The sequence below is a fragment of the Trachurus trachurus genome, assembly GCF_905171665.1.
Source record: "Trachurus trachurus genome assembly, chromosome: 21".
NCBI classification, from domain to species: domain Eukaryota; kingdom Metazoa; phylum Chordata; class Actinopteri; order Carangiformes; family Carangidae; genus Trachurus; species Trachurus trachurus.
In genome coordinates, this window is record NC_139899.1 from 33,693,899 (window position 1) to 33,838,077 (window position 144,179).

A 144,179-nucleotide genomic window follows, 5' to 3' on the forward strand; every position below is an offset into this window, starting at 1 on the left:
CAGTCTTCAGTCAGCGAGCCAAACCCGTGCACAGGCACTGTGAGGGTCGGGGGTGAGTGGACGATACGAATACCTGGTGGGGTCCTTAGGCTTGTCGCCAGCACTTGTCCCGAGCAGGCCAGCGATCAGGCTGTGCTTTTCGAACCCTTGGAATCTGGTCTGCCATGTGGCTTGCTTGCTTCTCCCTGTCTTGTTCGTGTCATCCGAGGCACTGCTTACATCCCGGTGATCAATGTGGGGACGACAGATGTTCTTCTGTACCCTCGGACTCGTCTTGGCTCCCTCTGTGGGGCCCAGGTAATCAGTCTACCTCCGGGCGTGACTGAGGTTAAGTCGATCACCGCCAGTGTTTCTGCCCAGGGAGCAACCAGTGTAGCACAGGATGAGCTAGCATCTATTGACTTGGCTACATTGTCTGATGAGGACCGGAGGGAGGTGAGATCATTATTGCAGCGGTACCGTTCTGTCTTTTCCACCCACGATGGTGACTTGGGTTGCTCAAATCTCATATCGCATAACATACCACTGCTGGATGATGCGCCAGTCCGGCAGCGTTACCGCCGCATCCCACCCTCTGAGTACGAAGAGGTGAAGTCTCATATCAACCAGCTTCTTGAGACCAAGATCATTAGGGAAAGTTGCAGTCCTTATGCGTCGCCGATTGTTTTGGTCAGAAAGAAGGACGGGAAACTTCGACTGTGTGTAGACTATCGTTTGTTGAACACCAAGACCCGGAAGGATGCGTTCCCTCTCCCTCGCATTGAGGAAAGTTTGGATTCTCTCTGTGGTGCTCGTTGGTTTTCCACGATAGATCTGGCTAGCGGATACAACCAGGTTCCAGTTGCAGAGGAAGACAAACCCAAAACAGCATTCTGTACACCGTTTGGACTTTTTGAATTTAATCGAATGCCTTTTGGGTTATGTAATGCCCCGAGCACTTTTCAACGATTGATGCAGAGAATGTTCGGGGGTCAGCAAGGTCAGTCTTTGCTTCTTTACTTAGACGACATTATTGTCTTCTCTTCCTCCGTCAGTGAGCACTTACAACGGCTGGAGGCCGTTCTGGGCCGGCTCCAACAAGAAGGCCTGAAAGTTAAGCTGGGGAAATGTGCGTTCTTTCAGCAGCAGGTCAATTATTTGGGGCATGTTATCTCCAGCCAAGGTGTTTCCACCGACCCTGCTAAAATCGAGGCCGTGGCAAAATGGCCACGTCCACGCCAAGTGGCTGAGTTGCGCTCGTTTCTCGGCTTTGCGAGTTACTACAGGCGGTTTGTAGAGGGCTTCGCGAAATTGGCTTCCCCCCTTCACAAGCTGGTGGCGACTCTTGCCGGTACGAAGTCCAGAAGAGGGTCAGGGCAGGCCTTTAGTGATGCTTGGACGTCCCACTGCGAGGAGAGCTTTGAGGCCCTTAAGTCCAGGCTGGTTTCTGCTTCTGTGTTGAGCTATGCAGATTTCTCGCGTCCATTTATCCTGGAGATCGATGCGAGTTATAGTGGTTTGGGAGCTGTCCTTTCCCAGGAGACAGAAAATGGCGTAAGACCACTGGCTTATGCTAGTAGAGGCCTCCGGCCCACGGAGCGCAATATGAGCAATTACAGCTCGATGAAACTAGAGTTCTTGGCACTTAAGTGGGCCATGTCTGAAAAATTCCGTGACTATCTGATGGGGCACAAGTGCATCGTCTTTACAGACAACAACCCACTGAGTCATCTCAATTCGGCCAAGCTTGGGGCGACAGAGCAGCGATGGGCTTCGCAGCTTGCCATCTTTGACTTTGAAATAAAGTATCGTTCGGGTCGCAGTAATAAAAATGCAGACGCGCTCTCCCGGAAGCCCGAGGTTGTATCCAGCGCCATCGGTCAACTCTTGCCTGGTACGCCAGTCCCCAAGGTCCTTCAGGAAGTGTCACGTCCAGCTCCTGGGGCGACGGTGACCCAGTCCATCGTTTCGGCCCTCCCAGGCCAGTCCACTGTCGACATTGGTTCCTTGCAGGAGGCGGATCCGCTCCTGAAGGAGGTCTTGTCTTTCTGGAGGAGGCAAACTCGGCCTTCTGCAGTTGAACGGCGTCAGCTTTCTCCATCAGTCATGGCTGTGTTACGTCAGTGGGACCGTCTGGTTGACCATGAAGGGGTACTGCATCGTCGGATCTTCCTCCCGGAGGGTGGAGAGGGGATTCTTCAGCTCCTCCTCCCAGCAGTTCTCAAAGAGGAAACTTTGAAACAACTTCACGAACAGCATGGTCATCAGGGCGTTGAACGGACCACCGAATTGGTCAGGCGTCGTTGTTATTGGCCAGGAATGTTCCTGGACATAAAGAGATGGGTACAGGAATGTGAACGTTGTCAAGTTGCAAAAGACTCTGGCTCGGTGCCACATAGCTTTATGGGCCATTTGTTGGCCTCCCGGCCAAATGAAATTGTGGCTGTGGATTTTACACTGCTTGAGCCTTCCCGAAGTGGTTTTGAAAATGTTCTTGTCATGACTGATGTCTTTAGTAAATTTTCTGTAGCTGTCCCCACCCGGGATCAGCGGGCTTGTACCGTTGCTCGTGTTTTGTTACATGAATGGTTCTACCGGTACGGGGTTCCGAGTCGCATCCACTCAGATCAAGGTCGTTGCTTTGAGAGTCTGTTGATCAAACAACTTTGCTGCTTGTATGGTGTTAATAAATCCCGCACCACTCCATACCACCCTGCCGGGAATGGGCAGTGCGAACGGTTCAATAGAACTCTCCACAATCTTCTTCGCACCCTGCCAGTTTCACAGAAACAGGACTGGGCTTCTTGTTTGCCACAGCTGCTTTTCAGTTATAACAGCACACCACATCAGGTTACTGGCGAGTCCCCCTTTTTCCTGATGTGTGGGCGGGAGCCACAGCTTCCCATCGATTTCCTTCTTGGTCGAGTTAAGGACCCGGTCCCAGGCGAGGTACAGGATTGGATCATTGAGCATCAAGCGAGACTTGAGGTAGCATTTGAGGGTGCTAAGGAGCGGCTGTTGGCTGCTGCAGGCCGCCGAAAGGAGAGGCATGACCAGAGAGTCAGAGAGGTGCCTTTTCAGGTTGGTCAGTTGGTATATGTGCGGGACCTTGGTGTCAGAGGTCGGCACAAAATTCAGGATGTCTGGAGCTCTTTGGTCTATCAAGTAGTGAAAGCTCCAGGTCAGGGTGCAGTGTACACTATCGCTCCTGTGGAGGCGTTGCATCAAGAGCGGACAGTACACCGTGACATGTTGAAGGCTGTCGTCAGGCCCGAGCCCCTTACTCCACCCCCGGAGGAGCAACCTCCCCCAGCTGTGCTGGAAGCTGACAGCGACTCTTCTGTTGATGATCTTTACTTGCTGGTTCCAGAAACCTCATTGCCCCGCACCCTAGTGGTGCCAAGCTCGGTTGGCTCCTCACGCCAACTTCGGAGAGACCACCTAGGAGGTGGGTCCAGCCCCGGCGCTGCTCCACAGCCGGGAGGTTCTGTACCAGCTCCGTCGCACCCTCCCAGGGATCCACCCTGTTCCAGTCAGCAGGCTCCACGTCGTACACCTCGTTTAACAGCTGGTCTGCACTCAAATGTCTATCATCTCCCACGCTCCATCGGTCAGGTAGATGGTGCTACCAATGAGCAGCCCGTACTTACCGCTCAGTCTGCTCACTTTAGGCCTTGGAGTTGAGGTTTCACGGTGGTTCATCGTCGGGACGCCGATGCAAGAAAGGTGGGGTAGATGTGACCGGGTGAGTCATCTCCCTCCTGGTCACTGCATGGCGCTGTTGTCAGCCTGGCGCAGGTTAATGGGGGGACGGCACTGTTAGGTGATTAAAACAGCTGTGTTGGTCGACATTTTCCCTCTCTGCTTCTGCTGTGCGGTGCGTCCGGTGAGCTGGCCGGCGTGCTTGTTTGTGTCCTCCCGTCGTATCATTAAGTGTTGGAGCAACGGCGAGCTGGTGGAGCGACGCTGTGTGTGTGTGATTGGGACAGGTGTGTTTGGTCGCTGTTCTCCCTCTCTGCCTCTGCTGTGCGGCGCGTTCGGTGAGCGGGCTGGCGTGCATGCCCGAGTCTCCCCGTCATATCACTAAGTGCTCGGAGCGGCGGTGAGCCGGAGGGAGCGAGCGGTTCTGGTGGGCGCGTGTTGGGTGCAGTAGAGCTCAGAGGTAGGCTGCTCTAATTGTCTGCTGTTGCAGTTTTATATCATTGCACTAGTTGTGACACTGTCTCTCTCTTGCTTTACAGCGGGGCGCTGTAACCAGCGGCCCCCACTCTCCTAGTTCTGCACACTATCCTGCGTCCTGGTGTGTTCCGGTCATCGGCCACCACGATGTTTGCTGCTGTTTTGTTTGGCTCGATTACATGGTTTTGATTAAATGATTGTTGTTGCCGACGATAGTGACCTCGGAGACATTTAACAATTAATTTATTTTCTTTCTTGTTTTCCTTTTTCTTTTGTGGGGGGGCGGGTTTGATAATTGTTTAATTGTTCTCCTCTAATTTGTATTTGAATATTTTAAGAAGACTTCATTATGTTGGTTTTGTATTATAAATAATATCTAATTGTTCTTGGTGTGTGTGTGTGAGGAGGTCAGCTAGACTGCGGCCATCTTAATTTTTCCCTCTCTCCCTGTGGACAGGTGCTGTAGTCCAGCGCGGCGGCCCAATCCCTGGTGGTGGCTTCTTCACTTCTCCATTGCGTGTGTATGCAGTGTCACGGGTGATATTATTTTTCTTGGTTTGTTTCTCCTTCCCCTTGGTTTGGTTTAAGGTCGCCGTGGCTGGCCCAGCCCTGTCCATTCCCCTTTCTTTGGCCCAGTCTTTTGTGAATGTGAAATATTTTGGCAACTATTGAAGTTTTATAGAAACAATATTGTGACAATAAATTATTATTCTTTTTATACCTGAACTCTCCCCTGTGGTGATTCGAGCCTGCGTGACCTTTTTCATTTTTATAAAAAAACAGTAACTATTTCCCGGGGCGAAACTCCCCAGGTGGCGTTGTTGGCAACTACTCACCACTCCACCTCGCCACACATGCTTGAAGACACCAAGAGAGGTACTGAATCTGATATTAGCAGGAAGGTTGTTCCAATCTGCTGGTGCTTTAAACATAAAAGCTCTTCTACCAAATGATTTAATGACATTGGGAACAGAAAAAAAGGGCTGTGATGAATGTCTAATATGATAACTTGTTGTATATGGTGTAAGATACTGCTGTAGATAGGATGGGTAATTAAAGTAAATGCATTTGTATATCAGCTGTAACCAGTGCATGTGTCTTCTCATATTCAATGTTGGCCAGTTGAGTCTAGTGTACATTGTGCAGTGATGGGTAAGAAGAGGGCATCCAAGGACAAATCTACAGAGTCTATTGTAGGCTATGTTAAGTGAAGCAAGGTCTGATTTACAGTATGATCACTTTGATATATAACATCACAATAATCTATAATTGGGAGTATAAGTTGAGTGGCCAGTTTCTTACGTACATTAAAGCAGATATCAGTGGAATGTTTTTGTTAATATAAGTCCTAAATAGTCCTATTTTCCATCAGCAATCACTTACATGAAGTATTTCAGCCTAAACACGAGTCTCTCCGTCACTCTGCTCTGCTGTAACCCGAGGAGAAAATTTTCCTTGTGGGATACAAGTGTTATCCAATGAGGAGAGAGAACGGCATGAAGGGCTGTGTGTGCAGCCAAGGGATGCGCGTGAATGTGGTGACGTAGCACGAGGACCAATTGATGCCTGACAAGGGCGGGGGCTGCTAACTCATGGTGCGTTCAAAGAAACTCGTACTTTGTGTTTTTCCTTCCTGTGAAGTCATACCAGTTCGATCTGGTACGAGTTCACGGGTCGGAAGTTACGAGTGGCCGTTATAGGGAACTTTCACAGACAACAGGATGGTAAAAACACGAGCTACGGGTTACCTGGAACGCTACAAAGTCGTAGTTGTGACTTGAAGCTGTAACTTACGGTTTCAAAAGCCTGCCTTGAACGCAGCATTAGCCGAAACGGCCGTGAAGCTGATATCTGCTTTAAATGAAAAACTAAATGAAAATGTTAAATGAAATGAAAAATATTTGATGTGATACAGCTCATATTTCATTTGTAAACAACTAAATCAAAAAGATGGATGATGGTATTTTCTGACATGACAATTAGTTAGATACAAATGCTGTTTTAGTCCATAATCAAGAACATAGACACATTCAAATGGATAATGTAGGCCTGATTGAGCTCATAATATTGATAATAACAGTAATACTTTACAGATATAGAATGAATGTGCAGTTAAATGGTGTCTTTTTGTACAATGACCTGGTGCCTTTATTGAGCAGTTTTGATTCTCAGTTTGTGCCAAACAAAAGCACTTTAATCTGCAAGCGTGTAGTGACAGAAGACAGTAAATGTGCCAGGTCAAAAACTTCAAGGTTTCAGGTTTGATGTTACAAATTTGCAATACAAAAAAACTTCTGTATGATCAAAGAAGGAATCATGTCATTAGAGCATAATGATCTCCACTGCAGGTAAAACACAATATCATCCACGTCTGTTCAACCTTGCCAAATGCAGAGATGCATTTACTTCCTTGATAAAAAATGAAATAAAACTATCAAATATAGTGAATGCTAAAAGCAGCTGAACGCTATTGCTGAATGAGCTGAAGAAATTGTTGAGGAAATGTTGAAAAAGGCTAAAGCTAAAACATAAAACTTGAAGGCTGAGAGATGAATGGCTCTCTATGGGTGGAAGAAAGAGGCGAGAAAGAAATAAGGAAGTAAAAAAACAGAGGAAGGAGGTAGAAATAAAGAGAGAAGATAAAGAGAGAAAAAAGGGGCAGAGAGAGGGGTATGATACTGATAGATGGAAAGAGGTAGATAGAAAGAGATAGAGAAGGGTAGACACAAAGCAAAGAAGGAAAGAAAGAAGCAAGTAAAAAGACAGAGAAAGGGGTAGAAAGAAAGAAAGACAGAGGGAGATAGATAGATAGATAGATAGATAGATAGATAGATAGATAGATAGATAGAAAGAAAGAAAGAAAGAAAGAAAGAAAGAAAGAAAGAAAGAAAGGGGGTGAAAGAAATAAAGAAAAAGACAGAGAGGGGTAGATAGAGATAGAAAGAAAGAAAGAAAGAAAGAAAGAAAGAAAGAAAGAAAGAAAGACTTTTGACTTTTCATCCAACTTTAATTAATTACACTTCCTTATTGCCCATAAAACCATCATTAATAATACATTACCTCACAGCCTTACACACACACACCTAAAAGTTGAGATCCCCCACTGAGCTCTGAACTGCTCCAGGTTACTGGTCAAGCAGTAAAATGTGTGCTCCGGAAAAGAGAAAACCTCCCCTAGAGCCTCCACCCACCGCTTCAGCTGCCTAAACAGTTCCTCCAGCCGAGGACACTGGACCACCAGGTGCTCCCGGGTCTCCCTCTGACTGCAGAAGGGACATTCCTCCCCAGCGCTTGGATCAAGGTGAGCTCTGTGTCTGTTCGTAGCGATTGCTCCATGTATAATCCTCCACTGTAGATCAGCTACACGCTTCTCCACAGGAGGCTTATACAGGACCCGCCAGCTGCCTTTAGGGGAAAAGTCTGACAGCAACCCCTCTGTCCACCTCGACGCCCTGACGTTGGCCAGGGAGCGGAAAGTCAGCACCTTCACGCACACCTGGTACAGCTGCTTCTTCCCACATGCAGCAAAGGTGCCGAGAGCTGGAACCATGAAGGAAAGGAGGAGTCCACTGTCTTCCCTCCACCCCTGGACGGCAGGACTGACCTCCAGCTCTGGGAAACCATGGCCCACACCATCAGACCACTGCCCAGCCATCCTGTTGACAAAGCCCCTCTGCGCTGGTGACAAGTGCCCCCAGACCTCGTCCATGATGTTCCTCAGGACTCTGGAGGACCTGATGTTCAGGACGCCGCCAAGCTGGTCCAGCGACGCCCCCACCAGATGTCCCAGTTTGGTGACTCCGGCCTCGATGAACTTAGTCCTGAGTGTGGTGGAAGAAGAGACCATGGTGTTGTTGAAGAAGTCGTTGTAAACCAGTGGCTCCTCAAACAGCCACATCCCTGGCCTGAGGTCAGTGTGACCTTTAAGATCTGCCAGGCATTGATCGCTGACCTATAGGCAAGGCAAGGCAAGGCAAGGCAAGGCAATTTTATTTGTATAGCCCGTTTTTACAAACAGTTTGTCTCAAAGGGCTTTACATGGCATCGTAACAACATCCTCTGTCCTTAGACAGTCACATCGACTGAGGAAAAACTCCAGGGAAAACCCTTTTAACAGGGAAAAATCGGAGAAACCTCAGGGTGAGCAACAGAGGAGGGATCCCTCACCCAGGACGGACAGACATGCAATAGATGTTGTTACAGACAAGACAGTTTACAGTTTATGTCACAGAATGTGCGAAATATGGAAATGTTAGCAGGAGTTGGTGAAGGCGGGGGGAGGGGGGGGCAGGGAGAGCTGGCCAGCTCAATGGGGAGGACTGGTAGAAAGGTACCAGTCCAGTCAAATCCGCTTGCAGAAAGAGCATCCTGTCCAGGCCAAGCCCCCTAGCCTTCCTGAGCAGCAGCAGAGCGGTGGAAACCCAGCCATGTCCCCCACTGTACAGCAGCCTCTACGCAGTCTGGAGCCTGAAAGCTGCTGTCCTGGACAGGATGTCCACCAGCCCCTGCCCTCCCTCTGCCACAGGGAGGTAAACGGCCGATGCCCTTATCCAATGCTGACCCGACCAAAAGAAGTCCACCAGGAGCTGCTGCACTTCCTCCACCAGGCCTGATGGTGGCACCAACACAGTCAGTCTGTGCCAGAGTGACGAGGCAACCAGGTTGTTGACAATCAGAGCTCTCCCCCTGTAGGACAGCTGAGGGAGCAACCATTTCCATTTAGACAGCCGAGCTTTCACCTTGTCCAGCACTCCCACCCTAGATAGATAGATAGATAGATAGATAGATAGATAGATAGATAGATAGATAGATAGATAGATAGATAGATAGATAGATAGATAGATAGATTAGTCCACATATCGGTATCAGTTATTATCGTAAATCAGAAATTAAGGTGCTGGACAATATCAGCATATCGGATATCAGCTAATTTCCAATATCTGACATCCCTACTGTTTACTGAACTCACCTGAAGGTGTGGAGGACTGGGGGTGGGGCCTCTTTGACTGACAGCTGGGTGAGCACAGCCGCAAATTTAGCATGAACAGCAATGTCAGTTCCACACAGACCCTTCCTCTTTTACCATATTTGGATTAGTTGGGAGTCAAACACTGCCAAGGGTTACACCCCGCCTTTCCGAAACCCCACCTTTCCGAAAATAGACTTCCATTCATCGTAATAGCGGGGTTTTCTATTTTTTCTAAAGACCCCGCTATTCCGAAAAGGCTATTGGGGAAGCCCCTCCATTCCGAGACCGACCCACTCCGAACGGACAGACGGACATAATCAGAAAGGAACCGGAGGCTGTGCAGTGCGCAATGCGCATTTTTTCCTTTTTGGGGTCAAACGGATCATGTGCGTAATTAACTGCAAAACAAGAAAATACTTCATATTAATGACATATAACGTTCATTATGCTTCTAGCCTGTTTAGCCTCTACCTGGTCTTTTTACTAAACTTAACCAACTCCTTTCTTCATTGCCTAAGCCCAACCAAAGCAAAATGTATTTATTTTTCTCCCTCAGTCTGCTGTCAGCAGGAGCGGCGGCTGCAGCAGCCTCGCGCCCGTGTTCAATCCGGGTTCAGCCACACTCGAGCGCAGCGGGGGAGAGAATAAAAAGTGTATTTCTTTTACTCTGTGGAGATCTCCCACAACGGAGTGGGTGAGAAAGCAAGTGGGACAGATCTGCCCAGTCCCTGAGCAGCGCACGTTTCACAGAAGCCACAGCGCAGAATGTAAACAAACGTCACGCGGTTCAGCACCAGGGACAGCTGCGGGGGGGACAGCGGTGTTTCCGTCGGACGTTCGGAATAGCGGTGTTTCGGAGTGAGGGGGTTTCGGAACAGCGGGGTGTCGGAATGGAGGTGTGTCGGAATGGAGAGCCGTCCCCACTGCCAAGATGGCAACTAAGCTCACTCTGAGCTTATAGACCACTTCGGCGTCGACGTCACAGTGACGTACTGGTGGCAGAAAAATACCGGAAGTAAGCAACAAATACACGTCCTGACCATAGGTCCTGACATACAGCTCAACTTTAAAAAGCAGCGCAGCTGCTTGGCTGCAGCACGACCCTAATCTGTGATGATGAGCCCACATTAGAGGGTGAATTTTATTTAATTTTCGTAATCGCGGTGCAGAACAGTGAGTTTGGAGCTGACGAAAGGAGAGAAAAAAGAGAGTCGTGCTGCGGCGAGACCGATGAAATGCTGATTAGAGAGGGAGCGATCAGCGGTGACCGCCGCGCTGACGGACCCGGTGGAAATTGGGGTGATACAACGACTGCTGAGGAGGAACTATAAAGAACTCAGCTGTGATTAAACTAGGACCTAAACCGAGTCGAGTAGAGCCGAGCTGTAACTGTGTAGTGGAGAAGCGGCAACACACGCGCGTCCCCTCAGATGCGGCTGCATCTCTAGGTCACTGGTATGTGAGTGTGAGAGAAATAAAAGCTCTGACTTGCTTGGGCAGACGTTGTTTGGTGTCACCCGCTGATTTGCACATGTAGGCTACAATATCTAGACCCCGAATATAAGACGACCCGTCCTTTACAACTTTTTTCGACGGAAAAAATACTCTTATCAGTCAGTGTATAAACTATATGTAGATAGCCTATTGCGTGCATCGTTTAGGGATTTTTGTTAAACATTTACTGTTTCATTCAGTGTAAACGTTAACACGTGTACACGTTCACCCTCTTATTCATTTATTTTGACATTCATTCATTCATTTTTACACACATCGGGTCATGAGCGGTCCCTAGCAACGGTCTGTGATATATAGCCTAACAACGGTCTGACTAATACAGAAATAACAGACATGGATCCATTAAATAAACTGTAATATACAGCCATACAAGTAGGCTACAGGTTGCTGTCATACCGTAGTTGGTGGACTTGTTGATGATCTCCCACGTCTTATACAGCAGTGTTTTGTGTCCCTGTCGCTGGCTAGGCAGTATGTCGGTCCGTAACACACAACACACTCCGTTGCTAATCGTTAACTTAGCCTACTCAGGTATGACAACCTGTTTTCTGTTGACAAAACATTAAAATAATCAGAGAAGGCCTCTGTATGATCCATCTTCCTCTGATTTGATCGCTCTTGATGCAGGCTTTCCACTGTTGACACCAGATCAGCTGTCACGTTCTGCCACCAGTGAAGCCCCGCCCACAACATACGTCATCAATGTTTATAAACATAGAAATGGTCTATTGTATCCCCTTAAAGACAAGAGTTTAAGGGAAAAATCTCCTTTTAAAACCACAGTAATATTTGGTCCACAACCTCTTTGACTGTCTACGTAAGTGTAAATATGACCAAAAGCAGCGGAAACAGCTCAAACTCAAACAAGTTTTCTTACTGCTTGGTTATCCGGTCTTAAAGAAATACCAGGGGGAAAAAATTAATTTGAAGGTCAGTCGCAGGCAGTGTTGTGCTAGTTACTGAAAAATATTAACTAGTTACAGTTACTAGTTACTTCATAAAAAAGTAACTCAGTTACTTAAACCAAAAAGTAATGCGTTACTGAGAAAGTAACTTTTTGTTACTGTGACAGTTGAGGTTCCTGTCACTATGCCTCCAATTAATCATGCGCCCTGGCTACTTGGCCAAGGGGATGTCCCTTTGGGTGACTGGCGCATGACTCTTACCCGTTAGGTGTGGGTTCAATCCCTGCCCGGGCTCTCTTCACCTTGCCACATTACTTTATTTCGTTTTTCCAATGCTCCCATTAAATAAAGGTTGATTGTTTATTTGCACTACCGACTGACCACCGTAATCCACCTGTCGCTTTACTTATCTATGTTGTGTCATTGTTCTCTGTTGTATTATGCCATTGCTCAGTTCTTGTTGCTGTTCTTCTTATGTGTGTACAAGTGAGTGCATAAACCGGAGTCAAACTCCTTGTATGTCTGTACATACTTGGCAAATAAATCTGATTCTGATTCTGATTCTGATTGAATTCCCCTCTTGTTGTCGTTTCAGTTCTGTACTGATGCTGATGAAAAAACGTATTTTCATCTGTAAAATTTTACCATCATCATCATCATGCTGCATGATGTCAGCATGTACAGCAGCATGACCTAACAGAACTGCAAAACAATCTTGAAGATACGTCTTACTTTGACCGAGTTACATTTAAGAGCCTGCTTTCAATGACGGAAGTAAATTCACTCGAACGGTAATTTTTCCCGATCAATCAGCTGTGTTTACGTTTCATAATTCGAGTCCGTCTGTCAAACTCCAACCGCTGCTGCTTGGGTGGAGTAGGTGCTTGTGTGTGCTCGCTGTGACTCTCGGTCTCGGATGCTGCGTTAGCTAACATTAGCTTAGCTCGCCGTCATGCCGTGCCCTGACCTAACCTGTCCAGTCCTCTTCATGGAGCGTGTTTGATTACGTGTGGGACGCTAGAGGGCACCAAGTGCTTTGTTTTTCACAGTGTGCTCTGTCTTTCTTTGAATTCAATAAAACTTTATTGATCGCTAAAATGTTAAGGGAACTGTGTGCCGTTGTAAAACCTCACCAAAAGGAATGGAGTAACGCAGCGTTTGGTGACAGGAACTGAGTTACTGGATTTAAAAAAACAACGCGTTACGTTATTAGTTACTGAATAAAATAACGACGTTATGTAACGGTGTTACTAATAATGCGTTACTAACCAACACTGGTCGCAGGAATATAAATTAAACACTTATATTAAATGTATAGGCTAATATATTGATGCACTTTACACACTGAGAATTGAAGCTCACTTTTTACTGAATAATCAAAGGCCACATTTTCCAGCGCAGACCTTTTGGTCTCCTGACACATTATACAAGTTTCAAACATCTTCTCTTGGTCGCTCTCTCTTTTCCACTCTTTGCAAAACCCCCAGAGTTCCATGAGGCTGTCCATGTGTTGACAGCTCGAGCCATGAGGGGTAAAGCAATCTGATAAAAGTCCGTACTCAGACTCATCCTCCAGTGTGAAAACTGGAGATGAACATGCTCCGAAGGGTCAGGTAACTGTGAATGAAAATACTCTCAGTTTACATTGTACAGGCTGATACCTTCTGTTATTGATACTTTAATTTGCCTGTTGTATTATCTGCCTCTTCTATCAATAAGGTCAATTAATGGATGATGAATTTAATGTGACTTATGTTACTCTTGGGGGGCATGTGGAAGTGGACAGATACAGATATATATATTTTGTGATTATCTTTACAGTATATATTCTTATAATTTGCAGTAATTCCACCATTGTGTACCTTATATGGACTCACCAGAACCTGCATGAGCCCATGTACATTTTCATCGCAGCTTTGTTACTGAACTCTGTTCTTCTGAGCACCGTCATCTACCCAAAGCTGCTGATTGACTTTTTGTCTGAAAAACAGGTTATATCTTATTCAGCTTGTCTCTTTCAGTTTCATATATTTTACTCTTTAGGTGGCTCAGAGTTCTTACTGTTGTCAGCCATGGCTTATGATAGGTATGTGTCTATATGTAAACCTCTGCAATATCCAGTTATCATGAGAAGAACCACAGTGATTTTCTTCCTGATCTTAGCCTGGCTCCTGCCAGCCTCTCAGGTCGCTGTGCCGGCCGGACTAAGTGCAAATAAGAAACTCTGCAGCTTCACTCTGAAAGCAGTTTTCTGTAACAACACTGTTTATAAACTGCAGTGTGTTGTTTCAAGTGCACAAATTATACACGATATGGTGATTTTGCTGAATGTTGCACTTCTGCCTGTCCTCTTCATCCTGTTCACATACACCAGGATACTGGTCATCTCCTATAGAAGCAGTAGAGAAGTGAGGAAGAAAGCTGCACAGACCTGTTTACCTCACCTGCTGGTTTTAATCAACTTTTCCTGTTTGTGTGCGTATGATGTTATCACAGTTCAGCTGGAATCGGATTTTCCAAAAACTGTACGTTTAATAATGACTTTGCAAATAGTGATGTATCATCCTCTGTTTAATCCAATAATGTATGGACTGAAAATGAAAGAAATCTCTAAACACCTGAAGAGGTTGTTTTCTCCAGCCAAAATTATCTGATGTATTAATGCTGAAGCAAATGTACAGACGTGATGTTACTATGTGATATTTAAAGAAAATAGTTTCAATTATTGTTTGTTTCTATGACAAATGCACATTAAGCAATACTGGGGCCCCTGATTTTGAACTCATTACACCTTTCTGAAAAACCCATCATGTTTGATTATTTGATGTGATACAGTTCATATTTCATTTGTAAACAACTAAATCTAAAAGATGAATGATGGTATTTCCTGACATGACAATTAGGTTAGATACAAATGCTGTTTTAGTCCAGAACATAGACACATTCAAATGGATAATGTGTGTCTTGCCACCATGTACCATATCAATATGAATAACTTTGTGCTTATTGATTGAGCTCATAATATTGATAATAACAGTAATACTTTACAGATATAGAATGAATGTGCAGTTAAATGGTGTCTTTTTGTACAATGACCTGGTGCCTTTATTGAGCAGGTTGTGATTCTCAGTTTGTGCCAAACAAAAGCACTTTAATCTGCAAGCGTGTAGTGACAGAAGACAGTAAATGTGCCAGGTCAAAAACTTCAAGGTTTCAGGTTTGATGTTACAAATTTGCAATAAAAAAAACTTCTGTATGATCAAAGAAGGAACCATGTCTCTTCATTTTGCAATGTTATTAGAGCATAATGATCTCCACTGCAGGTAAAGCACAATATAATCCACGTCTGTTGAACCTTGCCAAATGCAGAGATGCATTTACTTCCTTGATAAAAAATGAAATAAAATAAAAACAGGAGGGGGGAGGGGGGAAGAGGGAGAAGGGAGGAGGGAGAGGGGGGTTCTTGACTGTTGCTGTTCCGGAAAAGTCTCAGCGGGCGAGGTCACGTTTTTCTAGACTGACCCAGGGGGAGTATAAGGAATGAAAAACAAGAGAAAAACACTGTTAAAAAAAAACAAAAAAAAAACGTTTTTTTTTTTTTTTTCATTCCTGTAATCCGTCAGCATAGGGTGTGCTCCGGAGCTAGTCTCGGCACACATTTTATTATTATGAAACAAACCAAAAGCTAGAGCGCACACGCAGACATATTTTTTACAACTTTATTTTTCATTTTTCAATATTGAAAACATTTAGGTAATTGTTTAAGCATTTTGTACAAAAGTTGTGAACCCGCCCCCACCCCCCACCCCATCCAGGTGGCATCCCCTCAAACACACATACGTAACACTCACATATCTAACAGGTACACAACAGCATAAGAAGAAGAAAACAAACATATACCAGTACAAAAAATAATAATAATAATAATAATAAAAAAATAAAATAAAATAAAATAAAATAAAACAAAACACTCAGACAGAAAAGACTCAGACTAATCTGTGTTAATCGTTATAGTAAGAACACCAACATTCTGGACCACTAAAAAAACAGGTACCAACAGTCAGAGTATGAACATTGGGGAGACTATAGAATGGTAGCCCGAGAGAGAAAGGAAGACAAATGAATTACTGAATAAGCAATAAGCAAGTCAGGCAAAAGGCAGGCTCTTGATGTGTGTTATGAATTGTGACCAGGTTCTGTCATACTTGTCCTCTAACCCACGTATTGTATACCTGGTTTTTTCCAGGGCCAACCCCAACATTACCTCTCTAATCCAGTGAACATAAACAGGAGGGTTCTTCCCCTTCCAGTTCAGTAGTATCAAACGGCGGGCATGTAATGATGCGAAGGCAATTGCATTTTTGTGGAGGTGAGACAACTTTAGCTCATCCCTAACTACTCCGAAGATAGCTATTAAAGGGTCAGGCTGCAGTGTTTTTCCAGGTATAGCTGAGAGCGATTGGAAGATTGAGGACCAGAAGCCATACAAAGATGGACATGACCAAAACATATGTCCCAAAGAAACAGGAGAGTATTGACATCTAGGACAGTTTGGTTCAACGTTAGGGTATAATTTCGCCAGTCTGTCATTAGAATAATGCAACCTATGAACAACCTTGAATTGAATCAGGCCATGTCTAATACAGAGAGAAGATGTGTGTATACGCTGTATAGTATTCTTCCAAGTGTCCTCCGGTATTATTTCTCCAACTTCTCCTTCCCATGCTGCCTTGATTTTGTCCCACGTATGAGGGCAGCTATCCAGAATTAATGTATATATTTTTGATATTGCTCTTTTGTTATGTGGATTTACATTAAGGACTAAGTACAGTAAGTCTTTGGGGGGCAGAGATGGATACCCTGAGAAAGACTTAGAGGCAAAACTCCGGGCTTGAAGATATCGGAAGTGATGAGACTTTGGTAAACTATGGTCATCACATAAAAATTTAAATGAAGCAAAGCCATCGTCTGTGAAGAGGTCTTGAAAGTAAACCAGGCCGCTTCTGTGCCAGACTGCAAATGCCTGATCTATTTGAGATGGAGCAAAAAGATGATTAAACATTATTGGAGAGAAACTACATATATTTGTCAAATTGAAATGTTTTCTGAACTGACCCCAGATCTTAATTGAGTTCTGGACCACCACATTTGAGTTCAGTTCAGATGCTTTGATTTTTAGTGGGAGAGGGGCAGTTAAGACTGAGATTGGGGAGATCGGGAGTGTAGCTCTCAGCTCCATATCAGCCCAGATTGGACCTTCCTTATCCGCGAACGTGGTGATCCAATATGTCAGCTTGACAATATTAGCCGCCCAGTAGTAAAATAAAAAATTAGGTAAACCCAAACCACCATCAGGCTTAGCTCTCTCCAGACTTGCCTTTTTAATACGTGCAGGTTTTTTATTCCATATGAACGAAGAAATCAGGCGATCCAGCTGGGCAAAATAGGATTTGGGGAGAAAAACAGGAATCATTTGAAATAAATAAAGAAACCTGGGCATTACAGTCATCTTCACTGCATTTATCCGTCCTGCCAGTGAGAATGGTAGTTTAGACCACCTATCCAAGTCAGTCTTGGTACGGTCTAAAATTGACCTGTAGTTGTACTGGAAAATAGCCTTAATTGAGCCTGCTATTTCTATTCCTAGGTAAGTGAATTTATCAATTTGAATTTTGAAAGGGAAATTTTCATACGTTATCTGTTTTGCCAGATCATTTAATGGAAATAATAGAGATTTTGACAAATTAACTTTATACCCTGATATACTGAATTTTTGCAACCAATGGAGAAGGTGGGGCATGCTCTCAATTGGGTCTGATATTTGCAAAAGCAGATCATCAGCATAAAGCAAGGTTTTATGATTTATTTCTCCTCTGGATATACTCTTAATCCTGTCATCTGATCTAATAGCAATTGCCAGTGGTTCGATTGCGATGTCAAACAGGAAGGGCGACAGGCAGCAACCCTGCCTTGTACCTCTGTGGAGCGAAAAATATTCTGAGATCAGGCCATTTGTCCTGACAGCAGCCATAGGTGTTGAGTATAAGACTTTGATCCACTTACAAAAACTAGGCCCCATTCCAAACTTTCCTAAGGTTGCAAAAAGATAGGTCCATTCAATTCTATCAAACGCCTTTTCAGCGTCAAGGCTTAGAATAACTTCGGGTTGCACAGTTGAATGGGGGGAAAATAACACATTAAATAATCTTCTCAAATTAAAAAATGATTGCCGTCCAGGGATAAAACCTGTTTGATCCTCATTAATAATTGTGGGGATTATTGGGTCTAAACGTTGTGCAAGAGTTTTTGTTAAAATTTTGTAGTCGCAGCACAGGAGGCTTATTGGCCTGTATGAGCTACACTGTACAGGATCCTTATCTTTTTTTAGCAAAACTGAAATGGTGGCCTGAGTAAGTGTTTGTGGTAATTTCCCATTGGCCAGAGACTCATCATAGACTGATTTAAGAATGGGTGCAAGTTTGGAAGAAAATTCCTTGTAAAACTCGACGGGAAATCCGTCCGGACCTGGCGCCTTTCCTGCTTGACATGTCCTAATGGCATTCACTATTTCCTCAAGCGACAGTGGCTGCTCTAGAAGTGATTGCGCATCTGGAGAAATTTTTGGGATATCGAGCGAGTCAAGAAACGAGTAAATCTCCGATGGGCTACCATCTACCTCCGATTGATATAGAGTAGAATAATATTGTTTAAACTGGTCATTGATAGTTTGGGGGCTCCGAGATACAGAGTCAGCACCTGTGCTAATTTCAGGGATCATTTGATCAGCTGACTGTTGTTTAAGTTGGAGTGCTAGGAGCCTCCCCGCTCTATCTCCATGTTCATAATATACCTGTCTGGATTTAAAAATATTTCTTTCAGCTTTCCATGTCATAAGCGCATCAAATTCAGATTGCAACAGTAGTTTCTCCTTATAAAGGTCTGGCGTAGGTGAAAGAGCGTAGCGCCTGTCAATATCTGCGATTTTGTCGGCCAGCTCTTTAAGTTTTTTGGAACGCTCTTTATTCCTATGTGCCACATAAGAGATAACTTGGCCTCTAATATAAGCTTTCATAGACTCCCACAAAACTCCCCTTGACACATCCTGAGTGTCATTAACTTCCAAAAAGAAGTCAATCTGATTGTTGAGAAATGTTCTAAAATGTTCACATAAAAGTAGTTGCGGATCTAGCCGCCAAGTTCGTTGGGGAGCTACATTGGCTGGAAAAATTAGATCCATCTGTACTGGGCTATGATCTGAAAGCACTATACTGTGGTAATTGCTGCTAGAAATTAGAGGGAGGAGCTGGTTATCGACAATAAAGTAATCAATCCTGGAGTAACTGTGATGCACAGGAGAAAAGAAGGAGAAATGCTTCGTATTTGGATTTTTTGTCCGCCAGGGGTCTGATAGGCCATAAGAACGAAGAAAGGAGTTAATAGCCACTGCAGCTGACGAGAGAGTATTGGACCTTACACTTGATCTGTCTAGCTGGGCATTAAGGACGCAGTTGAAGTCCCCTCCTAGAATTAGTTTATATGAATTAAGATCTGGAAGAGTTGAAAAAAAATTAATAAAGAATTGTGCATTGTCCCAATTTGGTCCATAAATATTAGCTATTATTATAGGTGTATTAAAAAGTTTGCCCACTACAACAATATATCTGCCGTTAGCATCTGATATTACTTCAGAGTGTTCAAACGGAATCCCTTTTCTAATTAAAACTGCTGTTCCCCTTGCTTTATAATTAAAACGTGAATGATATATTTGTCCAATCCATTTACAATTTAGTCTTTTTTGGGAACTAATGTTTAAATGTGTCTCCTGCAGCAATATTACATCAGGTTTTAACGATTTCAGATGGCTAAATACCTTGCTCAGTTTAACCAAATTATTTAATCCTTTGACGTTCCAGCTAATGAACGAAACTGCTCCTTGTTGATTGTTTACATTACCCAAAACCATATTGCAACAATTTGAAATGATACGGTCCTACATGTTGGCTATGACTAAGTATTTCAGTACATGTCTGAGTCAAACCATAAACCACAAATAAGCCCAAAGGAAAACTGATAGACAGATAGACATAGATAAACCCCTTACCATCCTGGACTCCTGGGCTGGTCTTGCTTAAACCTAAGACTGCCCTGACAACTCCCCCCTCCCTCCTATGCATATAACACGTCTACTAGTCTAACCTGAACTCCTACACGAACTCTGCAAAGGGCAGAACAAAATACAGTAGGGCTTCCCTCTTAATATTATCATTGCTGCATGTTGTGCTGGCTTTTCTTATTTGGTAACAAGGTGGTACGATTCTTAAGACTTACAGTTGGAAGATATCCCCATAAGGAAAATAAAAAAATAAAAAGAATAAAAATAAAATAAACAACAATCAAACAAGATTATTGATAATAGTAGTGATAGGGGGATTCATTAAGCAAAGAAGGGAGGGGGGGGGGGGCGTTAGAAAATAAATATCAGAAGCTAAACATAAGGGTTATGGTGACAGATTGAGACTTAACATTAAATGCTTGCATTCACGTGGTAGAAAAAAAAAAGAAAAACAGGGAAGAATGAAACATTAAGATATTTTCCGGCAAGTGGTGTCTACATAAACCCTTAATGTAGTAACATATGCATATTCACAGTGTTGGGCAAGCTACTTGGAAAATGTAGTGAGCTAAGCTACAAGTTACTCTACATGAAATGAAGCTTCACTACACTAAAGCTACCCACCAGAGAAATGTAGCAAGCTACGCTACAATAAAATGACAAAAGTAGCTTAGCTACATCAAAGCTATTTTTATTTATTTTATTTTTTTACATCAAACCAATTTAATTCCAAGTAGGGGTGCACCGGGTGGCATTTTTTTGGCCGAAGCCGAATACCGAATAAAATCAAAACGCTTGGCCACATAACCGATTAATACCGAATACTGAAAGTGGTTTTAAAGTTGTTGTTTTTTTGTTTTTTTAATAGGGCCTATTGGATAAATAAAATATTTTTTTAGACTTAATTTTCAAAGAAAGTAAATGTTTATTGACTATTCTGACAGTTTTTGAATATGCCAGTTGCCGTTGCTCATCAAAAAAGCACAAGAAGTGAAATAAAGTTTTTCATTTATATCGGCCCATTGTGAGTGCTGAAAGATCTATGCATGTACATTCCCAAAAAACCCAAGTGTCTTTTAAAACAGTGGTTCCTAACCTTTCTTGGTCAGATTTTTTTTTAATTCATCTACTAGACATTTCAGGCGACCTCATTTGAATTTCAGGCGACCCCACGTGGGGTCCCGACCCCAAGGTTGGGAAACACTGTTTTAAAAGACGTCGGCCACGGACGGAGTGGGCGACAAGCTGGGACGAGGAGCTTTCGTCTTAACTGCTGCAGCCGTCTCTCCCTCTCATGCTGTTCAGGGTGTTTGGTTTTTAGATGATTCATTAAAAGGCGCGTTGCTACGTGAACTGTCCCCTCGCTCAGTCCTCTCAGTGACCGTGTCTCCGCTGCAGACAGGACGCACCGGGCTCTTGGAGCGACGTGCAACGGTGCGCGCGGTCGCTGTGCAGCGATAAAGTTGTCCAGCTACGGCTCTGATTCACGAACTTAACTATCCCTCCTCCTCTGTCACCTGCTGCGTGCTGCGCCGCTGCAGCAGATGGGCATCAGCAGATACGTACATGACATCACATGGAAGCGGTGCATTTAAGGTCTAGAGATGCCTGGGGAAATGTAGCTTCTGTGGACGCTACCGCGCTACTGATCAATAAAATAGCTTAACTACTGAAAAGCTATTTGATGTAGAAAACAGCGACGCTACGACCACGCTACTGAGAAATGTAGTTAAGTTACTAACGCCGCTACTTGTAACGACGCTACTGCCCAACACTGCATATTCATCATGTGTCATCAGTCCATATTCTTTTTTCCCCCTCCTTCATTTATATTCCTTAGATAACTGTAAAATGTCACTTAGCCTTGTCCATAGTTCAAACATAAAGTGCATCCAACCGTAGTGTGGTGATGTTCCTCAGTCAAAATATAAGTCAGCATGTACATGTCAGCATATATGATACCTGTTGGGCCCGTGAATTAACTGTCACTCTCCCTCCGTCTCTCGTGGGTGCAGCTTGGTCTCGATGTAGTGTTTTGCCTCCGCCGGGTCTTCGAAAGATACCTGCTCGCCAGCTGGGGCCGTGATCTTCAGTGTCGCTGGATACAGGAGACCGTATTTCACGCCCGTGCACCGGCGAAGCATTCTTCTCACCTCGGTGAAAGCTGCTCTCTTTTTTCTGACGGCGGCCGAGTAGTCTGGGTAGATGCTGAAACGCTTGCCTTTGTGGGTGATGGGACCTGCACTCGCAGCCTTTCTCAGAACATCTACTTTCTCCTGAAAGTAGTGGAACTTGACGATTAATGGCCGCGGGGCATCCCCATCCTTTGGTCTCGGTTGCAGGCTCCTGTGTGCGCGATCGAGCGTCGGCGTATAGTCGAGGGCGAGCGCTTCCTTTAGCAATTCGGCCACGGCTTTCTCTGGTCGTATGTTCCCAAATCCCTCTTCGACTCCAACTAGTCTGCAGTTATCTCGTCGCTGTCGGGACTCCAAATCTTCGGTCTTGTCTGCCAGCCGAGTGACTTGTGCAGTTAGCGAACTGACTTTAGTTTCAAGTGCTACAACACGGTTAGCCTGGTCATTAGCTTCCTCCTCGAGATCTCCGATGCGGGTTGAGAATGTGGCGTTTTGTGTCTGTACTTCTCCAATTACCTTTGTGAAATCTGCGCGCACATTTAGGATTTCTCTTCTTAAGTCACTCGCCAAGGTGTCTATTTTCTTGTGCAGTTCACCTGCAGCAGCCACCACAGACGAGTCGATCCTGGATAGCACGCTTCGCTCCGTTTGTTTTATGGCAGCCATGATTGCGTCGAGATCCGACCCTGACCCCTCTTCCGCGGGCGGATCCATGTCGGGCGAGTCTGAGGCTTCCGGCCCTTGCTTCGGATTGTGAGATTTGGGCATCACGAGCAGCTTTTAAAACAAATTTCTTTTAAAAACACACCTAATTCGAGGAGGGTGGGTCTTTAGAGACACGTTTGCACCGGGAAAGACGGGAGGGAGAGGATGAATATTAAGTTAATGTTCAATCTAGGCAGAGCTCACAAAAATACGTCCTCACATGTCGCTGCTCAGCTGCGCCCCCCACGCAGACATATTTTTTACAAGAAAAACAAAAAAAATCGGTGAAGCAGGATTTCATTTGCCAAACCCCACGCAATGTGAAGAAGAAGAGGCTGCCTTCGAAAAAAGAATGAAAGAACGGAATGAGAGGAACGTTAGCACGTTGATCAGTTAGCGTCATTGTTGAAAAGCCATGTGTGATTAATGTTTAGTCAGTTATATTGTTAAACCAACATATTTCTCCCCTGTTTAAGGGCTTTGTCATTCCAGTTATCATTGTTAACGAGAGCAAATCTGCGCCGTTTTACCACTTGGCAGTTCCGCTTAGTAGCTGTGAAAAGCCACATCGGGTAGTTGGCCATGCGCCGACATTTTGCTAATCAAGCTAACTACGTAGCCCACGTTGCTAATGGTAGGATACCCAGTAACTAGTGGCTATGCTCTCAATTTTCGTGAAGATATCGAAGAGACCAAGACAAATAACCATTGCACTTTTGACGGCCGGCATTGGGAGACGGTTGTTAATCAAGTACATAGTTAGTATAACCCCTTAAAATCGTTGAATTGCCGGTGAACATGCGTCGTCAGACATGAATCCCAGCGTGCCTTGCTTCCCTAAGTAGTCCATGAGCCAAGACCCCAAAATTGGCCTCCCGCAATCGAACGGGTGGGCAATTTCTAGTTTGTTTTTTTGACTTGGTAGACATCTCTAGTGAACAGTTTGGCATGATAACCATTGCAAACAGGTAGCTTAGTGGTGGTTATCATGTGTTGAATAGGTGGACCGGTAGAGTGGAAACTTGAAAACTGTGTATAGTGCTTGTTCGGTATTATGCTGTTTGTTGACCACTCAGTGCCTAAATCACTTCAAGGATGTTTTTCCCTTTTATCAAGACCCTACTGTAATAATAATAGACTCACCTCAGGAATATGTGAATGAAAATGTGATAAAAATTAGAACATACACATGAAATAGCCAACGTTTTTAGAGTGTTTTACTTTTCATGCAATAACAAGAACAAACAAATATTTTTTTACACAATTAAAATCAACTAAAGAGCTTGCTCCTTCTGTCACAAATAGTGTGGAGCATACTGCCAGTACAGTATTTCAAGTGTCCATCTGTCAATGACCTACGCCTGGCCAACAGCCTGAACGAGTTCTACTGCCGCTTAGAAAGACAATGGAACAGACCTGATATCCCCCACAGCTCCAACCACCAGCCATCGATCAGCAACAGCTCCTCCAAACCTGGATCACCTACACAGCCCCACACCCAAGTGCCACCCTCCCCCACACCTCTCACACCTCTCTCCATCATAGAAATCAAATCAAATCAAAGAAGGAGAGGTGAAGAGACTGTTTAAACGGCTGAACCCATGCAAAGCTGCAGGCCCAAACTCTAGCCGTTTTCCTACTAACATCAGCGGGTCGACGCAGGTTTTTTAAATGCGGGTCGACCCGCTAACAATCGGCATTTGGCTCCTTTCCCATTGACCAAAATGAGCCGGGTCTGTCTGTCTAACCCCCGCATAAACCAGTCGCCCCGCTTTCATTCGCAGTGCGAGAAACACCGTGTCATGCCCCAGCCGCCCGCCACGGAGGACAGCGAGTCTGCCGCGGCCGCCTTATGATGGACGTCCGCGGCACAACATGTCAGTTAAACAGACTGTCGCTTCTTTTTTTTCCAATCTTTTTTGGTCAGTGTTCTTTGATCTTCAAATCCCAGTCTTGAATGCAAGCAGAGCTTTGTTTTGGTAGCCTACGTGAGACGCGACTGGTGCGATGATGTGGCATCACGTAACACCCAATGTCATCACATAAATTAGCGGGTTGAGCCGGGTCTGGTGTTCCCACTGCAAGCCGATCAGAGCCGAGCCGATTGAAGGCGATTTTAACCCGCGTCGCTTGCTGAGTCATTTGACGCGGGTCGACGGGGGGGCATACATCAGTCCGACTGAAAAGTCCGACAGCTCATTTCTCCGACTACCCATTCTACAGTGTTAAGGTTAGGTTTAGGGTAAGGTTGAGGGTTAGGGCTACTTAAGTCGGAGAAATGGGAGGTCGGACTAATGGACTCAAAAATAAAGAAATGTATGGTCGGAGAAATGGGTAGTCAGACAGACGTCCCGGGTTGACGCGGGTCGGTGCGTTTGTGGGTTTAAATGGGTTTTTTGGCCAGTGGGAAAGGGGTATAAGTCTCCCCCTCCACCCTGAAGCACTGAGCCAATCAGCTGTCTTCGGTGTTCACACACATTTTTACACCTCACTGGAGAACTGTCATGTGCCAGCTTGCTTCAAGGCCTCAGCCATTGTTCCAGTTCCCAAAAAGACAAGGCTCACAGGCCTTAATGACTACAGACCCGTTGCTCTGACTTCTGTGGTCATGAAGACTTTTGAGTGCCTCGTCTTGACCCACCTTAAGGACATTACAGTTCACCTACAGAGCCAACTGATCTGTAGATGATGCTGTAAACATGGCCCTCCACTAGCACCTGGACTTCCCAGGATCCTACGCCAGGATACAGTTTGTGGACTTCAGCTCTGCCTTCAATACGATCATCCCAGCTCTGCTCCGTGACAAGCTCTCCCAGCTTAATGTGCCTGACTCCATGTGCAGGTGGATTACGGACTTCCTGACTGACAGACGGTAGTTCGTGAGGCTGGGGAAGCATGTCTCTGACACCCGGACCATCAGCACTGGATCCCCCCAAGGTTGCGTCCTTTCTCCTCTGCTGTTCTCCCTGTACACCAACAGCTGCACATCTGGACACCAGTCTGTCAAGCTCCTGAAATTTGCTGACACCACCCTCATCGGCCTCATCTCTGATGGGGACGAGTCGGCCTACAGCAGCGAGACGGACCCTCTGGTGTCATGGTGCAGCATGAACAACCTGGAGCCCAACGCTCTGAAGACAGTGGAGATGATAGTGGACTTCAGAAAGGACCAAGCTGCCCTCCCCCCTGTCATCCTCTGTGACTCTACAGCAACCCTGGTTGAGTCCTTCCTCTTCCTGGGCACCACCATCTCCCAGGAGCTCCAATGGGAGCAGAACATCAGCTCCCTCACCAAGAAGCCTCAGCAGAGGATAGGCTATACTTCCTGCTGCAGCTGAAGAAGTTTCACCTCCCTGTGAAGATGCTGGTGAACTTCTACACTGCCACCACTGAATCCATCCTCACATCCTCCATGTCAGTCTGGTGTGCTGCAGCTACAGCCAGAGACAAGGCCAAACTGCAGCGTGTCATTCACTCTGCCCAGAGGACGATCGGCTGCAGCCTCCCATCTCTTCAAGAGCTGTACATCTCCAGGACCCGGACCTCACGCCACAAGAACAGTTTCTTCCTCTCTGCAGTCAGCCTAATGAACAATGCCCCAGTTCCCCCTAAACCTATGGATGTAATATGCTATAATGTTAACTCATTGAGTGCCGCGCTCCTTTCCAAAGTTTTAGTCAAGTGTACCGGCAATTTAGACCATTTTTGACTTTTTATGTAGAGCCATAGTGTATTCTATATTATTGCCACCAACACATACTGTAGCTCAATTGAAAGGTTTAACTTTATGCTTCAAATGACCACAAACCGTTTGTTTCTACGTGCCACCGTTCCTGAGAAAAGTCAAGCTAAACATGGCTGGGTTTCACCAAAATCCCTCCTTTTTTTCTAGAAAAGGAGATAGAGCGTCTTTTATGAAAGCTGCTCTGTTTGTGCCTGTCGCTCTTCTCACACTCGCATTTCTGGATCAAAGGGCTCGTATAAGATAAATATATTCAACAATTGTTGTTCTATTCACAAAACCACCATCGGGGGCGGGGGGGCGCCACTAAACAACAATAACACAGACGCACCGTGCCGTGTCACAGCCTCTAGCCGCGGAACGTGAGGGTCTGTCGGCCACAGCGCCTCGGGAAGACCGGTCCCGCCGGTGGTCGCGGTCCTTCTGTGGTACGGGTCGGTGATGCCGGTCTGCTTTGGCCCAGAGACCATCAGATTTTACCGCGGGAGGACTTTGGGGAGGACACGGTGTTGCTCCAGATGAAGACCGGGCGGGACAGTCGGCTGAGAGCTTCCTGTTTCTGCTCCGAGCTGCTGCTGCAGCCTCGCGGGTGAGAGCAGAGCAGCTGCTGCATCTGCATGCAGAACTCCTTTTGCAAAAGCCGAGTTATGATAAAAACTTCCAGATCATGAGCTGTCATGTGACTTTGATCGTCATCTATTTCAGTTCACCTCGTCATAGAGTCCCCAAATTTACATATAATGTGTATTAAAGTGTCTATTTTCATAATTTAAAAAAAAGGCAAAAAACGAAAAATCTCGTTTTTGGCACTCAACGCATGGGAACGAAAAACGAGAAATTACGTGGTTGGCACTCAATGAGTTAATGTCATCTTTACTCACTACATCTTAGCCTTCTTAACCTTGGATGTATATATAAACATTAAAAATGTTCCCTGTATAATGTGATTTCACATAAGTCCTCTGCTACTTCCTGCTAACAGCAGTATTAAAGCCGATTTTCCCCCTCGCTCCCTCATGCACCCAGTGGAATTAGCGCCAACTAGTGGTGCAAACAAATATTATCTGCAGGGCCTTTCTGCAACTGCAAAGGCGCTCTAAATCATCAGTAGTGGCACACAAATTATGAAATGTGCAACATCGGAGAATGGCCATAATTGGTGTATATGGCATTTTTATGGTCAAAATAGTGAATGCATGATAAATATTGTTAAGCTACTCTTGTGCGAAGGTTATCATACCAATTAATAATCTGGACATATATAGGAATAATAAAATAGCAACAAGAATTTGCCCACCCTTTCGATTGCGATTGGTGGTCTGGCTCATGGACTAAAGGCCTCCCTATATGTGGGGGACCTGCATTCTGACGTGACCGATGCCATGCTGTCCGATAAATTCAGCCCGGCAGGTCCCATCATCTCCATCAGAGTATGCAGAGACATGATCACCCGTCGATCCCTCGGATATGCCATGTCAACTTCCAACAGCTAGCTGACGCTGAAAGAGCCCTGGGCACCATGAATTTCGATGTAATCAAAGGCAGACCCCTCCGCATCATGTGGCGTGACCCCTCACTGAGGAAGAGTGGAGTGGGAAACATGTTCATCAAGAACCTGGACAAGTCCATCGCCTTCTCTGCGTTCAGAAACATCCTTTCCTGCAAGGTAGTTTGTGATGAAAATGGCTTAAAGGGTTACGACTTTGTACACTTTGAGACCCACAAGGCTGCTGAGTGGGCCATTGAGAAAATGAATGGCATGTTGCTCAATGACAGAAAAGTATTATTGTTGGACACTTTAAATCTCGCAAAGAGAGAGAGTCTGAGCTCGGGGCCAGAGAGTTTACCAAAGTTGACATGAAGAACTTTGGGGAGGACATGGACGACGAGAAGCTTAAGGAGTTATTTGGACCTGCACTCAGTATTATGACTGATGAGAGCGGCAAATCCAAGGGCTTTGGCTTTGTTAGCTTTGAGCGCTACGAAGACGCACAGAAGGCCATAGACGACATGAATGGTAAAGAGCTGAACGGCAGGCAAGTGTACGTGGGCCGTGCACAGAAGAAAGGAGAGGGCCAAAACGAGCTCAAGTGCAAATTTGAACAGATGAAACAAGATCGCATGACGAGATACCAGGGTGTGAATCTGTACTTGAAAAACAGGTGTGTCCTGTCCTGACATTTTGAGGACAGTTCCAATGCATTTCCTATGGGACAAAAAAAATCTGAAAAAGTTTAATATTTGAAAAAAAGTATTTAAAAAATGTATGTCCAGAAGAAGCTGCACAATTTGATGTTTTAATCGTTGAAGTAGCAGAAAGTATACAGGACTAGTTGGACTGCAAAAAATGCCGGAAGATGTGAGAATTACTAGAAAGAGCATTTCCATAAGGAAAATGCGTGTGAATGCTGAAAGCCATAGCTGAAGCCATGCTGAACATAAGAAATTGACAAAGAGAGGAAATTTAGGAATGAGGGTCAGCGTCAGAAGCTGTGGAGACGCTGTGGATACTCGTGGATGGAGTGAGGATGACGGCTACAGTTTTCTCTTCTTTTACTATTTATTTTATTTTTTCTATTTTGATTTGACAGTGCAAACATGTGATCGGATCTCACCGTGGACATGGAGACGCATGTTAACGCCAGGTGTAACTGACTCCGGGTCAGTTTGTCAGCAGCTGTCCCACCTGCTCTGAGCCTCGTGGCAGTGATGACATCACCTGCCTCCATTGGTCCTGGAGCTCAACACCTGGCAGCACGAGGCCCCACCCCCTAATCCCAGCCAGTCCAAATACGGGCAGAGGGGGAGACTTCAGTTCACACAGGTTAGTGGTAGTGATAGAGCTGCCACCTGCTGACATGGTTCTGACCTGGTTCTGGTCCATTTTTGACCTGGTTCTGGTCCGGTTCTGATCTGGTCATGATCTGGTTCTAGTCGCTACAGCGACTGATACAAAGAGCAGTGAGGTGTTTATGGTTCTACAGAGATTATCTTGGTCAGGTGCATTCTAACAGGTGTGTCCTGTTCTAACAGGTGTGTTCTGTTCTAACAGGTGTGTTCTGTACTAACAGGTGTGTGTCCTGTCCTGACATTTTGAGGACCGGTCCAATGCATTTCCTATGATGACGGCTACAGTTACCTGTCCTGACATTTTGAGGACCATTCCAATGCATTTTCTATGGGACAAAAAAATCTGAAAAAGTGTAATATTTGAAAAAAAGTATAAAAAGTATTTAAAGAAATGAATATCCAGAAGAAGCTGCACAATTTGATGTTTTAATTGTTGAAGTAGCACAAAGTATACAGGACTAGTTGGACTGCAAAAAATGCCGGAAGATGTGAGAATTACTAGAAAGAGCATTTCCTGAAGAAAATGTGTATGAATGCTGAAAGCCATAGCTGAAGCCATGCTGAATTAGCAGAAGAAATTGACAAAGAGAGGAAATTTAGGAATGAGGGTCAGCGTCAGAAACTGTGGAGACGTTGTGGATACTCGTGGATGGAGTGAGGATGACGCTACAGTTTTCTCTTCTTCTACTATTTATTTTTTTGATTTACCAGTGCAAACATGTGATTGGATCTCAACGTGGACATGGAGACGAATGTTAACGCCAGGGGTCCGTTTCAGGAAGCAGGCTCAACATCAGAGTTTCCACTAATCTCGCTTTCTGAAAGGGACCCCAGGTGTAACTGACTCCGGGTCAGTTTGTCAGCAGCTGTCTCACCTGCTCCGAGCCTCGTGGCCGTGATGACATCACCTGCCTCCATTGGTCCTGGAGCATCCTCCTCTTATGGCCTCTATACACTGTGCGATTTTAGCAGTCTTATAAGACTATTGCATGACACACTGTGCGACATGGATCTAATCATCTTTGGTACGACGTCAAGTTTGACGTGTGCAGACTGTACGATGATCGTTCTACTGAATCGCAGGTCGCCCGCTACCCTCCCTCCCTCCCTCTTCACACACAGACACACACACACGTGTCTGTCACCGGCACCAGAGGAGCAGTAGCCCACCACCAGTTGTCGTTTAGCGCCGTCCGTTATTTAAAAATGAAATCACGGCCTGTATTGGTACCGGAGGACATCACAGCGGTACCGTCACATAATAAGAGCTATCTACGAGGACGAAGTCACCTCTCCCGGCGTAAACACATCAATGTTCTCTGGTAGGCGACCGCTTCTCATCACAGTCTGCACATGGGTTTCTTTTTTTTTTTTTTTTTTTTTGACATAGTTTCACACACAACCTTTCTGATGGCTGTAGCCTATGTTCCTCCTTCTTCTGCGACAGTAAAAGGAAGCAAACACTTTTCCAGACAAGATGACATAAACTATTCGTTTTTTTTAATTGAATGACTATTTACTCGGAAATAATTGCTCATCCCTGTCATCTGCGCCACCATAGTAAAACTGATAGACGTCCATCAGCTGATTAGTAGACGTACGTCGTAGCAGTTTTCTGACACTGTCAGAATTTAATCGCAGGTCGTCTTTGGTCGCAAGACGCTGACAACGGCCGTCCTAGAACCTATCTCACAGTGCGACGTAAGACGGCCGATTTAGAGCCACGACCAAAGATTTCGCCACGATTCTCCTACGATGGTCGTCTTTCGTCTGCGACGGCCCAAACTCGCACAGTGTGTACCGGGCAGTAGTCTCTTTTCCACTCTTTGCAAAACCCCCAGAGTTCCATGAGGCTGTCCATGTGTTGACAGCTCGAGCCATGAAGGGTAAAGCGATCTGATAAAAGTCCGTACTCATACTCAACCTCCTCAGTGTGAAAACTGGAGATGAACATGCTCCGAGGGGTCAGGTAACTGTGAATGAAAATACTCTCAGTTTACATGTGGCTACATTGTACAGGCTGATACCTTCCGTTATTGATACTTTAATTTGCCTGTTGTATAATCTGCCTCTTCTATCAATAAGGTCAATTAATGGATGATGAATTTAATGTGACTTATGTTACTCTTGGGGGGCATGTGGAAGTGGACAGATACAGATATATATATTTTGTGATTATCTTTACAGTATATATTCTTATAATTTGCAGTAATTCCACCATTGTGTACCTTATATGGACTCACCAGAACCTGCATGAGCCCATGTACATTTTCATCGCAGCTTTGTTACTGAACTCTGTTTTTCAGAGCACCGTCATCTACCCAAAGCTGCTGATTGACTTTCTGTCTGAAAAACAGGTCATATCTTATTCAGCTTGTCTCTTTCAGTTTCATATATTTTATTCTTTAAGTGGCTCAGAGTTCTTACTGTTGACAGCCATGGCCTATGATAGGTATGTGTCTATATGTAAACCTCTGCAATATCCAGTTATCATGAGAAGAACCACAGTGACTTTTTTCCTGATCTTAGCATGGCTCATGCCGGCCTCTCAGGTTGCTGTGTCGACCGTACTCAGTGCGAATGAAAAACTCTGCAGCTTCACTCTGAAAGCAATTTTCTGTAACAACGCTATTTATAAACTGCAGTGTGTTTTTTCGAGTGCACAAGTTATATACGATATGATGGTTTTGCTGAATGTTATAGTTCTGCCTGTCCTCTTCATCCTGTTCACATACACCAGGATACTGGTCATCTCCTATAGAAGCAGCAGAGAAGTGAGGAAGAAAGCTGCACAGACCTGTTTACCTCACCTGCTGGTTTTAATCAACTTTTCCTGTTCGTGTGCGTATGAAGTTATCACAATTCGGCTGGAATCGGATTTTCCAAAAACTGTAAGTTTAATAATGACTTTGCAAATAGTGACGTATCATCCTCTGTTTAATCCAATAATGTATGGACTGAAAATGAAAGAAATCTCTAAACACCTGAAGAGTTTGTTCTCTCCAGCCAAAATTATCTGATGTATTAATGCTGAAGCAAATGTACAGATGTGATGTTACTATGTGATATTTAAAGAAAATATTTTCAATTATTGTTTGTTTCTATGACAAATGCACATTAAACATTACTGGGGCCCCTGACTTTGAACTCATTACACCTTTCTGAAAAACCCATCATGTTTGATTATTTGATGTGATACAGTTCATATTTCATTTGAAAACAACTAAATCTAAAAGATGAATGATGGTATTTTCTGACATGACAATTAGTTAGATACAAATGCTGTTTTTGTCCAGAACATAGACACATTCAAATGGATAATGTGTGTCTTTCATGGTAATACCATATGAATAACTTTGTGCTCATTGATTGAGCTCATAATATTGATAACTAGAAAATTTCCTCTGGGAAATTTTGATAGGACCACGGGGGGCTACTGCCGGTTTTGCTACCTCTGTCAACATGGGAATCAAACCCACGACCTTAAGGTCAAGACAGAGCTGATCAGACAGACACATGATCATCTTTCTATAAGAAACTGAGGAGCTGTAATCACATTAAATTACCTGTGTGTTGGTGTTTGTGTGTGTGTATCTCTTTAATAACATTTAATTACCTGTGTGTGTTTCTGTGTGTGGGAGAGGAGTGCACGTACAGTATGTGTATGTTACCAATGTGTTTTGGTGTGTGTGTGTCTGTAACTGTAATCACATGAAGCTACCTGTATGTGTTGGTATGTGTGGCTCCAGGTGGATTGTTTATAAACATGTTAATAAGCGCCAGGTGGATTGTTTATGAACCTTAACGAGCTCTGGCCTGAGGCTCAGAGGTTACCATGGCAACTTGAGACGGTTGCAAATGACGCTAGGGGGCCCCCAGGCTGAGGCAGACAGAAACGTGGAGAAAAAGAGCGATTTTCTGCCTCTGCACTGGTCTCGCATTTAGGCTTATTCTGACAAAACGGTAACTCCTATCAGAAAAAAACACACCCCGTGAGCGTCACAAGGACTTCTTGAACACTTTGGTGTGATTTTGGTGTTTCTACAGTAAATATTTTGCTGAAATGTGCAATTCTAAAACAGGGGTCCGTTCCGCTTCTCACAGAAAATCTTTGTATTGGAGTCAATGAGGAGCAGAGACAGACGTGGCCGCACTTAGAGGCTGACAATTCGAATTTTGTAAGTCTCTCAGATATTTTGAGCACATGATGAGATAGATAACAAGATTGTCTACAAATTCTGAAAAAATCATGTGTGTAGAGTGTAAATTGTGTCCAGGAGGAGTGTGGAAAGAGAAAAGTTTCAGATGATTTCAGACAACTTCTCCCACTCTAACCGATGATGTCACGCACTCTGACACGAACATTCCGTGCAATACACACCCATTATAATCTCATAATTTCTCCAAAAATGATCATGGTGATTGATCAGGGAATTATCAAAAACTACATATAATACCTCTGGATAAATTGCATGAATGGGGACCAGGTGTTATGTGATACTTTTATGGTAAATGTAAGAATTTGAGTGTTCAGTTAGCAGATTGTAACAGTGTTTAAGTGATAGTTTTGTTTGGTCTTTCCAGTTGAGTAGAATATTTTTTTGGCCACGGTTGTAGAGATGAGGATGAATGTTTGAAGATGTTTTGGGGGTTGATAAAGAGGAGAGCAGAGGCCTGTACTGCGAAGCCAGTTTAGTGGGTTAGCGAGGTATGTTGAGTGTAAAGCCAGCCTCTCCTGTACTGCGACGGTGGCTGTCTTTTAACGAGGCTAGATCACCATGGTAACTTATGCTTAGCTCATAACCTGGTCCCGACCAGGTTATGTTCCGAGTTTAATCATAAAACCGGCTATAAAAGCGCCGCTGTTTCACTATTTTAACTCGTTTACAGCTGGCGGCACCTTTACTTTGAAAGTCCAGTGGAGCTGGATCAGAACGGAGCGTTTGTACGGAGGGAGAGATCAGCTGATCGCTGCTGTTGACTTTCTCTGAGCGTCTCCGCTGAGTCTCCGCCTCCTCACCCGTTGAGCTGAGCGTCAGGAGCTCATTATATATTAGACTATAGCCTATATTTTACTTTTATATACAGTCAGTCACCACTGATAGAAGTTGTTCGCTCACAGCAGGACAGATAATCAGATGGATAATCGGTAAAGTTAATAATTTCACTTAATGTGGCCGTGAATAAATTAATTCCGATGTGTCGCCTGTTATATTTCAGTGTTGCCCAAACGCAAATCTTGAATAAGTCTCCGCTGTTTTCACATTTAAAAAGGTCTTTGTTTATGAGATTTGCTTGTAGCTACAGCACCTAAAAAAAACCTCACTGTAACCTATCCAGCCTCGCTTCCAATAAAACACACACTCGCGTTATAATTGCGATCAGTGAAATATATAACAATATAAAACACAATTTAAAATGACAGTTGATGTTGCTCTAGTTTATATGGATAAAGCTTCATATTTAAAAGTAGCGCAAGAGCTGTCAGAAAAATTAAAAGCAGCCTCCTCTCTTGTCATATTTGCAGCAACACTGTTGCTTCAGGCTGTGATCGTGCTTTTTTTTAATATCGCTCACTCTCTCCATTAAAACAATATTCACTCGTCTTGGCTGAAATCAGCCCGTTGTGGATCAATTTCGTGCGGAAGTAGAATAATATGACGTCAAACGCCCCCTTTTATGTGAACGCGCGCAGAGCACAAAGCTGAGAACCGGACTTGACTAATTAAGTTGATAACCACCGTCACAGTACCGTTTAGCTCTGATTGCGGACTTGAGGGTTTGTTGAGCTGCATCTTGAGCACAAAGCCTAGGTATGTTGAGCCTCCTTCGCAGTACAGGCCTCAGGGCTATGGTGTGGGAGAGTGGCAAGGTGTGGGAGAGTGGCAAGGCAAGGCAAGGCAATTTTATTCGTGTAGCCCGTTTTTACAAACAGTAAGTCTCAAAGGGCTTTACATGGCATCATAACAACATCCTCTGCCCTTAGACCCTCACATCAACTGAGGAAAAACTCCATGGAAAACCCTGGAGTGTGGAAGTTGAGGATCTTGGATAGTTGGGGGGTGGGGGGGTCCAGCAGACGTCCGCTTTGGGTCCGCACTAAGTCCGCCTCAAGTATGCTTGGAGTCTAGAACGCCCGAGTATGTGGGGGCCTTAAGGCTCCAGGTCACCTTCAGTGACCTTTCATGACTGCAGATCTGAATCCAGTAGAACATCGTTGGGATGTGGTAGAACAGAATATTACAAAAGTTTCCATCATGCAACAAAGAGCTGTAGTTGTTGGAGACCAAAGGCGACTCCACCCTGTGTTAGTGTGGTGTTTGAGGTCAGGTGTATGGCTTTACCTCCCTCTGGACTCTGGCTAGACTCATCACTGCTTCCATCTATCCAGGCAGCAGCAACAGAAGATAAATTTCCCACCGCTGCTTCAGTTTGGATCAGTGCAGCGTGGAGACTTCAGCTGTGAAGTCTTCATTGAATAGTCAGTCAGATAGTCAGTTGTGAAGTGAGGTGAAGGCTTCATTCAAGGTTTTTGTCAGTGGAAACCTATTATGTAGACTTCCTCTGTACTGGTAACACAGAGGACAATCAATACAGCAGCACTATGAGTGTATTGCAGTAATACCACTAATCTGGAAAGTAAATATCTCTGGACTGTAATTCTGAAACATTTCACTATGACATCACCAAGGTCCTCTGTTGTTGAGAGAACATTTTACCTCTGACTCTGATCTGTTATAATCTGTCATTAACTTTAACGACTTCTGATTCATAACTAATTCATCCTGTACATTCTCTGGGTCTGCATGTGGGATATTTAACATTGGTTGGATGTATGTATGCACACTGTTATGGAAGTGTAGGTTGACTTATGTAAAATGTGATTATCTTGTATATGGTTTGGGACAAGTTTTGTCAAATTGGACTTGGTCAAATTGGACTTGGTCATTAACTTTCCTTTTTCACCCTCCACTGCTGTGACGTGTGTTCATTCAGTCAACCTCTGTTGTCGACATGAGGACCAACACCAGTCTGAATCCTCTCTACTTTAACCTGACTCTGTTTTCAGACTACGGGCCCCTCAGATATCTGTTCTTCAGTGTCAGTCTGCTGATCTATGTGACTATAATCTCTGCCAACACTGTCATTATTCTGACAGTGACTCTGGAGAAGTCTCTGCATCAGCCCATGTATGTATTAATCTGCTGTTTATCTGTAAACGCTCTGTACGGCTCAGCCGGCTTCTTCCCCAGGTTTCTGATGGACACACTGTCTGACACTCACCTGATCTCACGTCCGTTCTGTTTCATTCAGATCTATGTGATTTACACTTATGCATCAAACGAGCTGACGATTCTCGGCATCATGGCCTATGACAGACTTGTTGCTATTTGCCAGCCTTTACACTATCACAGAAAAATGACCTGTAGGACGTTGATACTTCTTGTTATCTTTGCTGTGCTCTACCCTGCATTTTCATGTGGTGCTGTTCTCTACCTCAACATCCTCCTGCCTTTGTGTGGTAATATAATACACAGGATTTTGTGCTCTAACTGGTCTGTGGTTCGGCTCTCCTGTGTGGACACAACTCTAAATGCCGTAGTGGGTCGTATAGTCACTGTAACTACCATCTTCCTCCCTCTGTTCTTCGTCCTGTACACCTACCTGCGCATCCTGATCGTTTGCAGGAGAAGCTCGTCTGAGTTCAGAGGAAAGGCCTTACAGACCTGCCTGCCTCACATCGTGACATTTGTCACCTTTTCTTTCTCTCTCTTCTGTGAACTTTCCCTGAGTCGTTTAGAGCCTGGGGAAGTGAATCCATTTGTCTTTGCTGTTTTATCTCTGGAGTTTCTGATCATCCCCCCGATCAATAACCCTCTGGTTTATGGCCTGAATCTGCCCCAGATCAGAGGGGTACTTTTTAGATTTTTCAAGGTTCCTGCAAGAAAACACAATATACACAGATAGTAGCTAATCCTCAATTATTCACAGATGAAGTAGTTACGGAGTACACACCCTTAAAACGGTCAGTAAATAGAATAATTTCACCATCATATTCCCTTATAAACACACATTACATTCATTCATACATAATATTATTCAGATTGTAAAAGTTCATTCCACCTCTACTGCCTCATGAAATGTGTGTGACTGTCTGAGACTGACCATCCAGTAAAAGTGTGTGTTCCTCTGTATCTGTCTCTTCTGTTTCCTGTTAACAAACACACATGGGTAAAACCACCTCCATGGTTGCAGACTGAAGATGTCGGCACAGACTAATGTGAGAGTTAATGTTTGTGTTCTTAATACCAGTTTAAGGTGATGTTATTCATTATAAAGGGTATTCATTATATTATTCATTGCAGTTGGTGTGGTCATGGGAGTGTTGGGTTGGTGGACCACTAGGACTGATATGTCACTTTTTCTTGTTGACCTTCAGTGTACACGCATAAATAAAACAGTTAAACCTTTCACCATTCAGTGGAATGGAGTACAGGTGTTACACTGTTAATTAGTTTTTTATATATTAGATAGTTATAACTGATGCCGTGTAGTAGTTACAGTTAGAAAAGTTCTGGTTAGCTCAAAGAAGTCGGGATCTCCACACTGTGCCTTTACTGGAACCCAGATCTGCAGTATATTAGCCGATAACCAAACATCCTTCTGCTTATTTGGGTTGTGGTGGCAGCTGGTTAAACAGAAAGTTCTAGCCTGGGAGAAGTATAACAAGTATTCACCCTCCAAGGCTTCACTCCAAGGTCAATTGGAAGAAGGTTCTTCAGTCTGATGAGATAAAAATGTTACTTTCTGACCATCACAGTAGACCGCCCCATCATCAGATCGTAGACCATAGCTTCAACATTATATAGTTTTAATTAATTGACATGACATGAAAAATCCAGTTTCACATTGACATTAAAGAGTCTTTGGAGGAAGTGTTTTTGTCAATCCACCTTTTTCCGAACGTCAAAAACGTAATCCGGTGGAATTTTATCTTCACGTTTCCATGGTTTTGGTAGTCGCGGTAAATGCATGGATTTTTTTTTTCAAGGAAAATCTGTAAAACGCATGGATCATCACACCAACTTTTAACAATGGATATCACACAAATTTACATCCGTGTTAAAAGCCAGCGTTAATATATCCATGCGTTTACCGCAACTATGACAACGACTGAAAACCATGGAAATGGAAAAGTACAATTCCACCGGAAATGCATGAATGCATGAATACTTTTTATAGGTAGTGTATAATCCCTCAGGTCTGCCCTGGTGTACCCTCATTGTTGGACATTCCTGGAAAACCTCCAAAGGGAGCTGCCCAGGAGGCATCCTTAATAGATGCCTGAACTACCTCAAATGACTCTTTACAATGTGAAGGAACAGTGGCTCTACTCCGTGCTCCCTTCGGATGTCTTTGCTCCTCATCCTATCTCTAAGGCTGAACCCAGCCGCCCTGCAGAGGAAACCCATTGCTTCTAACCACAATCTCATTCTTTCAGTCCCACGACTCATGAGCATAGGTGAGAGTTGGAATGAAAATTGACCAGTAAATTGTGTGCTTCACCCTACGGCTCAACTTCATCACCACAAAAGACCGGTACAAGGTCTGCACTACTGCTGACACCATCCCGATTTGTCTGTTGATCTCCTGCTCCATCCTGACCGTTACCACATTCTCCTGCAGTACTCCTCACAGAGTCCCTAGGGGGACATGGTTGTAAGCCTTCTCCAAGTCTAAAATACACATGAAGACCAGCTGGTCAAACTGCCATGCTCCCTTCAGCACTCTGTCCTGCAAGGGTAAAGACCTAGACCACTGTTCCACACCAAGGATGGAATCTGCATTGTTCCTCCTGAACCTGAGATTTGACTATTGGTCCCAGCCTCATTTCCAGCACCCTGGCCGCTGTGGCTCAGGGGGTAGAGCGGGTCGTTCCCTAACCGGAAGGTTGGAGGTTTGATTCTCCTCCAGTCAACATGTCAAAGTGTACTTGGGCAAGACACTGAACCCACACTTGCCCCCCGATGTGTGCATCAGGTGTATGAATGTGTGTGAATGGTTAGTTTCCTGTGCTGTGTTTAGCGCTGTATGAATGTTTGTGTGAAAGGGTGAATGTGACCTACAGTGTAAAGCGCTTTGAGTGGTCCGAGAGACTAGAAAAGCGCTATATGAGTGCAAGTCCATTTACCATTTACGTGGTGCAAACTTTCCCTGTGAGGCTGAGCAGTGTGATCCCTGATAGTTGGAGCACACCCTCTAATGCCTCTTTCTTAAAGATGGGAACCACCACCCTGGTCTGCTAATCCACAGGCACTGCCCATGTGACAGTGAAGAGGCATATCATCCAAGACAACCCCACAATGTCCAGAGCCTTCAGCATCTCACGGCGAATCTCATCTACCTGGCACCTCGCCACTGAAGAGTTTCTTAACCACCGAAGAGTTTCTTAACCACCTCAGCGATCTCTGCCAGGGTTATGGGTGAAGATTCCCCTGACCCTTAAGACGGCATCCTCCACACAGGATGTGTCAGTTATAGGTTCAGGAGATCCTCAAAGTATTCCTTCCACTCCCCAATGAAATCCCCAGTCTGGGCCAGCAGTTCTCTCTCCCAACTGAACACAGCCTTGGACAAACCCTGCTTCCATTTCCAGAGTTGGCAAATGGTTTTCTAGAATTTCCCTGAGGCCGACTGAAAATCCTCCTCCATGGCCTTTCTAAACTCCTACACCCAAGTTTGCACTTCTGCAACTGCTGTGGCCCTCCTGGCCACTTGGTAGCCATCAGATGCCTCTGGAGACCTCTGGATCAACCACACTAAAGGCCTCCCTCTTCAACTTGATGCTTTCCTTCACCACGGGTGTTCACCAGCACCACAACAGGCACCAACAACCCTGAGGCCTCAGCTGTCAACTCTGCCCCTCTCTTGACCTTAGTGGCTAGAACATGCGGCTGCAGGTCTGATGACACAACCATGAAGTTGATCATTGACCTTAGGCCTCAGGTGCTCTGGTACCAAGTACTGTAAGTTCACTCAATTAATATTATGAAATCAATGTGTTGTGCCCCTCATTCCATCGTCGCATCTGTCACGTAAACAACCAGGTAAAAGCACTTCACCCCTTTGGGCCTGTTTGTATCAGTGATTGCTCTCAGTGCTGCAGATCAACAGTATAAATGTGTCAGCTGCTTTTGTTCAGATCAGACGGGGTAGGATGCTGCTCGTCTCAGCTTACATGAACTGACATTTTCCTAAATGATTGTCTAACTTATCCAGCAAAACATTGTGTTGTATTGTTGTATATTGTGTGCAGCTGATGTGAATTCCATGCATGCTGACTTGTGTTTTCAGTCTTGATCAATTATGTGTTGAAAAAGAACATTTTGAAGAAAAGTTTTATTTCAATTTTCTGTTCTGAGGTCTGTCTTCTCACCTCCCTCCGTCCATCACTGACTTGTTGTGTTTCAGCTCAGTGACTTGTGTCGACATGAGGACCAACACCAGCCTGAATCCTCTCTACTTTAACCTGACTCTGTTTTCAGATTACGGGCCCCTCAGATATCTGTTCTTCAGTGTCGGTCTGCTGATCTATGTGACTATAATCTCTACCAACACTGTCATTATTCTGACAGTGACTCTGGAGAAGTCTCTGCATCAGCCCATGTATGTATTAATCTGCTGTTTGTCTGTAAACGCTCTGTACGGCTCAGCAGGCTTCTTCCCCAGGTTTCTGATGGACACACTGTCTGACACTCACCTGATCTCACGTCCATTCTGTTTCATTCAGATCTATGTGATTTACACTTATGCATCAAAAGAGCTGACGATTCTCGGCATCATGGCCTATGACAGACTTGTTGCTATTTGCCAGCCTTTACACTATCACAGAAAAATGACATGTAGGACGTTGATACTTCTTGTTATCTTTGCTGTGCTCTACCCTGCATTTGTATGCGGTGTTGTTGTGTACCTCAGTGTCCTCCTGCCTCTGTGTGATAATAAACTACACAGAATTTTGTGCTCTAACTGGTCTGTGGTTCGGCTCTCCTGTGTGGACACAACTCTAAATTCCATAGTGGGTCGTATACTGGCTGTAACCACCATCTTCCTCCCTCTGTTCTTCGTCCTGTACACCTACCTGCGCATCCTGATCGTCTGCAGGAGAAGCTCATCTGAGTTCAGAGGAAAGGCCTTACAGACCTGCCTGCCTCACATCGTGACATTTGTCACCTTTTCTTTCTCTGTCTTCTGTGAACTTTCCCTGAGTCGTTTAGAGCCTGGGGAAGTGAATCCATTTGTCATTGTTGTTTTTTCTCTGGAGTTTCTGATCATCCCCCCGATCAATAACCCTCTGGTTTATGGCCTGAATCTGCCCAAGATCAGAGGGGTACTTTTTAGATTTTTCAAGGTTCCTGCAAGAAAACTCAATATACAGTAGCTAAACTTTAATTATTCACAGGTAAAGTAGTTATGGAGTACACACCCTTAAAACACATATTACATTCATTCATAATATTATTCAGATTGTCAAAGTTCATTCCACCTCTACTGCCTCATGAAATGTGTGTGACTGACTGAGACCTTCCATCCAGTAAAAGTGTGTGTTCCTCTGTATCTGTCTCTTCTGTTTCCTGTTAACAAACCCACATGGGTAAAACCACCTCCATGGTTGCAGACTGAAGATGTCGGCACAGACTAATGTGAGAGTTAATGTTTGTGTTCTTAATGCCAGTTTAAGGTGATGTTATTCATTATTCATTGCAGTTGGTGTGGTCATGGGAGTGCGTTGGGTTGGTAGACCACCAGGACTGATACATCAGTTTTTCTTGTTGACCTTCAGAGAGTGTTTTCAGATAAATAAAACAGTTAAACCTTTCACCATGCAGTGAAATGGAGCACAGCTGTTGCACTGTTAATTCAGATCTCTGCCTCCCAGTGGGTACAGACAGGGGGTGTGGTAGTTATAACTGATGATGTGTAGTAGTTACAGTTAGAAACAGTTCTGGTTAGCTCAAAGTGGGGATCTCCACACTGTGGCTTTACCTGAACCCAGATCTGCAGCATACTGGCCGATATCCAAGCATCCTTCTGCTTATTTGGATCGTGGTGGCAGCTATGGTTAAACAGAAAGTTTCAGACATCCCTCTCCCTGGCAACGCTTTCCAGCTCCTAGGAGGCTAGGAGGGATATAAAATCCCTCGGGTCTTCCTGGGGTAGGGCTGAACAATCAATCAAATTGTACCGGTTAAGACAGCAGCCGACAGATATATACTTATTGTTTGGATGCAACAAAGTCACTGTTATCAAAATCAATATCTAATCTGTCCCTTCAAATTAAAGTTTGTGACATGTCTGTTTGGAGCAGCTGCTGACAGATGTGCAGCTGACAGTGACAGTTTCCTCATCACTAAACCTGAGCCACCATCAGATCCTCCCTCGCTCATGTCGGGACGATGGGACAACGTCTCTTGACATATAGCCTATTGTATATATTCTGTGTTTTCCTCTCTTTAACCGTCTCGTTTCAGTTTTTGCAGGTCAACCATCTGGTGCGCACCCGTTGTTTCTCATAAAAAAATAAAAAGGAAAAAACACAGATGCGCAAATTGAAATAACCTACTGTAGTGTAGTCTAACAATTGAGTGACCACAGCTGGCTACCTGTCACGTCTCTATGAATACAACTACAGGCTTCTATTTTTTATTTTTTTTTGCTGCGGTCCAACAGAGAATTAATAAAGAATTAGGGGCCGTGTCCACCAGATGCGTTTTTAGCGCTGACAGCGCTGCTTTCCCAGCGCTTAGCGCTCTCTCTCTCCCTTGTCAGAATGCCGCTGTTGCTAGGTTACAAAACAAGTCCTCTGACACTTCCGTGTTCCTGCCTTGTTTAATGTAAACACTACAACGAGTGTCAGAAATACACAATAGCATTAGCGGCAGCTTTTGACATGGACCCTGAGGTCGGCCTACCTTCAATACAAGTGTGGGTCATGATATAAACCGAGCCACGTCTCCGGTTGTGTTGCTGTGGTAACGTGTGTTCCGCCCCTTCTAGATTCTGATTGGTCAGTGCGGGGGAAAGTGACATTGACGAGCGCGGCGCTGTTCTAAAAGTTGAACAGATTTCAACTCGAAGCGCTCTGAGCGCCGCGACAAAAAGAAGCAAGCGCCGAGGGCGTTTTTCCGCCGAGGGCGCTGAGCGATGTGAGCGCCGAACTCAATAGGGTTTGAATGGAAAGTAGACGCCCAGAGCGCTAAAAACGTGTCTGGTGGACACAGCCCCTTAATGCTTGTGATTCCGACCGCATCGGCTCCAGGGTCCAGGCTTCAACACTGTTCAGAGCTTAGAAACAGTTCTGGCGATCATTGGCTATGACTGGATTTTACATTCACAAGAACTTGTAGAAAATAGATACTAGACCCGGCTTCTTATGAGACCGGCTTTTATTTGCTCCAACTTGCAGCCAGACCCGGTCCACTAAAGGAGACCAGAGTCTGAGACTCAGCTTTTATTTGAGAATGGTAGCCGAGGGACGGTCTGGGAGTCGTTGTCAAGTGTGGCAGTGTGGGGAGGTGGGCGGGGGGTTGGGGTGCATAAGGTCATTGTCCCCACCACTTTTCAAAGTGCCGTCATCTCCTGTCCCTGCTCTGCTGCAACCACCGCCTGCCCCAGCTGAGCTGCAGCTGCCTCTAGTCCCTTCTCTGGCTGTGTCGTACCCTCCATGTCCCCTACCTGCTGTGCGGAAGTCATCAGCCCAGTCCCTGAAGCCCCTGCTGGCCAGCTCCCCGGCCCCGGCCTCGGCCTCTCAGCTGCTCAGCTTCCTGGCTTCTGATGCAGCCACCCTCGGATGCCTCTCCAGTTCCAGCGTTGGTGGTCCTGGTTGACGCAACTCCTCTTCTGGCGCCGGGGGTCCTGGCAGATGCCACTCCTCTTCCGGCGTCGGGGGTCCCGGCAGATTCCACTCCTCTTCCGGCGTCGGGGTTCCCGGCAGACGCCACTCCTCTTCCGGTGTCAGGATTCCCGGCAGACGCCACTCCTCTTCCGGCGTCGGGGGTCCCGGCAGACGCCACTCCTCTTCCGGCGTCGGGGTTCTCAGCTGGCGTCACCCCTGCTCCTGCATCATGCGATGCAGCACTCAGTTCAGCAGTGGAGGTCAGGGCACCGAGGAGGAGACATAGGTGGCGAGGATGCCAATCCTCAGCACCCCACAGCTCTGGTGTGCCAGAGCTCGTGGTCTCTTGTCTCCAACCTCGTGACGAGCAGTCCCAGGTTCCCAGCCTCCAGGCGAGGGGTTTCCAGTGTCCAGCAGGAGGCCCATCCTGCTCCTGTTTCCAGTGTCCAGCAGGAGGCCCGTCCTGCTCCTGTTTCCTGTGTCCAGCAGGAGACCCGTCCTGCTCCTGTTTCCTGTGTCCAGTGTCCAGCAGGAGGCCCGTCCTGCTCCTGTTTCCAGTGTCCAGCAGGAGGCCCGTCCTGCTCCTGTGTCCAGTGTCCAGCAGGAGGCCCATCCTGCTCCTGTTTCCTGTGTCCAGTGTCCAGCAGGAGGCCCATCCTGCTCCTGTTTCCTGTGTCCAGTGTCCAGCAGGAGGCCCGTCCTGCTCCTGTTTCCAGTGTCCAGCAGGAGGCCCGTCCTGCTCCTGTTTCCTGTGTCCAGCAGGAGGCCCGTCCTGCTCCTGTTTCCAGTGTCCAGCAGGAGGCACGTCCTGCTCCTGTTTCCTGTGTCCAGCAGGAGGCCCGTCCTGCTCCTGTTTCCAGTGTCCAGCAGGAGGCCCGTCCTGCTCCTGTTTCCTGTGTCCAGCAGGAGGCCCGTCCTGCTCCTGTTTCCAGTGTCCAGCAGGAGGCACGTCCTGCTCCTGTTTCCTGTGTCCAGCAGGAGGCCCGTCCTGCTCCTGTTTCCAGTGTCCAGCAGGAGGCCCGTCCTGCTCCTGTTTCCTGTGTCAAGCTGTTAGAGTGCTCAACCCCTGTTTCCAGTTTCCAGCTGGAGGCCTCTCAGGCTCCTGTCTCGAGCGTCCACCCAGAGGTTTGCTCAACACCGGTCGCCACTGTCCAGCCGGTTGTCAGCCCAGCTCCTGTCACCAGAGTCCATCTGCCAGCACAACCCACCTCTTCCCTGGGACTGCAGTCAGCGGTCCACCTCCCTCCTGGTCCTGCCCTGCCTACGGAATGGGGCTGCACCCTCCTGCCCTGTCTCTGTGCTCCTCTGTTCGGAGTTCTCCAACTCCGATTAAGACACCCAGATAATGCGATTGGAATTTGATTTAACTGGACAACGCATATGCACATGCATGAGCATGTTGCTAACCCTGAGGTTTCTCCGATTTTTCCCTGTTAAAAGGGTTTTCTATGGAGTTTTTCCTCAGTCGATGTGAGGGTCTAAGGACAGAGGATGTTGTTACGATGCCATGTAAAGCCCTTTAAGACAAACTGTTTGTAAAAAACGGGCTATACAAATAAAATTGCCTTGCCTTGCCTAAATAATGATAACAAAATAACGATAAAGACAAAACGATATATTTATCGAAAATTGACCCATTAACAAGTGGAGACTTTTTTATAACCAAATACAAACTCCTTGTTGTCCCTTTAAATCTATATGTTGTGGCCTTCATCCAGTTGTTTCATCTGCCGCATAAACAAATGGGATAAAAGCACTTTTGATCCCTTTGGGCCTGTTTGTATCAGTGGCTGCTCTCAGTGCATCAGATCAACAGTATAAATGTGCCAGCTGCTTGTGTTCAGATCAGAGGGGGTAGGATGCTGCTCGTCTCAGCTCACTTTACATGAACTGACTCTTTCCTCAATGATTTTTTAACTTACTAACTCATAAAACATTGTGTTGTATTGTTGTATATTATGTGCAGCTGATGTGAATTCCATGCATACTTGTTGTGTTTTCAGTCTTCGTCAATTATGAGTTGAAAAAATACAATTTAAAGATAACACTGTATTTCAATTTGCTGTTCACTGACAGCTCAGTGTCTTGTGTCGACATGAGGACCAACACCAGCCTGAATCCTCTCTACTTCAACCTGACTCTGTTTTCAGACTACGGGCCCCTCAGATATCTGTTCTTCAGTGTCAGTCTGCTGATCTATGTGACTATAATCTCTGCCAACACTGTCATTATTCTAACAGTGAGTCTGGAGAAGTCTCTGCATCAGCCCATGTATGTATTAATCTGCTGTTTGTCTGTAAACGCTCTATACGGCTCAGCCGGCTTCTTCCCCAGGTTTCTGATGGACACACTGTCTGACACTCACCTGATCTCACGTCCGTTCTGTTACATTCAGATCTATGTGATTTACACTTATGCATCAAACGAGCTGACGATTCTCGGCATCATGGCCTATGACAGACTTGTTGCTATTTGCCAGCCTTTACACTATCACAGAAAAATGACTTGTAGGACATTGGTACTTCTTGTGATTTTTGCTGTGCTCTACCCTGCATTTGTATGCGGTGTTGTTGTGTACCTCACTGTCATCCTGCCTCTGTGTGGTTACAAACTACACAGGATTTTGTGCTCTAACTGGCCCGTGGTTCGGCTCTCCTGTGTGGACACAACTCTAAATGCCACAGTGGGTCGTATACTGACTGTAACCACCATCTTCCTCCCTCTGTTCTTCATCCTGTACACCTACCTGCGCATCCTGATCGTCTGCAGGAGGAGCTCGTCTAAGTTCAGAGGAAAGGCCTTACAGACCTGCCTGCCTCACATCGTGACATTTGTCACCTTTTCTTTTTCTGTCTTCTGTGAACTTTCCCTGAGTCGTTTAGAGCCTGGGGAAGTGAATCCATTTGTTATTGTTGTTTTTTCTCTGGAGTTTCTGATCATCCCCCCGATCAATAACCCTCTGGTTTATGGCCTGAATCTGCCCCAGATCAAAGGGGTTCTTTTTAGATTTTTCAAGATTCCTGCAAGAAAACTCAATATACACAGATAGTAGCTAAGCTTCAATTATTCACAGGTAAAGTACTTATGGAGTACACACCCTTAAAACTGTCATTATTCATTGCAGCTGGTGGGGAGTGTTGGGATAGTGGACCACCAGGACTGATATGTCAGTTTTGCTTGTAGACTTTCAGTGTTTTCGGGTAAATAAAACAGTTGAACTTTTCACCATACAGTGAACTGGAGTACAGGTGTCACACTGTTAATTCAGATCTCTGCCTCCCAGTAGGTACAAACGGGATGTGATAGTTGTAACTCATTGGTAGGTGCCTTAATCCAGCCATATTTTGATTATTCCTGTGGCTCATGGCCTTACAATGAAACTAAAACATAGACTTCAAACTTCACAAAACAAGGCAATAAAAATCATCTTGAATCTCCCCACGAGAACCCACCTAGATCCATTTTGATAGGATTGGATGGTTAAAAGTACAAGATCGAGTGTCACTGCAAAAACTCAAAATCTTTCCAAGAATATTTGTCTTATTTCTTGTCAAAATGTCTCATTTCTAGTCAAAACTAATCTCTTTCCACTTTAAATGAGACTCAACACCTAAAAATTAACTTGTTTTTCGATAATTTTCACTTGTTTCAAACTAATTTTCACTTGAAATAAGAAGAAAAATCTGCCAGTGAAAGCAGTTTTTTGTGCTCGTCACATTAAAAGCAGCTTGTTTTTAGACATTTATTTCAAGCAGATTTTCACTTGAAATAAGTAGAATCTGACAGTGGAGCAAGTTTTTCTTTCTTATTACAAGCACAAAAAACTTGATTTCACTATCAGATTTTTCTATATTTCAAGTAAAATCCTTGAAAGAAGTAAAAAGTGTCTAAAAACAAGCTACTTTGTATGTGATGAGTCTTATTTTAAGTAGAATGAGATTTGTTTTGACTAGAAATAAGACCAATATTCTTGGTAAGATTTTGAGTTTTTGCAGTGTACTGTAGTTACAGCTGTGTAACGTCCACAGGATCGTTCTTGAATATGTTCCCAACTAATTTATTAATTATTTTAATCGGGTTACTGAGGTCCATATGTACTCTACTAGGGGCAGTTCGACAGACTTTGTGCCCCCAAGAGTTTTGGGTAATGTGGGTAAAGAATCTTTTGTGTATGTTGGAACCATCTTGTGGAATCGCTTACCCAGAACTCCTAAGTCTTTTAGCAGTACAGAAAGGTAAAAAAAAAAAAAAAAAAAAAGGAACTGAAAAAATGGCTCAGACACCAATCATAGTGCATTTACTGTATGAATTTACTTTTCTTGGACTACTGTGATTTTCAGGACTCATGATGTTGTATCTAGGGACCACAAAGGAAATAAACCCTGTGGCTTTATTGTGTTATCCCAACCTTCTGTTTTAACTATGGTGCAGAAATGTATCATGTTTTATAACAAAGTGTCAAATAAAATCAACCAATCAATCAACTGATGACTTGAAGTAGTTACAGTTAGAAACAGTTCTGGTTAGTTCAAAGAGGTGGGGATCTCCACACTGTGGCTTTACCTGAACCCAGATCTGCAGTATACTAGCAGATATCCAAGCATTCTTCTGCTTGTTTCAGATCCACTTTCTCCCCTTGGGTTTTTCGCCTTTGTGATTGTTTGCCCATCCTGATGTGTTATACCTCGGCCTCAATATCCCCGCCTGCTGTGTGTGTTTAGTCTGCGTCCTACCTTGACCCTGTGCCAGTTCATCCAACGCCCTTGTTGCTAGTGTTCCAGCCTGATTTCCAGTTTTGCCTTACTGTTTTTCTTGATTCTGTTTCTATTTTTTTTTACCTTGATTAAGCCTAGCCCTCTGAGATCAGGCTGCCTTTCTTATATTCCTGTGGATTTATTGTGTGTTTAATAAAGTCATCATCCTTGTAGAACTGACAGAGTCAAGTTGCGCTTTTGGATCCACACCTGAGCGGTTGATAGACCTGACAACTTCATCCACATAGTGTGGAGCGAAAGCTGTTTGTGAACCAATTTTGGCCAAGGTCTTAGAGAAATTGGTTTACAGACAGCTCAGTCACTTCATGGCCTCAAAACAACATCCTGTCCGACCTGCAGTCTGGGTTCCGGCTGGGCCATGGGTGCACCACAACTACTCTGAAGGTCCTGGATGACATTATCACTTCCCTGGACTCTAAGCAGATCTGCGTGGCTGTCTTCATCGATCATACATACTCTAGCATTGGTCTGTCACCACACTCCTGTAATTGGTTCGCCAGCTACCTAAACAATCGAGTCCAGCACGTGAAGACCGAAAACATCCTGTCTGACCCTCTCACCGTCACTAAAGGGGTGCCTCAAGGCTCTATCCTAGGCCCAACGCTGTTCTATATCTACATTAATGATGTAGCCAACAATGCCGGCAACTCCAAGATCCACCTATATGCCAATGACACCATCTTATACTCAGAGGGCCCTTCTCTTCACTCTGCAGCATCCGCACTACAGCATAGTCTCACCTCTATTGAGCAGTATTTCCACAGGCTTCATCTTCTCCTCAATACTAAGAAAACAAAATGTATCAATTTTGACCGGAAACATGATTCAACCACTGCACCCTAAAATTCTCTGTGCTGACGGCTCTGAACTGGAGTTTGTGACCTGTTATAAATACCTTGGCCTATGGTTGGACTTGTCCTTCTCCTTCACCACCCATATCAAGCACCTGCAGTAAAAAGTCAAAGCTCGTCTGAGCTTCCTATATTGCAACAAGGCCTCCTTCACCCGTTCAGCCAGACACACACTTGTCAAAATGACCATCCTGCCCATGTTTGACTAAGGCGACACCATCTACAGGATGGCATCTCATTCCACCCACAGTAAATTGGACCCTCTTCACCACTCTGCCATCCGTTTTGCCACAGGTGCTCATTTCACTACTCACCACTGTGACCTATACAACCTAGTAGACTGGACATCCCTCCACACCAGACGACTCTACCATTGGCTTCAGCTCATTTACAAAACCATACTTGGCATTCACTAACAGCTCAGTCACTTCATGGCCTCAAACAACATCCTGTCCGACCTGCAGTCTGGGTTCCGGCCGGGCCATGGGTGCACCACAACTACTCTGAAGGTCCTGGATGACATTATCACTTCCCTGGACTCTAAGCAGATCTGCGTTGCTGCCTTCATCGATCATACTAAGGCCTTTGATTCTGTCATCCACTCCATCCTCCTACAGAGACTCTCTAGCATTGGTCTGTCACCACACTCCTGTAATTGGTTCGCCAGCTACCTAAACAATCGAGTCCAGCAAGTTAAGACCGAAAACATCCTGTCTGACCCTCTCACCATCACTAAAGGGGTGCCTCAAGGCTCTATCCTAGGCCCAACGCTGTTCTCTATCTACATTAATGATGTAGCCAACAATGCCGGCAACTCCAAGATCCACCTATATGCCGATGACACCATCTTATACTCAGAGGGCCCTCCTTTTTTAAAATTTTTTTTATTTAACCTTTATTTAACCAGGCGAAATCAATTAAGAACATGTTCTTATTTACAATGATGGCCTGACAAGAGGCATACACTTCTTCACTCTGCAGCATCCACACTACACCATAGTCTCACCTCTATTGAGCAGTATTTCCACAGCCTTCATCTTCTCCTCAATACTAAGAAAACAAAATGTATCATTTTTGACCAAAAACATTATTCAACCACTGCACCCTAAAATTCTCTGTGCCGACGGCTCTGAACTGGAGTTTGTGACCTGTTATACCTTGGCCTATGGTTGGACTCGTCCCTCTCCTTCACCACCCATATCAAGCACCTGCAGTCAAAAGTCAAAGCTCGTCTCCTATATCGCAACAAGGCCTCCTTCACCCATTCAGCCAGACACACACTTGTCAAAATGACCATCCTGCCCATATTTGACTATGGTGACACACTCTACAGGATGACATATCACTCCACCCTCAGTAAATTGGACCCTCTTCACCACTCTGCCATCTGTTTTGCCACAGGTGCTCATTTCACTACTCACCACTGTTGAGTAGGCCTACTTGTCACGTTTCACTGTTTTCACTTTTATTGTGTTGTATTTATTAATTGTTTATTGTGTATTTTATAAAACCTTGTTTTTTATTTTTAGCATCTCCTCCCCCCCTTCAAAGAGCCTTTGCTCTTTGGTTCAGGCTGCATTTGTAAATAAGAAATTGTTCTTAATTGCTTGCCTGGGTAAATAAAGGTTAAACAAAAATAAAAGTAAAATAAAAAAGCAGTCAGTAAGTGCTGATAGGTTTATGTAATTGTGCAGGTTGAGTTAGATGTTGCGTGTTTGACACGAATCACGAGAGCTGTCATTAAGCTGCTTTATGTTCAGTATGTGCACAACAATTTAACCAATTAACTGAACTCTGACAAAAGCTGTTTAATGAATTTGACATTTATTTTGCAATTATGTGAGAACAACCAGCTACACTGACGTGTGTCTCTTATCAGTCAATCTGTCAGACTTTATCTGTATTGCTCTTTTCAGACTAAAACTGCTAAATGAACTGTGTTACAGAAAAAATAAAATAAAATAAACACAGTCCTTCTGAAAAGTATGTGTTGTGTATACACATTGTGTGTCTCACCTGCCATGTAAACAACCAGGTAAAAACACTTTTGATCCCTTTGGGCCTGTTTGTATCAGTGGCTGCTCTCAGTGCAGCAGATCAACAGTATAAATGTGTCAGCTGCTTGTGTTCAGATCAGAGGGGGGAGGAAGCTGCTCGTCTTTACATGAACTGACTCTTTCCTCAATGATTCTTCTAACTTATATAGCAAAGCATTGTGTTGTATTGTTGTATATTGTGTGCGGCTGATGTGAATCCCATGCATGCTGACTTGTTGTGTTTTCAGTCTTGGTCGATTATGAGGACATTTTAAAGACAACACTCTATTTCAATTTTCTGTTCTGAGGTCTATCTAATTACCTCCCTCTGTCCATCACTGACTTGTTGTATTTCAGCTCAGTGTCTTGTGTCGAGATGAGGACCAACACCAGCCTGAATCCTCTCTACTTTAACCTGACTCTGTTTTCAGACTACGGGCCCCTCAGATATCTGTTCTTCAGTGTCAGTCTGCTGATCTATGTGACTATAATCTCTGCCAACACTGTCATTATTCTGACAGTGAGTCTGGAGAAGTCTCTGCATCAGCCCATGTATGTGTTAATCTGCTGTTTGTCTGTAAACGCTCTGTACGGCTCAGCCGGCTTCTTCCCCAGGTTTCTGATGGACACACTGTCTGACACTCACCTGATCTCACGTCCGTTCTGTTACATTCAGATCTTTGTGATTTACACGTATGCGACATATGAACTAACTCTCCTCAGTGTCATGGCCTACGACAGATTTGTTGCTATTTGCCAGCCTTTACACTATCACAGTAAAATGTCCTTTAGGATTGTGTGGGGTCTTGTGAGCATTGCTCTCCTCTACCCCCCATTCATATTGGGTATAGCTCTCTACCTCAGTATCCGACTGCCTCTGTGTGGAAATACAGTGCACAGGATCTTCTGCTCTAACTGGCCTGTGGTTCAACTCTCCTGTGTGGACACGAGTGCAAACGCTCTCCTGGGTCGAGTACTCTCTGTACTGCACATCTTCCTCCCTCTGTTCTTCGTGCTGTACACCTACCTGCGCATCCTGATCGTCTGCAGGAGAAGCTCGTCTGAGTTCAGAGGAAAGGCCTTACAGACCTGCCTGCCTCACATCGTGACCTTTGTGAACTTTAGTATAGCAATTTTCTGTGAACTTTCACTGAGTCGCCTCAAGGAGAAAGAAGTGAATCCGTTTGTCTTTGTTGCTTTATCTCTGAAGTTTGTGATCATCCCCCCGATCATTAACCCGCTGATCTACGGCCTGAACCTGCCCCAGATCAGAGGAGTTATTTTTAAATCGTGCAGGACACGCAAATTAGTTCCTTCATGAAAACCCAATAATACAACTCAGCCTCTGTTGTTTAGAAGTAAAGTGCTTTTGTAGTTTGTAGATGTCAAATTATCTGCAGTTTGTCATCACATGTTCTTTCACCTAACACGGATGTAGACAAAAAGAGAAATTGCACAATCGTGCAGATATTATTATTCTGCACGAGTTTGGAATAATATTATTTATATCCTTCAGGTTGTTTGTTTATTCCAACTCTGCCTCATCAGATCATGACTGTGGCTGACCGAGACTCACAACCTGGTGTAAATTGATTGATTGATTGATTGATTGATTGATTGATTGATTGATTGATTGATTGATTGATTGATTGATTGATTGATATCTTTATTTCGATCATGTAAACGACAATGTAAAAAAAAGAAGAAAAAAAAAGATAAAATAATAATATAATAAGGAAATAAGTGAACAGCAAAAATGTACACACAAAAAAAGTAACATCTCATAAGCAGCGCAGTTTACATGAGCGAAAAGGAGTAGGAAGAAGTATAAACTTATCTAATCCTACCCCTATAATTTTAACTATATGTTCTAATTAAACATTTTACACATTACACATTTTAATCCAAATAGTAAGCAAGAAAACACCTTGTGTGAATTATTCAATGTACCTCTGGAGAATCATTTCTTTATGTCTCTTTTTAAACATGATTACACTTGAAATGTTTTTGAGTTCAGTACTCATATTATTCCACAGTTTTACTCCACAAATGGTGATACAGAAAATGTTCCTCCTCTCAGCTGCTCAGACTCTGTATCACTCTGCATGGGGAAATAAAACCATGGATTTACAGATCATTACTCACTGTCTGATTTCATCTTTTGTTTTACTTGATCACAGTTAAACTGAGTCACATCTGGATCTGTTCTGCTGTGGCCCATCTCCACTGCAGGTCTGGACCAGATCAGTCCAGTCCTGATGTAAATCACACACACTTTCATCCAGCAAACACTTACACAGCACAAAAACCTCATCGGGCCCCATTCACAAACCACCGTCCTTAAGAGCAAATCTGTTCCTAAGTCCTACTTATGAAGTTTTTACTAAGATTGTGGCATTCATGAATTTTTTCTTATCCAGAATTTGTTCTTAGATAAGAACAAAATCTACGGAATTCAGGAGCATATAGCTACTTACACACTTGTGCAAAAATAATTGATTATTGCGTTTTTCTCTGTTCTGCAGTTTTATATTTTATATGATTTGAATTAGAATCATTTTCTTATCGTTTAGGATGTTTTTAGTAATTATTTCACAAATCATTTTGGATTGGTGCAACCTGGACTTTTTTTTTTTTTTTAGAGAGAGATTTATCTGTTCATGTTATAGGTACAATACAATGAAATATATTGAATATTAGTAGCATTCCCCCCACCCAACTGGTCAGACCTAGGATTCTTACAGCTACAGTCGAAACAGTTTATAGACAATAAATGATAATTTGCACACTCTTCCCTCTTTACATGATGATTGAGTCTGTGGCAAAACAAAGGAACATGTAGACTGACAGTAATAATAATAAAACTCTTGCTGAAAGACTATGTTGACTATTTCCCCCCTCTCAGCGTAAAGTCCTATACTTCATTTTTATTTTTAAAATTCATAACCTGCACTTTTAATACACATACTGAATATATTAAATATATTAAACATACAGTATGTTCTTTGTTCCACGTGAGATGTTTCAGATGAATTCAGATCACTGTGGCTGTCAGCGCTGATTTAAGATGAGGACATCGAGTCATTATCATTAACAGAGTACTTCCATACCATCATTATGTTGTTATTTCTAATTGTCCTCATTCTACAGGTGTCTCTGCCCCCCCACCCCCCACCACCCACCCTGCTCACACACACAGACACACACCCCTCCCCCCTGCTCTGCTATGAAGACATGTTGTTTTGTGGCATTTCAACAGTTCACTCCAAACGCTGCTGAAGAGGACACACCTGTACACCAGGTAACACGTGTGTTCATCTGGAACATGTGAGGTCAGTGTGAGCCATCGTTCACACACAAACAGCTTCACAGACAAAACTCATTCAAAATCAACCAAAACAACAGAAATCAATAGTAAATGTTTGAGACGTTGAAGCTGAGGAATGTTTCTATTAAACAGCTACAGAACTTCTTTGTCCAACGGCACACAAATGCACCACTGGTTCAGATGACCCCGAGGTGTGAGCCCTTCAGGTAGCCTACTTAACATCTGACCCTGTGGATGCAATGAGTTTTATCTGCCCTGGACACACACACATGAATGAAGCGATGACATTTTATATTAAGAAGGTCAAAGGTCACTGCACACTGACGACTGGTTTTTATAATGGAGTATTGAGCCACATTGAGAAAAAAACAAACACAGGCTTCGAGAATAAAGTCATAACATTACGAGAATAAAGTCGTAAATTTACGAGAATAAAGTCGTACATTTCCTACGAGAATAAAGTCATAACATTATGAGTATAAAGTCATAACATTACGAGAATAAAGTCGTAAATTTACGAGAATAAAGTCGTACATTTCCTACAGGAAAAAAGTCATAACATTTCGAGTATAAAGTCATAACATTACGAGAATAAAGTCGTAAATTTAAGAGAATAAAGTCATACATTTCCTACAAGAAAAAAGTCATAACATTACGAGAATAAAGTCGTAAATTTACGAGAATAAAGTCATAAATTTACGACAATAAAGTCGTACATTTCCTACGAGAAAAAAGTCATAACATTACGAGTATAAAGTTATAACATTACGAGAATAAGGTCGTAAATTTACGAGAATAAAGTCATACATTTCCGACAAGAAAAAAGTCATAACATTACGAGAATAAAGTCGTAAATTTACGAGAATAAAGTCATAAATTTACGAGAATAAAGTCGTACATTTCCTACGAGAATAAAGTCATAACATTATGAGTATAAAGTCATAACATTATGAGAATAAAGTCGTAAATTTACGAGAATAAAGTTGTACATTTCCTACGAGAAAAAAGTCATAACATTACAAGTATAAAGTCATAACAATACGAGAATAAAGTCGTAAATTTACGAGAATAAAGTCATACATTTCCTTCAAGAAAAATGTCATAACATTACAAGAATAAAGTCATAAATTTACGAGAATAAAGTCGTACATTTACGAGAATAAAGTTGTACATTTCCTACGAGAATGAAGTCATAACATTACGAGTATGAAGTCATAACATTACGAGTATAAAGTCATAACATTACGAGAATAAAGTCGTAAATTTACGAGAATAAAGTCATACATTTCCTTCAAGAAAAATGTCATAACATTACGAGAATAAAGTTGTAATTTTACGAGAATAAAGACGTAAATTTACGACTTTATTTTTATTTGTCAATGTGGCCCTAATGCTTAACATTGAGGGTTGCTCATAAAGCATAATTAGGCACACAGTTATAATTACAGACAGTAATCAAACATCATTACATTATTAGACTGATTACAGGTGGAGTCACATGTCTCACATTCCTCAGCGCTCACAGACTATATAAGCAGTGTTTCCACCTGTTCAGTCATCAGCTGCTCCTCTCTGAGAGACATCACCTGAGCTACAAGGTAAGACTCACCTGTCTCCTCCAGATGTGCTGCTCACAGCTGTCACTTCTTCATCCACTGTCACTGACGTTGTGTTTCTGCTCAGATGGCGTCTGCTTCTCACTTCCTGCTCCTCCTGGGTTTGACCTCTGGCCTGCTGGCTGCAGCGTCCGTGAGTACAACCACACACACACACACACACACACACACACACACACACACACACACACACACACACACACACACACACACACACACACAGAGGGCAGAATGAGTGTTGATATTGTAGTATTGTTGATGTCACTGACTGATGCTCTGTGTCCACAGGGCTGTGACGACGCCGTCAGAGGTCAGTGCTGTTTTAAAACCATCATTTATTCTCTGTTTATTCTGTGAGTCGGTTCGTCTCTGATCAGAGTCAGGACTGAACAAAGTGACTGATGTAGAGCTTTTATTCTGAAAAATTTTGCCTACTTCCTCAATAATCACACCAGAGAAACAATTTTAACATGTCTTTCCAAGAACTACAACTCCCATGTCATAAAACTACAGTCTGGTAGACCTGGTTGTGTCCTCAGTGTATCAGAGTGAAGACAGCAGCAGCTGCTCATTACGTTAGCATGCTATCCTTAGCATTAAAGGTGTACAGAAAGGAAAATTTAATTTGAGCCCACTCCTTAGGATGCTGATTACGTTCAGAAGCAATCAGGAAATGCTCCGAAGGCGAGACCGTCCTATTGACCAATGGTTGACGCGGCCGTCGTCGTCGTTGGAGCCTCCAAAGTCGTTGCCTCAGTAGAACGCGTAGGCCGAGTCCTCTGAAGGCTGCAGCCACTGAATTGTGACTTGTTTCAGCAGCTAGGCCTTTAGATATTTATATCATATTCTTTGTACATAATCTGTTTTAATATATTTTTATATGCTGTTCTAACTTTGGCTTTGGCTTGCAGCTCCTAGCTGTCCTCCAGGCTGGACTCAGTACGGCTCCCGCTGCTTCATCTTCCACATGAACTACAGGACCTGGCTGGAAGCAGAGGTACCGGCTGAAACATCAGCAGCTCTGTGCTTCTGGCTGAATAGAAACGCTCATCAACTCCATCTCTCTCTTTCTCCATTAGACTTTCTGCATCGCCAACGGTGGGAATCTGGCGTCCATCCACAACCTTGATGAACACTTCTTCATCAAAAACATGATTTACAGATCGGCAGGCTACGACTACGAGAGCTGGATCGGTGGCTTCGATGCCATAGAGGTGAGACACTGAACGATAGTATAACATCTTTACCATGAAGCATTGTTACAACAAACACCAAACATACATTCCCTCACTTGTGTGTTGTTACATCTACATATATGTTTCTGTCTGACCACAAAATTACCTTTGTGTTGCAGGAGGGCACCTGGATGTGGACCGACGGGTCTCCATTCAACTACAGACGGTGGTATGACTATGAACCAGACAATGGTGATGGTGGTGATTCAGAGAACTGCCTGGAGACCAACGTTGATTGTAAGGATATAACTTTTAAACTATACACAATACAAAACCTTGTGATGTCAATACAGCAGTTTTTCTCAATGTTCAGTTCATGACTTTGAAGTTAACATATTTGTTGAACTCTCTACAGACTACTTCTGGGGTGATGAAACTTGTGACACGGAAAATCCCTTCGTCTGCTCCAGGGACGCTGCAGTCTGACTTTCACCCTACTGACCTTAGTGACCGTGACGGTGGACGCTCTGTGCACCTGCAGTCTTCACCTGGGTGTTTGAACATTGGTGTTGGGTAACTTATCTTGTGTGAAAATTTATGTTTTTTCTTTATTTTGCTGATTCCTGTCTGTTTAACCATGCTAAAGCTGAAATAAAAGACATGTTTAAAATAACAAACTCTGGTCTTTCTGTTTAATGCTAAGAGAAACAGAATCAAAACAAAACATGGAACTGTGAGCAAATCATTTTATTTCAGTTCAAAGGTGAAATCATGTTGTGAATCATTTGGTTTTTATTCTGTCGGGGGGCTTCAACGTTTTTCAGGTAAGGGACCCCCAAACTGATGGAGAGATGGAGCAGGGAACCCTATATTGTATAAAATAGTGTTTTATATTTAACTGGATCTAGTGCCATGAATATACATACCTAATCTATTCAAATAATACACAGGTTCATATATTAAACATAGGGTGAGTAATTCACTGGAATGGGCATTATACTTTGTTTGAATTCACCAAAAACTAGTCACATGTCAGAAAAAAGTCCTCTACTTACCTGGTGTGGCTCATTTCTACTCTATTCCTCTTTTTTTTTAAAGCAGAAGTCAGTGAGCCTCTTTTACAGGGATTTCTTTTACCTCTCTCTCATTGAATGTAACTACAGTCAAGTGGTTAGATCACTAGGCTGATGACCTGAAGGTTGCAGGTTCAAATCTCGCCCCAACAACTTTGTTAGTGAATCATTACCCCAGTCTTCCTCTGTTGATTTCTGGTAACTTGCTCCTTGTTTAAACTGTTTAAACTACAGCTGCATCGGACAGTGTTTGATTTATCACGGTATAAAATTCAGTATGTTTTATCTACCTCTGTGGTTGAGAGGTTAGTTTGCTGGGTTGCCAATCATGTAGTCCAGGGTTCGATTCCTGAATTAGCTGCTTGTGTTACATGCCATTCCTGTACCTCAATAACCTTGTTGATGCACTTTCCACCTGATCTGTCTCTTTACCTCTTTGTCTTTCTCTCTTGGTTTATGTTAACATGTTTCTTGTTTATACCGATGCTCTCAGATTGGAATGCACTGAAACTTTGAACTTCAAGGCAGTGGCAGAGACAAAGCAAAGCTCTTCAATGATTTCCATTCAGACATTGTGTCTTGTCATTTCTTGTCCTGCGCTGCCTTCTGATGAATGTCACAGGCAGAATTCACCTCCCCTCCCCCGCTTTCAATTAGCTACAGGTGTTCGTTAAGAGACTCATTGATTGCTTGTTACTTATGAAAATTAATTTAAAAAACTTTCTACCATTCAGCTATCATTACACAGTCTATAATTCATGGCAGTGAGAAACTCTGCATATTATGTGATGCATGAGCAACCTTGATAATGCATATGCCCCCCACCTTTTCTCTTTCTATCTACACTTTTTTTTAAAGCAGAAGTCAGTGAGCCTGTTATACAGGGGTTTCTTTTCCCTGCCTCTGAATGCAACTGTAGTCAAGTGGTTAGATCACTGGGCTGATGATCCTAAAGGTCTATTGACCATGAGCTTGTCAGTTCGATTCCTCCCTTTGCATGTTGATCACTACTTGCACTATTTGTCAATTGCGTTTGCTAATTCAGCAATGGTGCTCAGCTGCTTTCAGCATTCACACGTATTTCCTCCAGGAAATACAAATTCTAGTTCCTACATATCATACCTTTAAAGGAGCATTATCGCAAATACAGCAGTAATAGCATAAAATAAGCTGAAATATGCAAAAGATGGGTCGGGGGGAGCCATAACTAAATTTACAAAAAAAATCGCCAACAGTATAGTGTCCGTGGGGCAAATGCAGCATTTGTCTTTGTTATGATCCAAGCTGGCCCGACGCTTGCTGCGTTCGATTGCACTCGGAACTCGCAAATCCGATCGGAAAAATGCAACAGTAAATTGTAATGTAGCAGTGTTAGGCTGCTTACAGTCACTGAATCGCTCGGTAGAACACTTTGTCTCCACGTCCCTGTGTCTTTCTTCAGCTGTCCTCTCAGCGTTATTAAGGAGGAAGTTGCAGTTGCTGTTGTTGTGGTTGTGCGCGACGTAGAGCTGCCGCTTCCACTAGCGAGTTTTCTTTTTCCCGCGATTGCACGTTCATTCAGCCTGGTGAGGGAGGAGGAGGGGGGAGGAGGGAGGGGCAGGGGGGGGCGACTAAACGAGGCTGCTCTTTCTCTCTGACAGCTGCGGATATGCTCCGCCTGCTCCATCTAGTGGCCGAATTTGGTTGCCAATTTGGAAAACCTCTCAACCACCGACAAGACAAGCTGTCCTCATCCCTCTCCACATCTATCAATATAGGCCTATTTTTCTGGAGTAAAAAGTTTCCAGAGGAGGACCCGCCCACATGTGTTTTCACATTTTTGTTTCAAATAAAGACATCAATTTGAATAGCTTGTATTCATGATTTTCTTGTATTTGACAGACATTGTTGATATTGACATTGGTATCAGTTAACAAGATCTATTTATAAATGGCAGTGGCACGGCCACCCTACTCACCCTATGTTTAATATATGAACCTGTGTATTATTTGAATAGATTAGGTATGTATATTCATGGCACTAGATCCAGTTAAATATAAAACACTATTTTATACAATATAGGGTTCCCTGCTCCATCTCTCCATCAGTTTGGGGGTCCCTTACCTGAAAAACGTTGAAGCCCCCCGACAGAATAAAAACCAAATGATTCACAACATGATTTCACCTTTGAACTGAAATAAAATGATTTGCTCACAGTTCCATGTTTTGTTTTGATTCTGTTTCTCTTAGCATTAAACAGAAAGACCAGAGTTTGTTATTTTAAACATGTCTTTTATTTCAGCTTTAGCATGGTTAAACAGACAGGAATCAGCAAAATAAAGAAAAAACATAAATTTTCACACAAGATAAGTTACCCAACACCAATGTTCAAACACCCAGGTGAAGACTGCAGGTGCACAGAGCGTCCACCGTCACGGTCACTAAGGTCAGTAGGGTGAAAGTCAGACTGCAGCGTCCCTGGAGCAGACGAAGGGATTTTCCGTGTCACAAGTTTCATCACCCCAGAAGTAATCTGTAGAGAGTTCAACAAATATGTTAACTTCAAAGTCATGAACTGAACATTGAGAAAAACTGCTGTATTGACATCACAAGGTTTTGTATTGTGTATAGTTTAAAAGTTATATCCTTACAATCAACGTTGGTCTCCAGGCAGTTCTCTGAATCACCACCATCACCATTGTCTGGTTCATAGTCATACCACCGTCTGTAGTTGAATGGAGACCCGTCGGTCCACATCCAGGTGCCCTCCTGCAACACAAAGGTAATTTTGTGGTCAGACAGAAACATATGTAGATGTAACAACACACAACAAGTGAGGGGATTTATGTTTGGTGTTTGTTGTAACAATGCTTCATGGTAAAGATGTTATACTATCGTTCAGTGTCTCACCTCTATGGCATCGAAGCCACCGATCCAGCTCTCGTAGTCGTAGCCTGCCGATCTGTAAATCATGTTTTTGATGAAGAAGTGTTCATCAAGGTTGTGGATGGACGCCAGATTCCCACCGTTGGCGATGCAGAAAGTCTAATGGAGAAAGAGAGAGATGGAGTTGATGAGTGTTTCTATTCAGCCAGAAGCACAGAGCTGCTGATGTTTCAGCCGGTACCTCTGCTTCCAGCCAGGTCCTGTAGTTCATGTGGAAGATGAAGCAGCGGGAGCCGTACTGAGTCCAGCCGGGAGGACAGCTAGGAGCTGCAGCACAACACACACAAGACTTCTGATTAATCCCACTCATTCACTTGTAACAGCAGCACAGAACTGAACAAGCCAAAGTTACCTCCTTTTGTGATTATTGAGGAAGTAGGCAACATTTTTCAGAATAAAAGCTCTACATCAGTCACTTTGTTCAGTCCTGACTCTGATCAGAGACGAACCGACTCACAGAATAAACAGAGAATAAATGATGGTTTTAAAACAGCACTGACCTCTGACGGCGTCGTCACAGCCCTGTGGACACAGAGCATCAGTCAGTGACATCAACAATACTACAATATCAACACTCATTCTGCCCTCTGTGTGTGTGTGTGTGTGTGTGTGTGTGTGTGTGTGTGTGTGTGTGTGTGTGTGTGTGTGTGTGTGTGTGTGTGTGTGTGTGGTTGTACTCACGGACGCTGCAGCCAGCAGGCCAGAGGTCAAACCCAGGAGGAGCAGGAAGTGAGAAGCAGACACCATCTGAGCAGAAACACAACGTCAGTGACAGTGGATGAAGAAGTGACAGCTGTGAGCAGCACATCTGGAGGAGACAGGTGAGTCTTACCTTGTAGCTCAGGTGATGTCTCTCAGAGAGGAGCAGCTGATGACTGACACAGGTGGAAACACTGCTTATATAGTCTGTGAGCGCTGAGGAATGTGAGACATGTGACTCCACCTGTAATCAGTCTAATAATGATGTTTGATTACTGTCTGTCATTATAACTGTGTGCCTAATTATGCTTTATGAGCAACCCTCAATGTTAACCCTCTATTGCATAGCGTTGCCATATGACAACAATTACTTTATCTTCATTTTTCTAAAAAGCTATGATATTTTTTGTTTGTTTTTACAGTTAGGTGTGAAAATGGGGCTTTTACTTTGAAGGACATACAATTTATGAGGTCAAATGACCAAGATATCCTGTTTGCCAGTCCCTTTTGCTCATGGACATTTGCCATGTAAACATCATTGTGTGGGGCTCCCAAAGACTGTCTTTTATTCAGAATTTTGGAAAATTTTCATCAAATAAAAAACTGAAATCACTATCTGGGGAAAGTAAACTTTATTTTTTTTTTTTAAATTTAATTCAGTTTTGATGTAATAGTATTTTTGTAATATACTAAAATACATTTGTTGCCATATGGCAACAGTATGCAAATATGGAAAATTCCTGGTGCATTCAACGCAATGGAGTCCCATTGACTTACATAGCATGAACCCTGAGACTATGTTCACAACCTTTTCTTATATTTTAAAGGTAAAAACATTATATTTTTTTTATATTTTGTGATTAAAGGTATTTTGTAACATATTATCTAAATGGACTTGCACTTATATCTTCTAGATAACTGAATGAAATGGCATAAAATGAGTGATTCAATGTACTTCATTGAGACGGGTTCCAGGTTCCAGGTTCTCAGACATTTTAGATAGGTTAACTGTTGAAATTATACAATGTTTTTATTGTATAAATGTTTGTTTGTTAGTTTTGGTTGAGTATGAGATGGATTTGTTGAGTGTTGCTTTAAATAAAATTAGTTTTTGGTCAAAAATGTTGATTTTATGGGACTTTCCACGATTGCATATTGTTGCCATATGGCACAGGAACAGGAATGGCAGGTCACACAAGCAGCTAATTCAGGAATCGAACCCTGGACCTCGTGATTGGCAACCCAGCAAACTAACCTCTCAACCACAGAGGTAGATAAAACATACTGAATTTTATACCGTGATAAATCAAACACCGTCCGATGCAGCTGTAGTTTAAACAGTTTAAATGAGAGAGAGGTAAAAGAAATCCCTGTATAAGAGGCTCACTGACTTCTGCTTAAAAAAAAGGATAAAGTAGAAAGTAGCCACACCAAGTAAGTAGAGGAGTGTTTGTGACATGTGACTATTTTTTCTGACATTTGTGTAATAGTGCAGGTCGAGTTGGATGTTGCATGTCTGACAGAAATCACGTGAGCTGTCATTAAGCTGTTCTATGTTCAGTGTGTGCACAACAATTTAACCAATTAACTGAACTCTGAGAAGAACGTTTAAATTAATTTGACATTATACTTTCAATTATATGCAAACTATTATATGAAGACATGTTGTTTTGTGGCATTTCAACATGTCACTTCAAACGCTGCAGCTCAAAGAGCGGCGGCTTCACGCTCTGAGGAAGAGGACACAGGTAACACGTGTGTTGACCTGGAACATGTGAGGTCAGTGTGAGCCACCGTTCACACACAAACAGCTTCACAGACAAAACTCATTCAAAATCAACCAAAACAAACAGGAATCAATAATAAACATTTGAGATATTGAAGCTGAGGAATGTTTCTATTAAACAGCTATGGAACTTCTTTGTCCAACGGCACACAAATGCACCACTGGTTAAGGTTAGGGTTAGAGATGCAATGAGTTTTACACACACTCAACGATAAACTGATTCTACTTTGGTGGACAGCTGTGGTCATTACTCGGCTCTGTGGCTCAGGAAGGAGAAACAACAACAACACACTGATGTACTGTAAATGTGTTTATCTTAGATTTGATGTACTTTACATTGTTTCTGTCTTTACTTTATATTAACGAGACTCAGTATTAAACAGTGTGAACCTGCAGGTGAATAAAATAAAAAGAAAACGCGAATATAAATCAAATTAATCAATAAATCAAATATAATTCAAGACTCAAGACTCAAGACTACTTTATTAATCCCTTAAAGGGCAATTCCATTTGGTGGCTCGCACACCACATGCTCATAGCACAAACACATAACAGCATAACATTTGCTGCTGATTCGATCAGTTCTACAGACTGTTTTTACTGACCTATTTGTAATAGAGTGGAAGCACCCTTCACTGTTTTGAATGTGTGTTAAAGGTGTGAAAGTATTTTGTATGAATGTCTCGTATGTATTGTCTTGTGTATGCAGTGGCTCCGAGCCCAAAACAAATTTCCCTTCGGGACAATAAAGTACAATCCACTCCAATCCAATCCAATCCAATGATAACAGCACAAACACACAAATAACATAACAGAGAAACCAGGAAAGAAAAGACAGTTGGCAGCTGTGTGCAAAGTCTGCTAGTTGCATGTAAGAAAATGAATTAATACATAATTAAAAATGGGAATTCTAATAAATATCACCATTAAAAGTACATCTCTAAGTCCCTGGGTAAAAAAAGAAATACATAAGAAGTACACAGTACCCATATATTATTATATTATAATTATCAAACTTTACATTGAGTTGTCACGTTTCTCTGGACTAAACTGCCTAATTATGATTTGTGAGCAGTGTTGATAATGACAGACAGTAATCAAACATCATTACATTATTAGACTGATTACAGGTGGAGTCACATGTCTCACATTCCTCAGCGCTCACAGACTATATAAGCAGTGTTTCCACCTGTGTCAGTCATCAGCTGCTCCTCTCTGAGAGACATCACCTGAGCTACAAGGTAAGACTCACCTGTCTCCTCCAGATGTGCTGCTCACAGCTGTCACTTCTTCATCCACTGTCACTGACGTTGTGTTTCTGCTCAGATGGCGTCTGCTTCTCACTTCCTGCTCCTCCTGGGTTTGACCTCTGGCCTGCTGGCTGCAGCGTCCGTGAGTACAACCACACACACACACACACACACACACACACACACACACACACACACACACACACACACACACACACACACACACACACACACACAGAGGGCAGAATGAGTGTTGATATTGTAGTGGTGTTGATGTCACTGACTGATGCTCTGTGTCCACAGGGCTGTGACGACGCCGACAGAGGTCAGTGCTGTTTTAAAAACCATCTTTTATTCTCTGTTTATTCTGTGAGTCGGTTCGTCTCTGATCAGAGTCAGGACTGAACAAAGTGACTGATGTAGAGCTTTTATTCTGAAAACTATCTCCTCAATAATCACAAAAGGAGGAAAATCTGTTTTTATAGAAAGACACCATAGAAATGATTTGAACATGTCTTATGGCTTTCCAAGAACTACAACTCCCATGTCATAATAGGCTACTACTACAGTCTGGTAGACCTGGTTGTGTCCTCAGTGTATCAGAGTTAAGACAGCAGCAGCTGCTCATTACGTTAGCATGCTATCCTTAGCATTAAAGGGATAGTATCATTTTTTTTAAAGTGGGGTTGTATGATCTACAAATAGCCCCTAAGTACCTTAATTGCAGTAGAAGACTCTCTGCACTCCTCCCGTTAGCAACGCCAGCCCATAATAGCCCTGCCCAGAGATTTACAACATACAGTGTTGTGAACAGACCCAAAGAAACGGCCTATTTTCACGGCCTAAAAGAGGTTTTACCTGAAAAAAAATACACAGTTCCATTGTTTGCTATAATATAATTTTTTCCAGCCCCTCAAAGTGCAGGAAAAACACAGTTTTTATTTGGACCTAACCAACTGCTGATCGGCGGGCGCTAACCCTGGGCGGAGGGATACGTGAGTTGGTTAGGTCCAAATAAAAACGGTGTTTTTCCTGCACTTTGAAGGGCTGGAAAAAATTACATTATAGCGAACAATGGAACTGTGTATTTCTTTCCAGGTAAAACCTCTTTTAGGCCGTGAAAATAGGCCGTTTCTTTGGGTCTGTTCACAACAATGTATGTTGTAAATCTCTGGGCAGAGCTATTATGGGCTGGCGTTGCTAACGGGAGGAGTGCAGAGAGTCTTCTACTGCAATTAAAGTACTTAGGGGCTATTTGTAGATCATACAACCCCACTTTAAAAAATACTACTGCTGCTACTATGACATGCCGTCAGCCATAGATTGCCATCTGTATCTATTTGCTGATGATTCGGCCATTCTAGTCTCTCATAAAGAGAAATCAGAGGTGGAAAGGCTGCTTAGTATTGAACTTTCCAAACTCAGTGAATGGCTGGTGGATAATAAGCTGTCTCTTCATCTTGGCAAAACAGAATCAATTCTTTTCGGGTCCAGTTACAAATTAAGAAAGTCACAAGATTTTAGGGTCACACTAGGTAATTTTATAATCACAGCCAGGGAAATGGTCACCTACCTAGGCTGTATCTTAGACAACAAATTAACAGGGGAGTTTATGGCCCGAAGAGTCATCTCAAAGGTGAGCCAAAGGACTAAGTTCCTGGCAAGAATTTCTAGCCTATTGGATAGCTACACCCTAAAAACCTTAGCTGATGCCCTTGTACAATGCCACTTTGACTATGCCTGTACATCTTGGTACACTGGCACCTCTAAAGGCCTCAAAGTAAAGCTACAGACATGTCAAAACAAATTGATTAGAGTAGTACATAAACTTCATCCCAGAACACACCTCCATTCTGACCACTTCTACAGCCTCAGGTGGCTCAAAGTGGAGGAGAGAGTTTCTCAACTCAAGCTGTGTTTAGTTTATAAAATAAAAAATGACCTGGCACCAAAGTATTTAGTAAACTACTTCTCCAAAGTCAGTGACACACACAATTACTCCACCAGGGGGAGCTCCACTGACTACAGGCTCTGCCGTTTTAAGAGCTGTATGGGAAAGTTTTCCTTTCTTTACTCAGCAGCTGTCTTGTGGAATGGCCTTCCTTTAAATCTTAAAACTGTTACCTCCTCCTACTCTCTTTTTAAGTCCTCAATAAAAAAATGGTTAGCCAATCGATAAATTAAATAAAAAGAGCAGTTAAGCACTAGATTATGTAGGCTATTGTTTGTTTGTATGTCTGTCAAATGTTTTGTTGTTTTTGTTTGGGACCTAATTCCCTTGTCTTATCTATTTCGTCTTGTTCTTTTTCTTAAATGTGGTAGTCTATGTGTCCTAGTGTCATTCCATGTGCTGTGTGTTGTCTTCCTTGTTTTAATTCCATGTTGTCTACCATCTCACAGGACCACAATGGAAACAAGCCTTTCGGCTTTATTGTGTTTTAATCCTTTTGAACACTTTTTAACGTTGTTCAATAAAGTTTTCAATTCAATTCAATTCCTTTAAGTTTGTAGCTGTGTCCCGGCTCAGCAGCTGCTTCCTCTGAATTAAAGACGGTAAAAGTGAGTTGGTCCAATATTATTGGTCCTAAAAAGTGGGTGGGACTTGCTGGCTGCACAGCCCGAGGAGAGGAGCTGTTGGAAGGGTAAAATAGCTGCCACTTTCAGATGTTCAATGTTAGGACGCTGATTACGTTCGGAAGCAATCAGGAAATGCTCCGAAGGCGAGACCGTCCTATTGACCAATGGTTGACACGTCGTCGTTGGAGCCTCCAAAGTCGTTGCCTCTGTAGAACGCGTAGGCCGAGTCCTCTGAAGGCTGCAGCCTCTGAATTGTGACTTGTTTCAGTAGCTAGGCCTTTAGATATTTATATTATAGTCTTTGTACATAATCTGTTTTAATATATTTGTAGTATATGTTGTTCTAACTTTGGCTTTGGCTTGCAGCTCCTAGCTGTCCTCCAGGCTGGACTCAGTACGGCTCCCGCTGCTTCATCTTCCACATGAACTACAGGACCTGGCTGGAAGCAGAGGTACCGGCTGAACCATCAGCACTGCAAAAACTCAAAATCTTACCAAGAATATTTGTCTCATTTCTAGTCAAAACAAATCTCATTCTACTTAAAATAAGACTCATCATATTAAAAGTAGCTTGTTTTTAGACACTTTTTACTTCTTTAAAGCAGATTTTCACTTGAAATAAGTAGAAAAATCTGATAGTGGAGCAAGTTTTTCTTTCTTATTACAATCACAAAAAACTTGCTTTCACTGGCAGATTTTTCTACTTATTTTAAGTGAAAATTTGTTTGAAACAAATGAAAATGATCTAAAAACAAGTTAATTTTTATGTGATGAATCTTATTTTAGGTGAAAAGAGTTTAGTTTCGACTAGAAATTAGACAAATATTCTTGGAAAGATTTTGAGTTTTTGCAGTTAGCAGCTCTGTGCTTCTGGCTGAATAGAAACACTCATCAACTCCATCTCTCTCTTTCTCCATTAGACTTTCTGCATCGCCAATGGTGGGAATCTGGCGTCCATCCACAACCTTGATGAACACTTCTTCATCAAAAACATGATTTACAGATCGGCAGGCTACGACTACGAGAGCTGGATCGGTGGCTTCGATGCCATAGAGGTGAGACACTGAACGATGCTGCTCACAGACGATGACAAACACAGTCAAAGTTTATTTCAGTATCAGTTTCTCTAACTTGTCGACGAAAGAGAACAGAACAGAGGAAGCAGCAGATCAGAGTCTGAGAGCAGCAGCTGCAGTTCCTCTCCTGGCCACTAGAGTGAGTCAGTCTCCACATGTTTACAGACGGGTCTCTACTGACCACTTCCTGTTTGCTCACACTTTGTGCAGTCACTCGCCCCCAATTCCAATCCGCCCCCTGAAGACTCAGGCCCTGAACCCTCACTGACTAAAGTGACGTCAGCTCTAAGTGACAGAGTGTGAGAGTCTGTGAGGGTCCAGATGCTGTAAACATGAATGGAACAGCACTTACCCACTCTCACAACACTTTACCTTGACAACAAAATGTTTTTAACTCCGCCCTTGGACCGATAAATTTACTGTAGGCTACTTTCAACGCGCACAAGGTGTGTGAGGGGGACGGACTCAAAACAAAATATTCCTGGATCAGATCTGATCAAATCATCATCAATAATCACAAACTGCACGTTAACACTGACAGTTAACTTCTTCTTTTCTTTTTATTTATTCCTTTTTTTTGGCTCCTGTCCATTAACAATAATAGTCATCTGCTCAGAGAAGATTTTTCATGCACTGCAAAAACTCAAAATCTTTCCAAGAATATCTGTCTTATTTCTTGTCAAAATGTCTAATTTCTAGTCAAAACTAATCTCTTTTCACTTAAAATAAGACTTAAATTTTTTTTTATCTAAAAATTAACTTGTTTTTAGTTAATTTTCACTTGTTTCAAACTAATTTTCACTTGAAATAAGTAGAAAAATCTGCCAGTGAAAGAAAGTTTTTTGTGCTTGTAATAAGAAAGAAAAACTTGCTCCACTATCAGATTTTTCTACTTATTTCAAGTGAAAATCTGCTTGAAATAAGTAAAAAAGTGTCTAAAAACAAGCTGCTTTTTATGTGATGAGTCTTATTTTGAGTAGAATGAGATTTGTTTTGACTTGAAATGAGACAAATATTCTTGGTAAGATTTTGAGTTTTTGCAGTGTGGGCACAACTCACAAATCCATGTTCCTTTCAAATGTGGCTCCAGTCAAGAGGGGAATCAACAGGCTTTTCAACAGTATAACATCTATACCATGAAGCATTGTTACAACAAAGAAATAATCCACCAAACAGAAATCCCCTCACTTGTTGTGCGTTGTTACATCTACACATGTTTCTGTCTGACCACAAAATGACCTTTGTGTTGCAGGAGGGCACCTGGATGTGGACCGATGGGTCTCCATTCAACTACAGACGGTGGTATGATTATGAACCAGACAATGGTGATGGTTATTCTTCAGAGAACTGCCTGGAGACCAACGTTGATTGTAAGGATATAACTTTTAAACTATATACAACAATACATGATGTACAAACTCCTGTACATCTCTAGGTGTCACACAGTATTCACTCAGACAGCACTGAAGTCCATGAAGTACCATGAACAACCCCTGCTGGGCCGTGACAGAATTGCAAATGGGCCGACAAATTATTTGAAAAACAATGATATTTATATTTAGATGTTTTTTTGTTTGTTTTTTTTCTTCTCAAATATGTTTATTGAGCTTTTTATATATTAACATAACAACAACGCTCAGTACAACATTGGTCCAGACAGCCTGTACACATCTCACATGCACCTGACCAGTACAATGAAAAGGCCTTCTCTGTGAAAAAAAGGACTAGATAGATAAAATAGTTAAATAAATGAAATAAAAAAAATAAATAAAAAAAATACACCCCAGATCACAATTCTAGAAGTTTCAAATGGCCAGGTTGTAGTAATACGCAGGAAAAGAGCCAAAGGCCAAGGACAACACTCGAAAGCACTGAAGCCACTGTAGAGTTGGAAAAGTGAATATATGGAGTCCAAATATTCATAAACTGTCCTTCTGACGAGTGAAGCAAACAGGCCAGGATTTAAATGTTGTTTAAAAAAAAATAAATATTTCATATTTTCTATTCTAAATATAGATAGGCCTACTTTATTCCTCAGGCCATCATGATAAGCCAGTGATCACATACGTGGTTGCTAACTGAGACTGATGTCGAAGAAGGTGTTACTATGATACTCAGGCCAGATGAAGTACTGTTACTGTGATACTTGGAGCGACATCAATACAGCAGTTTTTCCTCAATGTTCAGGTCATGACTTTGAAGTTAACATATTTGTTGAACTCTCTACAGATTACTTCTGGGGTGATGAAACTTGTGACACGGAAAATCCCTTCGTCTGCTCCAGGAACGCTGCAGTCTGACTGGTGTCACCGGCAGCGCTCTACTGGTGTTTGAACATTGGTGTTGGGTAACTTATCTTGTGTGAAATTGATGTTTTTTCTTTATTTACCTGATTACTGTCTGTTAAACCATGCTAAAATAAATAAAATACATATTTAAAACACAAACTGGTCTGATCTGGTCTTTCTGTTTAAAGGGATATTCCGGCGTAAGTTTAACCCATGGTCCGACGCACCGTAACACCGAGTTAGACCCCCCCTCGAGAGATGAAGTCTGCTAACCGCTAGCTTCTCTAGCTGTAGCAACTTTAGCAATGACCGCACCATAACAAACAGCGCAGTATACGGATCCACTGGCAACTGATCAAAAAGCCACTCATAGCCACAAATAATGCTCAGAACAGCACCAAACGTCATCAACAGTACAAACAGGGTCCCAGCCCATAATACGAGGCATCAAACATATGTCAGCTTAGCCTGGTTTCTATTGAAACGAGACGAAAACAACTCACCCACTCTGCTCCAGTTATACGCTATGCAGCAACTTTCCGTGTCCAGCATAACGTTAGAGTCCAGGCACTGACAACACACGTCCGAGTCCGACTGGCAGCACAAACATCTGGTTTCAGCACAAACATCTGGTTTCAACGGCCACCGACAGGCATTGACCACCACACTGACCACTTGATTCCCCCAGGTCCAGCACATAGACTCCACCGGCTTTCTCCCCCTGTCACTTTTAGCCTCCATTTCCAGCACATATCCTCCACCGCAGCTGCCCCTCTTTCACTTTACTCCTCCATTTCCTTCAGCTTGTCTTCAGTAAACTCGGTCTCAAACTGATAGTGGCGCCCATCGAAATGAAACCCTGAACCCTGTTTGTACTGTTGATGACGTGAAACCAGATGTTTGTGCTGAAACCAGATGTCTGTGCTGCCAGTCGGACTCGGACGTGTGTTGTCAGTGCCTGGACCTAACGTTATGCTGGACACGGAAAGTTGCTGCATAGCGTATGAGGAGAGTGGGTGAGTTGTTTTCGTCTCGTTTCAATAGAAACCAGGCTAAGCTTACAGATGTTTGATTCCTAGTATTATGGGCTGGGACCCTGTTTGTACTGTTGATGACGTTTGGTGCTGTTCTGAGCATTATTTGTGGCTATAAGTTGGTTTTTGATCGGTTGCTAGTGGATCCGTATACTGCGCTGTTTGTTATGGTGCGGTCATTGCTAAAGTTGCTACAGCTAGAGAAGCTAGCGGTTAGCATACTTAATCTCTCGAGGGGGGGTCTAACTCGGTGTTGCGGTGCGTTGGACCATGGGTTAAACTTACGCCAGAATATCCCTTTAATGCTAAGAGAAACAGAATCAAAACGAAACATGGAACTGTGAGCAAATAATTTTATTTCAGTTCAAAGGTGAAATCATGTTGTGAATCATTTCTTTTTTTATTCTCTAGGTGAAAGAATACATACATCAAAAATAGTCCATATCTTCTCATGGCAGACAGACAGACAGACAGACAGACAGACAGTGGAGTTATATATAAAACACAGTTGAAACCAGACAGGAGGCGTCATGCCGCTCCTTCAGCTCGTCACTTCCTTGGTGTTGTGTGAATCATCAGGTGACACGTCTCTAATACAGTAATCTGAGCCGACAGTGAACTGACCTCAGTGCTGCCGTTTTACACCAGACTAGTTAAACAAAACGTTTTAACAGTGAAGCCAGGTAATGATGCTCAGACTCACTGACCTCAGATCAGTGCTTTGACCCAAACGAGCCTGAAACTCGTTGGCTCAGCGAGCGACGGCGTCCCGACCGAGACTCTGTTCAGTAACGTAGCGACGACTGCACGGGTTCTAAACTCCAAGTATTGAACTTTGATTTACTGCTACAGGGAAAAGCTTCTATTGTTTCCTTAATTATTTACTTTCATGTTGCGTTTGATGAGAACCATCTAACCATCACTAAATATGAAGCTACATACGGCAGCTCAGCTAAGCTAGGTGAAGCTAGGTGAAGCTAAGCTACATTAAGAACTGAAAGTGACACTGATTAATGTCAATTTATCAATATTCTATAATTTTTTTTACAAACAATTATCCTCATTATTCATTAATTGCAGAGTTAATAAAATGTTTACAAAAGTCGATAAAAAAGAAAAATAGGTGTTGCTGAAAATGCATTGATTGTGTTTTAATGCCTTTTAGTGAAGTGTGTTGAAGCTGTAGGAAACAAACGAGCACTGACGTCAGGTCTGTGATCTGTTTGACTGGGTTGATGTCGTTTCTAATTGATCAGCTTTAAACGTTAGTTCATAATGCAGACCCAATATGGGTAAATTCATTGCAAAGTTGTTGTTTTTTTTTAAATTCTTTTTTGTCTTTTACATGCTCACACTCACTCACACACGCTGCAGTTTCGTTCTCAGCAAAGCAAGAATAATATTTTAAAAACCAACAGGATTCCTCAGACAGTGCAGGGCAGGAAGTGAAGCTAAATGACTGTTTATTAACCCCGTAACCTTAGTTACGGTTACCATGGTGTTTCCTCATAAACACAGAGCAGAAGCGGCTTCACTACGGATGTTTCTAGCAGGGAAGCAGGTTTAGCTACTGTTAGCTTCACTTGGACTGTTTCCCCCCAGAAATCCTAAGTTTGTGATGGACAGATGACGAAGGTTGTGGGATGTATTATGGGATACACTGCAGCAACACAACAAGATGGTTGTAAACATCTGAAGCAGTCGAAGGCGACATGACATCATGCTAACAGCCTGAGGCTAAAGCGTCACGTTGTAGCATAGCACTCTGTTTGCTAGTGCTAATGTTCGCTACAGCCGCTGCAATGAAAACTTCCCCACAACCGACACTCAGGACTGACACGACGGGCTACTCTTAGCCTAGGACATTAGGTTACTACTGTAGACAGTTAGCCAGACCTGCTAACGTTGCGTCTGGACTGTGGCTGCGACAGTTAACGATTATTTTCACAATTATTCCGTCAGTTAATCGATTAACTATGAAATGTTAAAAACGGATTTCCATCACAGCTTTGCAGAGCTGAACGTTTCTTAATCTTCTGATGTTCTGAGATATTCTGCTTAAAATATTTTGTTCGTCGATTTTTTTTCCCTGTTGGTTGATTGTTTCAGCTCCTGATTGGATGATCGCTGTTCCGGTTTTTAAATGTTCAATCTCTGAGGCAAATTATAAACTAAAACAAACACTGTTTTCTGAATGAAAACCATCCAGGTGAAACAAAAGGACTGTATCTAAACACCTCCACCTGCATCCAAAGCAGAACAAACCACCACCACCCCACACACACAAAGGAAGCACAACAAAATATTTATGTATATACATATATATTACTGTAGCTCTCCATCCCATAGCAAACTAAACCATATTTATCTAAAAATAGAGTTGTGGGCGGAGCCACTCTCGCTGTACTTATTGCTCACTGTCACTCTACAGTTATTGCTGACCGACTGATTATTTATCACATATCGCAAAAAAAAAAACACACTCATGTTCGTCACCGCATCACGGGGAACTTTTATACTCGTGGTCATCGTCGAAATTCCTCCGACGATGTTTTTCTCTCTTTTCCTGTCAATCTGATTTTTATTTTTAGTTGAATTTTCCACAGACACACTGCAAACACTTATTTTTGTCTTATTTCTTGTCAAAATGTCTCATTTCTAGTCAAAACTAAACTCTTTCCACTTAAAATAAGACTCATCACCTAAAAATTAACTTGTTTTTAGATCATTTTCACTTGTTTCAAACTAATTTTCACTTGAAATAAGTAGAAAAATCTGCCAGTGAAAGGAAGTTTTTTGTGCTTGTAATAACAAAGAAAAACTTTGCTCCACTGTCAGATTTTTCTACTTATTTCAAGTGAAATTCTGCTTGAAAAAAGTCAAAAGTGTCTAAAAACAAGCTACTTTTTTTTATGTGTAACTATGTATGTATAAATATACATATTTTAAGTATAATGAGATTTGTTTCAACTAGAAATAAGACAAATATTCTTGATAAGATATTGAGTTTTTGCAGACGTTGGGAGGATTAAAAGCATCTCATGGCGGCGATCGTAGACACGGATCTCCACGGCGACGGCGGGAGGAAGGAACACATCGCTGCTCTGTACCTACAGGTTCTGAGCTCGGCGCTGCTGATCGGCCAAAACAGACTCTGGGTCAGTTCATCAGCAGCTGTGACAGCGGCTCATCCACCGTTTGTTTGAGTTTGGACAAAAGAGTGAAAAAAAGTGCAAATAATGAAACGTCAAGAAAAAGGCTCCAGGGATAAGCTCCGCCCACCAGACGCTCAGTGATTGACATGTTGTATCCGTCGTAGCTGCAGTTCCTCTCCTGACCACTAGAGTGAGTCTCCAGCAGCGAGCCAGTCGCCATAGACTCCCATGTTAAAATGTCCTTTAACTTTACAGCAGAAACAGAAACACAACGTTTGGATCATCTGGGAGTCGGACAGACACTCTCACTCTGAGCAAACCAGATCTAACGTGTTAATCACAGAGCTTCAGGTTGGCTGTCATGTTAAAGGGATAGTAGCATTTTTTTTTAAAAGTGGGGTTGTATGATCTACAAATAGCCCCTAAGTACTTTAATTGCAGTAGAAGACTCTCTACACTCCTCCCGTTAGCAACGCCAGCCCATAATAGCCCTGCCCAGAGATTTACAACATACAGTGTTGTGAACAGACCCAAAGAAACGGCCTATTTTCACGGCCTAAAAGAGGTTTTACCTGAAAAAAAAAAACACAGTTCCATTGTTCGCCTAACCAACTCACGTATCCCAAATAAAAACTGTGTTTTTCCTGCACTTTGAAGGGCTGGAAAAAATTATATTATAGCGAACAATGGAACTGTGTATTATTTTTCAGGTAAAACCTCTTTTAGGCCGCAAAAATAGGCCGTTTCTTTGGGTCTGTTGTAAATCTCTGGGCAGGGCTATGGGCTGGCTATTTGTAGATCATACAACCCCACTTTAAAAAAAATGCTACTATCCCTTTAACTTTACTGTAAAATACTAATGGTTGAGCAGTTAAGGAGTTTTCTCAGTGACCAGTGAGACAGAGGCGGAGCTTCTCATTTGGCACAAACACACATTAAAAAGAAAAACAGAAAAAAAACAGAAAAAAAAGAAAAGGAGATTGGTTAGGACTTAAGCCAGTACCGTTATCGGCCTCTCAACAGTGAATACAGTGAAATTCTCTAGGACCCTGATTTCTCCCTCTGTACGGACAGAGCGGCGTTCCTCCCGGCTCGGCCTCTAGGCGTCGGTGTTCCCGTTCTCCTCCGGCTGCAGCTGCTCCTTCTCCGTGCAGTCCTCCTGCGGGGGGCGCACTCGCTTAAAGAAACCCAGCTGAGGAAGAGGAGGAAGAGGAGGTCAGGTCGCTCTGGTTACGGCCAACAAGTCTTTACTGTTTATTATGTTTACTGGTTATTATGTTACTAACTGTTTATTATGTTACTAACTGGTTATTGTGTTACTGTTTATGTTACTAACTGGTTATTATGTTACTGTTAATTATGCTAACCAACTGTTTATTATGTTAACTAACTGGTTATTATGTTACTAACTGGTTATTATGTTAACTAACTGGTTATTATGTTACTGTTTGTTACTAACTGGTTATTATGTTACTGTTTGTTACTAACTGGTTATTATGTTACTATTTGTTACTAACTGGTTATTATGTTACTAACTGGTTATTATGTTACTATTTGTTACTAACTGTTTATTATGTTAACTAACTGGTTATTATGTTACTAACTGGTTATTATGTTACTAACTGGTTATTATGTTACTGTTTGTTACTAACTGGTTATTATGTTACTATTTGTTACTAACTGGTTATTATGTTACTAACTGGTTATTATGTTACTATTTGTTACTAACTGGTTATTATGTTACTATTTGTTACTAACTGGTTATTATGTTACTAACTGGTTATTATGTTACTAACTGGTTATTATGTTACTAACTGGTTATTATGTTAACTAACTGGTTATTATGTTACTGTTTGTTACTAACTGGTTATAATGTTAACTGGTTATTATGTTACTAACTGGTTATAATGTTAACTAACTGGTTATTATGTTACTAACTGGTTATTATGTTAACTAACTGGTTATTATGTTACTAACTGGTTATTATGTTAACTAACTGGTTATTATGTTAACTAACTGGTTATTATGTTACTAACTGGTTATTATGTTACTGTTTGTTACTAACTGGTTATTATGTTACTGTTTGTTACTAACTGGTTATTATGTTAACTAACTGGTTATTATGTTACTAACTGGTTATTATGTTAACTAACTGGTTATTATGTTACTAACTGGTTATTATGTTAACTAACTGGTTATTATGTTACTAACTGGTTATTATGTTACTAACTGGTTATTATGTTAACTAACTGGTTATTATGTTACTAACTGGTTATTATGTTACTATTTATTAGATTAGATTAGATTAGATTAGATTAAGTTTATTTGTCCCCCATGGGGAAATTTGTCTTCACAGACTGCACATTACAATGAAGGACATACGTCACAAGACAGACAACGGTATACACAACAACATGCACAGCACCAGTGACAACATACAGTACATGACGACACAGTGAAACAGCAGACAGACAGATCAGCGGGGCCTGCTGTTCAGGGCCGCTATAGCTGCAGGGACCAGGCTTTTTTCCAGGCGAGCCCTCCTGAACTTGAGGGTTCTGTATCTTTTATGTTACTAACTGGTTATTATATACGTTCTGAGTGGGCGGAGCCTGAGCGGTGTGAGTGGGCGGGGCCTGAGCGGTGTGAGTGGGCGGGGCCTGAGCGGTGTGAGTGGGCGGGGCCTGAGCGTGTCACTGACCTTGTACATGATGAGGATGAGCAGCGCCAGCAGCAGCAGACCGGCCAGAACCGCCAGAGCTACAACCCAGCCAGGGACCGGCGGGGGGGGGTCGGCCACCCACAGCACCGACACACTCACCTAACACACACACACACACACACACACACACACACACACAGAGTCAGAGACCGAAGCTTTTCATCACATTTGATCATTTGATGTGTGTGTGTGTGTGTGTGTGTGTGTGTGTGTGTGTGTGTGTGTGTGTTACCGTGGTGCTGTGTGTGTGTGTGTGTGTGTTACCGTGGTGCTGTTGGACGGCAGCTCCGGCATCAGGTTCTTGTACGGCATCTCGATGACGTTGAACGAGGCCGTGGATCGAACCACGTACGAACGATTCTGGTTCTCAGTCTGAAACACACGCGCACACACACACACACACACACACACACACACACACACACACACACACACACACACACACACACACACACACACATTAGAAGTGTTAGACACACTGGATTTGTCAGTGTGATGTGACTTCCTGTCAGCTGCCTGTCGGCCTCCCTCTCTGGAGGTTTATTGTAAAAGACACACACCTTGTGACTGAGCTATGACCCAGAGCATCACACAGCACAGCCACAATCAGGTGTAATAAATGATAAAATCAATCAATATGTAAATATATCAATAACATAACTCAGTTCATGAGACGGTTTCTTTTCTTTGAAGTCTGTGAAAATTTCAACCGTTTCAACCTCAGGTCAGTTTGTTGTTTCTACGTCAGCCGATGTTTCAGAGTCGTTTTCAGAGAGAGTGATTAAACTTGAAAATCAATGCACAAAATCATTAATTTTAACTCTTTTGCGACCACACTAATTGCTCATCACATCTGCTCCGGACCACATGTTTTTGGCTATTTGTTTACCTTTTATCTCACGTCGAACCAAACTCTGTACATCACCTAGAAACAAACGGCTTTCACGTGGTTTAAGAGTGACTTTCCAACGTGCTCCACGAAAAAACGGCGAGTTTTTCCGCCGTTTCGTTTGTGAGTACGAAGGAGAAGAAGACGGTGAAAACAGCAGAGATAACTGGCTTTCAGATCCGAGTCTCCAAACCAGAAACGTTTGTAACAGCACCGGAAAAACTCGCCAGGTTTGTCGTCGGTCGCTTTTGTCAAAAGAGGGTTTGGAAAGTCGCCAGATATTGAGCGAGAAAGTCGCAACACTGTAGCCGACAGCCGAACAGCGCTGCACGCTGTTACATATATATGTATATGTTTACATATCAGAGGAACCATATTCACACACAGAGTACCTGAGAGTGTCTTTTATCATAATCTGTAAAAAAAAAAAAACAGTTTTGACGAGTTTGCTCGTCGATGGTCGTGAACGAGTTAATGAGTTAATAACATGAGTGTCTTTACCCTGAGGAAGTTGTTGACGGCCAGTCTGGAGTAGATGAAGAGGATGGCGTTCTGAGTTCTCTCCAGACGACCCACCTGACACTTCAGCCGCAGACATTTAGTTGTGGTGCAGTCCTACACACACACACACACACACACAAACACACACACTTATTATAAACAGTAGTGTCGAGACATTTCATTCACAATGCTCCGATAAAAAACTGTGAAATTTACACATGAAGCAGGAGGTGATTGTGTGAGTGTGTGCGTGTGTGTGTGTGTGTGTGTGTGTGTGTGTGTGTGTGTGTGTGTGTGTGTGTGTGTGTGTGTGTACCAGTGTCTCCAGGTCGTTCAGTCCGTCTCTAGACTCCAGGTCTCTCTTGCGGACGTGGTTCCTGTTGCGTCCCTCCGTCTCTCGCTCTCGTGGTGGTGGAACGACGCTGGTGTTCTTCTGCGCCGTCAACGGGTTCTGACACACACACACACACACACAGACACAAACACACACACACACATTAAAAAGGTATAGTACGTAGGAATTCCCCCATCTAGCGGTGCGGTTGCATATCTGAACGTATTCTTGATGCTGCATTCAGGTGAAATGGGGCAGACGTCAGACAGACAACAGACGCTGCATGTAACAGGATAAACAAGCGTCTATGTAAACAACAATACAGGTGACAACATGTTGTCATGGTGATGTGGTATTGTTTTACCGTCTTTCTCTCGTGGAGTAAAATGACATCCGGTTGGTTTGCCGACGGCCGTCTGCCTGACTGCACCTGAATGCAACACCGGTGCCTCTGTCCTTCCTCACACTACACAGTGGTGACAGTTTTAACAGGCCGTTTCCGTGGTTACCTACGGTCCCGATGCAACATGGCCGCCTCGGTTCGGTGCGTCGCCCACTTATGTATTTGTAACGACTTGTAACAACTCATTCTAAGGAACCAGAAAGCTTTACTTTGTAGCAGCTGTGATTCACCTTCAGTCAAATACGGATTTATGAAAGACAGATTTAATTTTTGATCATAAAAAGACAAATAAGTTACACACTGGGACTTTAATACATAGTATTACTCCCCAGTCTGATCAGTTGTAGTTTTCATAGTAACGTAGAGAACAAATGAAATGCTTTCAGTAGCTTGTGTGTGTGTGTGTGTGTGTGTGTGTGTGTGTGTGTGTGTGTTTGTGTGTGTGTGTGTGTGTGTCTGCTCACCGACACGTTCAGGGGGTTGATCTCGGTGTCCGTGGTGCAGTTGATCGGTCCCTCGGTGTCGTAGCTGGTGATGTAGAGCAGCGAGCCGTTCCTGAACCTGTACGGCCACTCCACGTCCACCTGCGCCTTACTGATGGTGCTGGGCCCGCTGTTCAGCAGCTGGAGAGGTCACAGAGGTCACACAGAGGTCACACAGAGGTCACGGGATGTTTGTCATCCATAAAATCTTTTTTTTTAAATAGTTTATTGCAAAGCTTCTTGCCTTCACCTGCATAATCAGTCTTTCCAACCTTTTTTTCAAGTATATATTCACCACGCTATGAGATAATAACAAAACGTTACCACACAGAGTTGTTTTAGAGGGAAATTCATGCAAAACCACTGATGCACGTTGCCTTCAGGGACAGTTTTTCATCATCAGTCTCTGTATTTCCCTCTAAAACAACTCTGTCTGGTAACGTTGTGTTATTATCTCATAGTGTGGTGAATGTGCAGGTCACAACTTGTCCACCAGAGCGTTGTGGAGTTGTTGGATTGTGTATTTGATGAGTTTGATGAGGGAAACCAAGAAATCCCATAATGAGCCTCCGTAGCGTAGCTCTGAACAGCTCACGGCTCTGCTCCGCCGTTCTAAAAACAGCTTGCACTGACAATTAAAGGTAACAAACCTACTGCTATGACTATAGGGGTTATGGTGATGGGACAATTGTTGAAGTATCCCTTTAAAATTAAAATAAACTAAATGAAAGATAAATAACTAACTATCTAAATAACTATGGGTAAATTTGATCAAATATATCCACTGTTTTGATCATTGTCGTTAATAAAATCAAAGGAGAAAGTCATGACACAGTAGAACAAACTGCAGATTTGCACAGATCAGTCTGTATTAAACGTCACAATCCTAAAAGTTCCTAAATGCCGTCGCTTTCCAAAAAAGATTATGTTGTATCAGCAGATCAGCACAACTCACAGAATACGAAAAGAAAGATACACAACAACCGAGTGGTAAAACGGCACCTGGCTGTGTACACCAAAGGAAAGGTAAAAGCACAGTAACTGGGTTAAATTATGTTAATGTCAATTCATGTAAAATAACATTGAATTGGTAGGAATTTAAATGTTATTTATGTAATAAGAATATTAATAATAAAAACTATTAAAATAAATTTAAACAATTGGTATAGATGACAATTAATGACTCGGATATTTCAAACATGTCCCCTAGAAGATTAAAACTTGGTCCTATATTAATAGATAGTAATGTAATGTAATATATATGTAATTATATTGTGACTGTATTTAATTATACACATTCATATTGTTGTGAAATTAATCAAAGCATAATAATTGTGACAATCAGTGATCATATGTCTAACAATAATCGTGCCAAGAAAATCTATAATTGTGACATCACTGCTCTGTATTAGCTTCAGCTGCATGCATCAGAGTGTGTGTGTGTGTGTGTGTGTGTGTGTGTGTGTGTGTACCTCGTAGACATGTACTATCTGTGGCCCGATGTCGTCCCCGACAACAGGAGGCTCTTTAGGTTTCCAGTTGGCGATGGGAAGCAGCACCTGACCAGGAGACGACGACCTGACCACACACAGACACATGAAGCAGCTTTACCACAATGACCTTCACATTTAATTTAATTTAATTCAGTTTATTTGATAGGGACGATGCAGGTTAATTAACATAGTGACACTTCCACTCGTTACAAACAAGTCAATGTGACTGATGTTCTGCAGACAGAGATTATAGCTAATGATAGTTTCACACTCCCGTCCCTAGTTAGGCTTTTAGTAGAAAACAAGAAGGTAAGAAGAAAGACATCAAAGTTACATACAACACTATAAAATGTACAATACATCTAAAATCATACCAAGTCATGACACATTAAATATGCAAACAGTTCTGATGGTGTTTCAGCCAGACTTTAACCTTTGTATTAAAAATTCTAATGTCTCGGGTTAGTTTTATTTCGGTCGGTAGTGAATTCCACATCTGGGAAGGAACCCTTTATAGAGAAGGCTGATGGTCTTCTTACGGCGTGAGATTTTACAGTTGCCACTAGCCGTACCCCTGGTGATCCTATCACTATTTTGTCTTCTATAGAGACCGCACAGCACATCTTAAAAACCAGTTTGACAGACGAAAATTTTAAGAAATTGTCAAAACTAAGCAAATTATAGCTACTGCTTCAAGGTGAGACGGTGATGCCACTTTATTGGTTTTCTTGGCCATTGTTTTTATGGTTTGATTATACAGAGATGCTATTGATTTAATTGTGGTTGGAGAGGCCTGACTCCACACTATCCTCCTTTCTGTGTGTGTGTGTGTGTGTGTGTGTGTGTGTGTGTGTGTGTGTGTGTGCGCGTACCCCCTGATGGAGACCTTGGCGAGCACGGCCAGCTGGGTGACGGTGGACACCCGGGGGCTGGTGTTGTCGAACTGGTTGGAGCTGAAACAGACGAGACACAAAGAGAAACATGAGACAACTGAACAAACAAACAATACACTGCAAAAACTCAAAATCTTACCAAGAATATTTGTCTTATTTCTAGTCAAAATGTCATTTATAGTCCAAACAAATCTTATTTTACTTAAAATAAGACTCATCACATAAAAAGCAGCTTGTTTTTAGACACTTTTTACTTCTTTCACGCAGATTTTCACTTGAAATAAGTAGAAAAATCTGATAGTGTAGCAAGTTTTTCTTTCTTATTACGATCGAAAAAACTTGCTTTCACTGGCAGATTTTTCTACTTATTTCAAGTGAAAATGTGTTTGAAACAAGTGAAAATGATCTAAAAACAAGTTCATTGTCAGGTGATGAGATTAGTTTTGACTAGAAATGAGACAAATATTCTTGGAAAGATTTTGAGTTTTTGCAGTGGAACATCACCATGAGCTGATAAACATGGAAACAAAACTGCTGTTGCTCTGTCGCTGTGATACCAGAAGCCGCCACCGGGTGGAGCTGCTGCTCTGAGCTGCTGCAGGTCATGATGTCACAGCGTCCTGACCTACATCTGATCTACTGGTATTTACTGAACAATAATCAACAGATAATCAATCAGCAGCTGATTTAGAAATAATATTAAAGCTCCATACAGTATAAAGGTAGATGTTTGTATTAAAGCTCCATACAGTATAAAGGTAGATGTTTGTGTTAAAGCTCCATACAGTATAAAGGTAGATGTTTGTGTTAAAGTTTTTTTTTTTTTTCAAAGGAGGTTAAATCGAAAACAACTGGACTTAGTTATTTATTTATTTACAAATAACTAAGTCCAGTTGTTTTCGATTTAACCTCCTTTGAAATACTATGACCTGGGCAAATGAGAATATGCACCGGCTTTGTATTAAAGCTCCATACAGTATAAAGGTAGATGTTTGTATTAAAGCTCCATACAGTATAAAGGTAGATGTTTGTGTTAAAGCTCCATACAGTATAAAGGTAGATGTTCATGTGTAGTGTGATTATAAAGCAGCTCTAGGTTCTATATTAATACTGTGAAAGTATCAAAGCCTCAGTCCACAGAGAAATGCACACAGCCTGTATTCAGAAACTGAGCCGTAAAACCAGCCGTCAGGACTTCCTGTCACTTTGTGATGTCACAACTAAGCCCCGCCCCCCCTCACCACCTGGACCCACCATCCAACAACAACAACTTTGCAGGATTTGGTTTCTCTGAGTGTTTTATTCTAAAATCTGCTCTATTTTTATTGGATAACTTTAGAAAACAGTCAGCCAATCAGAAGAGAGACTCAGAGGCTCCTCCTCTCTTCTGATTGGGTGACGCTGACCTGTTGTTACTAGAGCTCCAGAGAGAAGCTGAGAGAGAGAGGAGATGGAAAACTACACTGAGATGGTTTTTAGATCTTTACATGGATCAACCCTTCAGAATAAAAGACAGAAGAATAAAGATGGAGGTTTAAAGTGACTGTGGATTTTCTCCTTTGTTCAGATATTTTAGTTTCACTCTCAAACAACAACAACAGTTTATTCTAAGTTCATCACTCAGTGAATCTGTTCTTCACTAAGTGTCAGAGCTGAGCGGTCAGACTCAGACCTATCATTAACATACCACACACACACACACACACACACACACACACACACACACACACACACACACACACACACACACACACACACACACACACACACACACACACACACACACACACACACACACACACACACACACACACACACACACACACACACACACACACACACACACACACACACACACACAGGAATGTGGGGCCTGGCTGTGTGTGTTTACCATTCAAATGAGCTCTGGGATTGAAGCTTCTCTGCTGTGATGAATGCTGATGTGACAACACACACACAGATAACCATGTTCTGGATGTTCCCTCTATGTTTCCTCTCATGTCCTATAGAACGAATCTCCTTGTTGTTTACAACTACTTCCGGGTAGAAAACCAGCATGAGAACAATAGTGACGGACGAGAGTTTCACTACATCTATCTACTTTTTCATGTTACTATATCACCGTTTAGACTAATCTGATGTTTGTAAAGTTTATAAAACCAATGATTGGACAAACATTACTATTTACGTGTGCACATTTTTGTAATTAGTCATGGTTATCATAGATTAGCCGGGCTAACGGTTAGCTACCTGTTTAACTTTAATAACTCAGTGACTCAATAAACGCTCCATGAAAAAATATTTTCTCCAGCGGATATCTGAGTTCCAACATGACTGAGCTAACTGGAGTAGTTTCATGTCGTGTCCCACAACGGGAGAGTTTTAACAGCTGACGTCCTGCTGGTAGCTTAGCTACCGCCGTTAGCTTAGCTACTGTAGGCTTAGCTACCGCCGTTAGCTTAGCTACTGTAGGCTTAGCTACCGCCGTTAGCTTAGCTACCGCTGTTAGCTTAGCTGCCGCCGTTAGCTTAGCTACCGTTAGCTGTCCCTGTCAGCTGAGCCACTGATGTTTTCTAGACACTGTGATTCCCCCAAACTGAATAAATACAACACATAGCAACACAAAACACACACACAGAAATAATAATGTTTCTTCAATCATTTCAGATTTGTCTGAACGGTGATAGGGCGTGAAAAATATGATATATATAGCTAAACTCTCGTTCGTTACTATTGATCTCATTCACATTACGTGCTGGTTTTCTACCCGGAAGTAGAACGTAAACAACAAGGACATTCGGTCTATTATCAGCTGCTGTTTGCAATGCATCATGGGTGAGCAGGTCACTGTGATTCTGCAGACCTAAACTATATACAGTATGTGTGTGTGTGTGTGTGTGTGTGTGTGTGTGTGTGTGGGTGGAGCCTATGGTACCTGACGATCTGCAGGTCGAACTGGACGGACGTGTCCTCCTCCGACACCTGGTGCACACTGAACCTCAGCTCTGCCAGGATCTGACCAATCACAGAGCAGCAAAGGTTATCACATTATATTGTCAATTACATCGTCATTACATGTTGAACACGTCCGGTCTCTGAGCTCTGACCTTTGTTCCTCCCTTCATGGGGTTCCCCAGGTCGCACACCACCATCTTGGTCTGGTTCTCCTTCTTGTAGGCGCAGGACAGTCTGGACAGAGTCTGGACAGAGACCAGAGACCAGCACACTGTTAGCTCCAGGTCTGGTTTCCCAAAGCCTTCATAACACTTCTTAAAGGGATACGCCAACTTTTTCGTGTCTTGCCTCACTCCCGAGTCCATGACCAGTAACAAGGGAGATACGGGCAGAGCTGACGTGCCGCTAATTAGCTTAGCTCAAACGCTGGAAGTGTATAGGTAGTGTTAGCCTGCTTCCACCTAAAGTCGTTAATTAGCTTAGCTCAAACGCTGGAAGTGTATAAGTAGTGTTAGCCTGCCTCCACCTAAAGTCGCTAATTAGCTTAGCTCAAACACTGGAAGTGTATAGGTAGTGTTAGCCTGCCTCCACCTAAAGTCGCTAATTAGCTTAGCTCAAACACTGGAAGTGTATAGGTAGTGTTAGCCTGCCTCCACCTGAAGTCGCTAATTAGCTTAGCTCAAACGCTGGAAGTGTATAGGTAGTGTTAGCCTGCCTACCCGAGCTGAGATCAACAGTCAGAAGCTGATTTCATTTTAGCTCTAAACTCTGTAAATATATCACTTTATCCACATTTCAAACATGTTTAGGAGAGAAAGTAGCCGTTTAGATCAGCAGTGTGTCGTTCATTTGTCTAAATACCAGCTGTTTACAATTTTGTTTGGACGAATTCGGCGCTACTCAAGCTAGCCGTTGTGACCAACGCACTTCCGGTTACTTTCACAAAATAAAACACCCGTTGCCCTTTACATACAGAAAACCATGACGATAGAATTTGTGCTTTTACTTTGAAATAGGAAGCTAAGCTACCCTCGATGTAGCTAGCTTGAACCAAAATAAACCGTCTTTACTTGAACCCTCCGTTTTGACTGATCTCGTCCCGTTAGCGGCATTTGACCGCTCAAGATGCCTTACCGGAGAGTTTTGTCAGCTCTGAGACGAAGATCGGCCCGCCGGTTTCCGTTTAGAGTTGCTGAAGAGTTTCTCTGATGACTTTAGGTGGAGGCAGGCTAACACTACCCATACACTTCCAGCGTTTGAGCTAAGCTAATTAGCGACTTTAGGTAGGAGGCAGGCTAACACTACCCATACACTTCCAGTGTTTGAGCTAAGCTAATTAGCGACTTTAGGTGGAGGCAGGCTAACACTACCTATACACTTCCAGTGTTTGAGCTAAGCTAATTAGCGACTTTAGGTGGAGGCAGGCTAACACTACCCATACACTTCCAGTGTTTGAGCTAAGCTAATTACGGCGATACGGCTCTATCTCCCTTGTTACTGCACGCACAGTCGAAAGGATGGTGTCTATCTGCTGGTCATGGACTCGGGAGTGAGGCAAGACACGAAGAAAAAAAATGTTGGCGTATCCCTTTAGGGTCTAGGTGGACCCACCTGACTGCGGACGACCCCGGTGAAGTCTGCCTGCTGGGGGGGGTAGATGTGCAGCTCGGCCTCGTAGGCGCCCTCGCCCTGGTTCTCGGCGCTGATCTGCAGCGTCAGAGCGTTGTCGTCGCCGATGTAGATCTGATCGCGGTCGCTGTGGCAACCAAAACAAAACAAAACAATCGCTATGGTAACGCGTCCTACATCGAACATTTGTCCTTTCGTGATAAAGAAGTGTGGACGTGTCTGACCTCTTCACCGTCAACTTCAGGTCCGGTTTACAGATGTTGTCGTCTCCACAGTCCAACAGGATGTGAGCCTGAGAACAAATCAATCAATCAATCAATCAATCAATCAATCAATCAATCAATCAATCAATCAGACTTTATTTATAGAGCACTTTTCATACAAAAGACATGTAGCACAAAGTGCTTTACACCATAAAAGCAGACAAAACAAAGCAAAAATAAAAGTCACGCAGCTACATACACACACACACACACACACACACACACACACACACACACACACACACACACACACACACACACACACACAGTTATAAAGCTTAAAAGAAGGCAACTGAAGCGCTATTTTACTCTACAATTTGCCGTGAGGAAAAACCAGGGACTGGATAAAACCAAATAATTAAATGAAATGATACAAAATAACTAAAATTATACCATAAATATGCTAAGACTAAAAAGATTAAAAGTAAAAATAAATACAAAATAAAATAAAATAAAATAAAATAAAATAAAATAAAATAAAAATAATAATCGATAAATACAATAAAAGGATAGGGAAACTAATAAAATAGTAAAAGTATAAGTAAAATCTAATCAAAAGCCAAGCTAAAAAGGTGTGTTTTAAGTTTGCTCTTAAAAATGTCCACATTCACAGCTGCTCTCAGGTCTTCAGGAAGCTGTTCACAGTCGTGGGCCCTATTAACAAAAGGCTGCTTCACCGTGAGTTCTGGTTCTGACTTTAGGTTTTAATAAAAGGCCTCTATCTGAAGACCTGAGAGTTCTGGATGGCTCATAAGTTAATTTTAAGCAAGATGACATGAACACACAAACGGACACACACGCAGTAGGGGTGGGCATTGCCAAGGACCTCACGATACGATACGCATCACGATACTTGAGATACGATATGATATTGCGATATCCAAATTTTGTGATATACTGCGATACTGAAAAATGTAAACGGCATTATGCATCTTAATATCCAAATTGTATGTACATCAGATGATAGTGATAATTCATGGGACAAACTGAGTCAAAACAATGTAATTCAAATGATCCATGCCATTTTATTGTAACTATACAAGTGCAAGTTACAACAACATGTTTGCATGAACAACACACTGTCTGAGGCAGCAGTACAGTGACACCTCGCGGGGCAGAGGTGCGGAAGTTGTACTGGATTTACTGAAACATGATTTATTATTTGAAAAAAATCTATATCGCGATACAAAATATCGTGATATATTGCCGTATCGATATTTTTGCCCACCCCTAACACGCAGCAGCAGGCGTTACCTGCTTGGTGACGTTGGACGGCGCCGTCATGTCCAGGATGGGCAGCAGGCCGGTCTTGTCTGCAGCCTGCTGGTAGTCCAGAGCGTACTCCATCGCCACGGAGATAGGCGTGATCTTATCACGGAACTCACGGTCGTCCTGAGGGACAGAGACAGAGAGAGAGAGGGGGGCTTTTATTCTGAAAAGCCGATACTGTGTGTAGCTGCTTCAGATTCACTACATCTAATCAATCATCTCTGATATCGGCTTTAATCTGGTCTGGTCTCTAGTTCCTGGTCTGGTCTGGTCTGGTCTGGCCTATCCACCACTTTATTTTCCCATGATCCATTGCGTCACACCACAACGGAAGTGGGTTTTAGTAGCATTCTAGTGAGCGGCTAACTGGTAGCGTTAGCGGCTAACTGGTAGCGTTAGCCACCGGTGTAGGCACCAAATGTGGGGGCTCTGGGCTGCCAAAACCGTTTTGACTAAATCTGATGTTTGTTAAGTCTATAAAACGAATTATTGAACAAACATTACTATTTCTGTGTGCATGTTTTTGTAATTAGTCATGGTTATTGTAGTTGTTAGCTTTGCTGCTGCTGACAGCTAACAGCGGTAGCTAACCAACATCAGGACGTCAGCTGTTAAAACCCTCCCGTTGTGGGACACGCCATGAAACTACTCCAGTTAGCTCAGTCATGTTGGAACTAGGATATCCGCTGGAGAAAATATTTTTTTCATGGGCCGTTTATTGAGTTATTGTTCATTGACACTGCTAACGGCTAACGGCTAGCAGCTAACGGTTAGCCCAGCTAATCTAAAATGTTTGTTCAACGATTCGTTTTATAGACTTCATAAACATCAGAGTAGTCACAACGGTGATATAGTGACGTGAAAATGTGACATAAAGCTAAAACCTCGTCCGTATTGTTCTCGTTAAACTTACGTGACCGACCCTGAGGAAGACGTGCTGCTCCTCGCAGGCCGGTCCTCGGCCGTTAGAGACCGTCATGTTCTTGGAGTAGCTGAAGCTGTGGCTGTGGAGGAACAGGACTCTCTTGGTGGTTTCCTTCTGCTTCAGCCGGTCCAGCAGCAGGTCCACACGGAAGTCTGAGGGGGGGGGGGCAGCAGCTGGTTACACACACATATATACACACATACAGCACAGAGACACTAACACACATACAGCACAGGTACACACATACACACAGCACACAGGTACACTGCAAAAACCCCAAATCTTTCCAAGAATATTTGTTTTATTTCTAGTCAAAACTAATCTCTTTTCACTTAAAATAAGACTCATCACCTACAAAGTAACTTGTTTTTAGATCATTTTCACTTGTTTCAAACAAATTTTCACTTGAATAATCTGCCAGTGAAAGCAGATTTTTTTGTGTTTGTAATAAGAAAGAAAAACTTGCTCCACTATCAGATTTTTCTACTTATTTCAAGTGAAAATCTGCTTGAAAGAAGTAAAAAGTGTCTAAAAACAAGCTACTTTTTTAAGTGATGAGTCTTATTTTAAGTGGAAAGAGATTAGTTTTGACTAGAAATGAGACAAATATTTTTGGTAAGATTTTGAGTTTTTGCAGCGTACACAAACACACATACACACAAACACTTACTGAGAGTGGGTGGAGCTCCGCGGCCGCTCGCCTTCAGACAGTACTTCACCTTGAAACTGGAGAACACACACACACACACACAGACAGAGTTAAGGATGACATCATCAGGTGAGTGCGTGGTCCAGCTGAGACTGTGATGACCTCACCAGGACACCTGCGTGCTGGTCCCAGGGAGCGTGCAGGTCTTCTCCTCGGGGTTGATGATCTGAGGCGTCAGATCCAGCGTGGCGTTCACACTGATCACAGGACGGGCTCTGAACACACACACACACACACACACACACACACACACACACACACACACACACACACACACACACACACACAGTTAAACCTCAACACACTGTTTTTTCCACACACCTGCCGATGTCACAAACTGGGTTTCCATCCAAATGTATCGAATTTAAGAGCGGATTTTGTGAAAATGCGCAAAAAACAAATACCAATTTATGACCGTTTCCATTCGTTAGTGTTTTGTGATTATTGGGAGAGGAGGAGGAGTGGTGCGCCGTGAGATTACGTCTTGCCGACACTCAACATCATGGACAATTTACGTACTTTCCGGACTATAGACAGAGAGCGCACCTGAGTATAAGCTGCACCAGCTAAATGTTAAAAGAAAATACACATATAGGCCGCACTTGAATATAAGCGTCAGGTTTTCATGTTGTAATTTGCAATTTTTGAAAATGCGAATAAGAAAAGATGGATGGAAACGCAACTACAGGGACATCTCAGCAATGACATCACATTTAAGTAAAAACCTTCCTGTGGGTTTTAACATCCAGGCTCGATCTGTGTCGTCTGTGTCGTTTTAGCACAGTAGCAGCTACACAATGTGTGTGTGTGTGTGTGTGTGTGTGTGTGTGTGTGTTAATCATGTACAGTAACAGAGGCTCAGTGAGCAGCAGTGAAGGGGTTAAGGTGGACTATAAAACAGCAGCTCTTTGATATCAGAGGTGGCCTCGCTCATTAAACTGCTCTCTCACACTCACACACACACACACACACACACACACACACACACACACACACACACACACACACACACACACACACACACACACACACACATTACCTGTATAAAACAGCTTTGTCTGCTCCAAACACTCCAACTATTAAATCTGAAAGACAGAAACACATCAGCTGTTTTTCAGTCCGTGGATTAAATCCTGCTGTGCCTCAGTGTGTGTAATGTGTGTGTATTAGGGCTGGGACGATATGCTTTTCTCCCAATTCGATTCTTCTACGATTTTTTGGATGGCGATTCGATTTAAATTGCAATTCTACGATATTGCCGATTCTCTGCATTTTTAACATTTATCTGCACACAAACACTGTAGGAGCCTATAAATTAACATACTGCATTCTAAAGTGAACTTAAACCCTTTTCAAAACCTGTTACTCTCTGTATGTGAAAAAAAGGCGAACAAATGAACATTGCACAATATTTAAAATAAATAAATAAAAATTCCCCCCAAAAAATCAATTTTTGAAGAAAAAAAATCAATTTTTGAAAAAAAAAAATAAATTTTTGAAAAAGAAATCAATTTAAAAATCGTCAAAAAAGATATCGCGATATTTACCGTAAATTCCGGACTATTAAGCGCACCTGAATATAAGCCGCACGAGCTAAATTTTAAAAGAAAATAGATTTTGTACATATATAGGCCGCACCTGAATATAAGCCGCAGGTTTATCATGTTGTAACATGAGACACAGAAAGACAGTACACGGAAGATGTGTGGAACTATACAAGTCCGCTCGCTTTTCCGCTGTTTTGGTTACGCTCCTCTCAGCCATGTGCATTTGTTGACAACGAAGCCGGCGAAAAATCAATAAATGGAGCGGTGGTTAACGTTACATAACATACGATGTTACGCGTGTGTGTTTGTGTAGTACCGTCATGAACAAAAGATTATGGGTTACGGAGCGCGTTTGTGTTGCGGTGCAGCAGAGACGAGAGCTGGGACACGGGGCAGCGACCAGGTGCTGTAGTGATGTTGCAAAGTTGGTTTTCAGCCGTGAGACGCCAGGTGAAGACGGAGAGCCTCCGTTCTCACTCGTAACAAGTCATGTAGCGAGTTAAACCGTCACAATTACTCCGGAGGCACCAACACAGCACAGTAACATGCCTGGTTAGAAAATAAAACACTGCACCAAAACGCAAAACTAGTGTCTTCTTCGGCGCATAATCTTTCCCCACATGTCTGTCTCACTTGTGCTTCCTGCTAGAGCGCCTCACCGGAGGCCGTTAGCCAGTAAAAATCTATAAATTAGCCGTATCGTTGTACAGGCCGCAGGGTTCAAAGCGTGAGAAAAAAGTAGCGGCTTCTAGTCCGGAAATTACGGTATGTGAATCGATTTTTTTTCCCACCCCTAGTGTGCATGTGTGTGTGTAATGTGTGTGTGTACCTGGGTATCCGTTCTGGTCGATGTCCGTGTTTCCGGTCATGGAGTATCCGAAGCTGGCCGGCATGTAGCTGGAGGCCCAGCGGCCCTTCAGCTCCTACAGGACACACACACACACACAGAGTCAGACTGAAACCGTGATGTCATCCACCACACCGTGATGTCATCCACCACACCGTGATGTCATCCACCACACCGTGATGTCATCGACCACACTGACCTGAGAGGGCGTGGGGTCGGGCCCCCGCGGGCGGCCGTTGTGGATGTAGACGAGGCCGTGGTGGTCGGGGCCGCCGTACGGGGCCGAGATGGCCACATCTGGAGGAGGAGGGGGAGGGGAGAAACTTAAAGGGATAGTTCAACATTTAGTCAAATTGGCCCATTGCCATAATCCCTATAGTCATAGCAGTAGGTTCGTTACCTTTAATTGTCGGTGCAAGCTGTTTTTAGAACGGCGGAGCAGAGCCGTGAGCTGCTCAGAGCTACGCTACGGAGGCTCATTATGGGATTTCTTGGTTTCCCTCATCATCAAACTCATCAAATACACAATCCAACAACTCCACAACGCTCTGGTGGACAAGTTGTGACCTGCACATTCACCACACTAAACCCACTGGCTGCTGATGATCTACAAGGCTTTCCTCAGTATGGTTACGTCTTCTCTATGTTCACTCCTCCGTGGAGCAGAAAACCGGTATTCCTTAAGGTCCAGTGATATTTACTGTTTGAACACTCCACGAGTGCGGACTGAACTAGGGAAGAAAGCGTTTAGTTTCGCCGCACCAACATCAACATGGAACAACCTCCAGGCTGAACTGAAAATGTCTGAACTCGTATCTTTTAATGTTTTCCGTCACTTCCTAAAGGACCGACAACAAAAATCAGTTGACCATCCTTGCCACCATGGCCCCCTTGCTCCTTGCACTTTGTTTTAACTTCTATTATGGCCCTATTTATTGTAATGTAATATTGTAATGTATTTGTATTTTATGGAAATGTTGACAACGTGTGCTGCTGCTCTCTTGGCCAGGTCGCCCTTGAACATGAGATCTCCATCTCAACGGGTCTTTTTACCTGGTTAAATAAAGGCTCAATAAATAAAAAAGATAATAACAGAACGTTACCAGACAGAGTTGTTTTAGAGGGACTGATGCTCGTTGCCTTCAGGGACAGTTTTTCATCAAGCAGTCTCTGTATTCACTTAAATATGTTGAACTATCCCTTTAAAGAACCTCAGAGAGTGTGTGTGTGCGTGTGTGTGTGTGTGTGTTACCGTTGAAGCCGTCCATGTCCAGGTCTCCCAGAGCGGCGATGGCCGATCCGTACCTGGCGTAGACCTCCGAGCCCGTCAACACCTGAGGGGGATGGAAGGAGAATCCACCTCGACCGAGGTACACGGACACCTACACACACACACACCCACACACACACACACACACACACACACACACACACACACACACACACACACACACACACACACACACACACACACACACACAGGGTCAGGGGTCAGTTCTGTGTGTGTGTTCAGTTGGGGTGGGAGAAAAAATCGATTCGAATTGATTTTTGACGATTTTTAAATCGATTTTTCTTTTTCAAAAATCAATTTTTTTTAAAATATTGTGCAATTTTTTGCATTTGCATTTGTTCGCCTTTTTACATCCAGAGAGTCCAGGTTTTGAAAAGGGTTTAAGTTCACTTTATAATGGAGTATGTTAAAGGTACAGTATGTAAGAAATCTAAAGCAACTGGCCGTAAAATCCTCCTAATATGTCACAGAGACTCAGGAATAATGTTCATATAACATGATGAACTCACCAACAACAATAGTACAGCCAGAGTATTCGCATTAAAAATCTTTTTTTGCAGACTGCAAATCATGTTTATGTTTTGAATTTAGGTGTTTACATGTTGCGCCACCTAGCGCTCTCTCCCAGTCACGGCAGCGTCAGTGGCATTTCAGCCTCCGGTCTGGTCCACTGAGCTGCCGCTACGACTGGGAGGAAAAACCAGATCGCTGTGTTTTGAATTTGACTGCAGTAACCGTTTTTGGCCACATTCTTACATATGGCACCTTTAATGTATAGGCTCCTACAGTATTTGTGTGCAGATAAATGTTAAAATGTAGCAGTTTACCTTACCTTATTTTTGCCTCTTTTTTTTGCCTATTTTTTTAATGATTTTTATAAATATATGCCGATTTTTATTTTAAAAAATTCTAAAAAAAAAATTAAAAACATTTTTTAATCTATTTTTGAAAAGAAAAAAATCTATTTTAACATTTTGTTTTAGAACTAATAAAAAAAAATTCAAAAATTTTTTTAAACGATTTTTGAAAAGAAAAAAATCTCTTTTATTCTCTTTCATTTTTGCCTCTTTTATGCAGTCCAGCATTTTGAAAAGAGAGTAAACATATATATATATATTGCTGCTGAATAAATCTTAAAAACTGACTTACATGTGAAATATGGTGTAGACAATCATAATCACTCAACTGTTTCACTGCTGTTAAAAATGCTAAAACTAAAAATCGAGAAAATCTGCAATATCGTAGAATCACAATTTAAATCGAATCGGCATCCAAAAAAAATCGTAGAAGAATCGAATTGGGAGAAAAGCATATCGTCCCAGCCCTAGTGTTAAGTGTTTGTGTTCAGTGTGTGTGTGTTCAGTGTGTGTGTGTGTGTGTGTGTGTGTGTGTTTCCTACCTGTCCCACTTCCCTGAGTTTTCCATCGGAGCCTCGGTCCATGAAGAGCGGAGCTCCGACCAGCAGGTCCATCATCCTGAAGAAGGAGAGGAAGGAGAAGAAACTCTGAAACAGCTGATGAACAAACTTTTTAAAGTGTTTTTAAAGCAGCGCTGTGATGCGTTCACTGACCCGTCGTTATTCACGTCCGAGGCAGCGACCGAGTGTCCGAAGTAGGCGGCCATCTGCAGACGGACAGGAAGTCAGACAGGAAGTCAGACAGGAAGTCAGACAGGAAGTCAGGGGGAGGTGACAGCAAAGATACTTTATTTACCCACACTGCAAAAACTCAAATTCTTTCCAAGAATATTTGTCTTATTTCTTGTCAAAATGTCTCATTTCTGGTCAAAACTAATCTCTTTCCACTTAAAATAAGACTCATCACCTAAAAATGAACTTGTTTTTAGATCATTTTTATTTGTGTCAAACTAATTTTTACTTTAAAGTAGTAGAAAAATCTGCCAGTGAAAGCAAGTTTTTTTGTGCTTGTAATAAGAAAGAAAAACTTGCTCCACTATCAGATTTTTCTACTTATTTAAAGTGAAAATCTGCTTGAAAGAAGTAAAAAGTGTCTAAACAAGCTACTTTTATGTGTATGTTCTTATTTTTAGTATAATTAGATTAGTTTTGACAAGAAATGACATTTTGACTAGAAATAAGAAAAATATTCTTGGTAAGATTTTGCGTTTTTGCAGTGCAGACCCCCCATGAGCGGCTGCTCCAATGATAGAAATGGTTTCACTTCCTGTCTCTCTAAATGGGCGTGGCCAACCGTCACCACCTCGTCTGTGAACGTGTGTGGATTTATACAATTTGTAGGTACAGGGTTTATACAGGAATCTTAAAGTTAATTCTAACACCTTTTTAAGACTTTTTCAAGACCGTTTCAGTATTTTTTAACACCTCACCGCCACTTCAAGCTGTAAACATTTACATCAGTGACACTTTTAACTGAACAGTTTTAGTTTTTGTAATAAAGACTATAGACCACTATGATACAACAGAATTTAAAAAAGTCTGGGATAATAAATCAAAGGCAAAGTTTATAAAAAAAAACATTGCTCAACTCTCAAAAAACCAAAACAACAATCTTCTTTTCTTTTTCATGAACCGGTTCATCTTTGTTTTTTAATAAAACAAATAAATTCACACACTTTTACAATGTTTTTTACAACTCAAACTCTTGGACAGCTAATTCAGAAAAAATACCTTCAATATTTAAGACTTTATAAAGTCATGAAAAGACTTTTTAATACTTTTTAAGGGTCTTAATTTTCCCAAAATTGATTTATCACCTTTTAATACTTTTCAAGACCCCGCGGATACCCTGAGGTAGATGAAAGTGAGATATTTATATTTTCTTATGATAACATTAAATATTTAGCATGATGAAAATTATTTAAATCATTTTCACGGGAGTTCGCGGCCGTTTGTTTGTCGTTGCCATGGAGATCTGAGCCAAATCTGGCGAGAGTGTGTCGTCGTAGAGACAGAGACAGGTCTGGAACAAAGTGGATTTTCTCCTGATGTGTCCGTCTGAAAGTTGTCCATGTTGGTGTCAAACTGTTCAGAAGAGATGTGGCTTGTGGAAAATGAGTCCAACATTTACTTCAGTGACCGTGGGGAGAAAGGACAGACCATAATCTGTGTTCACGTTAAATTGTCCCATTGGAGTCAATACACTCCAGGCTGCCTTTGGTCTCCCTAAAGGGGCGTGGCCGAGCAGAAGCCTAGTGACATCATACAGGAAGCTGACTCCTCATGGGGGGGGCGGGGCTTATAAACCGTTTGACATCACGGCTGACGTCAAACGGTGTTGCTATAGCAACGGTGAGGCTGTAGCTTTACCTGAGTCCCTGTGAAGTTCTCCATGGACTGCATGTTCTGACCGTTGAAGATGCTCACCTGAAAGATCAACACACAGAGCGTCAGAGTGTGTGTGTGTGTAGGTGTGTGTAGGTGTGTGTGTAGGTGTGTGTGTGTGTGTGTGTGTAGGTGTGTGTGTGCACTCACGTAGCCCAGGGCCTTGTCTCCTCGCGGTACCCCGGTCACATAGTCTACAGAGGAGACAGTTGTCATGGAAACACAACCGCACAACACTGACCTTGACTCACACACTTAAATTGACCCTTTGTCGGTTACTGTTGCTAGGTTGTTGGACAAACAATGGTCACGGAAGGGTTAACTAACTCCCATTGGAAACCATTGGAAATTAGGCAGATTTAAATTGCTTGTAAGGAAAATTTGAATTAACTTATACATCAGAAAAATAGTGTCCATGATAGAGGACAGACGTGGCTAAAGAGCGGTTGAACGGGCATTACACGACTTTTCTGAAAAATGGGGAAAAATCATTGTTTTGGTCACTCACTAGCTAGTAGCTAACGACGCTAGCTAACGTTAGCTACTAGCTAACGCTTAAAAAAACTTCACAAACTTCAAAAGACATTAGCAACGGTAACGTTACGTTTGCTAGATAACTATGAAGGTTAAAGTAACATGTAGGCTATGTACATAATGTCTTGGGTTTGGGGAATGGGATAAAAATGACTTGAGAATACGTTCCGGATATCGTGAGTCGCTACTGCAGGAACCCCAGACACTGAAAAATGATAAAGTAGTTTTTGCCCCAAAAAATAGCTGTCTACCTATCTTGTTTCATATGGTTTCTAGGGGTGGGAGAAAAAAATCGATTCACATAAATATTGCAATATCTTTTTTGACGATTTCTTTTTCAAAAATCAATTTTTTGGGGGGAATTTTTTTTTTTTTTTTGAATTTCTTTTTTTTGGGGAATTTTTTTTTTAAATATTGTGCAATGTGCATTTGTTCGCCTTTTTTACATACAGAGAGTAACAGGTTTTGAAAAGGGTTTAAGTTCACTTTATAATGGAGTATGTTAATTTATAGGCTCCTACAGTATTTGTGTGCAGATAAATGTTAAAAATGCTAAAGACTAAAAATCGAGAGAATCGGCAATATCGTAGAATCGCAATTTAGATCGAATCACCATCCAAAAAATCATAGAAGAATCGAATCGGGAGAAAAGCGTATCGTCCCAGCCCTAGTGGTTTCATCCCAGAGTTGTCCAACCTTCGAACGCTGCGCAACACGTGACATGGGGAGAAGCGCTCTGATTGGTGGATCAGCAGACCAATCAGAGGGCCAACAAAGGGTCAATTGGTTTAATATTGACTGATCGATCAATTAAAGGGACAGTCCGGGTGTCCTGTTTGACAGTTACTGTTATTGATCTGATTATCTGACTGACTGGCAGCCGATAATCAATAATCAGTGGCTGAGCTCACCTTCTTTCCCATCGTCGTTGAAGTCTCCGACTGTCACAGAGTATCCTGCAGCGCACACACACACACACACAGTCAGTCAGTACAAAGATGAGCCACACATGTCAGCAGGTGTGTGTGTGTGTGTGTGTGTGTGTGTGTGTGTGTGTGTGTGTGGTTACCTAGGTAACTGTCGTCGTACTCGGCGCCGGCGGTCTTGGTGGCGAGGCTGTTGCCGTACGGAGTGATGTAATCCTTAGGGACACGAGTGAGAATCTCAGCGACGTCGTCAGAGATCAGCTGACCTGAGGGACAACCAGGGACACACACAACCTTAAAGAACCTTAAAGGGATAGTTCACCCAAAATTCAAATTTCCCTCATTATCTCCTACTCCCCCTCATGTGGACTAAGGGCTGGGAGAAGTTTCAGAGTCCTCCGTGGCTTCTCTGAGTTACAGGGGGTCTCGGCGTAGCAGTGCATGTCCATATGACGGTTGCAAATGGATACCAACTGTCTTGGTAACAAAAAGACACACCAAAAACCATCCAAATACCTCCATGCTGCTCGTATGTAATGTCCCTCTTGTATTGAAGCCCCAACATAAGAAATTGTCCCGAAAAAAATTAAATAAGTCTATATTTCAAGCTTGTTTGTAGCGGAAGCTTCTTGAAGCTCCTCTTCCTGGTCCATCCAAATCTCTATCTTTTTGGTGTGTCTTTTTGTTACGAAGACAGTTGGTATCCATTAGCAACCGTTATATGGACATGCACTGCTACGCCGAGACCCCCTGTAACTCAGAGAAGCCACGGAGGACTCTGAAACTTCGAGGGGGAGGAGATAATGAGGGAAATTTCAATTTTGGGTGAACTATCCTTTTAAAGAAAGGATAGTTCTGAGAGACGTTGCGAGACGTTGCGTTCTCTCAGATCAAGAACATCTTCATCATCATCAGGTTGTAAACTCAGACTGACTGACTGACCCTGCCAGTAGAAGCTTCCTGGTCCTCCCACCACCACTTTGTTGTTCTTCTGAAGAAAAGAAAAGAGAAACTTCATGAGTCACTGGTCACACAGTCTCCTATAGCAACAACAATATGACTGTTATTTAAGCAATATCACACGAGAGGGAGTGCTGTTGTACTGTATATCAGCACGGCTGTGATTCGGTCAGATAATCACACCGTGCTGATATACAGTACAACAGCACGACCTCGAGTGTGATATTGCTTTTATACAACAGTGCTACGAGCGCATTTTAGAACAGTAATAAACTACAAGAGATTATGATTTGTTTGTTTATTTAATAATTTATTTGGCTCCGCCAACAGAAATAGTTCTGCAACTGGAAGGGAGACAAGGCTGTTGCCAGGCAACACATAAACATTTCATACTAGCTTGCTACTAGCTACAAGCTTTTCCACCGAGCTGCTTCTAGTGCTGGTTCTGGTTCTGAGCCCGTGTCTGATTGGCACCGCAGCAACAGGACCAGCGTGAAGACACAGAGACGTTATCGATACCGTATTACATTTGTTTATCTGCTATGTAATCAATATAAACACAGTTGAAGCTAAGTAGCTGAGCTACGTGGCTAACAACAGCTAATGCTAATATCAAAACACATCACCGTCAAAACGTAGTTGCCCCCGCGGCGATTTTTTCCCCAGCCGGGTTTAGTAGAGATTTATCTCCAATTAGACGGACCAGGTCAGGTCCAGGTTTTAATGTTGAGGTCCGTTTATAACTGTAGCAGCAGCAGCAGCAGCAGCAGCAGCAGCAGCAGCAGCAGAGAGATGGGGCAGCTCCTGTATGGGGAGCCTGGCTCTGACTTAGCTCCTGTCCAGCTGAACAGCGGAGTGATAACGTCCGTAAAAAGTCGCAGTGCTGTTATACTGTATATCAGCACTCATGGAACGTCTCTTGTCCAATCAAATTGCTCGGTTGGGACCGGTCGGAACTAACTGTTGCATGTACTATACTACACCTCCTATAATAACAACTATTACTGTATATACATGTTTATAAAACGGAAAGGTGAAATCTGGCGATCTGATTGGTTGTTAGCCGTGGTATAATGAGCATATACCACGGCTACTATTCTAAAGCCTTATCACAGCGTAGGCTATCACTCCGCCTCAGGCACGTATGACTGGTATGAATGGAAGTTGTTGTCATGTCTCCATGACAACGGACTGTTGCAGTCCGTAGCAACAGACAGTCGATGTTTTTAGGATGTTAAAAATGTAGTAAAGTAGTGTAATTGACATGTTGAAGGTGAACTTTGACCTCCAGAGGGTTAACAATGGTAGAGGGGACTGAGCAGTGACAGAGCTACTTGGAGCTAACGTCTGGACAGCTGGGAACAGATTTTTATTCTGCTTCAAGAAAACTACATGTCCTCTTTCATATTGTCATTATTGGTAACCGTTTTATAAAAGCTATATCCCCCTTAGAGTGGTATAATGAGCATATACCACGGCCTGTCGTGATATATTGCTTAAATATGTATGTATACTGTCACTGACCTTCAGGAAGTCAGCGCTGAAGCCGGCCTGACAGAAACCCTGACCCTCAGGGGAGTTGGCCGCTGCACAGAGACACAACATCATCATCATCATCATCATCATCATCATCATCATCATCATCATCATCATCATCATCATCATCATCATCATCATCATCACAGGTAGGAGACAGGAGGAGACATAGAGGACATAGAGGAGGACGTACTGGATCTGCAGGGAGAATACTCCACCACTGTGTCTTCTTTCTTCAGGTAACACGTCCCCACTGGCTCTCGCTCAGAGACACCGAAGGTCGACCACTGGTACAGAGGAGCACACGCCTACAGACACACACAGAGAGACAGAGAGAGAGAGACACAATTAGTCACTGTAATGGTAAATCTTAATATTCCTTTGTTTTAATCACTTGAGACGTTCCTACACCCAAACTTTCCCAGACTTCCTTCTGCAATTGTAAATTCAAGTTCCTTTACACTTAAAGCAGAAGTAAGCGATCCGGTCGTTTTGGCTAATGCTGCGTTCCAGGCAGGCTTTTGAAATCGTAAATTACAGCTTCAAGTCACAACTTACGACTTTGTAGCGTTCCAGGCAACCCACTCGTGTTTTTCCGACCTGTTTTACCTGTGAAAGTCACTATAACGGCCACTCGTAACTTCTGACCCGTGAACTCGTACCAGATCGAACTGGTACCACTTCACAGGTCGGAAAAACACCAGTTACGGGTTGCCTTGAACGCACCATAACAGTCCTCGTCCCTACGTCACCACATTCAGGCGCATCCCTTGGCTGCACACACAGCCCTGCATGCCGTTCTCTCTCCTCATTGGATAAAAACTGTAGGATACGATAAATGTTTTCTCTTCGGCTCAGAGCAGAGCAGAGGGACTGACAGACCCGTGTTTCAGTCCAAACACTCTATGTAAGTGATTGCTGTCGGAAGATAGAACTATTTAAGACTTATATTAACACAAATATATCACTTACTTCTGCTTTAACCATCTGTGATGCCCAACTTCCCACTTCATAATTCACACTCAAACCCCTTTGTATTTTAAATTGTATCTCTTAACTCCATATAATACCTCGGGAGACCGGTGATGATACCTTCAAAGGCGAAGGCGTGAAAACACAATCAGGGAAGGACACAAACACACCCCAGAAGTGGACCTTCCTTCAGCTATAAATGTTTAGGTTTTCCCCGTGTTCAGGGTCTTTTCTTTACCATCACCCGCTTGGGTAGAAACTAGGGATGTCACAATTACTTGCTTTCACAATTAATCGTGGTATTAAACGCCACAATTAATTTATCGCAAAGGTTCCTAAATACCGTCACTTTCTGTATTGGGGAAATACACTTTCCAAAAAAGATTATGTCGGTACCATCTCAACAGATGTGGCGCCAAAGTAAAGGTAAATGCACAGATACTGGTCCAGGTTATAATGTAACATTGAATCGGAACGAATTTAAAAGTTTGCGTGTCATTTGTAATAAAAAAAAAAAAGCAAACAAAAAAAAACAGATTAAAATAAACTTAAACATTTGGTATAGATGACTGAGGAATATAATTGGTCCTTTATTAATAGATACTTAATAAATAATTGGCATTGTAATTAGTTAGACTATATTTGATTTTGCACATTCATAGTGTTGTGAAATTAATTAATGCATAATAATCGTGATAATCGTAACACCGTGATTATTTCTCTGACAATAATCGTACCAAGAAAATCTATAATCGTGACGTCCCTAGTAGAAACTGACCTTTCCTTGCAAGGAAATAAAAACAATGTCGGCCGGCGAAGTCTCTATTTCATTATTCACCAACAGCAAACAGCTAAGAATTACCACGACAACACAGAGGAGAGTGTGATGCTTAATGAGTTCATAAGTTAATTGTGTGTGTGTGTGTGTGTGTGTGTGTGTGTGTGTGTGTGTGTGTGTGTGTGTGTGTCTCACCAGGATGTGCTCTCCGTCGGACCGGACCGACGCTCCGAACCACTGCTTGGACTTGAACTCCATCTGATCTCCGTTAGTGTTCTTCCTGTCGGCTGCAGAGAGAAAACACAGGCTGGTTACCGACCAATCAGATGATCAATCAGCTGATAATATTGATAAACTGATCACTAAGTCAGGATCACGGTCCTGGAGCAACATGCAGCAGCTGCTGGCCTCAACAGACGCCTGAATCAATAATTACTAATGATCAATCACAAGGGATCAGACTACATCCAGGATTAATACTGGATCAATCTTTGTATCAGAAATGAACAGAAAATAAGTGTTTTATATGTGAAGTGGGACATTAGATCTCTGAGGACCATGAAGGATCAATACATCAATCAATAACCAATAATCAATGAGCAAAGTGGAGAGAATCAGTTTATAAAAATCACAACTTGACTGGACTGGACTGGACCTTTTTACAGTCTATGGTCTGGACTGGATTGGACCAGATTGGACTGGACTGGACCTTTTTATATCCAGTCTATGGTCTGGACCATAGACTGTAAAAAGAATGGACGTAGCGTCCGTGACGTCACCCATTGGTTTGGGGGAGTCTGTTTTGTGCCTCTACTACGGGGGTTTGAACTGCGCCATGTTGGATTCTACTTGCCATATTTGGAGCGGTGCGGCCGTTGGCCGGCCGAGAGCCCGCCCACTGGCCTCGTAGCAGCGGTCGCCGGACCTGTCACTCAACGGTTCTGCGCCCTAATTGGCCAGAACTTTAAACCTAATAATAGTAAAACGGTAGAGTTTTAAAAAAATTCACCCCCCTCAGAGTGTGTGCGGGGGTAGAAACTATCGGTTGAGACCAAAAAAATGAAATGTACCAGGCTGTAAATATGTTTTTTTAAGCTGTAAAATCGGCGATTTTAACATGGGGCTCAATTGGAGTTGCTCCCTTCTGGAGCCAGCCCCCAGCGACAGCCGAGGGGATTGCAGCTTTTTGAACGCGGAAGTGAGCTTCACTTCTCAGACCGACAACTGCCCCCTTGGTCTGGACTGGATTGGACTGGACTGGACTAGACTGGACTGGATTGGACTGGACTGGACTAGACTGGACTGGATTGGACTGGACTGGCCCTTTTTACAGTCTATGGTCTGGACTGGACCGGATTGGACCTTTTTAAGTCTATATCAGTGGTTCCCAACCTTTTTTGGCTCATGACCCCATTGTGACATCACAAATGTCACAATGGGGTCTCAATCAAGATGTGCAAGCTCAGATATTTATATATACTGCATTTTATTTGATCTCGATTTATATTCGAGAAAGTGAAAGTGTCGAATATAGTTCTTTAAGATTGTCTGTGGTGTTTTTAAATCATAATTCAGTAAATAATACTGTAATTGGTTTAAAAAAGTATTTTTATCAGAATTTTTTTTATCAATTACTAGACCTTCAGGCGACCCTATTTGAATTCCAGGCGACCCCACATGGGGTCCTGACCCCAAGGTTGAAAACACTGGTCTATAGACCGAATCTCCTTGTTGTTTACATTCTACTTCCTGGTAGAAAACCAGCTGTAATGTGAATGAGATCAATAGTACCGAACGAGAGTTTAGCTATATATCATATTTTTCACGCCCTATCACCATTTAGACAAATCTGAAATGATTGAAGAAACATTACTATTTCTGTGTGTGTGTTTTGTGTTGCTATGTGTTGTATTTATTCAGTTTGGGGGAATCACAGTGTCTAGAAAGCATCAGTGGCTCAGCTGACAGGGACAGCTAACGGTAGCTAAGCTAACAGCAGCAGCTAAGCTAACGGCGGTAGCTAAGCTAACGGCGGTAGCTAAGCTAACGGTAGCTAAGCTAACGGCGGCAGCTAAGCTAACGGTGGTAGCTAAGCTAACGGCGGTAGCTAAGCTAACGGTAGCTAAGCTAACGGCGGCAGCTAAGCTAACAGCAGCAGCTAAGCTAACAGCAGGACGTCAGCTGTTAAAACCCTCCCGTTGTGGGACACGACATGAAACTACTCCAGTTAGCTCAGTCATGTTGTAACTCAGATATCCGCTGGAGAAAATATTTTTTCATGGAGCGTTTATTGAGTCACTGAGTTATTAAAGTTAAACAGGTAGCTAACCGTTAGCCCGGCTAATCTATGATAACTATGACTAATTACAAAAATGTGCACACAGAAATAGTAATGTTTGTCCAATCATTGGTTTTATAGACTTTACAAACATCAGATTAGTCTAAACGGTGATATAGTAACATGAAAAATTAGATAAATATAGCGAAACTCTCGTCCGTCACTATTGTTCTCATGCTGGTTTTCTACCAGGAAGTAGTTGTAAACAACAAGGAGATTCTGGAGAGACTGGACTGGATTGGACCTTTTTATATCCAGTCTAATATTATGGTCTGGATTGGTCAGGAGTGGGCGGAGCCTCTTCACACTGTTGGACGCGCTGAAACTGATCTGAGCTCAGAACAAACAGAAGCTTCTGTGTTTGTTACAGTAATGACTCGGATGTTTTCAGTCATTACACAGCAACACGTGGTGGTCAAGTCCTCACAAACACACACACACACACACACACACACACACACACACACACACACACACACACACACACACACACACACACACACACACACACACACACACACACACACACACACACACACACACACACACACACACACACACACACACACACACACACACACAGAATCATCATGAGCAGACGAGTCACCGACCAGAGAGAGAAAATAAAAACACACAGAGGAACAAAAGCTGCTGGTGCATCATGGGTAAAGAGCCAGAATAGACCCAGACCGACCCTGAGTCAGAGCCACACACACACACACACTAATTCCTCAGCAGATCAGCAGGTCAAGTCAACAACAGAGACTCTATTGTGGAGGAAACTCAGAACCAGGCCACGACTCTGTGTGTGTGTGTGTGTGTGTGTGTAAACATCCTGTGACTCCAACAGTGTTTACATGACGGACCAGAACCAGAACCAGGACCAGGTTGTGATGTCATCGTGTCAGAGTTAAAAAGGTTGCTTCATTTGAACAAACTTCCTTCCTCTTCACGTTGAGCTATCTGATCTGGGGCCTGTTGTTCGAAAGTAGAATAAAGATATCCAGGATAAGTGGAAAAGCCAGGTTGGACAAAGTCTCATAAGTCCATCCTGGCTTAATTGGTTGTTGGAACGCCGAGCCAGGCTGAGGAGGGGCAGCTTTGTCAAGCCAGGTGTAACTTATTCTCTCGTCAGTAGACCACAGAGATTGATCACAGATTCACCGATGAGAGGACAGGTGTGGCCACTTTCCTCCAATCAACAGCGGATCTTGACGTAAGGTGACACACCTCTTAGAAAAAAGAAAAAAAAAGCACCGCTGCTGTCGTAAAGCTCAGAGAGAGTGCAGCGGACAACTGCGGACTGATTGAATGTGGAAGTAGCCTAATCCAAAATTATAATCACAATTTAAGTTCCTTTCACAAATTAACAGCTGTGCACTTTGCCTTAATGATGAGCAGTGGAAGTTGATACATTGCACTCATCTCTTATCATCTAAAGTAAAGTTCATACAGCACAAATACAAGTGGCCAAAAGTGCAACAGGTGAAAATTAATTAAATATAAGAACATTATGCAGTCTGATGCTTCAATAAATTGCAGATAACAATGTTCAAATGAGGTGTATGAATTATTTGGAAGGTGCCTGCTCAAACAATTGTATTCTTGTTTTCTTCCCTCAACCAATATTCGGCCAATATACTGTATTTTGTAACATATTTTATAATAATAAAAATAAATCTATTGCTAATTTTGCTTTTTTTTTTTATACTAGTGGTCATAGAAAATATCATAGATGGGTCACAGATATCGAAAATAGTTTGTATTGTCTCAAGAACAGTGTGCACAATTCTGTGCTAATGTGTTTTACAGATTTCACAAACCGTCAGACATCTTTATGCCCTGCATTTGAAGAAGCAGGCAGCGCTGGCAGATGCAATGATTCAGTGTGAGAAGCAAATGAATAGCCCTAATTATGAAAAAAAGAAAAGAAAAAAAACCTAATAAATATTGTAAATGTTTCATGTTATTTGATTATTGTAAATGTATTTAGTTTGTTTAGAAATCAGGCCAATATGTAGGGTACATAAGAACATGGAATAACTGTATAAAACATTGATTTCTGATCAGAGTGACTGCTGACTTCACAGATAAAGACAACAGAATCAACTAAGCCTGGCTGTTATTATGGTCTGGAGCAGGCTAGCTGCAGAGAATAAATCACCATAGTAACTTGACCAGGATAAAGGTATCCAGCTTTCGAACAACCGACTTGAGGCTAAATTCAGCCAGGATAACCAACATATCCTGGCTTAATCCCTTATCTAGGTTTCGAACAACAGGCCCCTGTTGTCTCCATAGCAACACAAGACGATGACACATTTCACCACCATCAAAAAATAAACCCAGTGTGGTTGTTACACACTAACTTCATCACACACACACACACACACACACACACACACTATATTAATGATTATTAGAATCATGCATCTTCTCTGTCTGGTTTAAGGAAAAGAAGGAAACTGCTGTTTAAGTAGAAACTGCTGTTTTTAACTGCTGTCTAACCCTAACCACCTTACAATGAACTTTTAACTGAATATGCAGAAGTCTCTGGTTTCTGCTGGTGTCTCTGTGACCTGCAGCAGCAGACGAGCCCGTCTGTGTGAAGACAAACTATTTCTAAATAGTCAAAGGCAGCGGTCGGGTCGGCCCACGGACCAAACGGTTTACGGCCCTCAGACCGGAGACTCAAGGCTCAAGACTGAAGTTTTTTTTTTTTTGGCACTGAAAATGCTCATATCTATACGAAGGAGTATTAGGGCCAGCCAAAAAAGAAAAGAAAAAAAAAGTCAGAAAAGAAAGAAACCTGGCAAAAAAAGACAACAAAAAACATCGGGCAATAAAAAAATGTGGGGAAAAAATTAAGAAATAAAAAAATTTTGGCCCAAAAAAAAAAAATTCCATGGGAAAAAAAATAAAAATGTGGGAAAAAAAAAGAAATAAAAATCCATCGGGAAAAAAAAAACTGGACAAAAAATAAATACATAAAAAAATTTTGGCCAAAAAATAAATAAATTCCATGGGAAAAAAAAAACATAAAAAAGTGGTAAAAAAAATAAAAAAAAATCAATGGGAAAAAAAAATAAAATTTGGCAAAAAAAAGAAATAAAAATCCATTGGGAAAAAAAAAAAAAAAATTTTTGGCCCAATAAAAAAAAAAAGTGGTAAAAAAAAAAAAAAAATCCATTGTAAAAAACCTAAAAACTACTATAGTCGGTGGCCATGGCTGCCTCTATAGATGATATTTAATTGTCCACGGTAAAACCCTAGTGTATGTGTGGGAGGTGTGGACAGTCTCAACGTGTGGATGCCACCCAGCTGGTGAGAGCTTCATGTTCTCAGGCGTCTTGTTGCCTCACAGCGACACACAGGAAGAGGCTGGTTTGATGTCGAGCTGAGCTTCCTGTGTGTTAACCACACAGCCACCGACTCTCACCTCGCTCAACCTCAGTGTCGGCTCGCCTCGGGTTAACACACAGTTCACACCGTGTTTTCTCACAGTCACGACTCAGACCACGACTCAGCGCCATGGGAACCAGACACTCAGGACGTTTACATGACACCTGAGAAAAAAACCAAATTATGGCCTTAATCCGACTGTAGCTGGACAACTGATGCACGTAAACACGTTAGTCCGACTAATATCACCATGACCACGAGGGATAGCGTGCACCTGATCTGCACAATAAGTAAAGCGCACATTATGTACAACGTAAACAAAGCTGTACAATTAAAGGGATAGTTCACCCAAAATTCTAATTCCACTCATGATCTCCTCCCCCTCATGTGGACTAAGGGCTGGGAGAAGTTTCAGAGTCCTCCGTGGCTTCTCTGAGTTACAGTGGGGCTCCGTGCAGCACTGCAGGTCCATATGACGGTTGAGAACGGAGCTCGTATGTAATGTCCCTCTTGTATTGAAGCCCTGACATGAGAAATTGTTCCCAGTGTCCAGAGACACTGGGAGCTTCCGCTACAAACAAGCTTGAAATATAGACTTATTTAATGTTTTTCGGGACAATTTCTCATTTTGGGGCTTCAATACAAGACGGACATTACATACGAGCAGTATGGAGGTATTTGGATGTTTTTTGGTGTGTCTTTTTGTTACGAAGACAGTTGGTATCCATTTGCAACCGTTATATGGACATGCACTGCTACGCCGAGACCCCCTGTAACTCAGAGAAGCCACGGAGGACTCTGAAACTTCTCACAGCCCTTAGTCCACATGAGGGGGAGGAGATAATGAGTGAAATTTCAATTTTGGGTGAACTATCCCTTTAACCATCTCGCTGTTGTTGGAAAATAGGTCAACAGGAAAAGGAGCCGTATTAACTTAACGCTGAAACTACGCATATCGCCCCCTGGTGTTGAGGAGGAGGAACACGTTCCCTCAGTTATTAGAGTTTCTCAGTTGCATGTAAACTGGGACAAGGACAGAAGTCTAATTAAACGCCATAATCAAATTTTGAGCAGAGCTCGATTAAACTGTGCATGTAAATGTACTGAGTGAGTTGGTTGTCACTAGGAAACAGGCTCAACCGTCAGGAACAAGGCCGTTGGTCCAGGATCTGATCCATCTCCTCCTGTCAACCCTCGACTCCACTCTGAGCTCAACATTCTCATATATTTCATTTCTTATCACTCAGAGACACAGAGAAGAGAAGGAAGCACAGGAACAGCCTCCTCTCTTCTGATTGGCCGACAGAGGAGATGGAAAACTACACTTAAAGGGATACGCCAACATTTTTTTTTTCCGTGTCTTGCCTCACTCCCGAGTCCATGAGCAGCAGATAGACACCATCCTTTCGACTGTGCGTGCAGTAACAAGGGAGATAGAGCCGTATCGCTGTAATTAGCTTAGCTCAAACACTGGAAGTGTATAGGTAGTGTTAGCCTGCCTCCACCTAAACACTGCAAAAATTCAATTTCTAGTCAAAATAAATCTGATCATCACATTAAAAAGTAGCTTGTTTTTAGACACTTTTTAATTTTTTCAAGCAAATTTTCCACCTGAAATAAGACAGTGGAGCAAGTTTTTCTTTCTTATTACGAGCATAAAAAACTTGCTTTCACTGGCAGATTTTTCTACTTATTTCAATTGAAAATTAGTTTGAAACAAGTGAAAACTGTCTAAAAACAAGTTTAATTTTTAGGTGATGAGTCTTATTTTAAGTGGAAAGAGATTAGTTTTGAGGCATTTTGACAAGAAATAAGACAAATATTCTTGGAAAGATTTTGAGTTTTTGTAGTGAAGTCGCTAATTAGCTTAGCTCAAACACTGGAAGTGTATGGGTAGTGTTAGCCTGCCTCCTACCTGAGCCGAAATCAGCAGTCAGAAGCTGATTTCATTTTAGCTCTAAACTCTGTAAATATATCACTTTATCCACATTACAAACTTAGGTGAGAAAGTAGCCGTTTAGATCAGCAGTGTGTCGTTAATCTGTCTAAATACCAGCTGTTTACAATTTTGTTGGGACGAATTTGGCGCTACTCAAGCTAGCCGTTGTGACCAACGCACTTCCGGTTACTTAATAAATAAACCTAATACCGAATAAAACACCCGTTGCCCTTTACATACAGAAAACCATGAGGATAGAATTTGTGCTTTTACTTTGAAACAGGAAGCTAACCTACCCTCGATGTAGCTAGCTTGAACCAAAATAAAGCGTCTTTGCTTGAACCCTCCGTTTTGACCGATCTCGTCTCGTTAGCGGCATTTGACCGCTCAAGATGCCTTACCGGAGAGTTTTGTCAGCTCTGAGACGAAGATCGGCCCGCCGGTTTCCGTTTAGAGTTGCTGAAGAGTTTCTCTGATGACTTTAGGTGGAGGCAGGCTAACACTACCCATACACTTCCAGTGTTTGAGCTAAGCTAATTTGCGACTTTAGGTAGGAGGCAGGCTAACACTACCTATACACTTCCAGTGTTTGAGCTAAGCTAATTAGCGACTTTAGGTGGAGGCAGGCTAACACTACCTATACACTTCCAGTGTTTGAGCTAAGCTAATTAGCGACTTTAGGTAGGAGGCAGGCTAACACTACCTATACACTTCCAGTGTTTGAGCTAAGCTAATTAGCTACTTTAGGTGGAGGCAGGCTAACACTACCCATACACTTCCAGTGTTTGAGCTAAGCTAATTAGTGACTTTAGGTGGAGGCAGGCTAACACTACCCATACACTTCCAGTGTTTGAGCTAAGCTAATTAGCGACTTTAGGTGGAGGCAGGCTAACACTACCTATACACTTCCAGTGTTTGAGCTAAGCCAATTACAGACGATACGGCTCTATCTCCCTCGTTACTGCACGCACAGTCAAAAGGATGGTGTCTATCTGCTGGTCATGGACTCGGGAGTGAGGCAAGACACGGAAAAAAAATGTTGGCGTATCCCTTTAACCTTTCAAAATAAAACACAGAAGACGAAGGAGAAGAGAAGGAGGAGGAGGTTTAAACTTTACAGGATCCTCACATCGCCTCAAGCAGCAAAGGAGACTTTTACTACCACAGCTGGAGAGAGGTGCATTGTGGGTATATTAGGAGTAGGGACGAGTCCACACAGCTCCTGCCTCTCTACACACACAACACATTCCTGAATGAGTCCCGACACGAGACAACGACCTCCACTCTGCACTGGAGTGAACTGGTTTCAGAGTCCGTGGTGGATCTAGAGAGAGTCTTCATTAACAGGAAGTGTATCGGCTGCTGCTCCTTCACAATAAAAGCCCTCAGCTGTGACTGTTTCCTCTCTCACCGTGTTTACATCCAATTATCTGAAGATCGATAAAAATAATATCAACGTGGTTCAAGAGCGTTTCCATCTCAGACCTTTAAATCCAATAAAAAGTCGTGTGTAATGACGTCATGAGCTGTTCTCTGGTCATATCGGTGCATTGAACTGTTTTCTTGCAGTTTAAGATGTTTCTATTCAGTTTTGTACTAAATCATAAAACAGAAGGACGTCGTCCATCCTTCCTCTGTAACCGGCCCAGCTGCTGCCTGGAAACCACTGAGCCACACGCACGCACGCCTGCCAAGTTAAATTGGTAAATAGGGAAGTTGTACTCTACAGGCTATAGGTGTTTATAATAACCGTTTCTGTTAGACGGAGACTGTTGACATGAAGCCGGTCTGTCCCGTTCACCTGCATCTGTCTGTGTTTACTCCACCGTGTCTCTAACAGCTGGAACACGCAGAGGAATCCACATCAAACATGATCACATTATCAATATCTAACCGGATTTTCCTGTTTCCATCAGACTTTTTTAATTCTATATTGTTTAATGCAGATAAAAACGTGTGGATGGAAACATGGTTAGTGTCTCTGTGTTAATGTCTGTGGTCAGGACAGAAACCACATGATAACACATGCAGACGTTAGGGCTGACTAAAAAAAAATCAAATCATGAACCCGTGATCGATTTTTTTGTGTTTTTTTCCCTTTTGACACCGGTTCAGTTGTTACATTGGAATGAGTCGGCTACTTGGCATCCTGGAAACCTGCCTGATGTTGGTTTGCCGTACATTCATCATGTCGGCCACGAACGGCTCCTTACAGACACCTGAGGGGCGGAGCCAGACTGTCCCGGGCTCCAGACCAGTGGTTTTCAACCTTGGGGTCACGACCGGAAATGTCTTGTAATTGATGACTGAAAAAATGACTGATAAAAACATTTTTTAACTAATTATTATTCTTTTTAAAATTATAATTGAAAACACCACACACAGTCTTAAACAACTGTAATCTATACTTTCACTTTCTCAAATATCCACCTTTTTCCGAACGTCAAAAACGTGTTCTGCTCTTCCGGTGGAATTTTATGTTTACGTTTCCATGGTTTCAGTAGTCACGGTAAATGCATGGATTGTTTTTTTTTTGCTCAATAAAAATCTGTAAAAACGCATGGATCATCACAGCAGCTTTTAACAGTGGATATCACACAAATGGACATCCGTGTTAAAAGCCAGCGTTAATAGATCCATGCGTTTACCGCAACTGTGACAACGACTGAAAACCATGGAAACGTAAAATTCCACCGGAAATGCAAAATCAGCTTCCGGCTGGTTTTGACCATAGATGACGTTTGGAAACTTGTGGATAGAACGAGTTCAAATAAAATGCAGCGTATAAAAATATCTGAGCTGGTTCATCTTGATTGACGGGTCACCAGAGATTAGTGATGTCAAAATGAAACGGTTCATCATCTACAAATCAAAACGACATCGCTCCATCGGAACGTAGTCGCCGAGTCAGGACTAGCTGTGGATGAACTCTTGTACAGGTGCCAGGTAGTTAGAGCCAGGTGTGTGTTGGTACCTGAGGTGTCGAAGAGCAGCTGCTGGCAGGCTGCAGAGCTCCTCCAGGGGCAGCTGTACACCGCTCCTCTCTCCACCACGCCGCTCGAGTCCGACGTGTTGGCCCGGGGGGCGCCGATCAGGACGTCAGACCTGGGGGGACACGGGGACACGGTTACACTCTGGTTCAGGTGTCAACATGGGGAGAAAGTTTTCCAGGTAGCGCCTGTTAAAACTGTCACCACACTGCAAAAACTCTACATCTTTCCAAGAATATTTGTCTCATTTCTAGTCAAAATTAATCTCTTTCCACTTAAAGGGACAACGAGGAGTTTTGTTAAAGCGAAGTGTTTCCACACTACATTTATGAGCCTCCGCACCGTGAAATTCTTTGACCGGCGCAAGACAGACTCATGTTTTCATTCATCAAGAATTAAAGTCAGAGGTTGGAAGACGATCACATACCGTCGTAGTTCCCACCATAAACGGAGATTCGGCGGCGTTATTCTCATGACTCGCCACGAAACCGAAAGTAAGGAAACGCTGGTCGGCTCGCCCAGCATTTCCACCACCACTAATAATAACAAAATAACCATAGAGACAAAACCATAGATTTATCTAAAATGGACCATTAACAAGTGGTAACGTAGATTCATCCACATTAGAGACTTGAGACTTTTTTAGAACCAAATAGAAACTCCTCGTTGTCCCTTTAAGACTTGCATTAATACAAACATTCCGCTTACTTCTGCTTTAATGAGATAATAATGATTATTATTAATGACTTCATTGGACGCTGTGAATACGTTTCAACATGTGGAGTTTTCAGCTCTCTGTCATCTCTCCATCAAAACAAGAACGAGACGTTACAGTCTGAGGCAGCGAGCGGCTCCTTCAGCATCAGTGGTTCAACTAACGTCCAGCTGGACCAAACTGGACTCTGCTGTTGCTTTAAAGGGATAGTAGCATTTTTTTTGTGTGGTTGTATGATCTACAAATAGCCCCTAAGTACTTTAATTGCAGTAGAAGACTCTCTACACTCCTCCCGTTAGCAACGCCAGCCCATAATAGCCCTGCCCAGAGATTTACAACATACAGTGTTGTGAACAGACCCAAAGAAACGGCCTATTTTCACGGCCTAAAACCAACTGCTGATCGGTGGGCGCTAACCCTGGGCGGAGGGATACGTGAGTTGGTTAGGTCCAAATAAAAACTGTGTTTTTCCTGCACTTTGAAGGGCTGGAAAAAATTATATTATAGTGAACAATGGAACTGTGTATTTTTTTCAGGTAAAACCTCTTTTAGGCCGTGAAAATAGGCCGTTTCTTTGGGTCTGTTCACAACACTGTATGTTGTAAATCTCTGGGCAGGGCTATTATGGGCTGGCGTTGCTAACGGGAGGAGTGCAGAGAGTCTTCTACTGCAATTAAAGTACTTAGGGGCTATTTGTAGATCATACAACCACACTTTAAAAAAAATGCTACTATCCCTTTAACCTGATAGTGAACGTCTCTTCTCTGCAGCTACACCGTGTTTTCAGGGGCGGAGCTGCTGCTGCTGCTGCTGCTGCTTTCCCTCTGGTTATAAGGACACTGTCATTAGTGTCAGACAGAAAGTGTGTGAGAGTTACTGTAGTTACACTTTTAGGGAACAAACCCTTCATGTTGTTGTTGTTGTTGTGTGTGTTTGCAGACAGGGAGGGGGAGGGGGAGGGGCGGAGTACAGCAGCAATGGAGGACGAGAGAATCTAGATCACTACGACAACATCAACATGAGTTAATCAATGAAGGTCGATCGATAGCTGAGCTCCATGATTAGAAACACTGACGACTCAGGTTGGAGAGTTTAAAGGGATAGTTCAACATTCTCTGCAAATTGGCCCATTGCCATAATCCCTATAGTCATAGCAGTAGGTTCGTTACCTTTAATTGTTGGTGCAAGCTATTTTTAGAACGGCGGAGCAGAGCCGTGAGCTGCTCAGAGCTACGCTACGGAGGCTCATTATGGGATTTCTTGGTTTCCCTCATCAAACTCATCAAATACACAATCCAACAACTCCACAACGCTCTGGTGGACAAGTTGTGAGCTGCACATTCACCACGCTATGAGATAATAACACAACGTTACCACACAGAGTTGTTTTAGAGGGAAATTCATGCAAAACCACTGATGCACGTTGCCTTCAGGGACAGTTTTTCATCAAGCAGTCTCTGTATTTCCCTCCGCCGTTCTAAAAACAGCTTGCACCGACAATTAAAGGTAACGAACCCACTGCTATTATGACTATGGGCCAATTTGACAAAATGTTGAACTATCCCTTTAAAACTACAGAACCAGAATCTTCAGTCTGAGGTTCAGAACAAACTTCACTTGTTGAAAACACTCGACAGTCGTGTTGTTATCAGGAGCAGGAAGCAGCAGCAGGAGCTGCATCATAAACTAGAGCAGCAGGACACACACACACACACACACACACACACACACACACACACACACACACACACACACACACACAGTATTAATTACCCTTTTACCTGCAAACTCACAGCTTAACACAACCACAACCACAGGCTGCGTTTCGCTGCAGTTTGCACATTTTTACAGCGGCTGCTTGAACACACCTTAACTCTGCAGGTTAGGCCCTTTCAAAATAAAATACACACACACACACACACACACACACACACACACACAGGAAGTGTTCACCGTTTACCACCACAAACACTAACGCAGCAACAACAACATGTTTGATGAGGTTCAAACTGGTTTTAAACAACAACAGAAACAGAAACCCACTGGACCAGACAGGAAGTCCTTCAAAATAAAAGCAGGCAGCAGCAGGACGTTAGCGTTGGAGCTGCTTTCACCTCATCATGTTCCTACTGATTCAAACAGAATAGAATAGATTTGAAACCAAAAAAGAGATTTGAGAGCAAAAGAGAATAAGTGGCAATCAAAACATTTTTTTTTTTTTAGATTGAAACAGAACAGGTTGCAATTTTCAGAGCATATTTCTTCAACTTCAATCAAAACTAATGTTTGTAAGTAAAAACATACGACCATGTTGCTTATAAATCAGTCTGCTCTGCTTTCAAGTTAAAATACTTTGCTTGCAAAAGTCAAAAAAAAAAAAGTCAGCCTCAACTCCGCTCTATCAAAGTGGTTGACATGAATACCAGCCTTGTAACCTGGTGAAGATCAACTCCATTTATGTTGAAAAGACAATAAATCATCAAATACACAATCCAACAACTCCACAACGCTCTGGTGGACAAGTTGTGAGCTGCACATTCACCACGCTATGAGATAATAACACAACGTTACCAGACAGAGTTGTTGTAGAGGTAAATACAGAGACTGTTGATGAAAAACTGTCCCTGAAGGCAACGTGCATCAGTGGTTTTGCATGAATTTCCCTCTAAAACAACTCTGTGTGGTAACGTTGTGTTATTATCTCATAGCGTGGTGAATGTGCAGCTCACAACTTGTCCACCAGAGCGTTGTGGAGTTGTTGGATTGTGTATTTGATGAGTTTGATGCCAAGAAATCCCATAATGAGCCTCCGTAGCGTAGCTCTGAGCAGCTCACGGCTCTGCTCCGCCGTTCTAAAAACAGCTTGCACCGACAATTAAAGAAACAATTAAACAACAATAACACGTCACAGGTTTTAGATGAAGAACAACAGGAAGTGATGAACAGATAGAGTTCAGCAGCAGAGACAGATAGATGTTGTAACGCGGTTCAGTCTTAGTTTAGCTCTGTGGCCGACACAGTTTCAGAAGGAAAGAGGTTTTGGGGTTTTAACTTTGTAGTTCAACTCTTTACACTCACATCAGGTGGATTGTGTGTCTGCTAGTTGTTGGTGCTAATGTTTTAGTTGTTAGCTGTGAGGCGTTAAAGAGTTCATGCTACAAGAGTCTGATGATGATGATAGTAATCACTAACATGCACAGATTGCACCTTTCCTGTCTTGTACAAGCTGTTTTATCTGTGTGTTTTCTGGGTCCAATGAGGACACAAATAAAGATGAAACTGAAACTGAACTAAAAAAGAAAACTGAAACAACAAATGAAAAGTGATACAACTTACTACAACCCTACTTTTAACTGCATTTATAATGTTTTCTGTGGATTTCAGAGGCCCAGTAGGTCTGAGAGAGGATGAAATAGTAGTGATGGGGTTCAGATTATGAGTAGATTATGGCTGACAACAAGTAACACATCGATTATGTTAAAAACTCATTTTAGTGTTGAATAAAAAGCTTTCAATATCAATTTTTTGTCATAATCCTGATTTTACAGTGTTACATCTGTGTAACAACAGCTAACCCAGACTATGGGATGGACTGTTACATCTCACACACTGCAAAAACTCTAAATGTTTGGGGGTCAAAACTGATCTCATTCTACCTAAAATATGTACATATTTATACATATACATACATAGTTATAAAAAGTAGCTTGTTTTTAGACACTTTTTTTACTTCTTTCAAGCATATTTTCACTTGAAATAAGTAGAAAAATCTGATAGTGGATCAAGTTTTTCTTTCTTATTACAAACACAAAAAACTTGCTTTCACTGGCAGATTTTTCTACTTATTTCAAGTGAAAATGTGTTTGAAACAAGTGAAAATGATCTAAAAACAAGTTCATTTTTAGTTGATGAGTCTTATTTTAAGTGGAAAGAGATTAGTTTAGACTAGAAATGAAACATTTTGACAAGAAATAAGACAAATATTCTTGGAGTTTTTGCAGTGCTCCTTGTGTTTGAGGTTCTGAGGTTCACCAGTGTAGTTTCACTGGGATGGACAGAACCTGAACCTCATCATCCTCATCATGTCCTTCTTACTTCTTGTTGTCGCGGGTCTTGAAGAAGTCCACGGAGAAGCCGAAGTAGCTTCCCTCGGGTCCGGAGAACACGGCCGGTCCGTCCGAGTCCAGGTTGAAGGCGCCGCCGCCGCCGAACAGCCCGCACAGCCCAAAGACCAGCACCACGACCAGGACCCGAGCCATGGCTGCTGCCGAACCACCGAGGAGAGGAGGAGGAAGAAGAGGAGGAAGAGGAGGTAGAGGAGGAAGAGGAGGAAGAGGAAGAGGAGGATGCTGGGAGTCTACAAGGATCCCAGTCGCTGTGAAATGAAATCTCAGTCCTCCTCCGCTGGACAGAAACAACCCGTCGTCATGTAACGTTAATAAACTGTCAATCACAACACAGCGCGTTCGAGGCTCGTCGAGACCAAACCCGACAGAAGCCGAGAGGAGCCGAGAGGAGCCGAAGCTGGTCCCGGTCCCGGTGGCTCGGTTTGATCCGGTAACAGCGGAGGAAACACGGGGACAAGTCCGGGGAGAGGCCGCGGCGACCGTGTGTGTGTGTGTGTTAGTGTGTTGGTGTGTGTGTGTGTGTGGGATTGTCCCGACCAGCTGACGTCAAGTCCGGACATCGAAACCCGTTTCCGGTCTGTCCCTTTCAAAACAAAAGAGGGAGAGAAAAAAAACGACGTAATACGACGTTTTTTTTGTTGTTTTTTACGGCTCAGAGTTAGCCTCGGTTTGTTTTTGTTTTGTTTTCACTTTTTTTTAAAGTGAAAAATAGAAGAAATTTGCTTTTTTCCCCCCTCAATTAGCCTACATGTAAATAAAATAAATAAATAAATATTTTGTTTGTTTGTTTTTTTAACTGAACAAACACATAGGCTACCCAATTTAGGGTTATGCTAATCAGTAGAGATCATTTTGAATTGAGTAAATTGTCTAATAGTTGATTTTTCAGATTTTAGCCTAGAAATTAAAAAAAAAATCAAGTCTAAATAGTTGTTTTTTTGTTTTTGGTCAATATTTGTTTTTCAGTTTTAATTTTGCAATACAAATCACCCCAAAAAAATCTCACTTTTTAAATTTAAAGCAGAAGTGAGTGATCCGGTCGTTTTCGCTAATGCTGCGTTCCAGGCAGGCTTTTGAAATCGTAAATTACAGCTTCAAGTCACAACTTACGACTTTGTAGCGTTCCAGGCAACCCACTCGTGTTTTTCCGACCTGTTTTACCTGTGAAAGTCACTATAACGGCCACTCGTAACTTCTGACCCGTGAACTCGTACCAGATCAAACTGATACAACTTCACAGGACGGAAAAACACGAGTCTACGAGTTTCCTTGAACGCACCATAACAGTCCTCGTCGCTACGTCACCACATTCACAGCGTTCCTTGGCTGCACACACAGCCCTGCATGCCGTTCTCTCTCCTCATTGGATAAAAACTGTAGGATACGATAAATGTTTTCTCCTGGGCTCAGAGCAGAGCAGAGTGACTGACAGACCCGTGTTTCAGACCAAACACTCTATGTAAGTGATTGCTGTCGGAAGATATAACTATTTAAGACTTATATTAACACAAATATATCACTTACTTCTGCTTTAACTCACGACCAAGTAGGCCTACATGGTATGGAGCACAAACTAAATATATAACAAGTAGCCTAAGTGGATGTAGCCTAATATTTTTGCTAAAATGATGATTAAAATGATTGTGTGTGATTCATTAGGCCAGAAGTGTGAATTGTTAAAGATGATCAATATTTTTGTTCATATGACATCTTTTTCAAACATTTCATAGTAGTGACGGTGACAGGAGCAGAGGGAGGTCTAGTAAAGTCATATGTATCTAAAGTAACATGCATCGTTTATTCAACAGTTTGATATAAAAGGATCAGTGTGTGTTTCTCTGTCAAAGGTGTTTAGGCTATATCTATCAACATTTGAATTAATCTTTGGACTATGTGTTCATGTTACCGTGAAGTAGCAGCTGCTTTTATTCTGAAGGCCGGCTGGTATTCCTGTGTGTCACGCTCCGTCTACTTTCAGCTTTATGCAGCGATTCTTGACACACAACAGGAAGTTCATTCTGCCTCATCAGACTGAGGAACACACACTTCAGTGGGGCTGGCAGGCGCCTCCACTAACAGGCCTTTTATTTGTAGAAGGGGGGCGGGGGGGTGAAAGCTGTTTAAAACACAACACAACACAGGCTGCACACCATTAATGATATCTGAAACCACTCAGACCTGATCCAGCTTGGACTGTTCATGTTAATCTCTGATACAAACAACTGTGAAAAATGTGTTTGTTAGAATAACTCTACACATGCATTTTGTATTGTTCAAGTTACCACCAACAAACACACTGCAAAAACTCTACATCTTTACAAGAATATTTGTCTTGTTTCTTGTCAAAATGTCTCATTTCTAGTCAAAACTAATCTCTTTTCACTTAAAATAAGACTCATCACCTAAAAATTAACTTGTTTTTAGATCATTTTCACTTGTTTCAAACTAATTTTCACTTGAAATAAGTAGAAAAATCTGAAAAAAGTGTCTAAAAACAAGCTACTTTTAATGTGATGAGTCTTATTTTAAGTAGAATGAGATTTGTTTTGACTAGAAATTAGAATTTTTTACAAGAAATGAGACAAATATTCTTGGTAAGATTTTGAGTTTTTGCAGTGCAGAACTGAGAAATGAAGAAACGAATCAAAGAGGCCGTTTTACTTCACAGGTCCTTTGTAAAAAAGGAACTTTATTGTTACTTTAAAGTTGTTAGTCGGTTTTATTTGTGCGACTGCGAACAACAGCAGCAATTAAAGTGAAGTAACACAGACCGATAATCCTGTAACTGTGTGTGTCTGTCTGCAGGGAGTGTCCACCAAGACCACAGTTACTCACTCAATCAGGGTGTGTTCACACACACACACACACACACACACACACACACACACACACACACACACACACACACACACACACACACACACACAGAAACACACACACACACACACACACACACACACACACTACCACAAGAGCCATAATAGAGGTTATGGCAGCTGAGATACGGTTGTGAGGAGATTGTACATGTGTGCTTTGCCCTTATTTAGTCACTCAGCTGGAGAGCAGTGTTTTCTACCGGCCTGCATTTAAAGGAACATTACAACAAAACGCTTCCCAACAGACAGCAACAGACAGCCAGGTTTATCAACACCACCAGTGATTTTTCCATAAGCTAAAGTCTGAATGTTCCTGACAGTCGGACACTCGTCTTCACGACTCAGCAGAACAAGAACGATCCACGACTCAGCAGAACGAGAACGATCCACTCATGTTTCACACAGAGTTTCAGCTCCAGTTTCTCTGTTTAGTTTATGGGCTGGATGACGACGTAGAGACAAATCACCGCTCACAAGTCAAGACAAGCAACTCCTCCATAACCCAAGAATCTATCTATCTATCTATCTATCTATCTATCTATCTATCTATCTATCTATCTATCTATCTATCTATCTATCTATCTATCTATCTATCTATCTATCTATCTATCTATCTATCTATCTATCTATGTTACTGTTTATATAGATAGATAGACCATGTGTTACTGTCTACCATCAAATAGGACCACAATGGAAATAAGCCTTTGGGCTTTATTGTGTTTTTAATCCTTTTGAACACTTGTCTAATGTTGTTCAATAAAGTTTTCAATCAATCAATTGAACTGTTTGAAGAAGAAGAGCTTGTTCTCTTATAATGAACAGATATGAAAAGTATTTGTATCTGTAATCACAATTGTATTCTGAGTCATTATTACAGTAGTAGGCTAAGTGTTATCAGGAAGTGTTGTAAGATCAGAGAAGGAGGTGGAGACATTGTGGGTTGTGGTACTGACTTCAGACCAGGAGGCTGCATGGGGTCAAACCCAGAACCAGAAGGTCTCTGCAGTTTTCATGTTGCAGAGACCACATGGCCTGGGTCTCGGCCCGTACGTGTAACGCAGATATTACACAGGAATTACACAGGAATTGTCTAAAACAGTGGTTCCCAACCTGGGGGGCTCGACCCCCCAAGGGGGGCGCCAAAGATCCAGGGGGGGTCGCGAAGCCCTCTTGATTTTAAGCGGTTTAATAATTTTAATGTAATTAAAATGTTAAATAAATGAGTAGGCTAAGCATTTAATTCATGTGACAAAATCAACTAAATTCACCAAAGTTTACGATGGTAAAAATATGGGTCCCTTAAGAAAAAGGTTGGGAATCACTGGTCTAAAACATGGTGAATAAACTGATAGTAATACTGGATCTCTGGCCTGGTCCCTGTTCTGGACCTGGTTCTGTTTCCCTACCTGGTTCCGGCTGTATTTCTGTCAACGACAGTCCGTCAACTCCCACATCAAGCTTTAAACCCAATATGAGACAACACAAAGAGTCTCAAATGAAGACCATCGGGTCCAAAGATCAGAGGAAGGGAGGAAGGAGCAAAGTTACAGTTTGGAAAATTCTCCAATGTCCAATGTCAAGTCCAGTCAGACGTCCAGTCACCTGTTAAGACCCTAAATCACAGATCAACCCAAGTCAAGTCAAGTCAGGACAGGACAGGACAGGACTAGGTCCAATGTCAAGCTTTATGCTCAACACAAAGGAGATCAAGATGGACCGGTCTGAATGAAGTCTGGGTCAAGTCCTGGATCAGCAGACCAGTCCCACGAGTCTCACATGAAATCCCAAATCATTGTTCACAAACATCAAGTCTTCTTGAGAACAACCTGAAGTCACAGTCACGTCAAGACCACCGTGACCCAAAGTCAACGAAGGGAAATTCAAGTCCCAGATTAAGACTAAGGTCAAGGAGGTGATGAGTTGACCCGGGTTAGGACTGAAGTCTCAGGCCAAGTCCCAAGTCCAGACACAATCCAACAGGTTCAGGTCAGGACCACCAAGACCACAGTCGAGAAACTGCCCGACTGAAATCTGAGGTTGTGTCATGGCCGACACATTTCCAGCGTCAGGCCGATTATAAACGTCGGGAACGATGGACGGACATGTAGCGTAACATAACTGACGCTCTACAACAGAAAGTCATGTCAGAATGTGTTGCATTTCTTCGTCAACCTTGGCGTTGACCAATAGGATGACAGAGCACAGAGTCGTGATGGGCCATGATCGATGATTGGTCAGGGTTATACTTGTAGCGTTGCCAGTCTCTAAACCAAGACACGGCCAGAGTTTACTCCACTGTTAGTTAGTTAGTTAGTTTAAGTTTATTTCGGACATGTTACGTAAAAGAAATAAAACATAATACAGAAATGGACAGACATAACATATAAAAACTTTGCAAAAACAACATATGAACAAAAAAATAAATATAAAAAAATAAAAGAAAATAATTGAAAAATAAAGGTAATTTGATTTTTTTTGTTTTGTTTTGTTTTGTTTGTTTATTTGTTTGTTTCATATCCGAAAAGGAGTGGGAAGAAGTAAAACTTATTTACTCCCACCCCTTATTCATAAATTATCTATCAAGTTATCTAGTCATTATTACTTGAATTTATCTATAAAGTTATCTAGTCATTATAATCTATACAGTAAGTTAATTTATGAGTTATTTAACTGGATTTATTCTAATATATTATTATATTTATATACATATAGATTTATTCTAACATATGATTACTAATCTTTATCTCTCTATATAGTATACTGTGATGGTTTTAAAGGGACATTGTGTAACTTCTCCTGTTCTCTATTTATGAAAATGGATTATTTGGTTCTTCAGTCTGTTTTTTGTTTAGTTTTTTTGCCTTTTTGCCTTTATGGGATAGCATAGCGTCTGCCGTCTGCCCAATTTCACGTGAATGCAGCATGAAAAATACCATTGAGTTGCTTGTGATATACAACCAAACTGCAAAAACTCAACATCTTTCCAAGAATATTTGTCTTATTTCTTGTCAAAATGTCTCATTTCTAGTCAAAACTAATCTCTTTCCACTTAAAATAAGACTCATCACCTAAAAATGAACTTGTTTTTAGATCATTTTCACTTGTTTCAAACTAATTTTCACTTGAAATAAGTAGAAAAATCTGCCAGTGAAAACAAGTTTTTGTGCTTGTAATAAGAAAGAAAAACTTGCTCCACTGTCAGATTTTTCTACTTATTTAAAGTGGAAAATTTGCTTGAAAAAAGTAAAAAAGCGTCTAAAAACAAGCTACTTTTTAAAATGTGATGAGTCTTATTTTATGTATAATTAGATTTATTTTGACTAGAAATAAGACAAATATTCTTGGTAAGATTTTGATTTTTGCAGTGCACAACGCTAGATGGGAGTAATTCCTACACAATGTAGCTTTAATCTGACTTGGAGACCAACATCAGGAAACACAAAGACACCCTGTAGAGAGAGAGCAGGGTGTTTCTGCAGAAGGTGAAGAGGACGCGGCCATCGTGGTCGGTCGACAACAGATAACAGCAGATGATGATGAGTCAGAGACTGAGTCCAGTCAGAGAACAGTCAGACTGTTACAGGCCGAGGGGATTTCGTCTTATTTGGCCATGAGCTGCTCTGAATCACCGCTACAATGAAGTGTGCGCTAAAGAATGTGTGGCAGGACTCCCATGGGCTTCACAGGAGGGGGGAGGGTGTGTGTGTGTGTGTGTGTGTGCGTGCGTGCGTGTGTGTGTGTGTGTGTGTGTGTGTGTGTGTGTGTGTGTGTGTGTGTGTGTGTGTGTGCGTCTATCTTTGTGAGGACCAATTTGCAGTCTTTAAACCTTCAATGGGTGTGAGTTTCCTCATTCTTGGATGAAACGCAGGCAGTGTGTGTATTTGTGTGTGTGTGTGTGTGTGTGTGTGTGTGTGTGTGGTTGTGTGTGTGTGTGTGTGTGGTGGTGTAATACATACAACGTGGGAGTGAAGCAGCATTCTTGTGTATTTGTGTAAGAGTGATGAAGTAAGGCAGATTTCTTATTTAGATTACGCACCATCGTACCACATAGAGATGTATGTGTGTGTGTGTGTGTGTGTGTGTGTGTGTGTGTGTGTATAAAATCCCTTGTTGCCTCCAAACAAATGTGAAACACAAACAGCAGATGTGAAGTGATGAAGGTGAGTGAACTTTTACCTTCAGCTACTCTGTCACCGTGGGAACATAACATCACAACTTCATGAATATGTTAATCTGTTAATTAATGAGACAAATGGTTTCGTTACCATGGAGGATTAGTAGGAGTACGGTGGCTGAGAGGGCTCAACTCAACACAACAGAGGAGTTAACAGAGATGCAACAAAGCATAAAGAATAAAGAATAAAGAAAAGCTCCATACAGTATAAAGGTAGATGTTTGTGTTAAAGCTCCATACAGTATAAAGGTAGATGTTTGTATTAAAGCTCCTTCAAAATAAAGGTAGATGTTTGTGTTAAAGCTCCTTCAAAATAAAGGTAGATGTTTGTGTTAAAGCTCCATACAGTATAAATGTAGATGTTTGTGTTAAAGCTCCATACAGTATAAAGGTAGATGTTTGTGTTAAAGCTCCATACAGTATAAAGGTAGATGTTTGTGTTAAAGCTCCATACAGTATAAAGGTAGATGTTTGTATTAAAGCTCCATACAGTATAAAGGTAGATGTTTGTGTTAAAGCTCCATACAGTATAAAGGTAGATGTTTGTGTTAAAGCTCCATACAGTATAAAGGTAGATGTTTGTATTAAAGCTCCATACAGTATAAAGGTAGATGTTTGTGTTAAAGCTCCATACAGTATAAAGGTAGATGTTTGTGTTAAAGCTCCATACAGTATAAAGGTAGATGTTTGTGTTAAAGCTCCATACAGTATAAAGGTAGATGTTTGTGTTAAAGCTCCATACAGTATAAAGGTAGATGTTTGTGTTAAAGCTCCATACAGTATAAAGGTAGATGTTTGTGTTAAAGCTCCATACAGTATAAAGGTAGATGTTTGTGTTAAAGCTCCATACAGTATAAAGGTAGATGTTTGTATTAAAGCTCCATACAGTATAAAGGTAGATGTTTGTATTAAAGCTCCATACAGTATAAAGGTAGATGTTTGTATTAAAGCTCCATACAGTATAAAGGTAGATGTTTGTATTAAAGCTCCATACAGTATAAAGGTAGATGTCCATGTGTAGTGTGATTATAAAGCAGCTCTAGATTCTATATTAATACTGTGAAAGTATCAAAGCCTCAGTCCACAGAGAAATCTGCTGCCATCTAGTGGTGGGACAGGAGACTGCCGTCCAACTCATTTCTTTCTCATTTCTCTTCTAAAATAACATTAAGATTATTCATTTAAAATCTTTAAACTTTTTAAAATATTCTTTACTGCTTCAGAAGAAAAAGACTGCCAAACGATATTTTGTTGTATATGTCTATGCAATGACAATAAATATGAGCTTTAAACTTTATCTGGTCTTCTACCATATCAATAGTTAAATTATTAATTATAAACTCCTCAGTTCATCATTTCTACCCTTTAATAAAACTAAATGGTGTTGTATTTTATTTTCGTTGCCTGATTAGTCACCGTTACAACCAGCTACAACTTGTAAGGTTTGTGCATCTGTGGATTAAGCAACAACACAGTTAAAGGTGTAGTATTGCAGTATTCTCCTGTTGCTGTTGACTCTTGTTCTGAGCTGCTTGGTGGATGGATGACTGCACTCGTCCACAGTGAGAAGGACAGAACAACACATTGGCCACTTTTACACTTTATTCACATGACAACTCAACCAGGAGCTGTTGAAGGTCGAACGGTCTGGTTCTGTTGGTCACGTCCAACCTGAACCCACAAGAAAGTTGGGTTGAGGTCTGGTTCCTGGTTCCTCTGTGGGGAGAGAGTTGTCCTTCTGGAGGATGGAGAGACATCCCAGATCCAGTTGTTCAATGGATCATGAATTGGATCAAATCTTGAAAATGGGTTATTTATTTCACAACTAAAAATGGATTCTGAGATCGGATTGGATCACGTGATCTAGTCTTGGTTTTACAGTAATCTGGATCAAACCCCCAGTTTGTGCTGTGACCGAGCGCTTCCTGGATTCAAAACTCTTTTCTTTGAGGTGCTCTTTGGATGGCGCTAATGCCAGAGGTGGGGACTTGGACTCGAGACTTGAGACTTGACTTGGACTCGAGTCCCGATTTTGATGACTAGACTTGCTTGATCAGATCAAAAAAAGACTTGGACTCGCTTGGGACTTGATGCCAAAGACTTGAGACTCTACTTGGACTTAACCCTCTTGACATGAAATTCAAGTCAAGTCACAAGCAGCAAGCACAAATATTAAAATATTTTAAAAAGTGTCACATCAATGTTACTGTAGCAGCCAGAGACGTTCTATATGGAACCCACTCACTTGGTTGGGAGTAGCAAATCTTAGGACTTGGACTTGACTTGGGACTTGAGAGCAAAGACCTGAGACTCTACTTGGACTTGCAACATAGGGACTTTCTCCCGCCTCTGGCTAATGCTAATGCTAGTAGAAAAAGAAGAAATATCCAAGGCTCTCTCTGTGAACAGATAAAAAGCCTTTATAGCTAAGACTTGGTCATGTTAACCATTAAAAGACTCCTACGCCTTCGTCAGGGAGTCAAACAGGAGCAGCTTGTGTTCTTCAAAACTTCCTTTAGCAGCATGAGGAACTGGTCAAATAAACAATATTTATAATGTAATATATAAACATTTATTGATTTAGATTTTGCACCTGAGTTTTAAATCAATACAGTGATACAGTAAATAGAGTTCACTTTTGATTATTGAAGAACTTTTCCCCAACTACTGGATCATTTAATGACATTTAGGTTTGAATTTGAAACAAATGGGAAAATATTCACTATGTATTTGACTATTGTTCTGTATATTTGCTTTTTTTTTTTTAAATGTATTTAAACAGCCAGACCACCAGGTGTCGCCGCGCTCATCCTCTCTCTCACACACACACACACACACACACACACACACACACACACACACACACACACACACACACACACACACACACACACACACACACACACACACACACACACACACACACACACACACACAGAGGTGGTACTTTAAACTTTTATTCTGTTTTCACCAGGACTGACATCATCATCATCATCATCATCATCTTCATCATCATCATCATCTTCATCATCATCTTCATCATCATCATGTGAGCAGGAAGCTGAGGTCGGTACCAGGCTCGTACTCGGCCGTCGGCTTCCCCCTGAAACAACAACAACAACAACATGGTGAGAACCAGCTGGTTTAAACTGGTTTAAACTGGATTAAACTGGTTTAAACTGATCTAACTGGTTTAAACTGGTTGAAACTGGTTTAAACTGGATTCAACTGGATTAAACTGGTTTAAACTGGTCTAACTGGTCTAACTGGTTTAACCTTCCTGTTGTCCTTCTGGATCAAATTGACCCAATCTGTTCCCTTCCTCCATCCTTCCTTCCTTCCTTCCTTCTCTTCGTCCTTACTTCTTCTTCCTTCCTCTTTTGATCCAGTTGACCCGCTCTGTTCCCTCCCCCATCTTTCTTTCCTTCATTTTTCCCTTCCTTCTTTCCACAATCCTTTTACCCTCCCTTCCTTCCTTCCTTCCTTCCTTCTTTCCCTTAGTCCTTCCTTCCTTCCTTCCGCCCCAATTAATCCAATCTGTTCCCTCCCTCCTTCTATCTTTCCTTCCTTCCTTCTTTCCCTTAGTCCTTCCTTTCTTCCTTCCTTCCTTCCTTGACCCAGGAGGACAACAGGAGGGTTAAACTGGTTTAAACTGGATTAAACTGGTTTAAACTGGTCTAACTGGTCTGACCTGGTGAAGAGTCTGGCCTTGGTGGTTCCCAGTAGAGTGGCTTTGTCTCCCTCCACCAGCAGCATGGAGCCTTCCCTCAGACCCTGACAACACGACACAACACAACACAACACGACACGACACGACACAAACCAAACCAGTCAGTCTGCTGCTCCTGGTTAAGTGAAAGTTAAAGATACTTTATTAATCCTTTGCAGGAAATGACAATGTTACCAGCAGCAGATGACAACACAAGACCACACACATGCATCATCCACAAAAATACACAATAACAACAACATTGCACAACCCGTTACAACATGTGTGAGTGAATAAAAACAGCAACGTCTAAAATAAGATTTTTAAAAAGAGGTAAAAGTAGCAAGGTCTAAGATTTTTAAAAAGACACTATCACATGATTACAGAAGTTAAAGTAGTAGTTCACCCAAAATTCAAATTTTATTTTCAGTATTTGTCCATATAACGGTTGTCAATGGATACCAACTTTCTTCGTCCAAAAAGACACACCAAAAAACATCCAAATACCTCCATGCTGCTCGTCTGTAATGTTCGTCTTGTATTGAAGCCCCGAAATGCGAAATTGTCCCAAAATTTTTTTAATAAGTCTATATTTCAAGCTTGTTTTGTAGCGGAAACTCCCAGTGTCTCAGTTCACTGCTCTTGACCGGCGGAACAGTTTCTCATGTCGGGGCTTCAATACCAGAGGGACATTACATACGAGCACGATGGAGGTATTTTTGGTGAGTCTTTTTGGACGAAGAAAGTTGATATCCATTGACAACCATTATATGGACAAATACTGCTGCACGGAGCCCCGCTGTAACTCAGAGAAGCCACGGAGGACTCTGAAACTTCTCACAGCTCTTAGTCCACATGAGGTTGAGTAGATAATCAGTGAAATTTGAATTTTGGGTGAACTATCCCTTTAAGAGAAGCCAAGGCTCATGAAATCCTGGTCCAGAGTCCAGGTCCAAAGGTTTCTCACTCTGATACTACTCCACTACTCCCCTACAGGTGTGACTGAGTCAGTTCTCACCAGGACAGACGGGGTGTCAGGTTCCTCGTGGTACTGGCTGATCCTCTGCTCTCTGGTCTCCTGTCACCACACAAACACACCAACAACAACATCAACAACAACTGTTACACAAACAGTACAACACATCAGGAGCTGTTGTTTCCACCACCAGTTTTCACTAAAGAAAAGTCATATTTCTGAAACATTGAAAAAGTCCAGTTGTTATCTGCAAAAACTCAAAATCTTTCCAACAATATTTGTCTCATTTCTAGTCAAAACTAATCTCATTCTGCTTAAAATAAGACTCATCACATTAAAAAGCAGCTTGTTTTTAGACACTTTTTACTTCTTTCAAGCAGATTTTCACTTGAAATAAGTAGAAAAATCTGATAGTGGAGCAAGTTTTTCTTTCTTATTACAAACACAAAAAACTTGCTTTCACTGGCAGATTTTTCTACTTATTTCAAGTGAAAACTTGTTTGAAACAAATAAAAATGATCTAAAAACAAGTTCATTTTTAGGTGATGAGTCTTATTTAAAGTGGAAAGAGATTAGTTTTGACTAGAAATGAGACATTTTGACAAGAAATAAGACAAATATTCTTGGAAATATTTAGAGTTTTTGCAGTGTGTTATCTGCAGGTGTTTCCATTGAAAGTTGTTTTTGTGAATGAGCTGTAACTCTAGTCTCGTGATATATCCTATAATTCTCGTCCCGCGAGACTTCACTTTGAGGAAGATGGACAAAAGCGCCTTGTGTTTCCATGGTGATCGGACAGAACCGAAATAAGTTTTTCCATGACACTTTTACATCTGAAAAACCAGCTGTTAGTGATACTTGAGAGGTTTTTCTAAATGTGCAGTTTTATATTGTGATATTTAGGTTTTGTGCGTCCCCAGTGGAAGTGGAAACACAACTAGGGACATGGTGTTCACTACATCCAGTCTGTCATGCGTCTGACAGGCGGAGCAGTTAAAGGGATAGTTCACCCAAAATTGAAATTTCCCTCATTATCTCCTCCCCCTCATGTGGACTAAGGGCTGGGAGAAGTTTCAGAGTCCTCCGTGGCTTCTCTGAGTTACAGGGGGTCTCGGCGTAGCAGTGCATGTCCATATGACGGTGGCAAATGGATACCAACTGTCTTCGTAACAAAAAGACACACCAAAAAACATCCACATACCTCCATGCTGCTCGTATGTAATGTCTGTCTTGTATTGAAGCCCCGACATGAGAAATTGTTCCGAAAAACATTAAATAAGTCTATATTTTAAGCTTGTTTGTAGCGGAAGCTTCTAGTGTCTCAGTTCACTGCTTTGCCTGAGATTTGCACTGACCGGCGGAACAATTTCTCATGTTGGGGCTTCAATACAAGAGGGACATTACATACGAGCACTAGGATGTTTGTCTTTGGTGTGTCTTTTTGGACGAAGAAAGTTGGTATCCATTTCTCCCTGTTAAAAGGGTTTTCCATGGAGTTTTTCCTCAGTGGATGTGAGGGTCTAAGGACAGAGGATGTTGTTATGATGGGATGTAAAGCCCTTTGAGACAAACTGTTTGTAAAAACGGGCTATACAAATAAAATTGCCTTGCCTTGCCTTGCCATTGACAACCATTATATGGACAAATACTCCCGTAACTCAAGCCACGGAGGACTCTGAAAATTCTCACAGCTCTTAGTCCACATGAGGGGGAGGAGATAATGAGGGAAATTTCAATTTTGGGTGAACTATCCCTTTAAACCGACCGATGTGAAACAGCTGCATCATCACTGAGGAGTCAGGAAGTGTGTGTGTGTCTGCTGACGCTGCACCGACTTCACATGTTGCACAACTTCCTCAGACGGAGGAGACTCATGAGGAGCCGCTCAGAGTTTTACTGCTTCTTTATCTCCACGCTACATCGCTGTGGACTCGTCTGATAACGAGCTGCTGCACCGAGGCCGCAGATAACAACTCTGTTAATCTGTAATCCAGCCAGGAAGGACCAGTCTGATCCAGATCCAGATCGATCCAGATGTTGACCAAAGAGTCAGAGGTGACTGGATACTGTTTATTGAATCTGCACCGCCACACAAACATAACGCGCCCTATAACCTGTAATCTCTTGTTTACAACAGATAAGACGACTACACAAATATAGACAGATATGACTAAATATACACAGATATGACATCCAAGAGCTGGAGAATGAAATGCATTTGGTGTTCTACTGTCCTTTCTATGACTTTACAAGACAAAAACTGTCTACGCTGCAAAAACTCAAAATCTTACCAAGAATAGGCCTATCTGTCTGATTTCTTGCCAAAATGTCATTTCTAGTCAAAACAAATCTAATTATACTTAAAACAAGACTCATCACATTAAAAGCAGCTTGTTTTTAGACACTTTTTACTTCTTTCAAGCAGATTTTCACTTATAATAAATAGAAAATAAATAAGTAGAAAAATCTGATAGTGGAGCAAGTTTTTCTTTCTTATTACAAACACAAAAAACTTGTTTTCACTGGCAGATTTTTCTACTTATTTCAAGTGAAAATTTGTTTGAAACAAGTGAAAATGATCTAAAAACAAGTTAATTTTTATGTGATGAGTCTTATTTTAAGTGGAAAGAGATTAGTTTTGACTAGAAATGAGACAAATATTCTTGGAAAGATTATGAGTTTTTGCAGTGTAATGAGGTAGACCCAAAACTAATTTTTGATTGATTGATGAAGGCTTGACGCCGAAACGCGTTGTAGTCATTTTAAACATGTCATTGTGACAATGCCAGATTAATTAAAGGCATTTTTATTAACTCAAGAGAGTTTTTCTTAGTTTTTCCACATCCCTTGGATCCCTCTCCAAAGAGCACCTCTAGATTTGAGAAAGGAGTCCACGTTAGCGCTCCTTGCTTTGAATATTTTTTAACGAATTTGTGTGGTTGGACAATGCTGAGAAGCTAAAACATCTTTTTCAGTTTAAAATATTTGAATTTTCTTTATTTCTTGAAAAGGCCTGGGCAACGAGACGAAGAGCGATACACAGATGAGAACTGAAAGTAATCTGAAGTTGTGTATTTGTGTGTTGCACTTGTGTGGCGGGTAACACCAACAGGAAGGACTGTCTAGTTTTTGATGTGTCAGTAAATGTGTCTGGTAATCCCATATGGGATGGCCCACAGTGGTGGCATGACACGGAAATAAATATTCATTCATTCACATGGTTGTGGTGTAACTGTACATTTAGAACTATGTCAGTTCATAGTGATGACGTCACCGGTGCACCGTAGCCTAGGGAACAGGTAGCCAGGGATACGGGCAGTTGTGTACGGGGAGTTACAGACGTTAGGTAAATAAACATTCACGCTATACTTACAGCTGGACTCACGTAGTTATTTAATAACACGACATGGTGTCAGAAGTCCTGTAGTTGGCGTGGAGAGAAGAAGCCCGACGAAAGAAAGAAAAAAAAAAGAGGATCGTTTCGTTTTACACCTGCAACGGAAAGAAAGTGAAGGACAGGATGAGCCACGGAGGAGACGCTAACGGTAGCAGCCGGGAGCTAACGGCAGCAGCAACGGCAGCTTCAACGGCAGCACAGAGAGTCGCCGGGGGGCCGTGCGCTACGTTTAATATCCAGCCACCGGAGTCCTTCGACTTTTCAAAGCCGCAAGAGTGGGACAAATGGATCCGGAGGTTTGAAAGATTTCGCCTGGCAAGCAATCTGAACGTAAGCTCCGACGAGAATCAAGTCAACACACTGATATACTGCATGGGGGACGAGGCGGATGACATCCTACGTGGGCTTACTCTACCGGCTGTTGAAAGAGACACTTACAAGGGGGTACGTGATGGATTTCAAAGTTTCTTCGTGGTCAAGAAAAATGTAATCTACGAACGTGCTAAATTCAACATGCGCAAACAGAGAGAAGGAGAGCCCGTGGATTCGTTCGTCACTGCATTATATGCGCTAGCAGAACACTGCAACTATGGGGTGCTACATGACGAGCTTATCAGAGACAGACTCGTCGTTGGACTGTTGGACAAGGGGCTGTCTGAACGCATGCAGCTGGACGCAGAACTCACCTTGGACAAAGCTGTCAGGATGACGCGTCAAAGCGAGGAGGTGAAAAAGCAGCAAGCTTCTCTGCGAGGTGACACCAGAGCACAGGCAAGTGATGCTAAATCTGTGGATAGAGTCAGAGTGTACAGCAAGAATGCTAAAAACAAACCTCAGCATGCTAATAAGCCACACAATGCCCAGTACAGCAAAGGAAAATCATCTTCACAGTCGCAGTGTCAAAAATGTGGCAGTTCTTCATCACATCCACCAAGAGATTGTCCTGCAAAAGAAGTTAAATGTCATGCATGTGGCAGAAAGGGACATTACAGTCGTGTGTGCAGGGCACCAAAATCTGTGCATGAGGTTGAAGAAGAGGAAGAGGATGCTATCTTCCTTGGCAGCATCACAACAGATGGTGATCCCTGGATGGTCAACATAGACATCCATGACAGCAAAGTGACATTCAAAATCGACACAGGTGCCGACGTCACAGTCCTGCCACACACTGTATTCCTGGAGATATATAAGAACAATCCACCAATGCTCCGAAAATCAACAAAGCCACTCCTGGGACCTGGGAGGAGTCCACTTGATGTTGTCGGCGTTGCCAGGCTGCTGCTGAGGAGAGGTGAGAAAGCAGAGATGGAGGATTTATATGTTGTTCGCCATCTGCACACTGCCTTGCTGGGAAGATCCGTGAGCTGTAGGCTGGGGCTGGTTACACGCCTAGACAGTGTCACAATGGAGACATTAAAGCAAACTTACCCAAAACTGTGCAGCGGACTTGGAGAATTGCGCCAGCCATATGCCATAAAGCTGAAACCAGGGGCTCAACCGTTCTCACTCAAAACACCAAGGAGGATCCCATTGCCACTGATGGACAAAGTCAAGCAGGAACTGTCCCGCATGGAAGACCTCGGGGTGATATGCAGAGTCGAGGAGCCGACAGACTGGTGTGCTGGCATTGTGGTGGTGCCCAAGAAGACAGGTGCTGTGCGTATATGTGTTGATCTCACCAAACTGAACGAGTCAGTGCGTCGAGAGAAGTTTATCCTGCCATCAGTGGAGGAAACACTTGGAATGCTGGCTGGAGCCAGAATTTTTAGTAAGCTGGATGCAAATATGGGGTTCTGGCAAATTCCCCTGACAGAAAATTCAGCGAAACTGACAACTTTCATCACACCCTTTGGGCGCTTTTACTTCAAGCGGCTTCCCTTCGGCATAGCATCAGCTCCTGAACACTTTCAGAACAGAATGGTGACAGAGGTCACAGAAGGACTTGAGGGCGTGGTGTGCCACATAGATGATGTGCTGGTCTGGGGTCGTACACAAGAGGAGCATGACGCTCGCCTGCATGCTGTGCTGGAGAAGATCCAAAAGGCAGGCATCACCCTAAACAGCGACAAATGTGACCTGTCAAAGTCAGAGGTGAGCTTCCTAGGTCATGTGGTCTCTGCCAGTGGCATCAGCCCAGACCCAGGCAAGACAGAGGCTGTGAAGAGGATGCAGGAGCCGACGACAGTGAGTGAAGTAAGATCTTTTCTCGGGATGGTAAACCAGCTGGGCAAGTTTATCCCACAGCTGGCTGAGAGAGACAAACCTCTGCGTGATCTCCTGTCGAAAAAGAACTGCTGGATGTGGGGCGTTGAGCAGGCCAAAGCTTTTCAAGATCTGAAGGATGCACTGACGTCACCACCTGTGCTAGCCATGTACGACCCCAACAGAGAATGCAAGGTCTCAGCGGACGCGTCGTCATACGGGCTAGGAGGAGTGCTACTCCAAAAATGGGATGAGGAGTGGAGGCCAATAGCCTACATGTCGCGGTCTCTCACACCAACTGAGCAGAGATACGCACAAGTGGAAAAGGAGGCATTGGGACTGACCTGGGCCTGTGAGAGGTTCCGCAACTTCCTGATTGGGAAACACTTCCAGCTGGAGACGGATCACAAGCCTCTCTTGAGTCTCCTGGGGTCTCAAGCACTGGATGCTCTACCTCCTCGGATCCAACGCTTCAGAATGCGTCTGATGCGCTACTCCTACTCCATTTCTCATATGGCAGGGAAATGTCTGTGGACAGCAGATACACTGTCACGAGCGCCAGTCAAGAGAGGAGAAACACCGGCTGACAAAGAGCTGTTTGAAGACACTAACATCTATGTTGACATGGTAATGGAAAACCTACCTGCGAACACTGCCTACCTGGAAGAGCTGAGAGAGCAGCTGCAGAGGGACAGTGTGTGTGCACGTGTGATGCAGCTGTGTGCAGAAGGATGGCCAGCCCATGGCACCAACGAACCTGCACTCAAGCTGTACTGGAGTGAACGTGCTCTTCTCACAGTCCAGGATGGTCTCCTACTTAAAGGACAAAGACTTGTAATACCCTCAACAATGAGAAATGACGTCCTCGTCAAGCTGCACGAAGGTCATCAGGGCGTGGTCAAGTGTAGAGAGAGGGCGCAACAGTCAGTATGGTGGCCAGGGCTGAGCCAGCAGCTGAACGAGTTGGTTCTTAACTGCAGAGCATGTTGCCAGGAGAGGCAGAACCACAGGGAGCCGCTGATGCCAACACCGTACCCAGGCCGACCATGGCAGAAATGTGGAGCAGATTTGTTCATGCTAGGGAGCAAGACCTACCTGCTAGTGGTGGACTACGCGTCAAGATATGTGGAGATCGCCCTGCTAACCCCCACAAGGTCTAATGATGTAATCCGCCACCTGAAGTCAATTTTTGCACGTCACGGGATCTGTGAGACCCTAGTCACTGATAACGGGCCACAGTTCTCAGGAGCAGCCTTTGCAGAGTTTGCAGAGTCCTATGGGTTTCATCATGTGACCAGCAGCCCAAAATACCCCCAGGGAAATGCTGAAGCTGAACGTGCAGTACAGACAGTAAAAGGGCTCCTGAAGAAGTCAGATGACCCCTACCTTGCTCTGCTTTCATACAGGGCAACCCCACTTCAAAATGGATACAGTCCAGCTCAACTTCTCATGGGGAGGAGACTTCGTACCACTGTGCCTATTCTTCCTGCTTTGTTAGATCCTGCTCTTCCTGATGGAGACACTGTACTGCTGAAGGAAAAGGAGAGGAAGATGAAAGATGCACAACGCTACAATCTGCGACACCGTGCACGGAACCTCAACAGACTCACTGCTGGGCAGAACGTGTGGGTCACAGACCAAAGAGCAGCTGGAGCTGTCATCGGAAGCCACACCACACCCCGCTCATATCTGGTGGAGGGACCTCACGGGATCATCAGGCGAAACCGTCGTCATCTCATCACCATGCAGCCCTCCCCGGAGCAGAGCAGCAGTGATGCAGCTGAGCACCTGAGCAGCGGAGGTGTTCCAGACCGACCTTCAAGAGAACAACCTGCAGCAGCACCATTGCAGCAGAACGTTCCAGAAGCACCATCTACTCCTACTCTCAGAACCAGGTCTGGGAGAGCTGTGATAAGACCGACCCGGTTCGGCTTTTAATTTTTCTCATCACAGACTTTAACAAGACTGAGAGATATTTAAAAAAAAAAAGAAAAAAAAATGTGTTTGATTTGAATGTAAATGTCAGTTTAGAGTGAGGACAGACAGAATTTTTATTGTATTGGTAATTTATTGTTACAAGCTAAGGTTAATGGCTGTGTGTCTGTTGTGAGTGTGAATGACTCAGATAGGAGCAGACCTTCCAGCCACAGGGGCAGAATAACCCCCTAAGGTCCTGCTGAATCAATGGCGGTCTACCCATTGATTCTAGAAAGGGGAGATGTGGTGTAACTGTACATTTAGAACTATGTCAGTTCATAGTGATGACGTCACCGGTGCACCGTAGCCTAGGGAACAGGTAGCCAGGGATACGGGCAGTTGTGTACGGGGAGTTACAGACGTTAGGTAAATAAACATTCACGCTATACTTACAGCTGGACTCACGTAGTTATTTAATAACACGACAATGGTAACATGGTAGATGATAATTCCGGACCGGTTCAGACCGGTCCGGACCGGTTCGGACCGCTGCGGCCTCAGACTCACCCCCATGTGGCGGCTGCCCGGCTGGGCGTCCAGGTAGTGGGGGTTGATGTTGAAGGGCACGAGGCCGATGGCGCAGAAGGACGGAGGGTAGACGATGGGCATGTCGTTGGTGGTGTTGATGCTGACGGTCGCCACGTTGGTGCCGGCGCTGGAGCCCATGTAGGGGACCCCGTCCTGGGGGGGGCAAAGGTTAAAGGGACAGTTCAACATTTAGTCAAATAGCTATTTTTAGAACGGTGGAGCAGAGCCGTGAGCTGCTCAGAGCTACGCTACGGAGGCTCATTATGGGATTTCTTGGTTTCCCTCATCAAACTCATCAAATACACAATCCAACAACTCCACAACGCTCTGGTGGACAAGTTGTGACCTGCACATTCACCACGCTATGAGATAATAACACAACGTTACCAGACAGAGTTGTTGTAGAGGGAAATTCATGCAAAACCACTGATGCACGTTATTATCTTATAGCGTGGTGAATGTGCATGTAAGAGCCATATTTGTATTGCTTACAATAGTTAGTAGTTTTCCTTTAAAATGTTTAACTGCTCCTTTAATTATGCTGCTGATGACATCACAGTAGCTTAGCTCTCAGCAGCCTAAGGAGCAAGACAGATCGGAGCGAATCTTGTAACTTTGTTTTTGTTTTTTATGTAAAGATATTTTTTGAACGGAGTTACTGCCTCGGAAGATTCTTTTTTGTGTCAAGCTTATTGCCAAGAACACTGCTTAATAGTAGCGGTAAAGCGGAGTACTCGGAGGAAGAAAGATTGCCGCTACAGTGCAGGCCACAACAGAGTTGTTTTAGAGGTAAATACATACAAAACCGCTGATGCGCGTTGCCTTCAGGGACAGTTTTTCATCAACAGTCTCTGTATTTCCCTCTAAAAACAGCTTGCACCGACAATTAAAGGTAACAAACCTACTGCTATGACTATAGGGATTATGGCAATGGGCCAATTTGCAGAACATGTTGAACTATCCCTTTAAGGTCCACCGTCCTCACCTCCAGGACTCTCCTCCTGATCTCCGTCACCACCTTGTTGTCATAGAGACTCTTGAGCAGCCTGAAGGTGTTCCCTCCACCTGCAGGAGACACAGAGGCATCAGGTCATGATGTCACTGCACCGACGCCGTCTTCGTCCTTTAATATGTTCAAGAGGATTTAACATTTAAAAGCTAAGTTTGACTCTCTGGAATTAACATTGTAGATATCAACAATGTCTTTCTGACTGGTCCTAACTACATTTTGAATAGTTGGATTTTTTATTCAAGATATCTGTAATTCAGTTTTGCCTCTTGTCAAAAAGAACATTTCAGATCCGCAACTACGTTCTTCCTATAGGACAAATGACGTCACTTTAACCGTTCATGTGTATGGGGTTTGTCATTACAGATATCTACAATTCAGTTGCAGATATCCACTATGTGAATTACAGATATCTGTAACTGAATTACCACTAGTACTAATTCCAGTTTGAGATACTGTATCTACAATGTCATTTTGACTAGTCAAAACTTAATTTAAGATTTGAATTTGAATTTATTAAAGGATAGCCCCTTGAGATGTAGCATCTCATTTTCAAGGGGGTCCCTGAACAATCATATACATAGAACACACAACATCAACAATACACTACATTACATTGTAGACGTACATAACATGACAATACAACACAACAAATACAGACATCTTGCTCACATATATATAAGATATCCGAAAAGGGACATGTAGATATCTTTAATTGAGGTGAATTAAAGATATCTGTAACTGGAATTAGTACTAGTGGTAATTCAGTTACAGATATCTGTAATTCACATAGTGGATATCTGCAACTGAACTGTAGATATCTGTAATGACAAACCCCATACACATGAATGGTTAAAGTGACGTCATTTGTCCTATAGGAAGAACGTAGTTGTGGATCTGAAATGTTCTTGTTCTTCTCCTGCTCTGGTTCACTGCAAAAATTCAAAATCTTACCAAGAATATTTGTCTTATTTCTAGTAAAAATAAATCTCATTCTACCTAAAATAAGACTCATCACATTAAAAAAGTAGCTTGTTTTTAGACACATTTTTTTTTCTTTTCAAGCAAATTTTCCACTTTAAATAAGTAGAAAAATCTGACAGTGGAGCAAGTTTTTCTTTCTTATTACAAACACAAAAACTTGCTTTCACTGGCAGATTTTTCTACTTATTTCAAGTGAAAATTAGTTTGAAACAAGTGAAAATGATCTAAAAACAAGTTCATTTTTAGGTGATGAGTCTTATTTTAAGTGGAAAGAGATTAGTTTTGACCAGAAATGAGACATTTTGACAAGAAATAAGATAAATATTCTTGGTAAGATGTAGAGTTTTTGCAGTGCTCTGTCCCTCACCGATGAAGATCCCCTCGGCGTTCCTGACGGCCTCCACCGGGTCCGACGCCTCGTGGATCCCGTCCACCTCGTAGCCTGCAGGAGGAGACAGGAGAGCTCAGGTGGTGATGTCACGGTGATGTCATGGTGATGTCATGGCTCAGCTGTGATGTCATGTCACCTACCCAGAGTCTTGAACTTGTCCCGGGCGGTTCTGGTGTAGGCGTCTCGGTCGTGGAGCGCGTAGGGGACGAAGAGCACTCGCTTCACATCCCTGAGGACAGAGAGAGGACAGTCAGATAAGACTCATAATAGATAATCATTGATCATTGATCATTGATCATTGATAACCAGTGAAATATCTAAACTTCCCTTTGCTGACTCATCAGAATCACACAAACCTTCTACAACATCAAGGGAGACGTTCAGTAAACATGGAACCAACTGTCCAACACCTGTCCAAAACGTACGGAGCTCACTTTTCTTCGTACAAAAAGACACACCAAAAAACATCCTGATACCTCCATGCTGCTCGTCTGTAATGTCCGTCTTGTATTGAAGCCCCGACATGAGAAATTGTTCCGAAAACAATTTAATAAGTCTATATTTTAAGCTTGTTTGTAGCGGAAGCTCCCAGTGTCTCAGTTCACTGCTCTTCCTGTGTCAGTGCAAATCACACCGGCGGAACAATTTCTCATGTCAGGGCTTCAATACAAGACGGACATTACATACGAGCAGCATGGAGGTATCTGGATGTTTTTTGGTGTGTCTTTTTGTTACGAAGACAGTTGGTATCCATTAGCAACCGTCATATGGACATGCACTGCTACGCCGAGACCCCCTGTAACTCAGAGAAGCCACGGAGGACTCTGAAACTTCTCCCAGCCCTTAGTCCACATGAGGGGGAGGAGATCATGAGTTGAGAAATTTCAATTTTGGGTGAACTATCCCTTTAATACTGAAGTTAAGAAAAAAAATGACACTTTAAGAGATTTTTTTTCTTAAGAAGGTTTTGTGAATCTGGCTGATCATTCAGTGGCTTTTCTTTATTTTCATTGTAGATTCAAAGTAGAGACGTCAGCACTATGAAGGAAGCCAGAAGGAGTATAGGAAACACCAACGTGTTGAACAAAGCTGAATATATTTCATAAGATTTTTCCACTTTTTTCTTTGATAAGAGCTTTTGTCAGACTTGTGATTCAGTCTCAGCTTAATGAGGTTGAATCTTCACCTGGAACAGTTGTTCCCAACAGTTGAAGGAGTTCCCAGAGGAGCTGAGCACTTGGCTGACAGAGACATAACTCCATCTGTGTCCCTTCATAGTTCTGATGTCTTCAGTTTGAATCTACAATGTAGAAAGTTATTAAAACTAACCCTTTAAGAAGTCATGTTCTCCAAAAAAAAAGTTCTTCAGTATTTTCTCAACTTTCTTCGTAAGTTTCTTCTTAAGAAAACACATAAGAATAAATGGTATTCTTGAAATCAAATGTGTTCTTTACTGTTTTCCTAACACAACCTTGACCTGTCTTAAAATGGTAAAAGTAGGAAAAATAAGAAATTTGTAAGAAATTACTGTTCTTAAGAACTTTCTTATTAACTTCTTCGTTTTAGATCTTAAGACATTTCTTAAGATCTTTCTTAAGAACATATTGGTGAATCTGGCCCCAGGCTGCTACTTCAAGGACCGTGGGAAAAGTGAAGTGACTTACTGTCCGAAGAAGAGTGTGATCTGCTGCTGACAGTGGTCCAGGTAGCCGCTGCCGTGCAACGTGGAGTTGGACACCAGCAGGAGTCTCCGCTTCATGACTCAGACCAGGACTCAGACCGGGACTCAGACCTGCAGGACATTGATTGAAAACTTTATTGAACATTATTAGACAAGTGTTCAAAAGGATTAAAAACACAATAAAGCCCAAAGGCTTGTTTCCATTGTGGTCCTATTTGATGGTAGACTAGACAGTACACATGGATTTAAAACACATCACATTAAAAGCAGCTTGTTTTTAGACACTTTTTTTTACTTCTTTCAAGCTGATTTTCACTTGAAATAAGTAGAAAAATCTGATAGTGGAGCAAGTTTTTCTTTCTTATTACAAGCACAAAAAACTTACTTTCACTGGCAGATTTTTCTACTTATTTCAAGTGAAAATGAGTTTGAAACAAATGAAAATGATCTAAAAACAAGTTCATTTTTAGGTGATGGGTCTTATTTTAGGTGAAAAGAGTTTAGTTTTGACTAGAAATGAGACAAAATATTCTTGGAAAGATTTTGAGTTTTTGCAGTGCAACACATGGACTAAAAACATGGGAGAGAAAGAACAAGACATAGAAATAGATAAAACAAGAGATTAGATCCCAAACAGAAACAACAAAACATAAAATAGTCAGACACACAAACAATACAATAGAATACAAAATAATAGAATAGAATAGAATACAATACAATACAATACAATACAATACAATATAATACAGTAGACTCAGACCTGCAGGACTCAAACCGGGACTCGGACCGGGACTCAGACCTGCAGGACTCAAACCGGGACTCAGACCGGGACTGGGAGCAGCAGCAGCGGGTCAGAGTCCACCGGGGATCCGCTGACTGCAGCTCTTCTCTCGGCCAATCAGCAGCCTCCTCCTCCTCCCGCCCGGCGCTGCTGCTCCGCTGAGGGAAATGAACGCACCGCCCGGTCCAGTCC

At 42.6% G+C, this 144,179-nt stretch overlaps 10 protein-coding genes and 1 pseudogene across 13 annotated transcripts in view; 8 read left to right on the top strand and 3 right to left on the bottom strand.

Annotated features, from left to right (window-relative positions):
- Positions 1 to 13,274: 13,274 nt before the first annotated feature.
- LOC311004600 (olfactory receptor 6N2-like) lies at positions 13,275 to 14,201 on the top strand (the record flags this gene model as incomplete). Its single annotated transcript, XM_083996715.1, has 1 exon — positions 13,275 to 14,201. One exon carries the CDS (start codon positions 13,275 to 13,277, stop codon positions 14,199 to 14,201), a length of 927 nt encoding a protein of 308 aa, XP_083852841.1.
- Positions 14,202 to 25,861: 11,660 nt separating this feature from the next.
- Positions 25,862 to 29,310, top strand: LOC311004152 (polyadenylate-binding protein 1A-like; annotated as a pseudogene). The gene is made up of 3 exons: positions 25,862 to 26,122; positions 27,580 to 28,404; positions 29,295 to 29,310. The product of its transcript is annotated as a polyadenylate-binding protein 1A-like (transcript).
- Positions 29,311 to 31,185: 1,875 nt separating this feature from the next.
- On the top strand, positions 31,186 to 32,112 carry LOC311004602 (olfactory receptor 6N2-like; the record flags this gene model as incomplete). The annotated part of the gene is made up of 1 exon (XM_083996717.1): positions 31,186 to 32,112. The coding sequence occupies one exon, from the start codon at positions 31,186 to 31,188 to the stop codon at positions 32,110 to 32,112; it is 927 nt and encodes a 308-aa protein (XP_083852843.1).
- A 3,994-nt stretch (positions 32,113 to 36,106) lies between these two features.
- Positions 36,107 to 37,060, top strand: LOC311004153 (olfactory receptor 10A6-like; the record flags this gene model as incomplete). Its single annotated transcript, XM_083996099.1, has 1 exon — positions 36,107 to 37,060. One exon carries the CDS (start codon positions 36,107 to 36,109, stop codon positions 37,058 to 37,060), a length of 954 nt encoding a protein of 317 aa, XP_083852225.1.
- A 3,523-nt stretch (positions 37,061 to 40,583) lies between these two features.
- LOC311004154 (olfactory receptor 56A4-like) lies at positions 40,584 to 41,534 on the top strand (the record flags this gene model as incomplete). Its single annotated transcript, XM_083996100.1, has 1 exon — positions 40,584 to 41,534. One exon carries the CDS (start codon positions 40,584 to 40,586, stop codon positions 41,532 to 41,534), a length of 951 nt encoding a protein of 316 aa, XP_083852226.1.
- Positions 41,535 to 46,083: 4,549 nt separating this feature from the next.
- LOC311004155 (olfactory receptor 10A3-like) lies at positions 46,084 to 47,037 on the top strand (the record flags this gene model as incomplete). The annotated part of the gene is made up of 1 exon (XM_083996101.1): positions 46,084 to 47,037. The coding sequence occupies one exon, from the start codon at positions 46,084 to 46,086 to the stop codon at positions 47,035 to 47,037; it is 954 nt and encodes a 317-aa protein (XP_083852227.1).
- A 4,989-nt stretch (positions 47,038 to 52,026) lies between these two features.
- LOC311004157 (olfactory receptor 4B13-like) lies at positions 52,027 to 58,255 on the top strand (the record flags this gene model as incomplete). Its single annotated transcript, XM_083996103.1, has 7 exons — positions 52,027 to 52,926; positions 56,662 to 56,727; positions 56,883 to 56,904; positions 57,506 to 57,591; positions 57,674 to 57,808; positions 57,949 to 58,066; positions 58,185 to 58,255. The coding sequence occupies 7 exons, from the start codon at positions 52,027 to 52,029 to the stop codon at positions 58,253 to 58,255; spliced, it is 1,398 nt and encodes a 465-aa protein (XP_083852229.1).
- Positions 58,256 to 61,283: 3,028 nt separating this feature from the next.
- Positions 61,284 to 62,514, bottom strand: LOC311004158 (galactose-specific lectin nattectin-like; the record flags this gene model as incomplete). The annotated part of the gene is made up of 6 exons (XM_083996104.1): positions 61,284 to 61,354; positions 61,473 to 61,590; positions 61,732 to 61,866; positions 61,949 to 62,034; positions 62,268 to 62,289; positions 62,449 to 62,514. The coding sequence occupies 6 exons, from the start codon at positions 62,512 to 62,514 to the stop codon at positions 61,284 to 61,286; spliced, it is 498 nt and encodes a 165-aa protein (XP_083852230.1).
- A 1,637-nt stretch (positions 62,515 to 64,151) lies between these two features.
- LOC311004159 (galactose-specific lectin nattectin-like) lies at positions 64,152 to 71,455 on the top strand (the record flags this gene model as incomplete). Its single annotated transcript, XM_083996105.1, has 7 exons — positions 64,152 to 64,214; positions 65,579 to 65,644; positions 65,806 to 65,827; positions 68,446 to 68,531; positions 69,000 to 69,134; positions 70,408 to 70,525; positions 71,385 to 71,455. The coding sequence occupies 7 exons, from the start codon at positions 64,152 to 64,154 to the stop codon at positions 71,453 to 71,455; spliced, it is 561 nt and encodes a 186-aa protein (XP_083852231.1).
- A 1,370-nt stretch (positions 71,456 to 72,825) lies between these two features.
- itgav (integrin, alpha V) lies at positions 72,826 to 119,452 on the bottom strand. Of its 2 annotated transcripts, none has more exons than XM_083996386.1 (32): positions 119,271 to 119,452; positions 114,445 to 114,575; positions 103,987 to 104,078; positions 102,235 to 102,349; positions 102,030 to 102,091; positions 100,488 to 100,536; positions 99,689 to 99,811; positions 99,531 to 99,575; positions 98,236 to 98,279; positions 98,071 to 98,127; positions 96,355 to 96,407; positions 96,184 to 96,259; positions 94,746 to 94,875; positions 93,693 to 93,790; positions 93,476 to 93,569; positions 92,139 to 92,184; positions 91,207 to 91,314; positions 91,061 to 91,116; positions 90,388 to 90,542; positions 89,451 to 89,588; positions 88,158 to 88,225; positions 87,916 to 88,060; positions 86,457 to 86,549; positions 86,285 to 86,364; positions 83,329 to 83,409; positions 82,436 to 82,541; positions 80,946 to 81,104; positions 80,061 to 80,195; positions 79,745 to 79,858; positions 78,619 to 78,726; positions 78,334 to 78,453; positions 72,826 to 76,824 (listed from the first exon to the last, which is right to left on the bottom strand). In XM_083996386.1, the coding sequence occupies exons 1-32, from the start codon at positions 119,432 to 119,434 to the stop codon at positions 76,732 to 76,734; spliced, it is 3,138 nt and encodes a 1,045-aa protein (XP_083852512.1). In that variant the 5' UTR covers positions 119,435 to 119,452; the 3' UTR covers positions 72,826 to 76,731. The 2 variants fall into 2 exon arrangements, with proteins under 2 accessions (XP_083852512.1, XP_083852511.1); XM_083996385.1 differs by having other exon boundaries at positions 90,379 to 90,542.
- A 9,863-nt stretch (positions 119,453 to 129,315) lies between these two features.
- The window catches only part of LOC311004376 (alpha-aspartyl dipeptidase), a 15,724-nt gene continuing 860 nt past the window's right edge, over positions 129,316 to 144,179 (bottom strand). Inside the window, exons 2-10 of one of the 2 annotated variants that reach the window (XM_083996428.1) lie at positions 143,967 to 144,179; positions 143,190 to 143,298; positions 141,666 to 141,754; positions 141,502 to 141,576; positions 140,127 to 140,206; positions 139,121 to 139,294; positions 131,080 to 131,139; positions 130,044 to 130,126; positions 129,316 to 129,455 (exon numbers count right to left, since the gene is read on the bottom strand). The exon at positions 143,967 to 144,179 is cut by the window's right edge and continues 62 nt beyond it. In XM_083996428.1, the coding sequence (XP_083852554.1) occupies positions 129,398 to 129,455; positions 130,044 to 130,126; positions 131,080 to 131,139; positions 139,121 to 139,294; positions 140,127 to 140,206; positions 141,502 to 141,576; positions 141,666 to 141,754; positions 143,190 to 143,284 (714 nt within the window). In that variant the 5' untranslated portion in view covers positions 143,285 to 143,298; positions 143,967 to 144,179 and the 3' untranslated portion in view covers positions 129,316 to 129,397. Of the gene's footprint in view, positions 129,456 to 130,043; positions 130,127 to 131,079; positions 131,140 to 139,120; positions 139,295 to 140,126; positions 140,207 to 141,501; positions 141,577 to 141,665; positions 141,755 to 143,189; positions 143,299 to 143,953 lie in introns of both variants that reach the window. The other variant, XM_083996427.1, reaches the window with a different exon arrangement.

What these genes read in the sequence shown, in the direction of transcription:
- itgav (XM_083996385.1), bottom strand. Translation starts at nt 119,434, where the DNA reads ATGGCTCGGGTCCTGGTCGTGGTGCTGGTCTTTGGGCTGTGCGGGCTG. An exon ending in CCGACGGAGAGCACATCCTG is followed by an intron (nt 102,350 to 103,986) that starts GTGAGACACACA and finishes GTGTGTCTGTAG; the next exon opens with GCGTGTGCTCCTCTGTACCA. An exon ending in AACTCAGGGAAGTGGGACAG is followed by an intron (nt 94,876 to 96,183) that starts GTAGGAAACACA and finishes GTGTGTGTGTAG; the next exon opens with GTGTCCGTGTACCTCGGTCG.